Genomic DNA, 121,896 nt, shown 5'->3' on the forward strand with positions numbered 1-121,896 from the left:
TAATGCAATTCCATCTAAAAATATCGACTATACATGTAGGTCATTGCTTCTGATAGTGTTTAGGTCAACAGAGAAGGCCTTGCTGGCGAAACCCGACTATCATATCAGCCCATGATGCTTGGAACTCATAAATGGTACCTCGTGGTACCCGCTTTTGTCAACGGAATAGAGTAAAGCCATCTTGAGCCAAGGAATACAATACTGAATACTTTATGGAAAATGGGGCCAACATTCTCCAAGCTTCTCTTAAGTTTTCCAATTAGACTTTTCAAAGTATTATCTGTCAAATTCACTTGCTCCATTGGCCCAGCGCACGAGATACACCGCGTCTCTTTTGCTCCGCACATTTGGCAAAACACGCCCAGACTATTAGAAAATAAATGCTATGGTGTTATCCTTCTCCTCAGTCTGATACACCTGTTGGCCAAGCAATCAAACTAAAGCAAACACTATAATAATCCATTAACATAATGTTTGAATTAAAAATAAAAATAGAGAGGATGGAGATAGATTTTTTTTAAATGTAAGAAGGAGTCAGCGAGTTGTTGGTTTGGGAGGAGAAATATTTGATTAATCTTCTTAACACGTTTCATGTGCAGACTCTTTGAGTTAATTTCAAGGACCATGCCTAAAGCAGATTACCTCCCCATGCTCCTGCACATTTGCTCATGAGTGATTTTGTTTATTCATGTTTTATATTATAATGCTCCTCCTGCCGTCTGCCCGCCGCGGAACCACCAGCAAAAAATGCAATTTATTTCCCGCTTGTGCACACGATGGAGACAGCTGATAATGTCACCAGAAAATATGAAGACTGCTGGGACGGGACCAAGGAGCATACTATTTGTGTATAAAATGTTTTGTGCTATTTAAACCAACTCCAATGACACAGATATAGTCTCGGAAAGTTACCCTGGTTAGCGTTGTCATTTCTTAGCAGAACTTGTGCGTCTATTTATTATGGTTTTGATTTACAAACAGTATGCACCATTTCCCTGTAGATCTAAATTGACGTGTAATTACAGAGGGTTCATACAAAGGTCAAAAAGGTGATCAAGTTGGCGGACATTGTGCATAGCCGCAATCACACTTAGCATCAGAAGCTTTTATGACTCTTGCGCCTCCCTCGTATGAAACACCACCGACACTGCAATGTTGTGACATATATGACACAGCCTGCTCATATATCATCGTCTCTCTCTTCAGTCCTGCTAATATGGATTTATATGTCGCGCTGACAGTGATAGGACGGCTGACGTAATTGTTTACACGCCGAGGAGGGTGATGACAACCCTCTTTGCCCGGCCCGATTTATGGCCGGCGGGTGCCCATCCTCACTGCTGGTATACATTGCATGGTGTGTCCTTGCTTTATTGATCCCGCTCCTCACAAGTTCACAACTTCCGTGTTTCTGACGCTTTGACAGGAAAGAGATTTAGCGAAGGGATGAGGTCAGACAGAGGGAGGATGGATGGAGTGTATACAACGTAGGTAGTCTCGGATGAAATGGTGATGAAAATGGTAGAGCAAGCAAATGGATAGAATGAGAGGGATTTCATCTTTTCACCTTTTGCTCTTCGCAAATTTAAATGCCTTCTAACACTCCCTCAAGCGCTTCGGCAGAACAAGAACAAACATCTACAAAGATGGTGTCCACTATATTTGAAGAGATCCTTCCATCATGGTAGTTCTTCAAATCTAGGAGACTTTGAATGTCCTTGGGGGATTTACACTAGAGACACATATGCTCACAAAACCCACAGGGAGGGTGAAAAAGGCAACCAAGACCAGGACACGTGTTCAACCTGCCAGCCCTTAAGGGAGGATAAAACCGAGGCTTTGCGATGTTTATGTCAACCCGTTCTGCAGCCTAATTGGCTTGGTAATCAGTACAGTAAACCAGTACATCCTCCATCTATTTATGTGATGCTCAAACACTTTTGTCCTGTGGTCATGTACACTATTCATTGTTAATAACGTGACGGCTTCTTCCTCCTCTGCCGGTGCACTGTTGGATCGCTCATTAGAGGCATGCAAGGAGACGCCGCTCCTTGTTGTAAATCCTTTTTAACTCAGCCACGCTCTGATAAAAATTTGCCGATGATAAAATATCACTGTGCAATATTCAATTATTTTTTGTATATTTTTTTAAAAGCAGATCCCAATGACGCAAGATATACCAGATTCAACGTGATTATTTTTGTTTGTATTTATAATATTTGGTACTGGGCCTAATGTGTGTAAAGAAATGTAATTGTCTCAATCAAACCAAGTCTATTCAGTAAAATCAAAGCACAGTGATCCAGTAATAAGTATAAATATATCCGCTCATGTGGCTACTATTTGACAATTATTTGCTGTTGTATGTTTTCACCTGATTGGATGACTCCAGAGGACATACTATCACTCATTTTAGGTGTGCATGATCCAAAACTAAAACGGGTCACCAAATTACCCCGACGTTTGTGTGTACCTGCCCAATTATGATTGATCTCTGCAAGGGAAAACAAAGTGGTGCATTTTATTTGCATGTTAAAAGCCACTCAGTCTCCTCACTCACCCCCCCACCCCCTGCCATAATTATCTCCAATGTGAAATGCTATTTAGGTATTCATAATTTATTTTCTGTGAGGGGACGGCACAATAGACAAGCTTGGAACATTCTGCCAAGCCTGTCTTTTTTTTTTTTTTTTGATAATTGAAAATCTGATTTGCATGAAGGGAAAATCAAACACTCATTTCCATACATGAGATTATTAGAAGATAACTGCCCGTGTTTGTTGTTCCATATTCGATCCGAGCTTTCGCACATAATTGCTAAACACCACAAATAGGTCTAAAGTGGAATTCGCCGAGCAACTGGATGTTGTCATATCTGCCCCCAGAAAGTTTCTCTGTGCAATCAGGCGTATTTGTTTTGGTTGCACAGCCGCTGATTTCCAAATTAGGAGCCCGAAAAAAAATTCATAGCTCCCAAGCTGGGAACTGGCCAACTTCATAGACTGCAATTGCAGCCCAGCAGGACGTTTTAGCGGGAAGCAGATACACAACTCCGACGATGCCAGTGGAAGCTAGTGATCTTTTTTTCCTATGTTGTGTACATGAGAGATCAGAGGTGTCCTGTTTCACCTCTGACAAAACAACCCATATATTCTGTCTCTACCCCACCCTCTCTTACCAACACATCCGCAAATGTCTATTCCAGAAGGACACCATTAAAGATGGAGCCTCAGCTTCCCATTTCTGACTTGAAGCTCATTAATGCAGCTTCCAACATGGGTGGACACCAGGAGATTTCCTACAACGCCCACACCCAGCGACCCTTAATGTTTCCTCCCTTTAACACCCTCCCCAAAAGGAAAACATGATTAATGAGATTTATTTAGCAAGTAAAATTGGCCTGAACATTACTGGTCATGACTTCTAGTACACAGATGACACTTTTCAGTCCCAAACATTATTAATCAATTGAGACGCAGTAATCTGTTTTCCAATGTGAATGTTTTTTTAAATATCTCCTCGGGGAGTTGCTGTTGATCAAACATGTTGCACACTTACTCACAGACTGTGGAAATTAACACTGTAGTGATTGCTTACTTAATGTACTATCCATTTTCAACTATGAAAGCTGCACTGCATGCACCAAGTGGGATGTCAAATGTTTTTGCTAATGATTGGGTTAAATGAGAAACTGGATGATGATGAAATTAAAGGGTGGGGGGGGGGGGGGGAGTAATGATCAGTCACCGTTCTTGAAAGAAATAAGGGTTTCTCCTTAGGGTGTGGTTTTGCTGTTCCCAAAGCAGCAATTTTATCAGAACTGGACAGAATTACGCTCATTTAAATGACCAAGAGTCGAATCCAGAACCCCACAGTCTTTTTTTTCCCTCAAAGCTAAATCCAATACAAAAACACACCCAATTGGCCGCACACTCACTGTACACAAGATGTGCTTCCCCAGCCGAACAAGTGACGACCTCTATCGAATAGCCGGGAAAGGACAACTGTCAAATTAAATGACATGAGGTATATTTTATTTCTCTGTGTGCTATGTATTTTCGTCTGGGGCTCCGGCGCAGGTAATTGAAAAGCATTGCTCAGCGTAGCGTATGCACTCAGACACGCGATGAGGCCACCATTATGGTTCGGCATGGCCTGCAGGGATGAAGGGGTGGAAAGAAAGATAGAAGGGGCTGTGTGCCATGATAGAAATTTAGATTAACTGAGACCCTCACACTTGGCTCAATGTCAGCTAAGGGAATGGAAAAGCATGTTATCAAACTTCACATACAAACGGGACAAAATTGCTCCTATTTGTACTAGCTGTACTCTTATAAATGATTACCAATTTAATTACAGCAGTTTATGATTGCTTATAGTACACTAGCACTTAAAAAGATTCTCTTTCTTATGGCCTTGTGCGCCGTAAATGGGCAGGGAGCGTGAATACTCAGTTCCTCATGTAATAAGCATATAATTAAACCCCTCTGACAATTACATCATGCATTATCAGCCTAAGCCAGATCCATTACTCCTCGTCGATCGATGGCTCGGCCACAATCGGCCTCCTACTCTGACCACACCGGGGACCGGCAGCCAGGCAGCTGCAGGCATCTTTGCTATATTGCAGCCCCGGTAAGTGCTGTTAGTGACATCCAACACCAAGGATACTTAGCGCTAGGTATCGAAGGAAGGAGGAAGTGGGAATTAGTCCTGATGAGAATGGTGAGGAGGCGGCAGAGAGTGCATGGTGAGTCATGCTCTGGAGCCTGCAGCGTCATAGAATGCCAATAATAAAATCAGAAGAAAAAAAAAACACGACTTATATTGTAAATATATATCTTAAATCTTAAAGCTACATCAGAGACACGTTTTGAGCTGCATGAGCTCATTTGCTAGAACTCAATGAATGTGGGATATCGCATCAATTAGATGCGTGACGACATTCGCACCAGTATGTTGTGTGATCCACAAAATGCCCGCTTTCAACACGACAGGGTGGGAGAAGTGAGTGTGAGTGTCAAACTTCACACCTGACATAATCTGACACGTCAGAAATTCATACGAGTTAGGAAGTGTTGTCCACTTGGTAACCATGTCATAACCATTTCTGATAATATATTGAAAGTCCAGAACATATTTTTGCTAGCAAAAACAAATTTATATTCCCTTGGTTCCTTGTACTAATATTTCACAAAACATACCATACTTCAGAATTAACAATCTGGCAGCAGAGAATGGAATCGAGCCCATATTTAAAAGTGTCAGCCATCTCGGAATCGGCCTAGAAAAAGCGGATTCCCAGTTTTAGTGTAAGCATTGAGGAATTGGGTTGTTTATGTAAAAAAAAAAAATGGAGAATGCTCACCTTCAAAAAAAAATTATTAGTATCTCATCGTCTATGGTTTTATTGGCAGGAAGAAGCATATGCATGCCATCTGCCAGTGTGGTGTGAGAGGCGTATGAGATTATAATTTTTCTGCCAAATCCCCTACTGCCTGTCAGAGAGGTCTGAACAGAGCGACCACAGGCCCTGCAAATAGATTAAATCAGCCCAACCTCTTTCTGGCTCCATCTGCTTTCCCCCTCGTTCTCACTGGCCGCCTCTCACCCTGCCCTCTATTCATCTATTCCCCTACTCATCCATCCATTTCATCTTTTTTCACCCCACCTCCCTTATACCCTTCTGCTCCGGCTCCTGCTCCTTTTCACCAAAATTATTACATTACACATCCAGGGAACATCCATTAGCTGGGAACATATTCGGTTGTCCAACCCCCCCCCCCCCCCCTTTTCAGTGCCCCCCACTCCTCCACCACCTCTTTTTCTTTTCTCTTTTTGGAGGAATCGGCCGTGGCAATGTTATTTCAGATTATACAGCTGTTAAAGCTCATTCGGAGCGAACAACGGGAGACCGGAAGCGGTGAACCCTTCACAGAGGGAGACGAGTAGGTGTTGATGGAGTTTCCAGGCAGGTGAGAATTGGAGAGAAGCTGTGAAGTAGAGGCCTGTGAGATGGAAGGGGAGAGAATAAGGGGGGGAGCCTTTAACAGGGGCCTAGAGGGCCGCTTCTGAAGAAGGAGATTTGTTTGGAAGGAGGATGCAAAATAGCAAGACGACAAAAAAACAATCACATTTTACAACATCATTGAAATTTATGAAAAATTACACTATATGAGATAATTTTTGGGCAAATATATGACTGCACCTCTAGTGCCCTCCCTGTCATTACTCTGGAACAAATGAACTGCACATCAGCAGACATGCCCCCAAAAAGGAGTTTGAATGATTGATGAAGATGGGAATCTGTCTTCAACCTCCCCCTTGGCCACCCACACGTCTCGTAGGTTGAATGGCAGAACATCGCTCAGCATAATAATAATAATAGTGTCCCAATACTTTTGCCCATATACTGTGGTTTCATTTTGTTTGCGGCTCTGCTCTACTCTCCGTATTACTTCCCTTTTCTCCTCCATTTGGACCGTGATTTTCTGTGCGCAGCTCTCTTTGAAATGTATTTTACGCTTGAAACCTTTTTTAAAGCTGCGTATGATTAGAAAGTACACCTCGCAAGTAACATCCAGGGCTGCGTCTCAAATGCATTGCTCCTTGTGCACTGCTCTATATTTATATTGAGGTTTCACTTGATGAGACGCAGATGGAGTGTGTCAAAGTTGAAAGGGAAGAAAGTATGAAGTATGACTAAGGTTATAATGACGCTGAGCTGAGAGCCAGAAGACAAATACACATTTATTTCTCACTGTTTTCCATTAACTTGAACCATTGAGCCTCAAACCAGGATCACACCAGATTGTTCCCCCTCGGCATGGTTATTAGCGTGTCTCTACAGTTGTAGTGCAAGCAGGGGTAATATCAAGACTCACTTCTTCCATAATATGTTTAGCTGATCCTGTTCTGAACTCCTTTTAGAAAACAGACTGTGCTCAGCAGTGTCACACCACGTTTGACCAACACCTCCATGCTAGGCCGGCAACTCTAGCTGCAAGTCAGGCCAGATCTACTTTCAACAGAATTGTCATATGTTGCATGATCCTGATCGCATTTTGAATGAATTCACGTTTCAAACGAGATGTACGAACGATGTGAGCAAAGCAGCGGGTAAAAACAAGAGTTTACCCCTGACAGCCTTTGATCAATATGACCTCTAAAAAAAACACACTGGCATAATCAGTCTCGTTTTAAAATTCTGTCTTCTAGCAGAGGGTGACAGAATAGATTACCATTAACAGCACTCATTCCGACACCTGCACACGACAACTCCTGGCTATTACTTTTTATGTCTGATGACAAATAGAGAGCGGAGAACAGACACTGTGCTCATCAAGCACTTTTTCTGATGAATCACTGTTATGTCGGCGGCGATGTCTCCTGTGAGGGAGGCGGCAGTTCGATATTTTCACTCTGTCTACTCTAAAGCAATTGACAGCTGTCTGTTCCCACAAATCGACTGCAGGAGGGGCGGGAAGTGGGTAAGCTGACGCGATGAAAGAGGTTGTGTGAGAAACTGTCCTGGCGTGAAGGTCATATGCAGAAATTACGTAACCTGCACAGCTGATGCACATAAGGGTTCTTTTTTTTCTTTTATTCTTGTATCACTACTTTTAAAGGAGCTACTTAAAGCAGGATGATGGAAGAGGTTTTTTTTACATAGAAAATCATGTAAAATTAATTAATTTGTTGGAGGGTCAAACTGTATTAACTTTTAAAACTTTTAATTGTACAAGTCTTGCCAGACTGTAAAAAAATAAGATGACCGATTCTTATATAAGCCAACTCGGCATGTTCTCAACTTTAACTGTGCTTATGAAACACCGACAAACAGGCAGAGGAAGATTATTGTTTATGTTTGGGAGGAGAGTCTCCTCACATAAAGACTTTATTATCCACTTCTTCATCATCATCTTTATTCAAAAGTGCATTTTTTTTTGCATGAAGCAGTATTTTATTTTCATTTCTATTGATGTCACCATTTTTCGGTCGATGCCGCTTTACAATAAAAGATGCTCATGCACGATTGCTATTCCAACTCTGCACTTCTGTACAACCTCTAGATACTATTTTTCACCCCAAAATGTAAAAGCTCAGCTGTACGTGAAAAAAAAAAATGGTTTCAATTATGGCAGATCCTGTCAACGAGGTATTCCACAGCAAACAAACAGTTTGAGCAGAGTCAACACAGTGTCCAACTTGAAATTCCAATCCTGCACCATCGGAATTTTCTAGACGAAACGCCCACTCCTACATTATGCATCGGTCTCCTCCTCGTTTGGCTACAATTGCTCCTGTACATATCGACCCAATACGATTCTAATAAATTGCAATGAATGAGAATGAGGCTTCCTGGAAAACAGGATTCCGTGAGATGGATCCGCCACATGAACTAATACGGCGACACACAGCGGTGCGACCGTGTTGTTCCCCCCTCCACGGGCGAGCACGCTCTGTCATAAGAGTTTTGAAATCAATCAGACTGTATGAGTTATTCACACAGTCCAACATCAAAAAGGCATTACTTATCTAAGGAACCTTAATTTCCAATCCGTCTGTCAAGTGATCTGAAATATGGAATCTCATTACTTTCAACAAGTGGGGAGGGGGTACAACATAAATCATTTTATTTTCATTTTGCACTGACAGAGTCTGTTTAGAAGTGGAGGCACGCCAAAGAAAAGTGGAAGTTGAAGAGTGAAAGTGACAGGTGGAAAACAAGATGGAGAGCTCGGAAGTGACACCTGCAAGGACAAAGATAGAACAACTAATGAATCACCCTAAATAACTGAAAACACCAGTGTAGGTTCAATTACGAAGACAATCCAAAGACAGGTGATGATTCTCACTCATTATTTGCATTCCCTATTTAAGTTGGGATTAGATTAGTTTGACAGTCTCAATATTCACCAAGCAGTTTCTAAGAATTAAACAAATGTCATTGTTTGGACACGCTGACGACCTTAAAGTACTCAAAGCTGAATCGAGACTTCAAGACTACTGCAGATAAAGTTAGAACTTTCGTAGTAAGCATTTATCAAGATGCTGTCCATTTGACGCCGCAACATTTACTTTCATAGATCTGAAAAAATAAGACTAATTGGAGGGCTTCTTTTCTACTAATTATTCATGTCACCTTGGGAGGGATTGAGGCACAAATTGAGTGTAGGGCCTGTTTAAATCCATCACTGTACCACAGTCTAATAATTCATGTCTATTACAGAGCCTCTAAATTATTCATTTACCAGGATAATGAAAATATGTTAATTAGAGAATTGTATTGGGGGTGGGGTGGGGGAGCAATGCATAACACTCAACCATCAAATTAAGATTAGTAATTAAGAATTAATTTCTGAAGATGACTTATTAGGGCCTGTCAGGTTGTTAAAATATGAGAGGTTTGGTTTGATAAAAGGTCCCCAAAAAATGTTGATGACGCATATCGTCCTCATGAGTGCATTCAGTAAAGGTTATAACATTTGCTTGTTCAGTACTTGAACCCAAATAGACTTGCCCTACAAAATGTCAGCTAAAAATCAGACGCACTTGGTCATGAAACTGTAACGCTAATAGATGATGACCGCTTAAGAGAGCCAGATTACAATAACTGTCACTAACTATGACTTATCAGCTGATCAACGCCGACCCTCCCTGGCCGGATATAGCGTCAGGCAATGTAGTCTGATAGCAGGGATAGTGCTGACTAATGTCTCTGTGTGCCTGGCTGGTGCCAGAGCTGATGTAACTCTGCCAGGAAGCAGTCTGTTAACAGATATTTGAGTCGCTGGCGCTGCCAAGACTGAATCACTCCATTCTTCAATGGACAATTTTTTAATGCCTGTCCTGTGGAGATTGATTAAATTTCCCGTCAGAATCGAATGAATCACCATTTGCTGTAGCTCAAGCGAAGTGAAACCAGGCCTCGGCCAGCGATCTTGTTTGCCCTTGCTATCAAAAAGTTGTGAAGACCAACCTCTCCCCCGACTCATCCAAAAATGTCATTATTGGAAAATAGAACCCTCTTCCAAAAAATGGCAAAAGTATCGTGTAATGGTGAGAAAATTTCTTAATTTCCCTTCCATTCATTTCATATCGCTTATCATGATAATTGACTATATTTATATGTAATTGACTGATATTTACCCAACTCTTAGCTCTAAAATACTCTACCCTCTCTGCCTTCCAGAAACCCAATTTAAATCTCCTAATGAATCCCCTCGCGGTTGTTCATTTCATTTTAATACAAACACTTCCCCCGGCTGCTGTTCCACAATGATGACCCCCAATGACCCTGACACAAACTCACTGTCTTTCTGTGAGTAGATATAAGCCAAAGGGCCTCAACTCTCCATTGACCCCTCGTCCATACTGGGGTGAATTATAGCACCTGAGCAGCACTCTAATGTGGCAGGTCCTGACACGGAGACATGAGTCCAGAAGGGCCGATCCAGGCGGACTAATGATCCAGACGCTGGTAAATGGTGGCCAATGGTTAGAGCAACAAAGTCAGACAGGGAGAAAGAGAGCTTATTAGGGTTGATTGCCTCATCATAGTCAGGGAAGGACAAGTAGAAATACTCAAGAGCTCATTTCTCCTGGGTTTCTGCTTGCCTTCTTCACAGGCTAAGATCAATGCGTTGATTATGGACCGGATCGAGAAGATACCGAGCACTACTGAATCAGACTTTGGCTTAATGTCTCTTGTTATTTCTTTAGTCCCCCACTGCTCCCTCCTCTGTGTTCACCCCTCCTCTCCCCTTTCCACCATCTCCTGTCCCTGTCTGGACAGAGGGCATGTGATGACAGAACCATCTACACAGGTAACAACCTTCTCCCGACTTTTGGTTCCCAGTGGCTCAGGACTCAACAAATTCCTGGCCATGTCTTTACGCTCTACTTTCACATTCCAGCTCATCAAGAGCTTCACAATGTTTAGCCACACAGGGGTCTGGTTACATTGGACCTCAAGTTGGAGGAAAAAAAACCTGTGGGAATGTTTTGAAATCCTGCATCTCATCATTCAGTCCTCCAGATTAGTGACTGGGTCTCTTGTTATTTTCGGTCCACCTTTCTTATCTGTGCTCGGTACTCTACATTAGCGTTGCTGTCAAAACCATCATGTAATCAGCACATTAGTGCTAATATGTCATTGGAGGAGGCAGTTATTGAGGATTCTTATACTTTTTCACACAGTAGCATTGTAATGCATCATTGCTATTTAACAAATGTTCTTTCTCATATGAGAATCACTCCAAGCATTTTCCTGTACAAATTATAAAATGTGATATTCACAACTGAAATGTATGCAGTATTAACATACAGGGTGAATGGCAGAGAAGTTAGTGAACTCACCAATGATTATTCTGAAAAGACCTAAACTGAGGATTCATGATTTGTTTAGCAAAATTTTGTGAGCATATCTTGTCACCCTCAGCTACAGAACAGGTGTTTCTGGTAATCTTCTCCCAACTAAAATATGTTCCTATATTTACATACTGCAGCTTTATATCTGCAAAAGGGAAAAACGCTGTAATTGTGAGAGTCCGCATAGCAGCAATCATGTTTACACATGAAGAGAGTATGAATGTCTACAGCTGTCCTAAAGATTTACTCAACTTGTGATCCCTTCTGACGCCACTCTTTTCCAATATTGAACAATTCAGCCATATTTCCTCAGCCTTGGGGCGATATTAGCGACAGTGTGACAGGTGATATTATACTAGTACTCTAAAATCAAATTCCATCTTCTCCGTCTTTGTTCGCTTTACTAAAGTTCTCATTATTGAGGCGGAGATAGAAGCACTAGAAGTCTAATTTTAGAGTGTTCAGAGAAAAGGTAGCCATAGATTTCAGCTTTATAGTCAGTGTTTTAAATGCAATCTTCTCCACTCACACACACACACCTCCATCCTGTCTGCTTTATGAAATAAGCCTTGCCAAATATGTTGCGTCTCTCCCTCGGCTAATCTCACATCATCGCATCAGGCCTGTTGTATTGATTTCCAGGGGAAAGTAGTCCTAAATTGCTCTTCCTTTTGTCAATCTGGTCCTTGTTACCAGGCAACAGATGACCTAACTCTCTTGAGCTGCCCCCAACAGCCAATACACACCGTGGTTTTGGCATTTTTGAGCCAATGTTAGAAATGCAATTTATGACTACCTTTCCATCCCCTTTTCTGCAGTATGACACAATGGCATGTGCAGATTTACATAAGAAACAGATAAATAATTAGTTTTAAAATCAGAGACTAGTAAAAACTTCAGATATTTAAAAAATGAATGGTAATAAAATAAAATTTCTCTATTTTTTTAAATTTGTAATTTTAATATGAACAGATGAAGTTGATGCATAATTTGTCTTCACGGGCCACATAAAGTGATGTAGCAGGCCGTATCTGGCCCCCAGGCTTTCAGTTTGACACCTATGTTTTCAACCAATAAGAATTGAACTGGCCAAAAGGCAGAGGTAGATAATTGAGATCCAGGAAGTAAAAACCCTGACACAGTTTGGCTTTAGCTAGTTTGAGCTCCAGGAAGTGGTTTAGCTTCTGGTGGAATAGAAGCGACTGTGGCCTGTTCACTCCCAGACAGCACATCTTTCTTTGTGCGTCTAACGAAAGATAGAAAAGTCTGCCTCTGTGCATAGTTGGACTGCACTCTGCACTGGATTACAAGATTGTGCCAAGTGACTTACCAGCAGTGAACAAGCAATGAAACCAGCCAATTAATATTGCTGTCTGCAACAATTGATGTGCAAACAAACGATGACAAGTGAGTGACAATGCCAGAAAATCAACCTTTGTAGTGTCTGGAATAATCAAATTGGATACATGAAGAGAAAGGAAAACAGGAAGTTGCCAATGCAAGTCTCTTCAACAAGTTGGTTTTGCAGGTAAGGCTCGATCGGGCTCGTCTCTGCACCCTAAACTACATTTTATAGTTATAAAATATTTCGAATCAACTCTCTTGGAAAACATTTGTACCATCTGCCCACAATGTGTTCAGCCTTCCAACTTTGTATAAATGTGTGGTGATAATCTTGGTGTCATTTTTGAAGGATTATAAAAATAATGATTCTTTTTTTCATCTTGGTACACTGTCAGATGTGAAATATATAATTTAATATTTGAGTTTTAGGCCTATTTGTTAATGGTAGTGTTTGAAGTTCAAGTGATGGCTGTCAGGCTGAATTCTAGTGACAAGCCAAGCTCGAGATAAATCGTCAGTGGCTTTTTGGTAGATCAAATATAATTATCCAAACAAAATCCATCATATTAATCACATTTTGGACAATGCTGTTCTCGTCGCGCAACTCGTATGTCATTTGTCACACCTCCGCACTCCTCAAAATTGGACCAAAGGAACGCATTGGAGTAATTTCTCTTTCATTCAAATATTAAATCTCAAAGGCAGCAGATAGATGGACATGCTGGAATGGACACACACACATCCATACATTTCTGGCTTCGGAAGTCTTTAGGGGGGGAGGAATTAATTGTGGACCACCTGCTTGTGTCACTTGGGACACATTTCACATTATTGAGCCACATGCGTTTGATTGGACACACATGACAACATCCAGGAAATTGGGCTGGGTGAGCGTTTGCGTTTTTGGCAAGAAAAAAAAACATGCATGTGTTTGACTGAAGATAAACCCGCTGCCCTTCTTTCTCGTTTTCTGTATCGTCTTCCCTTGTGTCTCTCTTTCTAATAAGTTATTCCAAACCATTGATGGATAGGGATGGTATTTTTAATGAGAAAAAGGCAGACAAAACAGGAAATGAAACAGTGGTCGCTCATATAAATTGCTGTAATAAGCACATCTACATTAAAGGAGCGTAATAAGTTAGACTGCTTTGCTTTATTAAGGTGTGGAGTGGAAAAACAAAATAAAGCAAACAGATGTCTTTGGGCAGCCTTTTATAATGAATATTTTTGGGTGTCATTTTAAAAGACGCAGTGGATTTCACAGTAGATACCAATTGTCCGGAATGTTTTCATATTTAAGTCTTGCGATTTTAGGGAGTTGGGAAATGTATTCATGTATGAATGATACAACTTGATCCCAATCATTGCCAAAAAGTCGTATCTTATGATTCTCACTGAACTGAAGTCTTGCGCAATACATCTCATAGGATAGTTGTCTGAAGTTTTGTATGCTTGAGGCCCATTTTTCTTCGTAATTTTGGGTTGGATTCCCGAACGAAAGACTTGAGATGTTCCAGTATATTTTATCTTCATAGTTAAGAGCTTTGGTGTCGCTTTGGTGACGTCTGATCTTAGCAATGCTAGCTTGATAAACATCACTGCCTTATCTTGAATCTATTTTTCTTACTGTGTTCATTAAATCGTGGCATGTGGGATTTTATTTCCCTTCTGTGGGCATATATTCCGGACACCGATCTGAGAAAAAGAAATCCCTCGCCGCCACGTCCTTGCACTGATGAAATTGGCTCTCTTTGGAAAGTAATCCAAATGTGACAGCGGACGTGCACATGCGAATGTGTGTGCGGCGGCCGTAGCCTGAGGCGGTGCTCCTCTCTATGTATCTGATCCAGGCCTAATGAAGCTGAAAGCCTGGCAGTTGTGAGGAGCATCTGCAGAGCCACAGAGTGATGGGCATCTCATTCCGTTGCCGTTTCCCAGGGGTGGGGGGGGTTCTGCGCACATCTGAGGGCCCTGCCTGCTGTTTGCACGAAGACTGTGCCCCCGTGTGCCCGCACTGCAGAAGGTCACGCCACGTACACTGTGGGTGCCATCTGGAAGTGCTTCTTGACAGCCACAGTACCTTCTCATGATGTCCTGGAAATGGTGATGTAACAGTCACTTTGACAAAATCGGAACATTCTGGTTCAACTCAGTTTACACAGAAAAAAAAAGAAATTGGCGCTGATGGGTGATATTTGTCTGCTTCATCTCTGGAGGATTACGCACGAATTAGCCGCCCCCAAGTGGAACTCCCTGTGGAGGCCAGCACGAAAAATGCAGTCACGGAACCTTCAGTCATTCAAAACAACACTTTATGGACTACTTGGCATACTACCAAGCCTGCCAACTTCCAATATGTCCCAAAACTGCAAAAGCTTCAGGTGTGATGTTATGCCATGACACACACACATATGCAAATATACATGCCCACACACAGTCTATAAATATTTGAAGATTTAACAGTCCAAGAAATCATAGCCATTCATTGTTCATTCTTTAAATGATTTTTTTTGCCATTCCGTCCCAGGCGAACATCTTAATGGCTCATTTACAATGACCATGTAAGTATAATATTAATAAATTAAGAATAATAATTAATAATAATAATAAATAATATTCTATATCCACCTTAAAATGCCTTACATGATAAAGGGCTTCCATTAAAATAGTACATGGAGGTACAGGTGATGCCCCCCCCCCCCCACACACACACACGCTTTATCGCTACTAATTTATTATTTTATGTCGGGTAGTTCTAGAAATAAATTCAATAACTGTCCGTTATCTTTTTTTTTTTTCATCATAGTAACTATGGTTATTTCTCCTCTTTTGCGTAAGAACATTAAAATGTACATCTGGGCCAATGAAGAAATATTTTCACTCACTGAGTGTAATGAGGAGAGCACAGCTGAGTGAATGTCCGACCATTTGCTTTTCAAGCTACATAAATCCCAGAGCCAGAAGATGCTCCCTGGTAAATGTTACAACAGCGCTGGTAAATTAAGAAAAAATAGCTCAAAGTAGTGATGTCATGCTAATAGAAAGATACCCTTGTCCATTTGTATCGACATTGAGACAAATAGTTGTCAAATTTCTCAAATTTGATCAAATTAAAAAAAGAAAAACTGACGTGAGAGGTTCCACTCTCCAAGAAATAAAATGGGGGTAAAAGGATGGCGGTCTCAACCAAATCCGACAAGCATCTTACAAGCAACACTGGAGCTTCACAACGCCTCACTGTCAGGAATCTTTAAAAGCCGCGTTACTTTCTCAACCCTTGTGTCAATTAGTTTCGATCACCTCATCGTAAATCAAATTACCGCCTTGGTGTTGAAGGTGTTATTTGTCAACATTTGCACACTGAATTCATAATCTGGCCCGCTGTGTCTCGTCTCTCTTAAGATTCTGTCGGCGTCTGCTTAGTCTGCAGAAAGCCATTTGGTGTTCTATTTGCCTGCGTGTATCATCCATGGGGTATATTGAATGCATCTGACCCCTCCGTCTTTTATGGAACATCTTCTACTGGTTTCTAATTACCTTTGGGTTTATGGTCAGAGCTGTGTCATTCCCCCGCTCAATTTGTTCCTGTGAAATATAGCTTGGCCCTGGGTTCAAGTAAGGGAGAAAACAACAGAGCATTGATTAATCCAGATTCAATCTCTGTTCTCGTATAAGTCTATTCAATGATATCGTTTCACCCAGGGCACGTTCCGCTTGTTTGAAGTTGTGTCCTCGCTTTTAATTAATTTCTTTCGATCATTTTTTTGCTTCTTGATGGAAGTAAATATTGCAACTGTAGCTCAATCTTTGGGAAAGCTTTGAAATTAGGTGATTTGGTACTGTCCATTGGGCAGAGGTGTTTTGAATTCCCAATGGCTTTGCAAAAGTTAAATTATTTTTTATTACGTGTTTTTTATTATATTATTTTTTTATTTAATTATTTTATTTTAATTTACTTTTATTTATTATTTTTGTACAAATTTCTGCAACGTTAAAGCTCATAGATAGAAATTCCACAAGATGATTTTCCACCAAGTTGATCCAGCACTTTTGGTATTGTTTAGAGCCAACTTTATTTTATTATCATTGTTGTTTATGTCATTTGAGTAGTACATATTAGTATAATAAAATGGAAATTAAATGGATACAATACCAGCAATGACATGCAACAGCCAAATTGAACAGGGGACCGTCCATAAAAAATGCAAAGCTAAACCATTTGTAGGAGCAATTTGACTCTGTAAGGTTATCTAACTGCCTTTTGATAGCGCCTCACTTTGCTTTATTAAGGAAGTATCTGTCTTAGCAAGAGCAGTGAAACAATTACCAAGACAATTTCACGGCGAGGGTTTTCTATAATCATCAATGCATGCTGGGAGCCCATATCGGAGAAAGTTTCATTTGGACCGGAGATAATTCATTTGTACTTTAAAACTTGAAATGCAGCCATTAGGGAGGGACAACACTCAATCGGGGGGAAAAGAAGATGTGACAATGAAAATATGAAAACAGCATGCAAATGGAGGCTTCTGAGTTCAAATGGGTGAGGGAAATATTTTCAACAGTGGCCACTGAGAGTTCCTCATCTTACTTTGCCAAACATCAGATCTTCTCTGTCCCCTTGCCTTTGGACCTACATCAGGCTGGAGCCTAGTACCACACCGAATCAGCTTGGAAGGCTTTTTGGGGCCTTAATCATCTTAGAGTGAAAGTTTTCAAAAACCTCTTTGGTGACATGCTGCGTGGAGCTGATACAGCACTTGTTACTCAACTCACACTCAGCAACAACTTCAGACAGTGATGGATCACTTTTTTTCAACAGAGATGCTTTGGACTTACTGAAACTCTTCTGGGGATACTGAGGAGGCCTGCATTGAGGTTCTGACCTAAAGCAAAGCCTTTATTATCTAATCTTAGCTCAGAAAGAACAGGGGATGGATCTCTGTATGTTTGTGCATTTGTGTTCTATTTGTGTTGAATTTTAAATTTGATTTCACGTAACACACATTGACAACATACACTTTACTTGTGACCACAACATTCGGAAAGATGTCTATTATCTGAAGTCTGCTGCGATTCTAAATCTGTTCCAAAAAGATCCACAGAAGCCTGATTTAAAAACAACAAAAACATACATCACCATTATTGTACAAAATCCACTGATCCTAAACGTTACTTGAAGTGAGCACAAGGCGGCATTATATACATCTCAACAAGCTAAGAGGAACCAGAGATGGCCAACATCAGGCCACTTAGTGTAATCTCCATTATGCATGCCTTCATCAGGCCGTAGTGTTGTTTTGATGAAAACATAATAAGTCATAATGAATGGAAATGCATGTATGTTTGCGGGACTAAAATAGCACGTAATAATACGATTACCCCAGACGACGCAGGTATGCCCCCATCTAACACCACAAACACGAAGGTCTCGCCAGCAAATACTTCCTTGATGTTAGCGTGTAAACAAATTAAATTCATTAAAGGGCTTCCGTCCTGGTAAACAGCCACATGTGTTGCGGGTATAAATAGACTTCAGTTCATTGGACGTAGTCACATTAAAGCCACATAAAGAAGGACGAGCATTACGTTTAAATGAGACCGTACGGATTGTACTTTCCTCAATATTTAAGTATATTACATTTAAAGCACCGCTGTCTTAATGATTATTTATGATGAATGGTTTTGGGCCACGCTGTGCTTAGCTGTTAAGGGCTAAAACGGAGATGGTACACACACCCACTGGATCCACAGCAATTACTTTGAGACCGATCAGAGGGTGTCGGCGTAATGACCCGTTTCTCGGATTCTAGTCCGTCTTTCTTTTTTTTTTTTTTCCTTTCCCCCATTGCTCTGTTCCTCGTCCCGCCAGGTCTGGCCTTGCGAATGAAGGGGGAAAAAAATAAAGACGAATGCGACTGTCGTGGTCCGACTTAGGGCTCACATGTGGCTCCCTTGCTTTAGCGAGTACAATTACACACTAAGTTTGATCGGCCCTGATAGACAAAACAGCAGGGGCTCATAAATATGGATAGGGAGTCTGAGAAAATAAATTAACAGGGCCTGGCCTCTCGGCTGCCCCACTTAGACTGTCAATTACGGACCTGACAGGAGCCCCGTGAAAGAGCCACACAAGGATGGCACATACACACTCACGCACGCACGCACTGAGTCATTAAAGTGTGCATCGGAGACCATTGGGAAGCCATACAGCAGTCACCTGCTTCATTATCAGCAGGCAGAGTTCATGTTTTATGACATGTATCAAGAGCTTAGTGCAGCCGAGCTGCTGCAAAACATCCAATGCAAAGCTTGTAAAAATTCACAGTTTGAGTTGTATGGAAATTTAAAACAATAAAATAAGAGTCAAGTGGCAAAATGGCGACAACAAAGATCAGGGCTTCGCAATGAGGGTCACAATTTATTCTGTTTAATTTGAATAAACAGTGACAGTGAATTGCATTATGCATTCCAAAAGAGATTAACATATTAGGAGGGCAACGAGCGGAAGGACAAACGGGTAAAGACTACGAGTGCCCTTTTTGGACCATGTTGACGGCGCACATGCTTTGGGGATTCATGTTCCATGTGAAAGGTTCAACCATGCAGGTTTGATCACCTCATAAACTCTGCACAGCCAATTTACAAGGATTTGCGGACAAAACAAGCATAAATTGAGGAGATGAAATAATTTGATGCACAGTTGCCCTTGGCTGTGATTGCTTATGTACTTGATAATATCATCTATTTACTGGCACTTTAACCTCACGGATGCAATGGTGCATGTTTTGGTATAGTTTTCTTTTGATGATGTTGGTATTTCAACAAGTAACTCTGCCTGTGGTTGCCATGGAAATAAGAAAAAAAAAAAAAAAGACGCGCTTGCCATTGGCGTAGGGAAGGAGGCCACACCCTCGAATAGGCTAATTTCAGCAGGGCTTGAAAAAGAGAGTTAAGTGTGTGGTAAATATTGTCGTACTTGATTTGGACAAGAGCATGTTCCGTAATATTTTTAATGTCACTGTTCTTTTGGCCCGCCTGTGTAATCTGCCAATAGAAATAAAAGATTCAAGATTCAAGAGTTTTTTATTTTATTTTTAAAAGCTTTAAAGGGATGGATTGAAAAGCTAGAATGGCCTGCCAATTCCCTACGATCATTAACTCATTGATAATTTTGACAGTAAATTATGCATAAGTAACAGCCTGACATTTTTTGGGCAATTTCCCCGTGAGCCATCACATTGTTTGGCTGTAAAAATAACACATTCGGAATGACACATCATTGCTGTTCTTTATATCAGATTTAGAACTTCGAAAAATGGTGGAAGATAAGGATTTTGATGATGTGTACAGTATTGATCGCGCCACCTCACATAAGTTGCCATAACAGTATCTTATTGATCAGAATCATTGATGGTATACATGAGGTTTGTCTGCCCTGTGGACAAATTCAATTTTATTGATGTGGGGATGTTGGGACTATCAAGTGCATACCAAACACTACTGCATCTTTATTAATCTTTTTTGTATGCCATACACTAGTGTATATTATATAAAGTATGTATTTTAAATCATAGTCTGATCATTTTTTATCATTCAGTGTGAGTGCCACTGAAAAGAAAAGAAAATAAATATTATTGTGAGGAAGGCAAATTTCAGTAAACACAAAAATAACAGGATGATCTTAATATTAAATTACAACATCAATGTTGCTAAAGGAGACAGTGTGTTTGAATGGAAAACAGCACAGACACATTTTGCAGGTGTAACTAGAGGACATATTAGCACGTAATCTCATTGTAGTGTTTCTTCTTTCATTCACAGTCATTCCAAGAAACAAGAGTAGATTTGAAATCCATCCAAATCTAATTAAAACCCGTACAGAGGACACGTCTGCTTTTTCGACAGTTTGATTTGAAAGATGAGAGGCTCAGAAGAGGAGGAGGCCGGAGGGGATGATGGTGGGGTAGGGGGGGCTACTGTAAGCATTTCACAGGAGGCTTCGTGCCGTGTTTTGCTTGAGAGGGATGCCTTTTTGTTGTTCCTGGATACGGAGATGCTTTCCCGATAAATGTGAAAATGTGTCAAAACTCAGGAGAGGTGCCAAGGGAAGTAACAGCGGTAAATGTGGCCTACTTGGGCTATGATTACAGCATGTGGGAGTGTCTGTACACTCACTTTTGGTCCACTCGGTGGCTGAATTATAACTTGTTTGCTTGGTTTGTGGTTTGTTTTTTCTGATGCCCCCAACCACCACAAAAAAGAAACAGAAAAACATAACTTTCGAAATATCAGGTTTCCTGGGGCCTCACAGATGTTCTCAGATGTTAACAAATTTGGTTGGTTGTTTGTAAATGTTTTTATGTCTTTAAGCGAGAGACAGTATAGATTGCACTAATACAAAACAACCACCAGAGGTGCTGTTGATTGAGTTCACCCCCAACTATTTTGATCTTTTAAAAAGTAATGAGAGGATCACGACAAAGTATTATGTCATTATTGTGAAGAGGTCCACCACGGCACAACTCGTCCAGGAGGTGTTGTTATGCTAGTTAAAATAATTAAAAGTATGAATAGTTAATCAGAGTTCACAACAATCAGAGATTTGAGAATTTAATTGATCATTGATAGTTTAAGTACATCAAATATAAATTACATACTGTATTTAATTTGCATAACAATTTTAGCGATTTTAAAAGGATATTCTATTATTTTATATTTATTAACATCCTTCCAGAGATAAAAAAAAAAATTGCAACTTTTGTGCTGGACTCCAGGTTCCTTCAAATGGTTCACACTTTGCCGTGAGGTGTTATTGGAGAGCACCTCCACATGGACAAGATTCTACATTCTGCCTCACTACGGGCCAAAAAATAAAATAATAATAAAAATCAATATTTTGTTACCGGCCTCGGACTCAGAGGACCTGCCTAATGCCCGAACAGCATTTTTCCAGCACTGTCTAACCTATCAGATCCCTGCAATTTTCAACTCTGCCTGGCGACAGTGCGTGTGCACCCTCTAGCCTCCGCAGCCCGTCGCCCCGATCCCACTCCTCAGCCTCTAGTGGGCCTGCAGCAGCAGCGCTGTTAGCATTGTTAATGGCTATTGTTATGAATGAGGACCTCTGCTCCTCTTTCTTCATCGCCGGGCCCCGGGCAGGCAGATGGATAGGCTGCTACTTCTCTGCTATCAGGACGGCCCAGACACTGGACGCAGGACTGGCGGAACAAAGTAGGAGAAATGATGCCCCAGTGGGAGGGAATAGGGGGAGGGAGAGTGGGGAAGGGGTGAGGGTGACAGAATAGGAGGGGGCAAGAGACAAGGGTGAAGGAGCAAAGGAGCAATAGAAGAGAGCAGGCGTCTCCTCCCCCTGAATACATTTGGAGCGCCATTGTAAAGCGTGTAAGAGAGGAGTGTGGCTCCTGTCTGTGGCAGAGGCCTGTATTCTCAGCAGCCTGTGGAGAAGAGGAAAAAAAAGGGGAGGGTGAAAAGGGGGCACAAACTACCCCGTTACCGGCCCCCTGCTGTACCCCTCCCCTCTTGCAGCACCCCTGCCTGGTGATGAATGGAGGTACTTGGTGAAAGTGAAGCCTGCTGCCGAGCTTTGGCACAGGCTGGGAGGGGAGACCATTTGGAAGATCACGGGGACACACTGGGCAGACGGCGGTCCTGTCGGCATACTGTGGAAGGGTACCAAGAAGGCAGGCCTGCTCTTGGCAAACAAGTATAGAGATGGAGAACAGGGGCAGTGGTCTAAACTTGTGCCCAAAAATATGTTCTTCATTTGCCTCAGATTGATTCAGACTCAGTCCTTTGGTGCACAGTGATTTAGTAGAATTTTCTTTCGTTCTTTTACTAGAAAAGTGGACCCTTGGTCCTGATCAAGAATCAGACCCTTTTTTATTTATTTACTTGAACTTAAATGACTAACTAGTGAAAAGAAACATCAGCAATTATAAAACACAAAGGTATCTTTTATTTCCTTTTAATTTACTTTGCCAGTATTTGCAAATTAGAAGTTCTGGACATTGGCTTGAAGAAATGTTATTTGACAACCTTGTGAATTTCTACAACCAACTCTAAACTAAAGTTACAAAATATAGATCCTCTCAATGTCTTAATCGAACCTATTCTTAAATAAGAAGTAAACCTTCCTCTAAAGCGTAGTTTGTTGTATTGGGCCGAGAAAATGAGGTGTTGAGGAAAGTGGGAGGAGCACTGGAGGGAGCCTGGGGGCTACCCTCAGACCCGACTCCCCCGGCTTCTCTGGATGGCGGCCATCTGCCACAGCTGCTGCCTGGCTTTAACTGCCACTCTAATTGACAATGAACCCAGAGCCCTGTGATAATTGTGGCTGCTTGGTGACTTGGGCAGGTAATGCCTCCCTTTCAGGATTTATCAGGCCCCATCTGTTCCTCGGGCGTGCTGTATGTGTGCAGAAAAGATGTCGCCCACCCCCTCCCTCCCCAAACCCCTTCCTACCCCACCTTCAGCATATAACCCTCCATCTACCCCTTCTTCTGACCTCCCCTCCCTTCTCCGAGTCTTGCTCTGTCTTCATGTGTCATAGCCAACCAATATCGTTCCTTCCTAACGGCTCTTCCGCCTCCTCCTCTAGTTGCTGAGCAAATATCAGGCTTTTTTTTTTGTGAGGGATGGTTGGGGGGTTGCTTATTAGAGAATGGCCCCAGGGGTAGTCACACCCACTAGAGGGCACGACTCCAGAACGAGGATTGTTTGTCCAATCATTAACTAAAAATAAAAGACTCCTTGCAGTTGCTTGGAACTCCCCCTTTTCCTATGCGTGGCGGTGTCAGATGATTGTGCAGTCTGTCACGAGCAACTTGAATGAGTGTTACCAGGGGGCGTACGTCATTCTCCATACGAGGCGAGGGTGGTGGGGGGCAATCTCTGCAGCGTTAGCAGGTGCTGCGTCCGATAGTGTTGGCTTATTGCAATGCTCAATCTTGATCACGTCTGTGTGCACGCCACCCCCCACCTTTTCGAATGTCACCGTCAACATCGGCGCACATTTAGCATGTCACAAATGGTAATGCTGATAAATTGAAAGATAATTCTCATATCATTCTTGATGTAGATAATTGACAATACCAATATGTGGCATATGAATGCAAACAAAAACTCCAGGACGTACAGAGCAAGGTTCTCATCTGGGAAGAAAATGACAACAGTTTTTTTTGTCATTGGACACTTGAGCAGTTCATGTAAATATTCGCAATTTGTATGATACAGTTGCATTTTTTTTTTTCTCAGTAACACAAAGTGACACCATCATAAAAGTTTTATTTATTGATGTGATGGATTAAATGGATAGTGCACTTATTATTAATTAATTGAATTATTTCATTATTTTTTTCTTTAGAAATGCATTTAGACCTTTGCTGTCTACTGAAATAACATCACGTGCTGAGGGCTCAGTTACGGACGAATCACGGCTCATCTCTACTCTGAATTTGGTCATGTGACGTTCACAAGCTGATTTCTAAACTGAATCTCAGAAGATGGTTTGAATAGCAGGTGTTGATTGACTGTGGCATACTTTTCCATTTTTAAAAATGATTTGAGTTTGGAGGTTTCTCTACATCGACAGTATTTTTCTTTCCTAGTTTGTGAGGAGAAATCACACTTCAATGTCAGGCATTGTGAACCCCCCGCTTGAATTATTAAATGTGGTGCTTTGCCCGATATAAGAGCAATGCAAAAAGTAATAATTATAACAGGATCTGAGATGGAATATCATTTCAAGATCCAGGCAGGAAACGCACGCTACTACGGGTACTGGAATTCGGCCAAGTGCTTTTATCTTTTGCCAGATTAATGTCAGACGCTGGCAGATAACTAGAAAGTATGTCAGATCCACTTTCCAGAAATGGACAGATCTTGGCCATGTGCTGCCTAATTGTGGGCAGTGTGTTACCATCTGTCAGGAAGTGATATAATGTTAAGACAGTGATTAGATATGTGACGCATTTACTAAATGGAGAATATGTATATTTATTTCGAGCTTGTTTCACAGCAATCACATTATTCAAAAGGCTGGGGTACAATTAAGAAAGCCCATGTGGTAGTTCGAACAACAAAGATATATGAATACCTCAATGGATTATGATCAGTAATGAAACATATATTTATATATTTTTTAATTTTTTAATCTTACATATATATATATATATATATTTAATTTTATTTTATTTTTATATTTATTTGTATTTTTCCCCCATTTTTATTTTTCCCAATTCTTTCACACAAATGTGGTGATCGCATTGTTTTAGTGCCCGACAAACAGAATATTAAAATGATTGTAGGCTTTAAAGCAGCACTTGGATGAGGAGGATCCTCTCCAAACAGTAGGACTGTGATGATGACACGACAGAGAAGTGTGAAAATGCCCCATGAAGCCTATGAATATGAAACAGTCCTAAATCAAGACACATATTATTATAATGTGAGCAATTTCAATACTTTGGCTGTGACCAAATGGAAGTAAAAGCAGCTCTACACGAATTGTGAGAATGGAAATACCCGGCAGTAATGTCCCTTTACATCACCCTTTTTTAATGCCTTATCACTTTCGCTGCAGATTTTGGGATTGTCACTCACATGAGCCAATGTAGGCCATAAAAGCCGCCATCCAGCGCATTCAGCAAGCAGGTGATAGCAAAACAGCAAGATTTCCGTCTCACTAACACAGTTACACACACACACACACACACTCACACTTTCACAAATGCATCCTGCTGACAACCCACCGCTCCTAATCCTTCCTCATCATGGCTGCCTGAGCCCCCGGGGTTTTCACTCAATCGGTGTGTATGTGCCCCCGGGATAAGATGCTGCCATGTTGCCTCCTCAGGTGCAGGTGTGAATGTGTGGATGTGAGAAAGGGAGGAAAAAAATGATTGCGAGTGAATGATTAAAAACTGGAATTAGCAGGCTAAATGCTTTAAAGTGCCCACCTGCAACCTAATACCTCCTGCGGTCTGTCGACTTTACAATCACGCATCGCGCTAATTCATATGGGTACAGTAGTTTATTGGATTCTGAAAATGTCCTCTGGCTGTAATAATCCGGAACATGTAACCTACATTCTCAATTAAATTTCCAGGGAAACATCTTGCCGCATTAGGTGTTGTCTAAGGGAGTTAAATATATTTTTGTTGATCAATATAATTGTTTTTTTTTTTGTACTGTTAAAAGAAAGCTATTTAAAGTCGGGTTTTGTTTTTGTAGATGGCGGAACTGCACTTTTGCATTAAAAACTGACACTTGATTTTTCTGCCTCATTCGGGAGTTCAATTCATCTCTCTACTTGTTTACATTTTGTATATTGAATGGCAAAAGGCAATTTTGATACTCCAACGGCACAAATATAACAAAGTTTTTCAAATTGCGCAACCTCGGCAACCATCGAGCCGAACCAACCTAATTAAAGTCAGCCTTCTCCGAGCACTGGGTTTCACATTATAAGTGAGGACAAAGGCAATGACACGATCTTAATCAAAATGACAAGAACATTAAAAATGTAGCATTGCTCTGCACAGGCAAAGATAAGAATCGATTTGGGCTGCTGCTGATGGTTATCACCATTAATTATTGAATTACCGTAATTTTCGGACTATAAGTCGCGGTTTTTTTCATAGTTTGGGTGGGGGGGCGACTTATACTCAGGAGCGACTTATATACATATACATTTTTGGGCATTTATGGCTGGTGCGACTTATACTCCGGTGCGACTTATAGTCCGAAAATTACGGTAGTTCTCCATTATCATATTATCATATAAGCACATTGTGGCCTCCTCCAGGGGCGGCTGACTGGGAACATGCCTCTCTCTGCTAATGTACATTAATGCAACTATCCGACATGCGCCACTACATCATGCCTTGAGCTAAATTCACATGTACAAGTTCTACATGTAAACAAAACATTTTCTCTCCTTTTCAACTTGCTGTCTGACTGCGTTGTGAGGAAGGGGTGTGATAACCAGACCTTCGGCTTTTCTCTGTAACAAGTACGAGCCTTGTGTGTGTTGTCGGCCTGTGATCCGATGAGCCGGCGGCCCATCACAAGCACCATGTCCCTTTAGGTGCTTTAATCCGACAGGCAGAACCCGAGAGACCGAGGGCCGAGACCCGGCTCTCCCTTTGCATTGGCCTCCCAAGGTGGCCCTGCTTAAGGCCGGAGAGATCCCCACTGACCTCCAGGCTACAGAAGCTCTGAGATTAGCAGAGCTCACTAGACTTGGTAGGCTGTCACAGGCCAGTACTGCTGGGACAGACCAGGCTGGATTAGCACAAGGGAGAGGAGATCGACTCTTGATGCACACGCAGCTAAGAGAGGAATCAGGATTCTGGTCACTGCCCACAAAGATTGCACGCATGTGGTTGTGTGGGGATGATTAAAGGAGATAAAAGAAAGATTAAAAATGTAATGATAGAGGACGACAACATGAGATATTTGGCGGCACGTAAATCTTTTGAAAGTAATGTTAGTTTGTTTTTACTTGTTGTTCAATGAAAGCATGCACATTTTGAAAATGCATTTTTATTTTTGATGCAAAAAATTGAAATGATTTTTCTTATTTTTTATATTTAATTGTGTATAAAACTGGCTTTTAAATTCAATGCAACAGCAGCCCCTATCAGCCCACAATATTATTGAAAGTCGAGTATTTTGAGGACCGTTAGCACACGTTTTAGCTGATGTCGTTAGTCTGCTATTTGTCGCTTAAGAGACCCCGACACAGTGAAAAGTAGCACTCATTCATTATACACTCACGGCGATGACTCAGACGCTTGCCAAATAAAAAATCGATGCATTAATATTCATAGCTTCATTGGAATTGTTTTTCTTTCCGTGTCCCTTCATTCCTTTTTCATTTTTCCTTGATAACATGTAACCTACTTGTAACATTGCATATTTTTTCCCACCAAATGATGATGTTAAGCTTAATGGAACTGGCCATAGCGCTTAGACACATATGGAGTGGCTGTAAGCCAGCAGGGATTCCTGAAAACCGTCGGGCGAGCACCCCTGGGGCTGCGCAAATGCCCTCCAGGGGGTTTGTAAGATTAAATGTTTAATGGCAGTCTGGTGTAAGAACTTTTTTTTTTTTTTTTAAAATGTTGTTACCATCATATGTACAATAACATGTTTTTGGCCTTGTTTTGATTTTACACAGAGCGGGTTTGGGGAATGGAACTGAATTGAGTGTTTTTTCTCGTTATGATTTTCTACGATGGTCTCACGCTTAGCTTTGGGTGCTCATGGATTCATAGCCAGATGTATACTTTTAAAATGGCATTGGTGTAGATATAATATTTTCTTTAACACTGAGTCAATGAGAGTCACAGAGAGAAAAGATGGACTGAAGCATCCATATCAGACTAAATGCTAAATGGCTTCCGATTCATCAGCGGCTCATCTGTGCTGCAAACACACTAATTGTCTGACGTTTCCTACTTATGGTGTGTCACTTCCAATCGTCTGGTCCTAGCCTTTAGAATTTGCGGGCGGTCGACACTCCAAATGTGGCCGCCTGGTTTCCTGCGGGCATCACTCTGACATCCCGCAAGCGAGACGAGGTCAATCAAAGCCTAATTGACTAGATGTGTATGGTGTGAAACTCCCTATTATCCTTTATAGACATCTTGAATTGTGAATGTTCCAAATAAGAGGAGCTTGCATGGCCAGTGCTCGAAGAAGCTTGATGCATACAGGCCAATGAGTTAAACTGACTTATTAGTGAGCAGACGCTGCAGGTGATGAAGGCCTAGTTATATAAGCTTTCATTTTGCATGCCTTGACTATTCAACCGTCACCAAGTCCTATGAAAAGCAGGCTCAAGGGAGGGAGAAAGATGCAGACAGCCACAGGTCTGTAAAAAAAAAAAAAAGCTGGCGGGCACACAGAGGGAGAAAGCCTGTAAAGATGAAAGACAACACAATCAATAAGATATATAAGATAATGAATAATGCCCTGGGTATCTCATTAATCGTAACATAGGCCTATTATGCTGAGCACGGGTTTATAAACCTGGGTCACTTTGACGTTCTTTATTGAAATATCAGCAAAGGCGAGTGGGTCTAAAACACACCATTGACTGAAAACTTGCTGTAGCTTCAGTAAAACTTTTGACAGAAGGTCATAGACTCTCCATGAAGAGCGGTGGCCATGTTTGCATGAGGTATGCGATCAATAGGAGGTAGATAAATCAAGATATGGTCGCAACATGAAAAAGTTGGGCTGGCTTTACAAATTGTATGTAGTGCTTGAGTGTTGGTATATAAATATTTAGCTTGATAACCCACAAATTGGAGTCATTATTATAATTTTTAGACATGACGTTATTACTATTTAACATAATTTTTAATTAGTGGTTGTTTTTTTTTCTCCTTCCATGTGTTCATTTTAAGTGTGGCTTAGCCCACAGTGTATATTCATGTCAGCTGAACATTATATAGTTGGTGTACATGTAATTATAATGGAAGCCAAAAAAATGTACTTTTGATTTAGATTTTCTATATCATTTTTGTTTTTCCAGGATGTTTGTTGTCTGACTCGAGGTGCATTACTATAGACACTGTGATGACATTGGACATTCCGTCATTCCTCCCTTCATGCGTACTAGGAAGAAAATGATAGCTTATCCCTCGATGCCCTTGAAGCAAGGTGTCTCTACATAGTATATCCATCACAATCAACGCCAGATCATTTATATTAAATGCCGTCTCCAGCTCTCTCTCTCTCTCTCTCTCTCTCCTCCTCGCTCTCTACCCCTCCCCTCCCTGCCACATTGTAATATGCCGTTATGAATGGAGGCTGAATTTAAACAGCAATAAACAGCAGCAGTCACATACAACTTGTCCTTCTAATTTACAGCCTGGAGCTGGTCACTGGACTAAGGACAGAGGAACGTGGGGAGTCCAGATGTATAACCTGCACATTTGCACCTGATCCCCCATTGTAGAGGTACCCAAGCCTTTCAGCCATGAACATGCATAAAAAGCCATTAATCAAGAGAGCGGTTTACAAAGAATAATACAGCCATTTCTATAAATTCACTTTCTGTTTTTGGATGACATTTTAGCATGATAAATTGTTTATGGATATGAATACCCATTATCAGGTTAATGGTGAATTAATCGAAAGAAAACTATAGAAAAAAACTACACATCGTTTAAAAATAATAATCAATTAACTCATTAACCAATTTTGTTTAATATCCAAATTAAAATATCATATGACATGAGCACCCACTACATAATATTTATTTCTGCCTGGTTTAAAATTCATCTGTCCCTAATTTGTTGTCACTGTGCTGAAGTTCATAATTTGATCCTATTTGTCATTCCTGTTTTAAATCATTTTAATGTGCTATAACCCCTTGTAAGAATGCATTACTAATGTGAGGAATGTGAGCAATAAGATAAGGTTCAAAAATTGAGAGAAAATCCCGTCTCAGACGAGGATCAAGCCTAAAAATGTCACCAGTGATGAATCAGCATTACGAAGCAGGGCAGGACTTTGGGTTCAAATCTTTGCAGAGTTGCTAAGCACATTTTGCATGTGAGCCAGCCAGCAGCTTAGTGATTACAGGCATGAGGTCACCTTATAAAATGAAGCTGATTCACCTACCTTTCTATTTACACCAAAATCGCTAAATCTTTGCAAATGTCATTTTGGGTCCAAGTGCCAAATGGTGTTTTGGATCGCATTAGTTTCACTGTTGGACAGAGAGAAATGTTTCCTTCATCAGACACTGATGAGTGAGTTCCACGACATTGCCCTCCCATGTATATTTTGCATGTTTATACATAGGGGAGCCGTCTCATGAATTGGAAATTTTCCATTCGGAGTCTTTCTATGACGAATGGCATTTTGCTTTCTGACTTACAAAGACGGATTTGGCGCATACGGTGCCACGGCATAAATAGGCCCTGCCAGACGTGCGTCATCAATAAAACAGGTTGCATATTTTTTTTTCTGTTGGCATGTGATTGGTCACTATTGGTTTTATCATGGGATTTGCTGCTTCAACTAGTAAATAGCAAGTGGTGCTTCTGACTGCTGTATAATTGATTGCAACCTGAGCCGTCATCGTCGTGAGCTGTGTGCAGCATAATGCAACAGCTTTGACCTCTTTGCCTCACCTATAGAAATTTCCATGGACGATAAACACAAGAATCGTGTCAGCTTATTAGGGCTCCATTCTGCTACCAGTAAAAAGGTATTTCATGGAAGTGAGGCAACACTCATTTATATAAAGACAATCTGAATGTGGCTCACACAAGAGTACATGCCACTGAACACTGAAATGCTTGAATGAAGATAGATAGGATTTTCTGAAATGTAATTCGCTCGAAGCTGCTGGACTCCCATCTTGCTTTTCATATATGATGTCACTTTGTCACCCAACCCGCTCGTGTGATGTGCCCTTGATTTCCACCCTCCCTCACACACAAAGGGAAATTACCATGGATTCTCAATATGAACCAGACATTCCATGGTCGTTCGTGCCTTTGCAGAAGTCCAAATTCAAGGTCTCGGTCACTTTGGCCTCCTTCCCTAATTCACCTGATCAATATGTCATAGTGCACCTCCCAATCAAAGTGAAATACTCAGGACACGCCTCCTAATGATATATTTGCAGCCGTAAATGTTAAGATTAACGATAACAAATGACCGTGCTGGTCATATGTATGGCCAGGCGCTCTTGCAATGCATGAAATTTTCAGGCTAGCCGCTGCTTGTCTTCAGGTTCATTACCTCCGCATGGGAGGCATAGGTATTGTGGGGGGGGGGGGGGGGGGGGTTCAATCATACTACCCATCCATTCCCTATACATGTACACACACGCATCTCACAAACCATCTCCTGTTATAATGAAAACATAGGTTAGGCACACATTAATCAATGCAGACACCAAGTTGTATGAAATCAAAATGGGCCAAACATCCCTTGAGCATTGATTACTATTGTGACATGCTAGTGAAATGAAATACAAAAAATATATTGATTCAAAGATGGCTTACATAGGAAGAAAGAAATGATTTGTGGTGGTTTCTTTGTATAGAAAAAAAAGAAGTAAACCAGAAAATAGTGTTTAGAAAGGTTACAGCTCATAGAACATATTTTTAACTTGACTTGCCCTACAAAGCAAAAGTTGGGTGAATCATGGAGTCTCACATTTCCGAGCTGAGAACAGACGTTCAGACCAATAAATAATCACCAGCGGCGAGCCATGTGAGTCTGTCATCGCCGCTGCCTGCAGCCATGATGGGCGCACATGAGAGACTGTACCGGTTGCCCTTTACTGTGGTGCAAATTACATGCAGAAGTGGCATGTCAGACATGTGCGACTGTTGGCCTCTGAATACATATGGAGTAATCAACATTGTTTAAAACGCTCATTTGCATATGCATGCGCCATTAATTTTATGCAGATGAGGCGACGGCGACTGCACGAGTGTGACTCTCCTTGTAACCCGATAGTATGGCTGTCAGGAGAAGGTTACCACAGGAGGCAAAGTCATTAGTATATTAGTCCCTCCATATAGATTCAGTCCCTTTCCTGATGATAAATGAACAAGTTGAGCTGACCAACTTTCCAATGAAGTATGTCCTTTTTGTATGCTTTCCCATGCCAAATACAGCACACTGATTTACAAAGAGCCCATAGGGAATGAAAGATAAGACGCTATGCACATTTGTGGCGTAAAACGCATTCCCACATTACGGAAGAGCCCAGTTTATCCCTCAAACCATGATAATGTCACTTTTTTCAATTATGCATGCACCGCATGAGAAGCCCAGTTTATAAGTGGTCATTTATTTTCCTTTGCGGAATGAACATCACTGGTTGACGTGATTTGCATTAGAATGTGATTACGGTGTAGTGGACATATCTCCTTGTAAGATATTCTGTTTCATCCCTGTAATAGCCTCAATCTAAAAAAAAAAATATCTCGCTGTGCACTAAAAATCCACGGAGAAATTGAAATGCTCTATCAAGTGTGTTTTTAAAAAGCCAAAATATATACAGAGAAAGTGCCTCGTTATATCTGGCCAAATATTCTGCTCTGATTCTTAATGTTACGGCGATCATACTCTGTGTGAACTGTATTTGCATAATGCAACAGAGAAGTACTACGAGCACAAATACAACACATGATGCACTCTGGTTTTGGGTTGGAGGGAGGTGCTTCACACAGATGTGCGTTTGAGGAGTTAGATATCCCCCCCTATCACATCCCTTGCCACGTAAGCCCCCCTTAGTCGATGCTTCCGGAAAAGGGGCCGAGGAAGACTGGCGATGACAGCCATGCTCGGAGGAAGATGGTAACAAGATGTGATGCATAACACATGAGAGGATGGGGTGTCATTACAGGGGGATGAGCAGGCTTCATCAAGCACATCAAAAATGCATTTCAGATGACACCCCGCTTGTGATGCGCTCACTTACAGAGACAATAACAGTTATTATGCTGTGTTGTGTTTATTGGGAATATGGAGGCAGTTTGCGTACAGATGGGTTATTGGATTTTCATGTGTTGGAAGTTTTTGTGGTTGAGTTGTGAGTTGCAGTGCAACAACAAGTAGGCTATATATAGAATGTATTTATAACTTGAGTACTTGTTGGGGGGTTTTTTCATTATATTTTTATTTCTAAGTGTGCTGGAAAAAAAATACATACTTTTCATAAAAGGAAGACAGCATTTCTTAAGAAGGACCTATTTTGGTATTTCCTGTTCCCCATCCCTGGTATTCCCTTGCTGAACTCTTCAGGGCTACCCAGAAGTCTGCTGGGATAATGCTGGGAAATTTAAGAGAGAAGTACAAAAAAACTGCTGAGCTCTTAAAAGTTGTAGGGCAATAATGTTTTCCTCCACTTGCCTGTTAGCTAACAAAAATGCTTAAATACAATGAGACAAAATACACAAGAGTGATCAATATTTTATGTAACGGCTCAGGCAGTTGGAGGTTGGGAGAAGATGAAAAACATATTGGATTCATTCATCTTTTTTTTTCCAGATTATCTAATTCAAGGTCAGTTTGATTTACGTACACTTTTGCCTCCCTCTAATCCATCCATTTATTTTTTTGTCACGTTACGGTTCGCTATATAAAAATAATTATGGGCAAAGTTTATTCATCCTTTTTTAATTTTCTAATTAACTCTTTCCTGGATGAAATATAAAACCATTTGAATCAGTGCTATCTGGTAGGTCAACCCGCCCCCCCCCCCCTGAGTCACGAGTGTCACGATCCACCCTACTCACCATGTCACTGTCCACATTCTCCTTCCCTGCTCAATGTTCCATGACAACAAGGTGAGGCGGACAGCAGAGGTTAGGCAGAACAGCTGCTTCCTGGGTTGGAAATTCCAGCCATTGAGGGCCATCTGTCTATATGTTCACTGATGTATGTGGGAGCCATCTATCAGGCCGCGAGCCCCGCAGCTGCCGGGGCCGTCACAGCCCAGCCTGCCACCCGCCCGCCGCCTGCCTGACTGCCTGCCTGCCTGCCTTCTCCCAACCTCAAGCCCAATACAATGAGATCTCCTTCTTCACTTTGTGACACGCAGAATAGGCTGACTTGATTAAGTCCCGGGCTCTCATTATGTTAGGTAGGGGTGTAGAATTTCAATGATAATCCATAATGCATGACCGGGGGTTTTGTTGCCATGGTGACATAAATTCAAGGTTACCAGCGCAGACGCATAATTGGGTGCGCATTGAGCGCTGAAGAGGTGCTGTTAAAATTCCCCTCATGAAAGTGGAGCATCAATCATGCTGTCGCAGATTGCAAAAGTACTCATAATCAGACGAAATGTCAGACAGAGAGAAAACGTCACAGTGGGACACCTCTTCCCACTTTTTGAAAAGTAACCCAAACAAATGTGAATAGGAAACATCTTAACCTAGTAATATAGTCATTTTCTGATGAAAAGCTTAGATTTTCGTTTTTGGAATAGAAAAAACTTCTACCACTACTAAAGTTGTGCTTCGACAGTTGGGAAAAACACAATATTTAAAAAATATTATTTCTGCAGTATAATACTTGCGTTTTGCTTACATTTTAACTGTGTGGTGACCACTTTTTGGTCAAGTTAAATCATTTTAGCTGGATTTAAAAATCACCTTCACCTCATCAACTGCTGCCTGTAATTGTGTTTGTGTTTAAGCCCCGCCTCCGTCACGATTTCATTGGTCCCTGGTTTTAAATGATTTTCGATACATCATTTGATAAAATAGACACCAATTATTATAGCACAACCACTGACTGGTCTGATTTCTCTGTGTGTGTGAGATCATCTTAATTTCTTTGACTTAATTTTTCACTGCTTGGCTCTGTGACCGTGTTTCTTCTGCTTTGAAAAAAAACATCAGTATTTGGACATAGTGTTTTTTATCAGATGGCAGCTACATTTTCTATTTTCTTTAATCCCCAGTCTCGTTTTTTCTGGCTTAATTTGTAATTAAATCGGTGTCAGTTCATTTGGCTCCTTATCTTGCTCCGCCAGGCAGAGTGATAGCCTCGGTTTGTAAAGTTCCCGCCCCAAATGATGGGAATCAATGCAGCCAAGAGCTCAGGACCTGTGTGACAAGCAGAGATTCCAGCTGCGGGCTCATCCATTTGAGCTACAGACAAAAGCAAAGAAATATTTGCATTTTATGCCCCCCCCCACCTTTGAAATCCTATTGACAATCTATACAATTTTATTTTAATTGGTGGGGAGTCCAAATGGGTTCATAGAGATGGGCAGGAATGGTGTCATCCCCAAATAAATATCACATTATGAAAACAAGAAAAAATTAATTTGTTCAATCGAATGTTCAACACCTAATACTGTCAGATGACAGCTAGTCCCATAACATTCACACAATCCTGAAATCCCCCCCGTCCATCAATGCAGCACCCACTACGGTTAATAACCATACATCAAATGAGATTCATAAACCATTAAGATGGTGCTTATTATCTCTCGGACGTGCTAGTTCAGGTATTCATAGCCCGGAGGTATAAACCTCCAGACCAATAATCTCTTCCATCTATGCAATATTTCCCTCCTTTTATCACATGAATAATGCTTTGTGTCATAATTTACCGGAACATTTCTCATCCCAAGATTCATACACTGTACTGAATTCATTTTCACTGCTTGCACACTTCACTGCGATCCCATTTTTCTGCAGTGTCGCAACTACAAGGTCAAACATCGCTTGTGGAATGGAATGTGGTTGGTTCATGGTGGTAATCAGGATTTTGCTGCTGGAATTCCAGCAACTATCTTTGGGACAGGTGCATTAAAAATGCATGCTGTTTACTTAAACGCAAATGACAGGCAAGGCTTTTGAAAAGAATGTGAAGGTCTTTAGCAAGTGTCAAATCGTGAAGGGCCTTCTGACTAAATGTTGCTCAAAGCAACAGGAGAAACCGTTTTGTTACAGAGTACAAAGGAAAACAGTTCATTAGGAGGAAGACTTTTCAATTAAAAAAAAAAAGCCTTTTTTCAATTTTACCTCCCTACCAAATTTGCCACATATCATTTTGATGAGCACGCAAGATTCAACAGGATTCCTACAAAACATTTTCCTCCAGCTTTCATTTTAATGAGCGCCGTCATTCTTGCTCCAGTCACACACAGATGCTGGAGTTCTGTAGAGATCAACACAAGGCTTACCAAGCCAATTAAATGCTATCAGATGTTCACGCCCAACAAGCTCTTTAGCATATGTGCCACCTGTGCAGCACAGTTCTCCACCACGCTTACAGAAGCAGTGTTGCGGAACCTCCAAAGTCGGGCACCCCTGTGGTATACAAATTCGTATATATTTAAAAATGTATATATCTTTTTTTTCTTTACTCTTTGCTCATTTATATTGTGCACTATTTAGAAACATCTGTGATGGTTTAGGTCAGTCCAGACGTATTAAAGATCAAATGGTGAATCGGTTTGTGCAGTAGCCAATGAATACATCATCACGTAGGACAAGAAGGCATGTCGGTTAGCATCGTACTTCTTTTTTTTCCACTTCATTGTCTTACCATTGACTTTACCATTAATTTAGTACAGGTGAGTGATGGATAGTGGCACATTACGACTTATAACATTCCGTTTACGTAGCCACCGTTGTACGTAAATCGAACACCATCCTCACAGTTTTCTGCTTGGAGTGAGTGTGTGTGTTTTGGCCTAATTTACTTATTTGCCTCTAAAATAGTCTTAGCACTGACTGCAATCAGTGACTGCTCTCTTGTCTTTTATGAATTTGTTAGCCTTTGGGATTTGGGGATCCCACTTCTCTGCATGCCCATCTATGAGAGTGAGGGAGAGAGGAAGAAGGCAACTCGCTGTCCCCCACATGAACCCCTGATACTGTCCAATATGTTATATTCAGCCATTTTACTTGTCAAATGGTTGATGTGTAGCTCCTATGGAGAACAAACATGAGCAATGAGTAATGCTTTGCTGTGACCTGACCTCTACTTGTATTTATGTGCAAGTACATGTTTTGTTTGAATATAAGCAATGTGTAACCAGAGTGACACTGCCTCGGCAGAGTCCCGGCTACCCACCGGGAAAGAAAAATAAATCAATACAAGTGCGATTGGAGAATTAGAAGTAAAGTAGGAAGTTGAGAGAGGGGAGGAAAGTGGGAGGGAACGTAAGGAATATATTGGTCAAGCTCGCAAGCGTGTCAACAAAGCGGTGTAAAGACTTGTCACTCTTGGTCAGCGCGCTTACTGCTCGGCGACTGGCGAGGAATGCGTCGGGTCATTCAGCTCTTTAGAATAGGCAATGCTCCTTTGGCCCTTCCTCCCTGTGCTCCACCATTGTATCTGCAAGAACATTGTTCACCAGGTTCTTTTGTGCCTTTGGAGGTCCATTCTCAAGACATGCACCAAGACCCCCTGTGCAGTTCGACCCTTGTCGGTCTTCAAACAGCTGTCCAGGATCAAGCTGGAGACACCCAAAGCCTCGCTCCAATTTGAGCCAATGCATTACAGATGTTTATCCGACTGAGCTCGACTGCAGACTAGATGATAATGCATACTTCTATCTTTTAGCACTAGGGTCTTGGACCAAGTTGACCTTCGCTAAGGATTTCTTCATTCGGCTATTTCCAATGTGATTGAATCGAGCCTAGCTTAGTGGGCCATAATAAGCTCTTCCCAATGCTCCACCGAGCAGATCTCCAATCCGCAAACGGTGACCTCTCCCCATTGTAATGTTTACAAGGTCAAGGTTGAGGGAGGTCACCGTTTCTGGCTTAGTTAAATTGCCGTGCCCTTTTTTTTTGTAATGGATTACCAACTTGGTGATGGGTTCATGCTCAGTGTCACTTTTATCAAGGGCAAGAGAATAATATGAGGACAAGCAAAGGATTTAAGGCTAAATGCAGACAATTCAAGCATCGCAACAGATATCGAACACATACCGCAATGGTGGTGGGATTTGCATAACCTGGTCGGAGGAAGATAGCGTAGGAAAACACTCTCTTGGAGCTGACCGTCTGAAGGATCATTTGAGTGATTTATGCAGGAAATTGTATTTGCGAAGCAAGGGAGATAATTTAATAAAGAAAGGCCTGGCCAAGTCCTTAAGAACAGAGGGGGGGGGGGGGATTCTTTGCTGAAAAATGATACGGCCGCCCGTCTGAGGGGAGTGCAGATAGTGAAGGCCAATATTTACTGTGGATCTGTGCTCCTTCTATTTCCTGTCTTAGTCTTTAACATTATCTCGTCTTGTTTCCTGAAATGTATTATACACATACATATAAATGTTTAATATATGCAAATGTAACCCTCTTTCATTTCCTTTTATGCAAATGTTGTTTCATTATTATTTGCTGGAAAAGGACGAGAATATCAGCGGATCGCCGCACGGCTTTAACTATAGCAGTGAATAATCACACAATTACAGCGGCAAAGAGAGCTGATAACGTCATGTTCATCACATGCACAGCAATAGTCCTTGACATGTTATTAGGTACTTTGTTGAAAAGGGAGATTTTTAAAACAGCAGGCAGCAGTAACAAGACATGGATGATGAGCTGAAAAGTCCTCAGGATCATATAAGGATGTGTTTTGGTGACAAAGTATTTTTGTTAGGGCTTCAAGTAATGGCAACAGGTGGATACAGTTTTGTTGTGGCTTCTGGTAGTTAATGGAAAAACTTCCTGTCGCTATACATTATAAATAAGAATTGTTCAAAACAACTTAAGTGAATTAAAAAAAATTTCTTATGGCACCCGATGATCTCTAACAGGAATCACTGGTACACTTTTGCTTTATTCTGTTGATTGTTCCTCGCATTGTATCCTTTCACCACTCCAATGTTTACCCAAGAATCATAAAAAAAATTAAATGTTTTGATATTTTGCTCAAATTCAGCCCATGTGTTCACATTAAGATTAAAAGATTAAAGTCCCAATGATTGTCACACACACATCTGGGTGTGGTGAAATTTGTCCTCTGCATTTAACCCATCCCCATGTGATTTTAATCCATCCCCTGGGGGAGAGGGGAGCAGTGAGCAGCAGCGGTGCCGCGCTCGGGAATCATTTGGTGATCTAACCCCCCAATTCCAACCCTTAATGCTGAGTGCCAAGCAGGGAGGCAATGGGTCCCATTTTTATAGTCTTTGGTATGACCCGGCCGGGGTTTGAACCCACAACCTTCCAGTCTCAGGGCGGACACTCTACCACTAGGCCACTGAGCACATGACCGTCTATCAAGGATTTTTTTCTTCCTTTTTGCAAGAGGCAAAAATTATTGAACATGTCGGAACATGCCGTGGCTTCCACAAGCAGAGCATTCTTTTTACATCCAAAGTCAAACTGCAATGATGTAACCCATCATGGAAAAGCAATGCAACAGTAAGACTACAGGATGTGTATGTCTAACTATTTGACTTGGCTTTTTAAGAGAATGGGGCGGTACGTGACAGCAAATTTGCGAGCGTGTGGTGAAATGTCAAGCTCTTTCAAGCCCACTGGCCAGCGTGGTGCACACAGACGAGTATTATAGAAGTGGGGCAATTGCAGCAAGCCCCTGTGATGGCCCATAGAGTGCTCCCTATATGCACGCAGAGTCATTGGGCAGATGTGACCTCGTCGGAACACAGAGGCTCTTTGTGTCCATGGGATTTAGAGTCCCCTGGGCCTCCTGACTCTAAACATTAACAGACTTGCTGCAGGAGGAAAGAGAGAGACCCTTACTCGGCTGACATGCAACATTAAACGGGGGCCAAGTCACACGGCGTACTTATACAATATCGTGAAGCCTCTTAAATGTACACGCAAAAACACATTTAAGGAGTCCAGCAATGAAGTAGTTAGTGAAAATGTAGCTGAGATTGAAGAAAGGACATATCTACTCACAGTTCCAAGTTCTTACTAACAGTTTTGGCTGTCAACACTCGAGCATTCCTCAGTTGTCACAGCTTTGCATGACCTCAGCAAAAAGTTTGCATATGCGCCGATTGTTTCCGAAGATCACAAAATGTTTGTTTCACTGAGTGCAGCAAATACTCAGCTGCAATCTTGCCAGAAACATCTAGACTTGGATCTCATATGAAGTCCAAGTTGAATCCAGTTGAATACACAACACTAAAATGTGGGTCAGGGGACCCGGCCATCAGCTGGCAGGAAAAAAAAAAATCAGTACATGCATCTAGCCAAATGATTAACTAGCTGGGAAGAATAAAACCAAGCAATAACCTACAGTCCAGTTGACCCTTGACATGGTTCTAACGCTTACCCAGTGGTCAGCACTCGAGCTGCATCTCGAGGAGTGGCACTCCAGGGACAAAGCAGAGGGAACCTTTTAGGGGGCCCACAATGACAGCGGCGGTTGGATGAGGTCAGTAAGGTTTGATACCATCCTATTGAAGCTTTAATTGCTCATGGAGAGCTTATAGGGGCCCTCTGTGCATCCACTGTGAAAGGAGTGAACCAGTCGGGGTAATTTATAACCGGCCGGGGTGAGATTACAGGAGCACGATGCCCTTAAAAGCGCGGTATGCGTAGCGTGGCCCCTCTCTTCGGCTCAAGTGGTTCAATAGATGGCAATTGAGCTACTTGGGAGGTGGACCCACGTTCTCATCCAGCTTCTTGCCATGTAACGCTTGCTCGCTCGCTTCGAGATCGCCTCGCGGAAGGATATCAATCTTAATGAAGCTGCCAGGCCAGTGTCGTATCAACTTTAGACTACAGGCCTTGATAAGCATACCAATTCGGTTTAACAATAGCTCGGGTAATAACCGGGACAATAAGGTCTCACAAAGGATGGAGTGTGGGGACATCTGAATTTTATGGCTTCTGTCCGTGTTGTTGTGCTTGTGCGTAAATTGTGTTTGAATGTGTGTGCGTCTGTGGTGGAGAAGTAAAAGAGAACATCGAGCTATACAAGTCATGGATGGCACAACATCCAAATCCTGATGTCTGCTTCAGCCAGATCACATACATAATGCATACTTTAAAAGTAATTGAATGTCTGTAGGGTTAACCGGTCATGAAGAGAGCGTCAAACTAAGGTGGAACATTTAAGAGCCAAAACAATCCGCCTATCATTCAGAGATTTTTTTTTTCTCCCCCAACACAAAGCAATACATTGGCCAAGCAATAGCTCATAACTTGAAAAACTCGTAAATTGAGGTACCGTATTTTCCGCACTATAAGGCGCACCTAAAAACCTCCAATTTTCTCAAAAGCCGACAGTGCGCCTTATAATCAGGTGCGCCTTATATATGGACCAATATTGAGCCACTACAGCAGGCGTGTCCAAAGTCCGGCCCGCGGGCCAAATGTATATATCTTATATATGGACAAAGTTTTAAAATGGGCCATTCATTGAAGGTGCGCCTTATAATCCGGTGCGCCTTATATATGGACAAAGTTTTAAAATGGGCCATTCGCTGAAGGTGCGCCTTATATTCGGGTGTGCCTTATAGTGCGGAGAATACGATACACGTAAGACAAGGTACCACCGTATGTTGGTTTACAGTCTGGCGTTATCTCAGCAACCAGATCGTCTCGAACGGAGGTTCTTCTTGACTGCTTGTGATTTAGAGGGCATTAGAGGACAATGTGTGACTTTGTGTCTATATTGTAGGCTTCCGTCACATGAGCGCCGGTGCTCTTTAATTTATTATGGTGGCTTTATTGGGGCTTTATCACTCACATTAGCAACATTACACGCCACTTTCATCTGCAATGTTTTTCTAGGATTAAATATTGAGGAGGAGGAGATGGTAACCACAAACTTATTTGAGAGGGAAGGAGGGAGGAGGGGATTTCCATGGCGACTTCCTTGCAAGGGCAGGCAGACATGTGGTTGGATGTTTGATGTCAGCTTGGAGGAATTTGTTTGCACAAATGGCTTATATGTCATTGAGGCCTTTTATTACCTTTCTAATTGTCGACAAGGAATTTGGGCTGAGATCACATTTTCTGCATTTGAAACAGCTTTGGTACTCAAGCCGAATTTGAAATCACTCTTGATTCAGGGCTTTACGACACCAAGAAATGTGATGATCCACTTGATTCATTCATCGGATAAAAGCTGACAGACGCCACCGAGCAGACTCGCTCGTCACAGTCGGCTTTTTGAATGGCGGGCCTTTAATCTCGCTTTTGCAGTCCAAAAGAGCTAATTAAAACGAGACACCAGTGCACTTACATCACAGACCTGGATGTACCCAAGCCATTATAATCGTGACTCCTCTTGCCCCTTATCTGTTTTGACACTGATACAGACATAATAAACACACCCACACATTGCAGGTAGAAACAATTCACACTTGTATATATGATCAATGAGAGGATGATTGGTGGAGAGGCTGCACGTAGTCTATGGTGAGGCTCAGCTGGACATATGAGATATTTATAGATCCAACCACTCCGCGGATTGATTGTCTGGTGGGTTGTTTCGTATCGATCCCGGGGTTGAGGAAACTGCAAACACGCCACAGGTCAGACCGACATCCACACACACCTTGGGAATCTGGAGGCTGGAAATATATCATGGACAGGGTAGTGGGAGGCAACAATACAGAAGAGCCCAGACGCTTGAACCTCCCTGAGGTCATACAATTCGGAATTAATTCAGGAAAAATACAACATCTCTGAGTGAGATAGCGGTGAACCACTCAAAATCCCGATGAGTGCGTTTTTTTAGCTATTTTGGATATTCTCAAATATGAAACAGCATTACCAACGAATGTTCATGACTTACATACTACCCTCATTATAAATCTGTAACTTATAATTTTTACACTTTGTCCAATTTGTTTGAGCTGGAGACTAGAGACCGGTAGAATCTATCAATTGTAGAAGTTTAGCATGAATCCATCGTGTTGTTTGATCAATCTAACATTCCTATCAATAGGGCTGTGCTGTACACTAAGTCCGGTCTTGAATCAATGTACTGGATTTCACTAAGAGGAGGCGACCAGCCTATATTTTAGAACGACCTAATTTGTTGCCTAAACAGGCTGCGGTAGAGTGCGTCAAGTCAATACCTCTGCACACCTTTGTCAATTTGCTCTTGTGTTTTTGCAGCATTACTGACTGCTTTTAGAACCCAACAAGCTGAAGTTCCTTTATTTATTTTTCTACAGTTGAAATGTGCATTTTAATGTTCTTTTTTTGTGTCTTTGGTGTGCATGAAATTCTTTGTCACTGCACTGAACAGCCAGGAGAGACGTGTGAACCACCTTGAATGAAAAGCTCCATTTCCAATTCTAAAATTGTCATCACACATTTCCTCTTTGCCATCACTGGTACCTTCATCACTTATGGAGGTAATCTTTCAGATGCCTACTGAGCTGTCAAATCATGCATAAAAGCGGTTCTGAGCTCAAAAACCTATGAATTTTAGAACTCAGCAGCTTTCAAGGTGCTTTAACTATTAAACGATAACCTTTTCTAAATTACAAATCATGGGAATGCATATCTCTAATGTTAATTTGGAAGTAGAGATTTTTTAAAGCGTATCAGTGATAGCTGTCTGAGCGGAAAGTAGGGTTCTATTCCTCTCTGTTTTGACACGGGAGTAGGATGATCCAAATAATAATGGCCTATCCGTCTACACCGAGCAGCTAGGCCGAGCTACTCAGCAATTACGAGGAGGTGGAGAAGGAGAACGTAGGGAGAGAGGCCTGTGTGCCCCCGCTGCTATAATTTAGGGCGCTGTTATCCATGCCATCAGTTCAGATTGTAATTCAAGAAGCAACAGTGTGGAGGGCCTGCTCCTTTTTTATGCATGGCCATTATTGGGGGCTGGGCTGGGGAGGGGTGAGATACAGTAGTGGCTTTTAGCACACGAGAGGCCAGACATAGATTGGCTGTCCAAGTGTTTTACAATTGAATGTGCTAAAGCGCTGCCACCAGCCACACAGGAAGCCAAGCATGCGGGCCCTGATTCAGGATTTTTTTCTCACTCGCCACCCCTCCAACCCCATCCACCCCTCCTGCTGTCCTCTACTGCAGGCCTCAGTCATGGCCGGTGAGGACCGGGGCTGTTATCCCCCTCGGTAATTACCACCATTAAAGCTAATCCTGCTCCAATTCAAGCTGCTTTTGTTTTCAGCTTTATCTGCTCAGTTATGGAGACTTTCTCTTTTCAGAGCAGGACACAAAAGACAGTTTTCAGAGTTGGTAATTATCTGTTATACCCCCCCCACCCCACCCCCCTTACTCAAGACATGGAGGACAGGTGTATATGTGTCATCTATCCATCTTCTTTGACCTTTGTCTGCTCTTCATATCACTAAACTCCTTTTCACTCGTTTCCATTCTGGCCAACGAGAAAGATTAGCGTCACATTTGGTGCTGGATGAGAGATTAACAAGATGGAGCATGAATTTATCAATCTCTGTGACAATACCGCCACACATGTAATTATTCCGGCACTTATTAGCATGATGGGAATGCGGCCGGCTAATTTTTCGCAGTAATTGCTGCACTATTTTTACGATGCCTTAACTGCTATTAATCACATTGATGATTCGGTAAATGTAGCGCAAAGATTTCTATTCATTTCCATTTCCTCTGACCTATCGCTCAGCAAATCAGCCTCTTATCACGCGAATAAAAAGATCATTGTTACGTAAAAGAGCCAGCTCCTTCCGTGCACGACATGCTTTAATGGATTTTTTTTTTTTCCCAAACATAATTTTCTCCAAATCAACTCCATGTCATCATTTTCAATTAGCACCCTCTATGCAGCTGTTGAAATCAGACTTTTTTTGTCTAATAGTATTCAGCACATCATCGCATTTCGTACACAAACAGAATAACATAATTACAGCGAGTCAATCAATCATGACATGTACGACAAAAGGAAAGAACTCAGATGTATCAACCCACACTACCTTTTTACAAAACACTCATTGAATTATTTGAAATTCAAATATTGAATCTTGACAACTTGTTAATAGTGAATTTAATTCATTGTAATTTAATTCAATTTGTTGTGGGTAAACACCGCACGATACTGGGTATCCAACCAGATAAGAAAAAGATTGACCATCAATATTGAAAGAACGGCTGCTTGTGCACCTCATTTAAATAAATAAATAAATAAATAAATAAATAAATAAAGGAAATATAAATAAAATTAAATCACAACCATGAACACAATTGGTGTGACTGTCACCAGGAATCCACACGGCTTTTCTCCGGCATGATATCACGTTGCCGGAGTCACCCACTCACAGCTCAACTTGGCTCCAGATGGTGCTTCACTTCCTGGTCCCTAACCTGCTGTGCTGGGACTGTCTCTGATTGGCGAGTCCACCTGCTCCTCTTTCCTCCGCCAGCCAAATGATTGACAAGCACCTTCCCCAAACAGAGGCCCCGATGCTGCCGGTGTTCTGTCGCTGAGTGACAACCCCCATGGTGAGCGCCTCCTTGCTGACCATTCCGGGCATGACATCATTAGTTTCTCTCTATCAAACAGCTGGTTGGGATTCCTGGTGTTCACGAAATCAGATGTCTGACTCCTCACTGAACGTAAATAACATCAATTAGGTGTCCCGCAAAAAAATGCTGTCAGTGGCAGGATGCGTTGCCTGTGTGCCAATGAGGTAAATCAAAGCTCATGTTTATTGATTTCAACCAGCAGTAAGATATACAGTCATTGAGAGTTTAATTTTATTCCCAGGCTACCACTACACCAATCAAACTTGGCAATATTAAAACACACCATAACACTATGCTGTGATCTCATTTTTAGAACCGTTTTGAGATTTTACGGAGACTTACTGGAAGCATGTCATCCAAATGATTGTTATGAAATCATTTTCCTACAACTATTGCACATTGTTGCTTTAAAGTTAAATAGTCATTAATGCTGTTGAAATATTTACCAAAGTTTTGATATTGTTGACCAGTCTTTGAAATAAATAAATGTACCTGTCATGGTAGGACATATTTTTGTCCATTTATTTATTATAAATTTAATAAACACACAAACACAAGTACGGGTAGCTAATGGCAACGTTTCCTTTAGCACCTGCGGGCATCTTTGGGCAATATGCTGGCACAGCACCTTCAGCATTGGAGCTAGTCGTCTTTCAGGCCACAGGCAGTGTTTGCCATAAGGAGCGAGTTTATTTTCAGTTTGTCTTTCCAGCTTTGCCCCAGTACTCAGTCATAGAATCCATCGTGTTGTTTTCAATATTTAAATACCATCAATATAAACTTTCTGTATTTTCACTCCTTTTCCGTCTGGCCTTAATATTCCCTTCTCCAGTTTGTTTCTTCAAGGGAGGGCATATAAATAATAAATCTAGCATTTTTGTGAGCCGTCAATTAGCAGGACCTCACACCCACCTTAAAAATGACAAATTATTTCAATTTACGGCAGCAGCCTTGAGCACTGGAGTGTGTTTGATGCCGTTCCAGTTTCTCTAATTATTTGAAACCACATTGACACGAAGCGACTTTGTTTAATGCTGTTGTCACCTCATTGCAGGCAATTTGTGACCACAAGGCATTTGGATTGTTATGCTGCCGTTGTATATATTTTTCTCAACTGTGAGGAAAAGTGTTTTTCTTATTCTGTGGAGATTAGCCATCTGGCTGTGGGATGGAGAGATCTCTCTGCTTGTTAGTGACTCGCTTTCACAGTTTCTCCCTCCACCGGGCTCAAAGCGTCCTGAGTGACACCGCTGCCCACTCACACTGACAAAAATACTCCACTAACTGGATGGCATATGTGAGCCATTCACCGCAGGCCTTGTGCATGTGTGTGCGTGCATGTGCAAAAAGTAAAACGAAAGATGAAAAAAAAGTGTGGGGTTTTTTTTGGTCCTTTTCCATCGTCTATGGGAGACGGGGAATTAAAAGAGAAATCGTACAGATGTCTTTCCTCGATAAACTGGATTCTCACGTCAAAGTCTGGGACATCTCTCCCTCTGAGGGTTTGTGAATATTTGTCCAAACTTGGCGCGAATGGTGAGCACATGTGAGAAAAGGTATGTTGAAATATGTCGGACAAATTGGACTTTGTTAGCCGTTGCCTGCAAAGCTCTGCAGATGGTCTAATTGAAGTTGACACGGCTTTAGGTCTGCGGCTTCCTCTTTGGCTCGCCCTCTATTTATCTTCTTGCTCATGTTAGAGTCATTAGTCATATTGCTCTCATTGTCTTGCGAGTCTGCCAAAAAACATGAATCACATTTTAATAAAGCTTTCATTGTCAGATGACGCCTTATCGGATTCTAAATAAACTTCTTCTCACAAAGTGGGAAGAGAAGTGTGAAATATCCACAAATACTCATCGAAAGGAACGTAAGTGGAGCACATATCATTGGGATATTGTTTTTTTTTGTCAAGATCTAGAGATATTCCACACATGTGCTCAACCTGATCCCAACCAATATAAAAGATACGTATTGATAGTTTTTATTCATTTTAGAGCTTTACAATTTCAAACACCTTCTAAACTATTTTTTGTGGGTCGTCTATGTTACCATTTCACACCGTCATTTTTCGGACTGCAGAATTTCACATTGTCAGAAGCTTCTAGCATCAGTAGCAAATCAAAACAAACCCTTGAATCAGCGATTTTAGATAGATCAGCACTAAAACAATAATAACAATAATAATTACAATAATAATAAAATATTGGAATCAAACAACTTTCAACAGGGGGCGCCATTCTGCAAAGCCAAACTACTACTAAAGTGAGAAAATGCTCAAAGGGGGCAGCTGGTTCATTCAAACACACACACACACGCATACACGCACACACACACACACAGCCTCTTAGAAGCTAAAAACAAGAAACCTCTTTGACATTTACGCAGGGCTGCTGCTTCTTTTCAGATGCACTGTGGGGTATGACAATACCCGCTGCAGGAGAGGCATTGAAAAGACTTGTGGGGAGACAGGAAGCCTCCACTAGCACATTGCACCTGGTCCTACCTACACCAGCCGCACAAAAACAACCACTTGATTGAGTGAATACTGCGGGACAACAGAGCCAATAAAAGAAATAGAGTGGTGAAACAATGCCAAATGATGTCACCTGGCAGTCAAGCAGACTCCCGGCTCTGCTCGGCCGCCGCTGACCGTTACGAGTCACTTACTCCCTACTTTGTTTGTGCTCCAATTTCCAGCTCTCGCCGTAGCCTACAAATGGCTGGCCGAGGCAATTTTTCAAAACACACTTCACAGATACTACGGGTGCCATGAAAGTCCCCCGGAGGAACATTTGCATGGAGGAGTGTTTATACTTCTCATTGATAGTCCATTTACTCCAGCAAACATCAAAGCGCAGAGTATCAGCTTTGTTGAACGCCATTTACGCTGGCACGCCACATTTGATGAAATAGACCGAAAGTGGCTCACTCTCAATGCCTCTCCTGCACTCTGAGGAAGCTGCAGAACTGATATGGGCTGCATAAAAATATAATCAAATGAATACAAAATAAGTTAATTTTGACATCTTTGGCTGATTACGGCTCCCATTTGCTAATATGAAAAGGCTCGAAAGGCCCTTGCTCATGTTCAAGGAACCAATTTCATATAGTGGAACCGCATCGTTGGATTCTTGAAATATAAATGATGGAACATATCATTTTTTGGAGATAAGTTTGAATATGTTTTTGAGTCTTCTTGTAATAGACTCGCTTTGCAAATTTTGTGTTGATGGATGCGACTGATGTCCAGGGATCATATTTTCCAAAATTCTGGATAGTATGTGTCAGTCCATTTTGATTGGGTTAGGAATCCCGAGAAAACAGGATGCACCATCGATCTGTTATCCAGAGTCGTCACATTTTCAGGTCCGTGCATGGACAAAAGGCAAATGTCGCCAAGGCGAGGCGCGAATGCAAGGTCTAAAACAAAAAGACAACACCATAAAGCATAGATCAAAACCAGATAGAAACCAATCACAGGGTTAATATAGACAACAAGACAATACTAAACATGACCTAAGACTGCTAAATCAATCGCGTTCCAATGACCGAACCCTGTGGGACACCACAGGAAGCTCACTAAAACAGAATTTGTGGAGCAAAGTGAGCCACTTCATGGTACCAGCCTGCGGCCCTGTGGTTGGGAACCACTAGACGAAAACACAGCGACCAAAGTCTATGTACTCAGGTTGACTGATTCCATGAGTATCGCATAGCCAGCTTAGTTTGCTTCCTGTGTTGCCTCTCCATTTGGTATCCATTTAACTCACTTCAAAGCCAATAAAAGACGAGTCAATTACAACAAACTGGGAACTTCATATTAGGGAAATAGGCCAATTATATTAAACCTAGCATGCTAGGGGTTAAATAAAAAAAAAAGGAGGATGACGTTGTATAGAAGCAAGGTAAAAAAGCGGCTGATTTGGGGCTTTCAATCTGCCAGTTAATCTTCAAAAAGCAAGCTGGCAGTGTGCTGGTCACTGATAAAAGCTGTTGTGGTCTGTCATCGCACAGCCTTCAATGCTCCTGTCAGGACGTCATTTGGAATCTCGGAAAACGCTAAGGGCAGGTGGAGAAAGGCCACGGAAATAAGGTGTGTGTGTGTGCTCACTTCTGCTTTAGTTTAATTCCCTGCAAACCTGCCAGTCTGTATATAAATGCTTTGGCTTTCACATGTCGGCGGGATGACCCCTGTCCAAGACTTGCCCTCCCTCCCCCTCAACACACACACATTATTTTGTCTCCCAGCATGCACAAACACACACTCGCACAGCCTCACACATGCACGTACATGTCGTAAAGTCAAACGCTGATCGTGTGATCATGGGTAATTGTGTGAGGCAAGGCCATAAAGTCCACCCAAAAAGTGTGTGTTAGTGTTTTATTGGAAGGTGTGCTTTTACGTCTGGGGACGGCGGTGCTGAAAGGCGAGACGGGGAGGTATCAAAGAGCTGACTTTGTTGTTTAAGGACAACCCCTCACCCAAACTCCCTTACTGCCACCCCGAGGTGGACCGCTGGTGAAAGACAGTGTTTACTGCCTGCTGACTGACAATGTAAAAACGCTCCAGCTGAGGAGCTAATTGAATACGGCAGAAAAAGTCACCCGTCCTTGTGTCCGTAGATGACTTCATCATTCATTTTGACACAAGATTATTTGAGATTCATACAGCAGTTTCGGATAACTTCATTCATTCAGCAAACATTATTCCAGACGTGAATTGGTGAAATAAATCTGCTCTTTGACTTCTCTCTGCGGGATCTCCAGATACTTGTAAATTGTGCAAAACTGCTTGTTTGAAGATCGGTTTTCCAGCCATAGAGAAAATCTGACAACTATATTAGTTGATGAGAAACGAACTGAATCATTTTTGTACTGTGTATATATATTTTTTAATTTATTTATTCATTTATTTTATATATATAGTATTTTATTGTGTGCTATTTAGACACCTGGGAACTATTTTAAAATGTGAAAAAATGGCTCAATGATATGTCTCATTAAAAAAAAAAAGTGAGGCGAACACCTGTTTGTCATAAGTAATATAACAGAAAGAGTCCAGTTCCAGAGCAGTAACCTGCATAGCAACAACCACTTCCAGGTCTTTGCAACCAATAACAAGCGGTGGCACATCGAGACATGCTGGCATAGCCGAGTGAGTCAGTCGATCTTTCTTTAGGCCCGGAGGTGAACGGGGTCAGTCGCCGCTCACTTCACAGAACCGAGACAAGCAGCACATCTGCTCTGAGGCTGATGCTTGGAATGATAATACCTCCTTCTCCTCTTTCTCCTCTCACTCTCATTTGCTCCCTCCCGCTCGTCCCCTTTTTTCTTCCCCGTCAATCCGCCTCCCTCCTTCTATCTGGTACTCTCATCATCCGCCGTTGCCGCTGTATGGGGCATTGACATTGTGTGGGAGGTGATTATTTGTGATCTGGCGACTCAGACTTGACCTTTTTCGTGTTATCCCCGCGACGGAAACCGACATGCGCGGACTCGCCTCCACCCATGTTTCCAATCCGGCCGTACTCTCGCTTTGACGATCGGTACAGATCTCATAAACCGCATGCCTGAAGTAATTAGCCAGCCTCACTTGTAATCCGTGTGGTTTCGAGGCTGTACAATTTTGGGGGGAATACGGTTTTTAATTACAAGTGTGGCTGTTTTAAAGGCTCCATGAAATAAAGAAGTGAACTTAAATTATAGATGTCGCATTGGAAAGCCGATTGGTTTCCTATAAAACAGTCTCTAATATATTTGTACCGTATATACTTTTAATCAGTCACATATTCGGCAAATGAATTGCACGGCGCTCTCCATTTTGTAACATTCTTTGGCTAACAAGTCCAAGTTGTTAGCAATTTACTCTGTTTTTCGTATGGAGCTGCAAAAGCGTACCTCTCTCCTGCCACTTCCTCTGAGCTTTGCTGTCACAGCAGTCGCTGTCAGTTTGAGGGCTGCCTACCCCCAAATATAATGGGGGTTTCTCCACTGCTTCCCTTGGGAGTGAATGGCGGGGAAGAATTCACCATGGCTCATTTGGAACATCGAAGGGTAGCTCCTTCGTCACTCCAGGCGGGTTTGTAGCTTTCCCGAAAGGAGGTGTTAAGACCGGCGGTAATACCGTCAAGGAAAGTACACACTTGCCTTGCGTATCTGTCATTACTGACAGATGATCAAATGTTAAAATAGCAAATAAACAGCATGATTAAAATACTCAAATGAGTTTCTCAACAACAGTGAAAATAAAATATGGTAGATCTTATGCTGGTCTCATCTGGTGTGATTTTCATTCTTGTCCTACTTTCACAAATGTTTTGGACACCTCGCATAGACACACTCCCAAACCACAGGCCTGTGTCTACGCTATGAGAGCTTCTTGTTGCTAGACAGCTGCATGCCTTGGCCTCCTCACAGCGGTAGACTGAGCTCCGAGGAGCTTGACAAAGAAGCTTAAAGTCCTCCCTAAGTCTGCAGCCCCTGGGTTGTCTGCATACCCCGAGCCCAGCTTTGGTAAAAGGCCTGAATGCAAGTTAAGCAGCTATGGTTACACCGCGGCAGACCCCCGCCGCCGCACTCACTTGTATTACCATTTTTTCCCCGAGCTGCTTCAGTCTTATAGCCCGGCAACAGGTTCCTCCGGTGCTCTCCTCTTATTTCATAACACCATGAAAGAGTTGACAGCCATGCTGCTGCTGCTGCTGCTGCTGCTGCTGCTGCTGCTGCTGCTGCTGCTGCCGCTGCCGCTGCCGCTGCCGCTGCCGCCGCTCTTAGGGGACGAGGTGCAAGGTTAACCCCCTTTGGGAATGTGTGGGTGTACAGGAGCATGTACGTCTCACACACATACGGTCATGTTCTTTGACATGAATCTGCATTGTCCCATGTCGTGTTTTCTGAGGGACAAGACAGGTCATTAATTAATTGTATCTATTATTATTCGAACCAACTTTAAATGTCACTTATGAAACTCTTTTGCTACCCATAGTGTAACCTCGGGACAGATTATTTCTTTTTCCTATGGGAAATCCGGCAGACCAACATCCAGGAATGTATTGAGTTCAACCTTAATATAAACAATTTGCACCAACTGGTAATACACACACACACATGGAATGAACGAGCACATGTCTTCGGAAAGTCAAAGTAGCGAGAAACTTCTGTGTCTGATTCCGCAAATGAGGAATGCACAGTATCTGAATGTGTGTGTATAAATCGTCTATATTGCACCAATGTTCGTACCTGTGTGTATGTGTGTGTTTTTGAACTGTGTGCGTGTGTGGGAGGTGGTATTCAATGTCGGCAGCTGGAAGTACTCAGAGCTAGTGCTCCTGCTGCAAACAGAGAGAGAGAGATAGAGAGAGCAAGAGAGAGAGAGAGATTGAAAGCAAGGAGATGCCTGCACAAAGAAGAGAGGCTAAGAGAGGTACCAGCACAGACTCCATCTTTACAGGGGTTGAGCTCTTGCAGAGTGAAAGCCCCTATAGAAAGAAAGCAGGGCTCTCTCAACTCTATACACACACACACACACACACACACACACTCACACAGACTTCTGCAACCGACCACCAAGGCCAGCAGGAGTGCACAGCAGTGCTCCTTAGGAAGGCCTTGTTTGGACTCGCAGCTATGTGCAAAGAATAATAAGAAGCACGACAATGTTGGTCCAGACACGAAACCTCTTATGAGTACACACACACGGTCTCCCTCGTCTCTTGGACAGATGCTCCCTTTGTGTTAGATTGTACATGAAAGAGGATTAGGCATACCTATGTTATGGTCACTTTCGAGACTCCCACCCCGGGATGTCCAAACACTCCTCGGATAAAAAGATCTTGCGGTTTGGAAACGTCACCGCAGGTATTTTACCCAAGCTCCCTTTGGAAGTTATTCAACTTCATATCTGTTTCAGACATCCCATTCTTCTCCTTTTGACTCGAAGGTAATCAAGGGGAACCAAGTCGCTCGGCTTGGCATCGCCACGCTTGCGATTTTCACAGCGAGATGTCCAAAGTTATGGCGCACAGCTGATCTTGTATATTGAAGCTGTTGGCACGTTCGAGACTCCCCAGGCGGAGCCACATGTTTGAAAGTTTCAAAGTTAACAGTGAAATGAAATGAACAGGTGTCTCAGGCAATGTTACTGTTTTTCATGGAACTATTATTATTAGCCTCCTCGATTTACAGTGACGTAAAAACAGGTTAGTCCGGCTGTTAGGATTTTAACTTTTCATTGAATACCAATCTTCTACATCACTGTAATGGACACCTGTATTTTGCAAGGAGTTCATACAGTCCTGTGCTTTGTGCTCAGGCACAGGCGCCCCCCCCCCAGGCGGAGGCCAGGCAAATACAGTATAGAGACAAAGATGCAACATTGTAAGGAAAAATTATTTCTTAGTCAAATGTGCCAGCTAAATTGCTAGCCTTCATAGAATAAAATCTATAAAATCCAGTCAACTTTGAAGGTTTTATTATTATGTTTAAAAAAAAAAAAAAAAAAAAAGCTAAATGTCAATTACGACTTGTTGAGTTGTAGACTGGGCCAGAGGAAAATCGCACCAATGCGAGTGGCTTTGAGAGCACTCAGTCAGTGGACTTCCTCCATTTCATATGGTGTTCCAATCAAAGTCCATTGACCTGACGGGCTCGCGAGAAATTATCCCAGCGGCTCTACATATGACTCAATCAGTATGGCGGATAGCTTTGTGATGAGCTATACGTCTCAGCCAAATCACCCCCTGGCGACCGCATCAACACGTGGACCGCCCGCCTTCCCTTGGAGCACAAGGTGAAGAGCGATCATGAAATCAGGAACCTGTTGTTTCTAGAGTGCCCTTTGGAATGATGACACACTCCATTGCTTGGTTCCTACTCTAACATTAGGTTGTTATATTTCTATGTTCAATGTTCAAAGTTTTACTTTTGGCAGAAACAAAAGAGACAGAAATTTGAATTTCTCTTCTGGTTTGGAAAGCAGACGATGATAAAATAAAATTGTAATGAAATGACAAAATACTGAGAATATTTGTGTGGTAAAATCCACAAACATTGATTATCTTATATAAAATACAATACAACTTTGCGTGTAGATTAGAACAAACTAAATTGAAGACTGGCAGCAAATTTAGCTACCAGAAATTATCTCGATTAAATTGTAATTCGAACTTGGTTCTCTGAACGTAAACAGTCGTAAAAACGACTTTTGTGTCACATCGTAAGTCCTCACCATGTACTATAAGTCATTTAAATAGATACTTTTAGTAGTCAATGGTGTATTCTAAAATGAAAAAAGATTGCGGCTCCTACTTCGACGTAGTGGCAGTTGAATGCCCATGCATTGCATAACGTCGACAATGAATGATTATTGGACGCCACCACATCAGGCGCAGCCTCATCTGCGACTGCGGGGCTGGAGCACACCAATCACGCATGAGAGACATGCCAGAGGACACCCGATACGTCGTGGAAGCCGATGTGGATGGATTTACTCGCGTAGAAGCCAAACAGGCCCGAAGCAGCCGCAGCTTTGAGCCCCCGAGTAGTCTGACATCTAAAGGCCCAACCTCTCCTCTTGTAATTGAAAGTGCACTCACCGGCAGAGCAGCGGCGATGTGTATACGTCTGTCTTGCTTGAGAGCGTCTCCCAGAGGGTGTCTACGGGGGCGTTTCATTTTAAAGTTGCTATCTGTCACATGAGCAAACTAATCAGGGAGACGGATGAAAGGTAGGGGGTGGGATGCGATGGGATCAGTTCTTCAGTGATGGCTTCCTCTGATGGCTGGGTGACCTCTCACCTTTGCTGTAGCATTCTGGATAAGGGCTAAGCCATGTGTGATGATGAAGCTGGAGTTCTCCCTCCCGGGCTTGTGATGACATGCATCACTTACCTACTTAGTATATGTAAATAGTCATGTAGAGATTCATGGAAATTTACAAACAACTGTTATCATATTCTTTGACTTCACTTTGTTCTTTAATAACCAATCATTGTTTTTGGCTAAATTTAGGTGTTCTGATGTTGACAGTTGATCATCATTAGGCTGTATAAAGTTCTGAATTTCATACTTGCTATTCTTGGCGAATCAATAGGAATCAAAAAGGCAAAGCACGACTCCGGTGATGAAAAGTGAGAATAGAAAAATGGGAGAAAAAAGTTCGGTATGCTTTCAACCTTGATTTTACTGACTTGAATGCAGGCAATTTCATTTGTATTCTTTTTATTCCTGTCCCACATTCTTCTCACAAAAACCATCACTTGAAAAAAGTTTCCCAATAAAATTATCGATTTAAGTTAATCCTTTGAACCCTTAAGGAAGTGAGTCCTAACATCGTAATTTACAAATTCAGTTTGTTTTTGATGATTTTTATTAAAATATTTTAACAATCTAAATGATTCTTATGTATGATCAAAAGTGTCGACACAAACCGCGATTCCCTCTCTCAATGAAAATAGACGTCAGCAACAGCAACAGTAGCAGACAACAACTATATTTACTTGTATCGTGTTGCGGCAAGTCCCGCTTGAAAACAAACTCTTTGTACATTTTGGATAAGGTGTCTGTGTCGAAGAACAAACAACAACAGCAACTGTCTGGGTCACCAAGTTCAGCAATTTGATCACAGCGGCATCCCTCCACCACCAGCGGCCGGATGAAGCTCTGCGGCAACTCACTAGTAAAAAAAAAAAAGAAATAGAAAGAAAAGTTAAAAGAAATCCACCACCCCGCAGAGCACAAAGCAAATTTCCACTGCCTTTCTTCTCAGTGCGGATGCAGTGTGAATTTAAAGCTCAGTGGGCTGTTTATGCCTTATTAATTGTTTCTCAGTGATTGTCAAAGTAAGCCCGAGCCGCCGTTAACTACCTCATAAAACATCCACATGCAACATCTGGGGACGTCAATCTACACAAAACTATGAAAAATACTTTCAGTCGATTCAAAAGGTTTGTTCTTTTGGCACAAGTACCCCGGCAGCTGCTCGGCTCCCCTCACTCGTGTCGGCACATGTCCGCCGTTAGGGACCTGTGCCAAAAAACACCATTGTGTTCAATTATATGACCCTAATTATGTCTGATACACTTGAATCAAATCTAATAATCAATCTTCAACGACATATGCCTAGCCAGGGAACGGTCAAGTGGGCGATAGCTCCGGAATACTCACGACTATCCTGAATTTAAAGAGTATATTAAGTTAGATTGCTGTAATCAAGTTGAGAATTACCATAAATGTAATTTGGATGTCATCTGAGGCTTACGCACGCAAAGCAGCAACAGCTGTTTGAGAACGTGCGAGGGGGCATAAAGCACGGAGGTGAAATTGAAATGTGATGTCATTGAAGGCTGGCCGGGCAGCACATTATTTACATGATGTAACCTTCCTCTGCCACCATGTGTCACTCGGGACTCCATCTGCTGCCAGCGCAGTTTGACGCCATACTCTCTTCGTGTGCGGGTAGGTGGGTGTCACTAATATGTGACCCGAGTGATGGACCAAAGCTGTCATCTGTTACCTGTGAAGAATAGGACAGCTTAACAAGTGATTATCTGATGCACAGGTTGGGGCTTACTGGAAAGACTCTGTTTTTTTCATTCCTTATAATAATTACGATCATCATTTCTGATGTTATGTACCAGTTGGTGGATTTTCTATTCGTCCACCAACAGAATGGAGTAGCAATTTTTTTTTTTTAGCAAGATCTGAATCGTTCAGACTCCATTCTAAAATCATCTTTAAATGGGTGACTGAATTGGCTTATTCCAGAAGGACACCTGCGCAACAGGCCTATCTTGAACTCTCTTCAAGCATGTTGGTATTAATCCAAGTGATTGAAACAGGAACGCTGCAAGTATTTCCTGTCTTTGTTTTATAAAAAATAGTCATTGATAGAAATAGCCATTCATTTTTCTCACTCATCGTTTCTGTCATTTTGTCAATTTACTCATAAATGGACTATGAAATCGGGACCTCTTTTAATTAAACAAAAAGCTCTTGAAGCCACGACTTATTTTGTTGTGTCAAGACAATTTTTGACATCTAACGGAAGAGCTTTTAATTAATCTGCGTAGAGGGATAACAATATATTTGGAATTAAATACAAGGCGGACTGAAGGCATTTTCCTTTACGTGCTCACGGCAAATTGGCCAATATGTTGGCTGAAAGTAGATTCATCTTTAGACCAGCTGGAAGCAGGTCAAAGTTGTGGCGCAAATGTGATTTTGGGGAATTCTGTTACGGTTCTGACAAATATTGTGCTCTGCAGATGTGTGGTGCATCAAGTTGGGTTCATTACCAAAATCCATTTCTAACATTTCCAAAATGTTAACTCCCACGATTTACTAGTGCAGTGTGAGTTAGAACTTAAAAATAAAAAAATACCTCCAAATTCATACGCTGTCACCTCAGCTATAAACACCGATCACCTCTTATCATATAGCTAAGACAACCTCGTTGCACTTGCTCGCATGTTTTGATGGTTGTCCATGTCACGGCTAGTTCACGTGTTGTTTTGATCCCTGCTGCCGGAGCCCGGTGAGCTCACGCAGACACAGCTGGCTAGGGTGGAGCTGCTATGAGGTGAGGTTGGTGAGTTCTGTAGAGGGGAGGGAGGGGGCGAGCGCAGGGAGTTGAAGGACATGGATCCTTGCCAACACATTTCATACATAGTGCATATCTTACAAGTGCAGCTGAGAATTAGAGATAGGGGACCCTCACCCTACTCTGCCCACCCCACCATCTGCCCGCCTGGGGCTGGGGGCTCTGTGGCTTAGCTTCCACATTAGCAGGCGTGACAGCTCTGCCCTCAATCAACCTCCCATGCACACACACATGCATACACACACACACACACACACACACACCTTCTCCTTTGCTTCTCATCTCCCCCTCACTATTTTAATGACAGGAGCTGGTTAGTGTGACTTTTTTTCCCCTTAGTGTAAATGAGAAGCCATTACCGTTCTTCCGAGGAATGACGTTGAATTCTTCTCCTGTCTAATCTGGTGCTCACTCTTGGAAAGGATTGTCGACATAAATGCTGCTAAATAAATGTGTAACAGAGTTTGTCGGAGTGAAGGCTGGATCTAATCTTCGGTAGATGTTCAAGGGGAAAAAAAAATAGACAGCTTCACCGGGACTGTTTTCCTTTCATCATTTATCTCCTCCATTTTTGTGCCCCCGTTTCTCCACAGATGTGAACCTCACATCCTGTTCAACGTCCAGCAAAATAAACAGTCAAGCTGGGAATACCCAGAATCCGTATACTTTGTACATAAAGACAGAACCTCATTCCTCTCAACCTGGTCCGAAGAATTAAAGCTTAAACAGGATACAAGAAAGGAAAAACATGTCTCCCATAAGTCAATGCTTTGGCTCCCCCATAGTGTCTGTCTTTGGGGTTTTGCAAATATTTAACTTATAAATGTCATTGTTAGACTTTTAGTGGAGCTTTTCAGATGTTTCGAGTTCAACTGTTAAGTTTGTTTCAACCAACAGTTTTCCACTAGTTGATGAGAAACAGTGGTGCATTGAAGTTTAAACTTCCCAATAGTTCAATACTATTTGGAGTTGAACCAAATTGAAATGTTTGTTAGTTTTCATAATTGTAAAATATTATTATAAGTAGTAGATGAGTTATTAATTTTTACATTACAGTTATAATGTTACTGTTATTTATTCTACTATGGTTCTATGGACTTGGGGTTGATCAGACTCAAAATAACAAATAGCTTTTAGCTTTTTTGTGAACAAAACACTTTGAGTCCATCTGTTTGTGGTATTTGCCAAAAACTCTCACTGAGTGAAAATATAAACCGCTACATTGTAGAGTTGCAAGTTAGATTCATAAAGTTACAATCAAGATGAAATCATACTTCAAACATACAGTTAATAAATATATTGTGGTAACAGACTCCGTATCTAATTATACCGAATATAATCGACCTAAATTGGAAATGTTTTGAAAAAAAAACAAATTGAGCTTGGACCATTGTGGCAGAACCGATAATGGTTAGAGGTAATCTGAATTCTAAACACAAGAACATATTTTAAAGTTATAGATTGTGAATTCTTTGAAAAGTATTACATTTAATTTTAGAATAATTGTGCCCTCTTCCAAAAGAACTCCATGTATTATCATTGTCGCTAAGATTCAGAGATGATGATGAACTTCCATCCTCACCGCCTCCTCCATCACCATCTGGTAGTCTCAAGCCTCTGCCAAGGACAAGGGCAGACTGCAGTGTATCATTCACGCCACAGAGAAGGTGATTGACTGCAATCTGCCATCTTTACAGGACTCCCGAGTCATGCTGGGTATATTGTGACCCTTCCAAACTTCAACTTGCAAATCCCCAAGTCCATCAAGCCCAGAAACTCAGCATTTACCAGCTTGTGCCTTTCATAAAAAAATAGCGAAACGGAATATTGCCGCAACATAAAATTCCGCATTCAGATAATCTTATGCATGAGGACATGAGCGCTAGCGTCAAGTACGATCTTGAAATTACGTTCAACACAAGTGTACGTTGTAAATGATTGCCAGGTGTTAAACTTCGCACCGCCGTTCCGGTTTTCCACTATTTCTTTTCACGCAGACGCCTTCCTGCCTCTGTTAGGTTTCAAGAAATCAGGAAATAGCCAAGTCACCTTCGCACCCTCGGTGCCTTTCACACAGAAGAGTAATACAGAGGAAAATCTTTTTTTCCAGGCTGTGTGAAATTTGACTGTTTCACCAGCATACATTTCTCAAATTATCTTCACTTACAAATTCAGAAAGCTTCTTTGTATACGAACAACAGGACCAGATTCTTTTGCGGTGTGTAATCACCGTTTGATTCCTGTTTCCAACCATGAGTCAAGACTGCTTTTGACTTGTGTGCGTTTGAGTGAAACTGTAACGGCGGCAGACCGCTGTTCGCTTCCTTCCCAAGTGCTGGTGAAGAAGCCGTAATAGGAGACTGCTGTTCTTTCCTGTTTCCAACCGCGAGCCAAGACCGTGCTTTAAAAAGCACGATTGTCCGCTAACCTGATGAGAAAGGCTTAGTGAAGAACCTTCAAGACACATTACGGCAACTGATATACTCAACGGTTTGTGTCTGTTTGCCACAATTTGCGGAATATCTTTTTTTTGTGTGTATTTTTATTTTCCTGTCAAATCACTTTAACAAATAGAAAGCCTTTATTAGGGGAAAATCTGTAGAAGAATACCCAACAGTCAACTTCTCAGCTGGTTTTCTGAAGAATTTGGGAGGATGTCAAAGAAAAATGCTCTGTAATTAGTTGGAAATAACACAAGCCTTTGAATTTAGTTGAAATCACTTGTTATTGAAATTATGGCAAATGTTTTTATGACATTGTCAATGTAGACAGTCATCATGAATGAGAGTCAATGAGTGAGAGTCCCAATTTATTTTTTACTGTTTCTTGCTGGCATCGGAATGATCTTTTTAAAAAAGCTGTTTGACCGCTTTGCTGCTTTTGTTCACACAACAACGAGCACAAAATGGAAATGTTTGAAAACACAGCCAACTAACATAATGGACCACAAATTATGCATTCAAGTTTTTATCTTAAGGTGTGTATTGCAAGGTGATACATATAATTAAACGTTTTAATCAAGGAGAGCGCTATATTGAGTTTGATCTCTGGATGGGTTATTGGAAGAGGGAGGGGTGGTGGGGGCAGTGTTAGAACATAGCACCATGATTATCCTTGCTTCAGTAGAGCTGTCACTCATCCTACAAAATCTCCTCTCGCTCCAGCCGTCATCAAGAAAGAACAATGAGTTGAAGTCACCCCAGATTTATAATTAGTCTCATGTCGACTCCTATTGACCACTCTGTGATTAAACTATTACCTAAGTGTGATTGAGCGATTGAGTTATAATCTTGAATAAGCCGGAACCGGTTATGGATTCTAATGATGAGCTCATCATTAGTGGCTGATGTGACGGGTTGGTTTTATTTTGGTTTCGGCCTTCACCAAAAACATGATCTCTAAAATTAAACCAAGGGAATGAAGATGCATGACAAACTGTATGCTCATGTATGCAAATGCTTTCAAGCGTGCGCCTGCATTCTCTTGACAAGTGCAGCTTCTGGCATGATACAAAGCACAGACACTTCCTTTCACACATGCACTTGCAAACGAATGCATCTGCCCACCTGCCCACCCAGCACTCGTCCACCTCACACATAAACAGCCTGGCATCTGTCACATGGGGTAGTGGGAGTGCGCTTGGAGGGGAGTCTCTCGCTCACACCCGCAAAAAACATCCGGACACACCGACACCATCTTGCTGTCTGCACCCGGAGTCCCCTTTTGACCTTTTGACAGGTACACGAAGCATCTCAAAGTGAGAAGGGGAGGCCAAGTCAGAAATGCACCTTAACCATAGGGAGCTGTCCAACTCTTCGGGGCTCCGTGGGGATGGCGTTGCCTCTCCCAGGAAGCCATAACTCTCCTCTCAGGAACTGAGGTGTGTCTGGAGCTTTATCTACATCTGCCTGCAAGAAACGCAAAAGGACAAGGGGTCAGACAAGAACAGGACCACTTTATATCATGTTTTATGTATGATGTTTGGCATGTGTTTGAACACTCGCATGTGTCTCAAAGTGATGCAAAAAGGGGAGGAAATATAGGGAGGATTTCAGAGGACCTGCACTTCCTTTGTAAGCAAAGACTGTGTGGATATTTAAGTACGTTGCCAAACACATATCGACTGATCAGAGCCGTGCCAAGAAATGTTAGGTTATTCGCTTTTTATAATTATTTTAGTTATATTTACACAATGATGATCTAATTTTTATTGAGTGTATATATATATATATATATATATATATATATATATATATATATATATATATATATATATATATATATATACTATATATATAAAATTAGAATTAGAATTAATTGAGTAATTATAATAATTGAAAAAACTACCATTGAAAGACTTTGCATACATAAATGCTCCCCTGATTTAAATCATTATCATTAAATATGTCATTAACGGTTATATAACCATAACATGGCAGCATTTTTCAACATCGTATAACATGGATGTCCTTCAGATGTTTCCCTATCCTATTCCCAATGGTTTCTCAAACTCACCGCTCAGCCTTCGGCATGTCGAGCGACCCTTGAAATAGCACGCCGAAGGAATATAAACGATCAGCGCACACAAAGTCGAGTTAAAAGCTTTTGGCGGTGATCTTCTGAACTTTTGAAACACTCCCAGGCATATAATTAAAAGGTAGTTTCTAATTTCTTGGAGAGTAATTTAGCACCTCGGCTTCATTGTTAAATCGCGGCTGGCGGCATGTAGCCTGGGGAGATGGATAGAATGGATCAGAAAGGGTTGGACAGTCACTGGGTGATTTTGACAATGGTACAGGGGCTATCATCCATCACTCAAGCGTTCGTATGAAAAGTTTGACAGGTAGAGGTCAAAGCAATGTGGCAGGAGCCAACGGAGATGGATGCCTTTAATTTGGGTAATGAAGAGTTAACCATCTTGGGAGAAGAAGAGGAGCGTTAAATAGGGAGAGCCATCCGCCATTAGAAGAAAGTCTTATTTAATTCCTCAGAGCCTAATGAAAGACATGGGAACACAATCCTTGATTGACAACAAGGCCTTCGCTGTAATTCCCCGCAGACAGTTCACTTAAGTTCCCTCCCTTGTTAATCTCAAAAATAATGAATTGCAAAACTAAGGTTAAACGTGGCAACGTGAATTCATTACCGCTAATATATGAGACCATAAGATGATTTACAGTACGGTACCCCTCTTTTTTTTCATTAACGGCGAACGGATTTGATTGAGTCGAGATTTTGCTCGGGCGTTCATTCTCGCCATCAATCTCACCAGCTTGGTCATTGTCCTCCTTTTTATCTGACCTCTCGCTTCCAGAATGGAGCAAAGAATGAAAATATGTAGGTGCAGGCAAGCATTATTATTCCGATTTTTAACGTTTGAACCCGTCTTTATCACAGTCATTTAAATTATATTCATCCTGAGCTGTCATTCAACTTCATCCCTGACCCTCATCTTATTGTGGCTTGGCTTAATGGCTGCGCCTTTAATGCTTTGACCTCTCTGCCCGCACATACCTGCAAAGATTCCCTGCAAATTTGTTCCTTTGAGAATTTGGTTGAGTATTAAATAACGGAAAACCAGTGTCACTACGGCAACAGGAGACTTCTTGTAACATAATCCACAAACCTGACAGACATTTGAACTTGACTGTGTTTTCCTTTCTGAGATTTAATAACAATTCATCAAAATAAACTGGAATAAAATATATTTGGCCATTTTACAACTGTGCCTGCTCTACCTCATTTATGCCCAGAGGATGTTCATGTTAGACACTGTCATGCAATACAATTATCCCTTTCATGTCTTTTTCTGTCTTTATGCATCTGCTCATAAACGAATACACGAGACTGTCGGAGTCTCAAGGCTGAGGCAGAAACTCTGAATGACAAGGAGGTTATGGGATCCTAATGACTTGGTTTTAAAGCTAAAGCATCTGCTAATTGGGGTGATGTGTCCATCCTATGCCCCCACTCCCCCCCTCCTCCACTCTAAAACGTGTCTTGCTTGCTTGCAGGGATTAGCTATGATTAAGGTACTGGTCTTCCGGGTGCTTTGAGCAAAACAGTCAGATTATTCCACTATTGGAAAGACAATGACAGTCAAAGATCACTGGGGTCATCATGGTATAGCCGGGAGTTAGTTTGAAGCCGATTATAATTGTCTTGTATGCTTCTGAAAGTTTTCTACATCTATAAATATATAAATTAAAAAGTATACTGCAGACAAGAGCCGCATGTAATATTTATGCAGTCATCTTGTTAGCTAAAAGTAGTTCAAAAAAATATTGCCTCAGGATGTTTTTCACAATTTCTTGTTAAAAGAAAGACGAGGCGCTTCATATAGAAAACACAATTAGGGTGAGTAGAATCATTATGTTGGTGCTAGCAAAAAATTTAGTCCACTATCATAGACTGTAATGACTCCTAATGACGTGTTGCTTCCATCCGAGGTTTATGTGAAATCTAATATTGTATCACCGATGCATGTTTCGATAGGAGGAACGAGTCGCAACACAAACTGATCAAAAGTGCTGAGCCTTGTTCCTTTTTCCTTGTTAGGCCTTGTCGGTTTCACAAGAGCTTCTCATGTATTTTCATTTGCCAACAACGCTGAGTTTGAAGGGTGGCGGAGAAAAAAAGAAAAGTGCACCTTGTTGAAGTGAATCGTCATGTATGCGTGACAGACACTTGTAATGAGATTAGTATCGCTGCACAAATGTTGGAAATAAAAGACGAGATAATCCGCCCGGCGCTTACTTGGCTGTGTTTATCTTTTCTGTTTGTTTTTCTTCACTTTTTTTATTTAAAAAAAACTTATTTTAATTGACAGAACTGTCTCGCTTCTAAAAAAATGTTTTCATACATTCAAACCTACCTTGCTCATAGAAAGACAAAAAAAAAATATTGATCTTTGACATGCAAACATCAAAGCCGTCTGAAGGAAGCACGAAACTCTGCGACACCCACGTCAGGAAGTGTGATTGCGATGACACATTACCTTCCATTATTGATCCCTAGTTGTTAAATGCTCTGCCATGCACACATCTTAGCCTCACACTATCCCCCAGTCTCCTCCACTGACCTTTACTGCTAGCTCACAGATAGCGTTAGGCTCGTTCAGAGGATATGGAGGATTTAGCAACAACAAAAAAAGGGCACATTTAGGAAAGTCTTGCTTGAAGCCTGTCGAATATTTCAAGAGTAGACGTGAAGGAAAGGGCAAGAGAGTCAGTTCATAGAAAGAGAAAATAGTGTGCATTTGTAATTTTGTAGCTATAAATAAGACAAATGGGATGGATGGACTTCTTTTAGCTATTTTACTAAATTTCCTTGAACGGCTACAGGAAAGTATTTTTTTTTTAAATGCTCTGAACTATTCAACTCCTTCGTTCCTTAACATCAAGGAATACATTTATTGCCTTGGCATGAAAGCAGATAATTTTCAGTAAATAATCGGTGATAGTCGCCACCGCCCCCTCCCTCCAGAAAATGGATACAAATTTGCAAATGGGTAAATTTGGGAATGCAAGGGTTGAATGTTGTGCTTCTTTAGACAACAAACTTAGCCAGGCATTCTTGTAAAATGGTGTGTGACCACCTCATCGACTGCTGGTGACTGTTTTCATTCTGACCCACATGAGTATGATGATGTTTACAAACTTGCTCCGTGTTTACGTGCCGCGCTGCTGGAATGATTGTCCTTTACATCTTTCCCGACTCTCTATTCCTCAACGGGATGGAGCCTTTGAGGTTGAGACTAATTCCTCCTTGGTTTTAGGTGGTTATTTGTCACCATGTGGTTTGAGGAATTGATTTTCCTCCTCACACTACGTTGATGAAACCCCTCCAGGGGAGTCCTCTGGGAATTCATCTCACGCTGATAACTTTGAGCTATCTTATCTGGTCACTGTTCAAACATGACTGAATGCTCAGATTCGCTTCAAGTGTTTGTCTCTTTGTGAGTCGGTTTCGTCTTGTTTTTGTTTTGGAGGGTAAAGCCTGATAAATGCTCCAGATTTGCACGACTGTGTTACAACTTGAAGAAATGTCTTTGACTATTGTTTTGCAAGTTTTATCGTTGCTTCGAGGTTTCTCATTTTAATTAAAAATATATTGAGCATAATCGGGATGAGTGGATTCCAAAACAATACTTTAGTTCAGGATGTATATCATAAATGGTGTATCAAGAATACTATTGCATGGTCATATTTAGCAAATGAGAGGTCTTGATCTTACATTTACCTTCCTTAAACCTGCAGGTTGTGTCCGGTATGTTTAATTGAGTATCAGGTATCTAACCTTCTGTCGTTTTCATGGAAGATTAAAAAAAAAGGTTAACAGGAATCCAATTTGCACAACCATAAACAGAACTCTCCTCCCTCCCATTTTGCAAACACGTTAAAAGTTCACCTTAACCTTAAAAACAATCCCTGATTTGAATTTAGGCTCACCCCAGCAGCTCATAATGAAGAGGTCCACAGGGCATGGATTCTCAATTTGTCATGCTGCTTTGAACTGTCACTATTCTTAGGATGGTGCAAAGATCATAAACCAGTAAAACTTCAGAGCACAGGATGCGGCTGAGGGTGACTAAGCACAGCCGAGGCCCCCCCACCGCTTCTCCTCGCTAGTCACCGCACACACCGACCGGCCTGCAGTCAACACTATCTTATCTCGGGAAAGGGGCAAGTCTGAGCTAGCCAGCAGGAAAGCAAACGCACGTGGCCCTGTGTTTCTTGTTAGAGCTTAGTTGTGAAATATGGTAAACAAATCCATTGCAAATCATTTTTTACTTTGAATTCATATTAATAAGGACATCCAGTAGAGAGAACGCAGGATTCCACGAAATATCTATCTGGCAAAAACAATTTAAGTTGAGTGAATGTGTCTGTATTTTTTTTATTATATATATTTTATATTATATATATATTTTTTTTTTCTTCCGTTTAAATCACATATAAGCTCAGCAACTATTCGCTGCAATTTGTGCGATTACACTTTGAATGAGCGATCCTTCATTAACATGTAAATTATCTTCTTGTAGACTGACACACATTTTATAGACTTGCAAATGAAACTTTGCTTCATCCCCCACCCGCCAATTGTGTCCTCCAGAGTGCGAAAGAGCACAAAACTGGACCGGCAGCCACACGATCCATCAGCATTAGTCGCACACGGTCTCCAGACTAAACACACTCTCATTACGAGGCCTGCAAAGTGCCTGGAGGGCTCTTCCTCTGCAAGTTTATTAACACAAGACACAATGTACAACACAACCTGAGGAGTGCTGGACTCGGATGGTAAACAACATTTCCATGTCGCCAGCGGTGCTGCTATATAATTAAAGAATTGAAATGGTCTGGGATGACGCGGCGATATGATTACTAGGGAACATGTACAGTGTTAGCTGCAAGATGATGTCATCCTGTTCTGACCACTGTGCTTTCTTGGCTTTGCGGGTTTAGCAGCAGAAAAATACAGGAAATATTTATCATCCTTTCTTACAGAGCAGTCAAACACTTGTCGCCTTTATAGAGAGACTGGACTTTAAGTGTTATATTCAGTCTCTTTATTTAGTTAAAGATTCACTTGAGTGCCATAATATTTATGTTAGATTTTCTCATGGGTAGTAGTTTAGGATATGCTAGAGTTATAGTGCTACCTAAATATAGAAAAACAAAGAAAACATTTGTGAAGAAGCTCAATTTTCCTGGTAGGGATCCAATTGGGGCGATTGTGTCTGCTTCTTAGTCAAGATGTTCTGGGTTTGAATTTTTGACCAAATTTAGATGGTCCGTTCTAACTTCTTCTTCTGTCATTGCTTCTGTCACTGATCCATCTGTCCGTCCATCGTTTGTCCTTTGGAAACTGAAAATCGTTCCATCATGTTAGTGTGCCGAAACGGTCCGTCAGATGGACTGAGAGGTTCGTCAGTACTTGACCTAGTTATTAATGCAGACGAACAAAAACGCACTTCCGTCCGTCCTCAGTCCGCAATTATTTTTTACTTTTTCATACCTTGTTCTTAGTCCGCAAAATGCCCGTCTATCGTTGACGGACGGATGTACCATTCCTTCACTGGGACATGATACCTACCTCTAGAAATAACATTTTGATGCGAGTGGTGCTTCCTACGCTGGAGCTGACGACCGAGCAGGGCGAATGCAAAGAAGCTTTGTCGCGAGTCGTTTATTCTTATTGGCTGTCTGCGACACTTGCATTCCGGCACAGTGTTCAAGCATCAACTGTTTACATTCACGACAAGCTACTCTACTCTCAAGTATCTGCTAAGCATCAGGCTTTTGAGACACAGAGGCCACATCAAGGAGGTCAACAAAGAACCTGACACCTGGGAGAACCATTTGCATTGAATCGCTGATGCAAAACGCTAAGAGTGAGGAGTTGGGGGTCGGTGAAAGGAGGATTAAAAATGGCCCAAAGACTGCAAACACTCAAGTGGTGGAACAACAAGTTCCCCAACTGTTCCCCATTTGTATTATCTGCAAAAAATGGGAGCAAGGGAGACAGCGTGAGGAATGAGATCATAAAGTGACAGGCAGGCAGCGAAGCACTTTTAGTGACATCTCGAAGACATGGGCAGAGGCCGTGGCGACTGACTCGTGAACTTTAAATCATCACATTTATAAGACCAGATTGGGTTCCTGCGAATGTGCTGTACAGGAGAAGCAATTTACCTTCGGCTGCGGTTTAAATTCTGGAACTTGTTACACAAATTCAAACACAAGGCAAGTGCGGAGTGAGTCCACCATGAGAAACGACACTTGACGATGTGGACAATAAACATTGTAACCTGAGCACACAGGATACCCAAGAATGTGTCTGTCAACTGAAAAGTCAATTTGCGTTTTTATACGCTACCTCCCCACCTCTGTACCCCCACTCGCCCATTGTGAGGCCATCAGATAGTGGCTTCCAGAAGTCCACACCTGTCTCAGGGCTATGTAGAGGAGACGGATCCATGCATTTTGAACATCAGATAGCCTCCAGCCAGGGTTAGTATTGATCTAACGCTTCACTGGCCCTTTGTGAGTGCACCAGCTGCTTTCAGGGGGCTTTAAGATAAGCAATGCAAAGAGAATTGTTTTGCTTTTTCCCCCTCCCTTCCCTAAAACCCTCTTTCAATGCTTCTACATGAAAACCATCACTTAATTCAACACTCCATCGCTCTAGAATAAAAAGTCCTCTCCCTTGACACGAGGCAGCAAATAAGCATTTAAGCGTCAGCCTTGAGGGGGTGCAATGGGAATGGGGTGTAGCAGAAATCACACTTGGAGGAAGATTTGCTAAGAAAATTATTCCATACACTGGACTAAAATGTTTTTTCTCAGATCAATTTTGCCATCTGAATCAGCATTTTGGACATTTTCTATGTATATTTTCGTTGGAATGACACCTCACTATTCCTTTCAGTCTGATCATAGAGGCAGTCAGGTGGGTGAAACAAGGAGAGGGATGGGCTCTGACGTGGGTGGGGTTGCCTCGCGAGAGGCAGACATGGCGACCAGCCGCTCCCAAAGATGACTCATTGGGGCTGCATAGGCTGACACCACACCTCATTCACAGCCAATAATGAGCCATGCTAATGAGCAGGACAGCCACCCTGCATGCTCATCATTAAGCGGGCTGGTGATTCATGTGTCCAGCCTGGAAGCATCATGAAGAGATAAGGCAAGGGAAGCAATCACAAAAGGTCCTTTACTCATTTTGCCTGATCCTTATCTTTTGGTTATTTAATAAGACTGAATTGAACCAGAATGCCCTTGTAACCATGATTTGAACTACCCTTCTAAAAATACGTATTTATTTGTTTTAATGCTTTCACAGTAGCAGTTTACAAATCATATAACTAATACAGCAGAAAATATCATATTAAATGAAAAATCTGATGAATCTCTACCAGCAGCATCATTATGAATCATTGCAGCATTTTCTGTATCCGAGAGGCAGAAACTGAAAACGATCTCAGCATCTTTCTGCCATGATGCAGCCCCCCTTCCGTCCATAGGCCACACCCCTCCCTTGCTATGCTCTCGCTGACTACCTTGGTAGATACACTCCTAAACCCCAGCTGGGGGAAATAAGGTGGCAGGGTGTATGTGGGGGGAGGGTTTCAAAAGGGTAAGTGATTGCCCTCTAGGGGACGAAGCAGAGAGAAAAGAGAGGGGCCCGGTGCTGCTGGCTACCACCCAGGGCCTGCAGACACAGGATGGGGGAAGGGTGGGGTACAAGAGTAGCTACCTAGATGCTGCTCACTCTTGACACAGCAAATGTCAACAGGTCATATGCATACGTATGGGCAAGGCTTCACGATTGCATTGATTTTTTTTAATTATTCTTTTGTGCTGGATATTCTCCCTTCATGTGGGATGTGTGTTTGAAGTATGATCTTTTTCTGAAATGCTGTTACAATGATGCACACCTTTGAGAAGTTTAGCTTTCATCTCGCCAGTCCAGAGACTATTCTCCCTAAAGTCTTGAAAATGATTTGATTTTACCTTGTTTACCTGGTTTCATATACGCCGATGACAAAAATTGAGCTACGATGATGCAGATCCAAATTAGAATCGGCAAACTGTGTTTGCATGCTTTAACTCACCACATGCACATGAATCCATATTTAAATCCAAGCATATACTCACTTGTATTTATTTGACCCATATTCTTACTTAATTAAAATGTGCAAATACAACGTTACATGCAATACTTTTGGGAAAGAGAAAAAAAAAAAACGACCTGGAAAGATACTGTACTACTGACCTACTTCTTTCCCTCTGATACAGACGCGCGCGCGCACACACACACAAACAGGAAAAGAAACGTCACCAAAATAGATTAGCTGGGACAACAACACTTGGTTAGATGCATCTTAGGGGAGCTGATATCCAAGATAACAAATAACGCTGGGGTTCCGATTTTTTTTTTCGAGAACTAGCCAGGCGCGTAGACGGGCATTACGCATTCAGCGCATCCAAGCGTCTGCAACAGTGTCCAAGCGCCACCTTCAGTATCCAACCTGAGGGAGAGGAAACAGAAAAAAGCAAATAATCACATCTCGTTGCTGCACAAACATCTGCATAACCGTCTTATAGCTTTACTACTAAATAACTAAAATAAAAAGGTATTTAACCGCACCCCCAGCCCACAGACGCACTTTTACGCACTAGGCTGCACGATGGTCATCTCGTCTGTGCCGAAGTGTTGGCCCAGACACAGCGTAGCCCCACCAACCCCCCCTCTTCTTCTCCTCCTCCTCCCCCTTCTTCTCCTCCTCCTCCTCATCCCCCACTCCGACGGGGAGGACTAAAAGGGTTAAGAGGAGTCTTGGATGGAGTCTGTTGGGCGGAGTGCAAGCGACTTGATTGGACGGCGCACCATGACGCAACGGCAGGAAAAAAGCCGATAACTAGTTAAGAAGGCAGTTTGGAAGTCTGCAAAAAGAGTGCAGAGCTTGAGACGCGCGCGTTTGGACGCTTTAAAAAAAGACCGGTGCCCACACACCAGAGTAAGGGGAAATAGAGAGGAAAAAACAGAGGACGCAGCCGGGGCTGACCAAGTGTTGAGAGAGGTTGGGGTGGCACCATGGTGCAACACACCGACAACAGCGAGACGGACGGGAGCATGTCACGGGAGGCGACGGACTCGGAGGAGAGTGAATTTATGGCGTGCAGCCCGGTGGCCATCAACCCGGACTGGTGCAAGACCGCCACGGGCCACATCAAGAGACCCATGAACGCGTTCATGGTGTGGTCCAAGATCGAGCGGAGAAAGATCATGGAGCAATCACCGGACATGCACAACGCCGAGATCTCCAAGCGGCTCGGCAAGCGGTGGAAGATGCTGAAGGACAGCGAGAAGATCCCCTTCATACGGGAGGCGGAGCGGCTCCGGCTCAAACACATGGCCGACTACCCCGACTACAAGTACAGACCCAAGAAGAAACCAAAGCTCGACAGCTCCAAGTCGGCGCCGTCGCCGGAGAAGTGCGGCAAAATGGCAAAGACCCCGAGCAAGAAGTGCAGCAAGATTAAGACCAAGAGCGGTCCCAAGTCCTCGCACGGCTACGCGGACGAGTGCAGCGGGGTGTTCTCGGCTTTCAAGGCGGCCAAAGTGATCAAGAGCGAGCCCAGCGATGAGGAGGAGGACGACGATGACTACGAGGAGGACTACCATATGCACCACCACATGCACCGCCACCACCACCGGGTCGCGGGGATTAAGGAGGAGCGCCTGAGGCCGTACAACGTCGCCAAAGTGCCCGCCAGCCCCACGCTGAGCTCCTCGGCCGAGTCGGAGGGGGCGAGCATGTACGAGGAGCTGCGCGGCTCAGCCACCAGCACCACCGGCACCACCAACAGACTCTTTTACAACATCAAGAACATTTCCAAGCAGAGCACATTGCACGCTGCTTCCCTCTCACCAGCATCCTCCAGGTCGGTCTCCACGTCCTCCTCCTCCTCTTCTTCCTCATCCAGCAGCTCCTCCTCCGGCGAGGACGCGGACGATTTGCTGTTTGACTTTAGTTTGAATTTCGCCTCCAGCGCCTCTGGCTCGGAGCTGGGCAACCCCAATTCAGGGAACCTGTCGTTGTCCCTTGTGGATAAAGATCTGGACTCGTTCAGCGAGGGCAGCCTGGGCTCTCACTTTGAGTTCCCAGACTATTGCACGCCTGAACTCAGTGAGATGATCGCAGGGGACTGGCTGGAGGCCAACTTTTCAGACCTGGTCTTTACATACTGAGTTAAAAAACAAAAAGTAATAATTCAGAGGAGAGAAATTCACTGATGCGTTTGTCCTGATCAAGTTGTCCCTAAAGACCCTGCCTCCCTCCTTTTCGGTGGGGAAGGTGGTCCTGTGTTTCAGGACCAAGAGGCAAGGTGAGGTTTGAGATGCTTAAGAAGATGGTAGCAAAAAAAAAAAAAAAGTAAAAGCAAACACAAGTCTGCAGACTTTTTTTTAAAATTATCTGGCAGCATGACAGGGTTTTCTGGATTTTCCCTGCTGCATAGGGGGGAAAACATGACTTCTATGCATCTTATCCTCTTTTTAGACAAACTGCAGGGAGACGAAACTTGTGGACTGACTCGAAGCAAATCTGTGAACTGTTCAGGATGTTACTTTATCAGCGAGAAAAAAAAAAAAAACACACGGTTTCTGTAATTTCTAAATCAAATGTTTTTGTTTTTTGTAACCGGTTCCGTTTACCTCCTCCTTGTTTGGATCAATTCGACAAAACTCAGCAGTGTACACACAACACGTGGGGGAAACATTTTGATACATGACAGACCTCATCTTTTTAAAAGAAAAAGTAAGATAATATTTTCAGGCATATTTTTGTACAGTCAAAAGGGAATGTTCTTACTGTGCTTTCAGTGAGTTTCAGGCACTTCTTCCCTTTATCCTTTTTTGTTTTGTTTTTACGCATGCAAGGGAGTCCTGGTTTTAAGGATTAAGTTAAATTAAAACTTGCATCAAAAATGCCTTGTGATTTTTCAACTAGGTTTTTTTTGTACAGTTGTAGAGCAGATTTGTTGAGTATTTGTAGACAATACAATGGCGTCATGGGGGATACACATACCTCAGAGCTGGAACTAGTTTCAAGATTGTATATGTACTGTAATATAGTAAAAGTTAGGAGTTTATGTATATCATACTCGTGATATGTGGATGGGTCCCGATCGCAGGTGTGAAACTGGATTTTTTTTTTTTTTTTGGTATTTTTATGGCACATACTGTTTTTTCGCCCCTCTCATTTTTTGTGCAATATAATACTCTTTAAGAAACAGACCATCAACAATTGTAGCAAGTGATGGGAAAATTTGAACAGACTTGTGCACTGTCGACATCCTCTCATGTTATGATGCTGAAGCCTGTCCGGGCAGACAAAGAATAAAAACAAATCAGCTGGAACTGATGCAAAACAAGTTCATATGGCCTGTGGTGTGATAAATACAAACACATTTTTGAATGTTATTGGAAATATCGGGGTGGGTGAGGGTGGGGGGGGGGGGGCAAACCAGTTGACGTGACGATTACTTCTGCAAAAGGGCATGTGTGATACCGTGGTGGTCAAAGCAAGCAAAAAAACAAAAAACTACATTCCACACTCCGGTTTCATTAAATGAAACTTTATTTTAAAACTGAAGACTGCCTTCTTTTTTATCATAAACCATAAACCTGTATTTTTTATTTCTTGCACTTAAAAAGCAGTTTATTTTTATGTGAGTCTCATATGAAATCTGTTTGATAAAAAGCAGAACAAATGGTTTTTGGAATATGACTTAATTATATGCCGAGACTTTTTTTGTTTTCCTTGTTGGAAGTTCTGGGCAGTAGTTACTTCACATTCCGAGTGTGAACCTGTCATCTTTTTTGGAATAAATAACAACCTACCACCATAGACTGTCCTTTCAGTTTGTGAATATATGTATATGTACACACCTGTGTTATTTGTTTTGAAAAAGGATGTGTTAACAGTATGAGGCCTAGTTTGTATTTAGGCAGATGCTGTGAGAAGTGGATGGGCTCAAAATAACATGTGATTTCACATTTAATAATAAAAAAAAAAAAGGAACGAAAGAAAAGTGCTTAACTCCAGTCTTGAAACTGATTTACTTCCACAACATGAAAGCGGTTGCTGCGCCTTTAAACAATTGAATCGCCCGCTTGCCGGCGCTCAGCGACGCGATTGGTGGGCTCGGTGGTCCCCTTGGAGACGGAGCTGGAAACTGGAGCCGCTTCCCCCACCCTCTTCCCTCCCCAACCCAGCATGTGGGAGCACTCAGTGTGTCTGGCTTCCATTCAGAAAAGTAGCTCCATGCTCAGCGCTGAGCCGCTTGAGAGATGTGCAAAAAAAAAGAAAAAAAAGCACCACATCTGACATATGTTCACTCTGAGATAAACATTTGCACTTGTTCCAGGCAGATGTCTTCTAATCTATAAAAATGTGTTGTTAAGAACATAATTCCACTGTGGAAATTCAGTCTAGCGATCTGTTAATTCTTAAAAATATCACTGGGGAGTGTCATTTGGAACTAAAGACGATTTAAAACGATTATTCAGTGGACGCCGCACGTGCCGTTCAGATAAAATGTTGAAATGATATTAAATGGAAGGTGAGGGCTGCACTCATAAGAAAAATACACTTAAAATGAAATTAAATAAATCTAAATAAAAATGAAAAAAAATAGATGTGACTGAGAGAATAGTATTATATAAAATATGAAAAATATATTACATTTGTGATAATAATGTGGACAGAGGATTACTAGGACCAGAATTAAAAGTGGATCAGTGCGATCTAATACTGATAAGGAATAATATACACACACACACACACACACACACATATATATATATATATATGTTTTTTTTGCTCTATAGAGCTCAAAATAAAGATTGGTGACCGTTAAAAGTACCCATACGTCACTTTATGTGCAGAGCCCCCCCCCACATGGCAAAGACAAATGTTTGAGATGTTGTCATAGGTATAACTTGGGTGTAATTAGAAAACATATCTCCTCCAAAAGTGATGTCACAGTATGTCAAAGAATGTAAAATGATGAACTTTTAAGTGCTTACGTCTTTGCACACATGCGTCCTCCAGTCTCCTCCGAGGCCTGGCCGAAGAGCTCCGCCTCCAATAGATCATACGAGCCACGCAGCTCAGGCTGCTGAGAGATTTGTGTTCATTACGGCAATAGAATCCAATGATTAATATTTGCCATGCATGGCCGCGCAGGTACTGGCCCCCCATTAGGTCGGTTTGCAAATCTGTAATAAAACATTTATCCAGCTATTACTTTAGCTGACCTATTGGTCAAAGTTGCTAATGGGTTCCTGGGCTATTCCCAGCAGAATCTCAACATTGATTTTGTGTTCCTCTGAAATATCTGCTCAGAGCTAATGCCACTGCTACATGTTGAAATGAAATTAGTGACCCGTTGAAATTTCCTTCTATTTCCTGCTTAAATAAATAAAAAGGGCGAATCTGAAATCCTCGAGAGACGCGGCGGTCGATTCATCGGGGGGTGACACGAGTAAGTCATTTTCCATTCCATGAGCTTTTAAATCATTCATCTACATCTTGAAGTCACAAGCAAATCCCCGACACTTGCACAAAAACCACCAAAAGAACCCAACGTTTAAACATGTTACGACAGCGTCCTCTTTATTAGTAAATCTCTTAATAACAAAGCCTGTTATGTATCCCTCGCATCTTCCTAAAGCGCCCCTCCTTCTCCCTGCATGCTGACTCTCATCCGGTGAGCTCAGATGCATTACATCATGGCTGAGCTTATGCCACCGTGCAGTAAGATTCCATGTTGTGTCATCGTTGATCCACATCGGCTCGGCCCCCCCACCCCCAAGAGCTGTCTAATATCGCTATGGGAATACTGCTGCTGCTTCCTTCACGACAATAACAACAGCGCTCACCTAAATTTAAACCTGCTTACTGTCAGTTAATTTACGAGTCGGCAGGATTTATTGTACCCGAGCCTGTTGTCTGCCGTGTCTGTTTGACTGACAGCGGTCCCTTCTGTCCGATGAGTTATACAAGCCTCGAACTATCACTTTAATAGTCTAGTCATGAATCCAAATGAGAAAGGCATGAATGTTTAGCCATCGGACCTTCAAAGTGCCCATTCGTCCCCCTCACTGAATTTGTCTGTAAAATTGCCACATCTTAGACTCAGTGTCCTCCGCTGTAGTCTTGGCCCTGGGGCGACTCCTCCTGCTGCTGTTGATGGCTATCCATTTGGTGTGGATGTGCTGGGAGGCAGAGATGAGCGCATCAGCCCCATCTGCTGCATTGGTATCCACTATCCCTTCACATTTGTGGGACGGGGAGGGGGTGGCCAGGACCCAATTCACCACATGGCGCCTGAGCAGCCTGCGAGATTGAGCATGCACATGTGCACGTACATATTGGAAGGGGGTGAAGAAGGGAGAACTGATGGGGTAGTTGGGGATTGGGGGGAATTTTTTATCGGAATTGGTTAAATCGGAGTAAAGTAGTAGAAAGAAAAGTCGTCCCCCCGAATAGAGTCTACCAATAAAATACACTGGAGCTCAATTTCTAAGGTCCTAAACTTCTTAGCTCTGGGAAAAGCGCCTTATGCACAGTTTATGATGTCACTTGGTAAATCAACTTGTATAATCTCAAACCGTCCTTGAGCAACGTCCACCAACGGATGGCTTTCGATTTGGACTTGGTGGGGCAAAGCAGTGGTAGAGTAAATATTGCTGGATTGTGTGATATTGTATGTACACGCAGTGCTCTGTTCCTTTTGTTTTGGTTGTGGCTTACTCACGTTTGCCCACCACTTCACACACATGTCCTGCTTTCACACCCTTTATAGAATTCAATCAGAAATGTTTGCTTTTAGACCTGCTATAAAATGGCTTTGACGTTAACCAAATGGCCAACAAGACACTGTTTCAGCAAAAAGTAATATGGACCCTAATGTAGAGAACCTTTTAGTGAGTAAAGCCGTTCTCAATTATTTTTTCCCATTTTACAATATTATGAAAATCGTAACCTAGCCCCCCCCCCCCTCTCTCATCGTAAGTCTTATTATTACAAAAGAATACGTTAGAGAATATTGATCCCAAAGGAAATTTACCGTTTTATGTCTATTTAACAAAATGTTTTATGAGTGGACGAGTGCTGGTCTGTATATGAGCCACCTCTGGATCGTTGATTTTTCTTCCTCATAGCGATCAATTTTAAATATATGTTGCGCTTATGTTGACAAAAACTAGCCACGTTTGAATCTACGGTAATCGACTCCCAAACTAACAAACTGCTCAAAGGTCTCTTCTCAAGCTGCAAGCGAACATTCCCCCATTCCCAATTGTTCACATTGCACTTTCATTATTTAGTAACAAGTAGAGAAGTTTGGAGGCGACTCAGCGGGTCGTCGGGGGTTGATTGAAGCGGCGGTATTGTCTCGTCGACACAGAAACAAACAGTTCAATCAATCCTCCTCGAATATGTTCTGACGTGTGGGAAGATCTCATTGGGATAAGGTCACTTTTCTGTAGGGAGCCGCTGGAGGTCGTGCATCACTCATGTGAATTATCTGTAAGGGGGGGGCAGGAACCCGGAGGCGCACCTGCTTCTCTTTTCAACTCGGAGTAATCCTATTAATTACACAGAGGCCCTCGGATGACATTCTGCCGATTTGGGGTTGAGAATTGTGTTTGCGCTGCACACTGCGGGAGAAAACAAATAGTTTCTATACCGTTTCATAAATGCCTCAATAATGGGATCAGTGTAATTAGAGGCGTTTTGTAATGACATTTGCTCAGAGAGCAATCATAAAAGTCACTTGGCCTGATTGTGCTCAGTTTGGGATTTGCAGAGCTGTGTTTGCAATTAATTGTGACTGCACATTTGATATTTGTCTGTAGAAGCAGCAATGGGAGCATGGCCTTGCTTTCTAATGAGAAAATTGGAAAAACTCGGGTTTTATAATGGAATTAATTGTATGGATTTTGTTGGTGGAAAATCTGAATGAAATCGTAATCTGGTTGAGATTTGTTTTGTAGATGATTCATTAAGGTTGAAATACAAAGAAGTGTTTGGATGACACATTGGTTCAAGGTTGCAAAATGGTTTTGTTGTATTTTCTTGTCAACCAGAAATTATCAAAATTTCAAAAACCGGTCTTAAGGCAACCCATCTTTGAACAACGTCCTCCAATGGATGTACCAGTTTTGAAAATGTTCAAAATTCTGGTCTGGTGACCATTTGGCGAACATTGGTGAACGCAACATTCGCAACCTACTAAAACACGCAACTTTTTGCAACTAAGGATCATTTGATTACTCCCTTGTAAATGTCTATATTTATACTTGGACAGATAACGTATTTGCCAACTAATCAAAGGGACTGTGTAGTACTTTATCACTTCAGTTCAGCGCTCTCATTGCTTGCTGTTAAGGAAAGTCTGTTTGGCTATCTGCCCGGATGCATGGATTTAAGACTAGAGCAATACCTCCTCCCCCGCTTTTGGAACCGAGATTGCGTGAGTGTGCGAGAGAGAGAGCGAAAGAGCAATGCTTGGGTTTTTGTGGGTGTCGTTACCCTAGCAAGATGCATGAACTAAAAATAAATCAACAGGCTCTCACCACAAACTAATGGCTTCATTTGGAGCCTTTTTGGTCATTGTAGCTATATTGTAAAATCGACTTAAAAGAAGTAAAGTACCTCTCGGCAAGTCTCCATTTTAATGGCACCGGTAACAGACATTCATGACCCCCTACCTGCCCACACCAGGATTAAGCAAAGTAGTAATCTAGATTCAAAAGTGCAGCTCAAAGGGAGCCCATGCAATTTCCCCCTAAAGCTAGAGCAAAGCCAGCAGTTGGTCATTCATATGCATCTGAAATCTAATACTCGGCCGCTGTTCCTCCCGCTGTGCAACGCCCTTCTCCCTCCCTCCTTCCCTTCCTGACTCACCAGTGAACTTCTACTCCACCAGGGCAATCTGACCATGCCCCGCCTCATTCTGCAATCTGCAACCCCCTCAGCCCCCTCCATATCGTTCTACCTTCTTGTAAGTTACCCAGGTGACACCACCAGGGCATCCCCTCGCAGTTCAAGCGAATGTTGGGTTTCATCTGGTCGCCTTTGCTGCATCAGTAAATAATTAGCACACAGGAAGCATGGAGTGCTTAACATGGATGTGTCACTTGTTAATTTAGTCAGCAGATGCTGACCTGCATACATCCCTGAAACTCTGTTTATTGACAATATATCTTTGTCAATCATTGTTTGTGTATATATTTTTATTATTTTATATATTTTACATAATTTATTTAATATATATATATAATATATATTTTTATTATTTTATGTATTTTATAAAATTATATTATATATTAAAAAACAGTTATTGTCTTAAAATGTCTCGTCTTCCAAATAAAAATAATGTGTGAGGCCCAGTATAAAGAATACCCACATCAATATTTAAAAAGTAGTTCTAGTGGCCAACACCAAGTATCTCATTGTGTTAAAAACTTTAAATCACCAGAGAGCGGACATGTTGATTCTAATCCAGCCATTAAGCAATTCTGTAACAAATTATGCCGGAGTGGATGATGGATGGTTGACCTCCCTAATTAGCAAAAGGCAGTAATGCCCTCGAAGGCTTGCATCTGCAAAATGATAAGCGCTGCCAAAAAGTCCATTAACTGCTTGTAGATTTTAATGGATCTCCATCAAAGTGTTGCTGCAGAGACAACTTTGCATGCTCCAGGAACGTAATATGGAGGTCGGTAACATATTGCCTGTGTACAAATTTGTCAGACAAAACTTCAGCGGGAGTTTTTACGCGATTGCTTGTAGCCAGCGGGATCACTCGTCTCTGAAAAGATGTGACGTGTGGCCTCACTCTTCATCCTTGATCCACACAAACACGACCAGGACGGACACTTACCTTGACTCGCTACTTTTTCCCTGACTGGTCAGAGTTATTCATTTGATTGAGCCGGCAGAGAACGAATGTCGGTAGGTCATTACAAACGGCCATAGGCAGTCCAGAGACGTGGGCCTGCTGCTTCTTGATGTTTTGGATGACCTACACTTCTCTCCCTGACATTTTCTTTTATACGGGGTACAATCAAACTTTGGCTCAGTATTCCAGGTTTTCATAGACATCGAAATATCTTTCAAAGAAATCCGTAGAATGCAAAGAATGCCAAGTCAACAAATGTATATGAAAGGTTGCAGCTTGCATGGGCTCGGTGTAATATCCTCCTGCTAAACATGCTAAGCTTGTATTAGCCTCAAGCTAACACAAATTTCATCACGCATAAACGAGATGTAACCGGGCGTGATTGAGAATCAGTGGGGTGAAATGACCGAGGCAAGAAACGGTGCCACTGTGATTTTGTGAATTATTAGACTCTGTGCAGATTAGTTAATTAGGAAGGCTAATGCAGTAATTAACATGAAGGCCAGTTGGTGCAGCATATTCCTGACTCATACGATCCCATTTATACATATCACTGTGAGCTGCTCGCTCCCTCATTGAAAGTACTCACTAATATTCTCATTAGGCCGTACTACAGAAACTATACTCCTCTTTAAGTGACGGCTTCAAGCGTGTAATTGCGTGAGCAATTTTGTCCACGGTCACAGAAATCCACTCACCGCTGAAAAGTTAATGACACTAAAAGCCAGTGGTGTACCTTGACCAGTTAGATTGTCACTCCATAGAATTTGTCATGACGGAAAATATTTTTTGAATGTCACGTTGGCCCCTGGCTCTTAAGCAAAAAAAAAAGAGAAAATGTTAGTGATCCATGTCAGCTTCAATTTGACTGAGGGACCGAGTCTTTGTCGACAAGACACAAACATAGATGTCAAGAGGTTTGCCCTCCAAGAAAATCTCTGAGGACTTGATGGAAAGTGGCAATAAAGATGTGCTTGAATTTGTTTAAAAAAAAAAAAAAAAAAGAAGATACAAGTCACTTGCAGGGCCACAGTAAGAGATTTAGTTGTGTTGGTACAATTTCGATCAGTGGGCTGATCTGTTCCTGTCACCCTTGCACACTGCAGGCGTGTGACTGATATCTAATTCACTAGATTTCTCACTTCAGTGCACCTTAGAAGCCTGTCTGACCTCATCACCCAACTTCAAGCAATTTGTCTTAGTTAAACATAAGATTATTTACAAGAGCATCTAAAGTTCCTTAAATTAAGGGAAATGAATCAACGTTATGAAATAAAACCCTCTAATATTGTTAAAAGCCTCTAATAATGTGACTCACAAATGTTCATAAACATGATAATATAAATGTTTGATTTTTTTTTACCTCACACACTGAATAGAAAAAAAATGCGCCCCATCAAAGTTTAAATTGTTCTCAACAGCACACATTGCCTGGTAAAGTCGAATTTGCAGTTGAAAGAGAAAGTGCTGCTTCCTGCAACGTCAATAGTGCCCATAAAATATATTAGAAATCTACCTGGCGTTGATTTTCCATGGCATACGCAACTTTTTTTTTCTCCCAGCATGGCTGTGAGCTGCAGTAATTAGATGGACGCCATAAGGCTACTGCCTCATGACAAGTGATCAACAAACAATGATTTATGGTACCATCTTGTATCAGGGGGATGACCATTGATTTGAACACACAAAGGGAGCACACACATACACACATGCAGACACACGCCACAGATGACCACGCGCATAAATCAAACACACTCCCGTTACATTTGCTTGTGTTGTTTTTATGCTGACCTGTCGCTTTTACCTGCCATTCAATTTTAATAAACATCAAAGTATTTGACGAGTGAGCCGGCTGGCGCTTTTTTAAATCCTGTGAAGGAATCATCTGCTTATAACGGTTGTCATTCCGCAGATGCTGATTCCACATATTTACTCTATTGATTCTCTCAGATGCAATTAAACACAACAGTGTGTTTGTGTTTTAAAGGCTGGTGGGTGTGAGGGCATTCTTGTGATGGTATGTTCAAGTGCATCTGCTAATGTTATTACGCCGACAGATGCTAGGTCAAATATATGCTACGTATTTCAACATTGAGGACAATATTCATATGAAATATGCTGAGTGAGAAAAATGGCATCTTTATTATGTGACCACTCTCATCAGTTGATTGAATTGTCAAAGGTTCAACGATATTACCATATTCAGCATCAAATATTACGCAATGACATAAGCAACCAGGATATGTTCTAAAATATTTTATATTAACTCATTTAAACCTCAGGTTGTTGTTTACTGCCAGTATAAGGCGAATGTTAAATGCCCATGAGAGTTTGGACAGTGTGAGGATGAACTCTGCATTATTGTTTTTCCTTACCACAGATTGATCGCCATCGCAGTCAGGTCGATAAATGTCTACAAATGACGTTAATAAGGTGACTTGCTTGACTACATACAGTATGGTAACATTATGATGCATAAGTAAGCGAAAAGATAGGTTGTTTGCAATTCTTAGATGAAAGCTGTCGTTATTTTCATGCCAATTATTCCGCTGGTCACTCAAGGAAGATCCATATAGACTAGCTGCCATTGCATGAGAGTCACCAAGTCACACTCTCGAAATTTACAAGAAGCTGTACATGGAACCTTCCCTGTTGTAACTTGTGTTGTGGCAGTGGAGTAATTTTGTATGCAGTATTAATTCACCATTAGAGATTCGTGTGTCTCACTCAATCTCACTCGCCCTTTCAGCTGCAAGATGATCGAATGGCCTCCAGTGTCTTCCAGCTCTTGGATAAGCAGTTGTCATAGGAAATATCGATATGTGATAGTTTTATCCATTGATTAAACTCTGAGTGAATGCACAAGCACTCAACTCCAAACTACCCCTCCTCCATTTTTGTGATTTAGGATACATTTATGCAATGATCTCTAAGTGCGATGTCATTCTCACACAGCTCGCCATATTTGTGAGAGCGTAATCGATAGCTTCATTTGATCTTCAATAGATTGGGATAGAGAGTTGAGGTGGCGAGGAAAGCAATGCTTTATGCCGTTGTATAAGGTCAGACGTATGTTTCGCCTGTTCGGTGAATGGGCTCGGAAATAGCCCCATCAACATTGATGAAGCAATGACGAAAAGGAATTACGGTTTGACGGGTCAAAAATTGCCACTTAGATCAAATGAATCAATCGCAAGTGAAATTATATACGGTAGTTAGTCAAATCCTTTCAGTGTCTTGAAACTGTTGCATTGATAACTGAAGGCTACATTTTGTACTGCATGGAAAATTGGTGAATGCTGATTTGGGGGACTGTGCTACCATAAAAAAGAACGATTGATTTTTGAGATGGCATGCCGTGAGAATTTCTAATATTCATGTCACATAATCCGAAGCCAGGGGAATAGATGCTTGGGGAAACTGCAGGTCATGGTCAAATAGAACTCTTACTATAGAGGCTATCTCATTTAGATGGTCATTAGACATTCAAATGATAATCATCTGCCTGGATCTCAATTAGAGGAAATCCAATTCTCCCGGTGCTCTGATGGCCTTTCCGAGATCCACCAGGTGTGCCGCTCGCGACGGTACCTCAGAGATTTCACGATGTGTGAATGATCTTTATGATGGCAGAGGAAAATGCCATGGGCAAAGTATATTGTACACGAATGGAGGATGGAAAGGGTAAAACTTGCATGGGTATTTGTCATTTCATTAATTTAGTCAATAATGGATGAAGGCTTCTTATCACGATATTAGTGAGTATATTTGATGTAAATTTATGAGATTTGTGCAAGGTTCCCAGAAATGAAATCTCGTCAGGTGCATTGCTCCGATATAGCCACTGTTAAAAATCCAAAATATGTACCGTATATTCCGCACTATAAGGCGCACCTAAAAACCTCTAATTTTCTCAAAAGCCGACAGTGCGCCTTATAATCCGGTGCGCCTTATATATGGACCAATATGGATTCGTGGATGAGGACTAACTTATTAAAGTAAGCTTTACGTGTTTATTTTGTGTGTTGTGTGATATTAACGTTTGAGCAACGTTGAGTTATTGATATATTATTATTGTTTTCACTATTTTGAGTGTTACTATATTTTGACTGCATTAACGTTTGAGCAACGTTGAGTTATTTATTCTATGCGCCTTATAATCCGGTGCGCCTTATATATGGACAAAGTTTTAAAATGGGCCATTCATTGAAGGTGCGCCTTATAATCCGGTGCGCCTTATAGTGCGGAAAATACGGTACAACTTTACAGATATGTACTATTTCTCCCAAATTAGGTCAAAATCCAAATTTTAAGAGAAATTAGAAATAACTATGCTTTAAATTATCCCAATGCTTGTTTCACTTGCTTATTAGTACACTGCACTAATGGACTCAATTATTGATGAACTGTAAACCAAAACAGACCCAAAGCCATATATGCCCTCCAACAGTCCGAAGCATGCGGTTGTCAAGGGCATCCACTTGCTCGGTCCTCAGCCCAAAACAGCAGTGACCGTTGCTCTTAGCATTAACCCCTGCTGAATCCTAGAGGTTAAAACCCCTCTCTTGATTTACAACAGCCAGTACACTCGGGAGGCCATTAAAAAGATGTAAATTTGGACTATTTGTACAGAGAAAGGTGCATGAACCCAGGGACAGACCACCCACTCGCTTTGCCTTCAACAACACTTTCCATGGCTTTGGCTCACAAATCAGAAATGGGGGAGGAGGGGTGGGGGGTCTTTCATTTGGGAAGGTCACAGACCTTTTTATCACCTCTTAAAGACACCCGTTGAAGCCATCTCTCATTGGGCACAACTGGATGCTGCACATCCTTTTATTGGACAGCAGTATTTGTTGCCTCGAGCCAGTGACAAGTGTCTCAGCAACGAAAATGTGCCTGGGATACAAATGTAGATTCAATCAAAAATCTGTTTTAAAAGTCACTTTTGTTGCTGTGCCGTGACATCATATCACTAACAAACCAAACATTTGCATTTAGCGCACAAACGGCGCATACACACAAGGTTTGACCAACCTTGACATCTGCCTTTTGGCTCGGAATGTGATGGATGGATTAAATGTCACCTATGCCCTGGGTGATTCCGTCACTCTGTGTATGGCCGTTGTTGTGTATGCGCTGCTGTTGTTTGTTTCTGCCAGACGTTTGCATTGTGTCCGTCAGTCTCGCCTGCCAATCATGCCCTGACGTGCTCTGCTGGATCCTGCAGCATTTGACACCCTCCCCCCACCCACCTCCAATTCCTTTGCAAAGACACACGCACACAAATATATCCACAATTAGCCAAGATAAGCTCGGATTCTGTGACTTCCTGCAGATTGCTCTTTAGATAAGAGCAGAGACATCCCAGTAAAAAAAAAAAAAAAAAAGCGCTCTGGAAACTGAAGGAAAAGGAGCACACATACAAAAGCTGTTAGGCTATTCGGTTGATGTGATGATGGACCACAACAGCATCCTGTCACGACATATTACTTTTGGTTTTTGCACACTTTTGCAGCAGTATCTGCTAAAACTAATTTATCACATGGCAGGCAGGGGACAAACACCATTATGTCTTGCGGGATATTTCTGATTGTAACAGAACTTACTGTTATGGAAATTTTTGTCTATCCAATGAGGAGGCTATAGAGGAGAATTTGACATCATTAATTCAATACTGAAGTGTCTTTTGACATTTGGCTCCATTTTTTGTTCCCGTAAATCATTGTTAATGCATTCCTCTTTAATGTCTATGTGAAGACAAAAAGTCAAGATCATCATAAAGTGGGCAGACAAAAAGATATTCGTCTGAGAGGAACAATATTTTTTACCCAACTTATCTCAGTACTGGCAGAACTTAAGAGATGAAGTGAGCAATATGATCTTGACATAAGAAAAAAAATAAAAAAAGTCAGCTGCAATGTGAAAAGTGTCTGCCACCACAGCATCATTAACACCCAGCGGTGCCGGAGGAAGGGAGGGAGCGCAAACGCGGGCCTCCAAGCACTCGGAGCAAAATTGCAAACCCAAGGTTCCTGATACAACCTGTTATTATTTTTGACACAAGCCATTTACAATAGCTATGAAGGTGGCAATGGAAAATGTAATATTGATTGTATGCCCTCAAGGCTTTGCTCCCCTGACTTCTAAAACGTCACACATCTCACATACTGTATAATGGGCGTGATATGTTTCTCCCTTATTTTTTATTATTTTTTTGTTTACTCGCCCCCATCTTGACCTCCTTCCAGAATTCCTATTTTAGCATAATATATATATATATATATATATATATATATATATATATATATACGTATATATATATATATATATATACGTATATATATATATGCACTGGAAGTACTTTACACTTGATTCTAAAATGAATGCTTGCGTCCGAACATGCTGCAAAACGCTGATTGCTGTGCTAAAATCTACCCTCGGGAAGACTGCTGTCTAGGAACAATTTATCTCTGGCTTTGGAACATTGCCGTCTCCTGTGATGAGTTAATTGCCACAAACTCCAGCAAAAACATTTGCGGTGTCACAGACTATTTGTGTTTCGGTTGTTGTTTTCATTCGAATATTTCCTCAGTGGAACATTCGATGTTGAAGACTTTCGTATTCTGTTTCCCATGCGCAATTAGAAAAAACAAATTATCACTGTCATCATGTGGGAATGATACGGCAAAAGACACTTGTGATACAGCAACGACTGCAGGAGCACTTTTTTTTAATATGTTTGAAACATTTATATTAAATCATTCACAAGATGATACATCTGTTATTTTCAAATTAAGAAATGTTGTGAGTGCACTGAGGAAATCACTAATGAACAATTTTTTAAATCTTGCAAACCGAGATCTTTAATTCAATTCAAGCAGGCTGGACTGCAGGCTGGGCCACTCGGGGGTTGGTTCTCGAATGTCGCTTTAGTTAGTGCCAGGTTTGAGTTCTAAACTAGTGTTTAGAAGGTGTAATGAGCTTGCTTTTTACTGCCTGGGAACACATTAACATGAAAAACTTGACACTGTTGTTCGACCCTAATCAGTCAACAATTTCCTTGTGGCCTTAAAACCTCCCTTCCTGTGAGACTTGGTGCAAAAGGAACCGTCCTCTGAGCTCACTTGTCCGAAGAATTACCACTAATGATAATAAATATAGAAGCTTTGTGAGACAGTTTCACAATTTGATCATTGGAAATAGCTGGATACAAAAAAATGAATTTCCATAACATATTTAAAGGTTGCCTAAAAATAGGAAATTACAAATTAAAATAAGTCCCGCTAATGTTGGTACTATAATAAAAAGCATTTAAGGCATCAAGCATCATTAAGCAAGTCGTAAAAACTAAAGCAGTTTAAATACTACAAGTTGGGTGAAAACTTTTCGTTGGAGCTGATGATTTGTGATAATTAGAAGGCTTTGCAAGTTAAAGGGCTCTTTAATTCTTTGGAGTGAAAGACCCTGCCAAAGGAGATTGATTCAGGTCATTTATTATTTAATTCCTCTTTAAAATGACTGAACTCTTGCAAAGGATCTGCAGTGGTTCATGTCGCTCACTAAAATGAGGATAACTGTCTGTCGGGAAAGAATGGTCTCTAAATATTGGAAGAAGTGTTTCAAGTGTTGATGAATATTTAGTGTTCCATGGCTTTCATGTGACTGCCATGATGTGAAGAGGAACTCTTATAATCTTATATCCCACCGCCCCCCGACATCAGGTGTCTTCTCTTGTTGCACCACGATGGCCGTTTCGACGACACGGAGGATTTGATTTGCTCGGAGGCTTCCCATGGCGAGTGCTCCTGGAAGTTTTGATGAAAACTCGAGAAACGTTGTGAAAGAAGAGGAGATCAAATCAGCAGCTCCTAAGTGCCGTCCCCCCCTGAGAGAGCTTGTGCGATCACAATGCTTCCCATAAAACAGTGGGAACGCATCCAGCTAGCTTGAAAAGAACCTGCTGAACTGGAGAAGGGAAAGAGAACGCTCTCAGGTTGAATGAGGGCTTTAGTGGTCAAACCTATAGAAGTGGAGGATGGATGGATGGATAGATGGTGGCGAGGGAGTTGGTATGTAGAGAAGAAAGGGAGGGGGGCTTGTTGGTCATTATGTGAAGCCCAAGTAGAACAGCAGCCACTCATTCTCCCTCTCCTGAAGGTTCATGTCCCTGCTGTGTTTACCACAGCCCCCCTATGGACTCACTTAAATCAGACAGGAATAAGAAACAAGAGCGCCTCACATATACCTGAGGCTTACCCCACTATGACCTCAACTCAGCAAGTCCCCTCAATGGGATGAATTTCCGATGAAGTTCTTTTATGTTTTCATTATTAAGATCTTGTTCACTAATTGCAAAGAAAGTTTACATATCATACCTGGTGACTTTTGTCATTTGCCTCAACAGAGGTAGGACATTAACGATTCACTGATTTTACTGCCTCTCTTGTTAGTGGTGTGTATTTGGAATGTCGTTATAGGAAAGTGGTAATTTCACATTCATTCCCCGCAGCGAGCTAATAACCATGTCACACACTGCAGCCTTTTTAGCATCCACAGAATAACTGAACAAACATTTCATTTTATGGAAGTGATCTGATTTAGAGCACACATGAGGATGGAAGCGCCTTGGTTTTTATGGATCTCAAAAGTCTTAGAAAGTAAATTTACGTCTGCTGGTGCTTACATTTTTATTGACAGCGTTATTTTATGACAAGTGTCTTAAATTTTCTTCATTACTGTTACATATGTTTTCGACTTTGACGACCTTTCTTTGATTCACTCACAATTTGATGATAGTTGTTTCGATAGAATGTTCATTGATTGTGTTGGATCAAGTCGAATCATGGATGACCTTCGAACCTGTGGTCCACTCTTGGCTTTCGGCCTCAATGTGCAGCTGTGGGGGAAGAGTTCAGATTCCTCGCCTGGAGGTCAGAGCACCATCAGTCTTCACTGTAAAGAATGCAACACCATTTATAATGAGCGAACAAGTGACAATAATAGTTTCTATGCGAATCTCAAAGACCATCTGTTTATCTTTGTCCGGTGCTTATTAGCTAAATTTCCCGATCAGTCTTCAAAGTCACGCTGCATATTTAACCCCTCATGTTTTGTGCATGTAAGAACATTCATCTCCTGCTTGATGAATTATTGTAAAGACCTACAAAGATTCACAATCTCTGTTGTTGCACTCAGTAATGAGCTTTTAATGGCTTTGACGACCAAAACACATGTTCAAAGAAAGCTTGGTTAGCTTGGTCAGCGTGAGACATATGGCATCCGTGCTACACATCTAAAACTTAACCAGGTGTTGGACTGGAATGCCAAGTACTAATTCTTTTTATTGGCTTACTTCTAATTCCCTCCGGGTTTCATTATGGTCACTGTGGAATGTCAGGCTTCTACACTGTGTCTAAACTTTAATGATAAGGGTTGAAAAGAGTTATCTCTAAGCCTTTTGGGATAGTTTGGCCACAAGTGGCTGCAGGGCTGTCTGTATTGGAATGTGTTTTGTTGGAGTCTGGGAAAGAAAAATACCTCATAAGTTCCTCCAAGCCTTTGAAATGGTGTTATTTGGGATCGATTCGTAGACCAGTTGGGTAAACCCCAAAGGAACGAACCCCTGCTCATATGCTCCGGGGAAGATTGTTGCTTTTGAAACATGCTGATCCGTCCCAGGCATGCGCTGCTCCACTGAGTTGAAGACGCTGGTTCACTCTGAACTCTTTGCCAATTGATGTCATGGGGGGGGAGGCGGACGGTCTTATTGTTTTTCTCCTTCAGTCCAACTCAACCTATAAACCTTCCATATTTCTCTAAATCCTCTTATCAACTTTTCTCTTTTTAGCCTTTTTTTTTCTGGTATAACTTTCACCCTCTCAATAAGTCGCCGTAAAATCAACCCTGACATGAAGACACGCTCTGTAATAAAAATAAAAAAATGCAAAGAAAAAGGATCCACGGATGCTCATTAATGTCTTCAGTTGTTTTAATTCCATATTGTACAACTTTAAGAACATTACACTTTGCAATTTCTAATGTCCACTTTTAAATTGCGATATGTATTATTCCACTTTCCAATTCCAAGGCTACTCTTTTTGTACTCTAAAGAGGCACATCCTTTTTGACTTTCCCCCCGGCACTTCCAAGCCATGAAATAAAACGCACCTGTGATAAATATTCTTTGCCATTTTCACTCACTGAATCAATTAATTAAATCTACCTAAAATATTTATGCCGCCTGTTAGCGTACAATCCCTAAACAGGGAGATGGATTACAGGTGCTTCCTGTAGGCTAAAAGGGAGAAGGCGAGAGAGGGGGGCTGATTAAAGAGGAGCATGAAGGCTTTTCTTCCACTTCTCCACCCCACATGGCACTGTTATCACCCTCCACTGTTTTTGTAGAATTTGACACACCTTTCCTATCCAAAATAGTCCACCGAGGGACATCCCCTTGTGCCGCCAGCGTCGGATCATAGCATGATGAAAACGAATAACTCATGCTTAGTTATTTCTCCATGAAGGCAAGAGAGAGACAGCTGATGAGGGCATGTTTAGACAGTTGCAAGTAGGCAGGGCATTTGTCATACGCTACACACACACACACGGACGAGGGCCGATTGTCCATTTGGACACGGCCACGCGTTTTACACAAATGTACTGACACAAAATAGTGGGCAGGGATTTTGAGTCATCCATTTCCCCACGCAAATATGTCCACACAGACATACTGACTGACATTCCAAGTCCTCTGCCAGCATGCCAAGGCTTTTTCACTCTCCCTACGCACAAACACACACACACACATAAATAAGAGCTTGATTGGAAAGCTGTGCCCATTTGACAAATGGTGCAGTGTTCATATTTTGCCTCTAGCACGGCGGTGGTAATGATTCCATAATTGTCCTGAGCGCTCAACACTCACTTCCAATCAGCATCCAGAACGGCGCCGCAGCTGGCTACCCACGCCTTTGTAACCTGAAAAAAAAAAAAAAAAAAAAAAGAAGGCACACAGTCAGAAAGTTACCCTTGCGACAGTGGTTAATGTGAGTCATGAGAAGAACGCACTTGTGCACATTGTGTTCATAGCTCGCCTCTATAGTGCTCAAGCATTTGCTATGTGATTTGATGTCATCACCCCGAGAATGCCGGGCGAGATAAATTTGACATATTGACAACGCAGCTGTGTGCCATTGCTACCATGCCTTGACAAGAACCTATTAGGTCAGGGATTGCCAACCGATGGTCTGTGGCGGTATTGCAGGCGGTCCACGGAATTGGAAATTGAAAATAATTGTGACATTATTAAAAATACAATTATGATTTGATTTATTTTCCAGCTAATTTTCGTTTAAATTATGTCAAATGTAGCTGAGATTCCCAAAATAGACATACAGATGCAAATAAATAACCTTTATAGGTCCAGTACCGAAATCAGAGTAGCAACATGGTGAGAGATTCCCTCATAAAAACATCATCTCTGTAGCGCAAGCTAATTTTATATAGCAATGAATGTCTCTGGCATCTCAAAAGTTTGCAACGTGCCAACACTTTCCAAGTGACCTTTTCTGAATGTCTGCCAAGAATATCTGAAGTCCTGGCCATGCTGAACACCCTTCCCCATTTCTGGCATGCCTGCTTCCACTTCAGTGTTTCTGCTATTAGCAGTGCCCTCTGCAGGACGCCGGGATTGCATACGATGATGTAAGCATTCCTCTGTGCTGTGCAAAGCGCCTGTGGCGACGAGACCATGCAGGACAGCTTGTTTTTGAAACCATTCCATACTGCTTGCAGCCAAAAAATCCACAAACTTTGATCACTTCCTTTATTATTCATTCAAGAAATGTGGAAGCTGCATCATCCGGCGTCACTGTTAAAGAATGCTACTTTTATGAAACATGACCGTCTTAAGGAATTTTGTTGGCTGCGGGATGTGATGTCGTGTTGCTTTTGCATTTTTACCACATTTAAAATGTCAAATTCAAAAGTGATAATTATATTTTTTTACATCATGCTCAACAGTCCCAACTGGGCCTTGAAGGTCTAAAATGTGTCCCTTCCTTTCCCATTTCTCACCTCTTCCAATTTATTTTGACAGTTCTCCCTTTTCCATTTCCACTCAACTCTTCCCTTTCTCCTTCGTCACCTCTGCCTCTCCCTCTCCTCCTCACATTTACCCCCCCCACCCCATCTCTTTTGGAACTGGGAGATCTGGGATGGGCGACGGCAGCAGCTGCAGAAGGAGCAGCTGCTGAGTGTGTGTGCGTGCGTGTGTGTGTGTGTATACAAGCCACAGCTTGTCCCTTCCACCAGGCTGCTTGAGCCCAGTTTGTCCCAGCAGGGTACCACAAAGCTCGCCAACCAATCAGAGGCCTGTGCATTGATGAAACATATACACACACACACAAAACACTGACAGACATAAGAACCATATGCACATTTACTATATACAACACAATTTCACACACACATTCATATTCAAATCTGTTGAATGAAAAAAAAAGTTATGACTCTTGGCCAAAAGTATGGAAAAGGTTCTCTCGTTTTATCACAACTTTAATAAGTCATCCTCGTCCTTATGGAGTTTACCGAATCCGATTTGTGTACAACATTATACCGAATGATGCAAGGGCATTTTATTAAAAAAACAAAAATCACACACAGATGGAAAATAATAATCACACTCTTTGGAAATACCACTGTTGGCTCCCAAGGTTTAGCGCCTGGGGCAATGTCAAGCTCCACTTTTTTCCCGTGTCTGAAGGTGAAGGGAGATCTTCTCATTTCATTGTCAATGGGCAGTCCTCAGAGGCTTTCATCCTGAACACACGTGACAGGCACACATACTTCCATACAGAGTTCTAAGCATTTTTAAAAGCTTTCTCGAGTCGCTGTTGTCTTTGTTTAGATGCTTTAATGAGCGAGAAGCCTGGGGCGATGCTCTTTCGTAGGTAAACAAACAAAGCTGCGTGTCTCAGATGGATGATATGTTTTTGCAAAACAGGAGACAGACAGAAACAGAGGACGGTAAAACTGACAGAGGACAAAAGTGAGAGATTGGGTTCGCACTTTGAGTTTAGCCCAGCTAACGTTAGGCGAGAGGCGGAGTCTATCACAGGCCAACATGGAATATATTTCAAGCATCTCCTTCCATTCATCCTGTCTTGTGAAAGTCTTTTTCATGCATGCATGCCGATCCTTTTTCCACCTTCCTCTCTGTTCTTCCTGTCACGCTCTAACGCTCATGTGGGAAACACTCGTAATAATCATGTGGTGTTGTGGCCGCAGCCGAGGGTGGGGGAGGTCACGTCTTAGGCAGTGCGGGGCGCTGCTCCTCTTGCCTCTGGAAAGCCCAGTTCTAGCGTGGCAGCCCGGCCGGATGAACAGCTGGACGCTCGGAGGCCAGTAAGAGCCAGCCCAGAGGTCACAGGGGTCACCGGCATTGAAAACCTTGGCTCCCAGCTCAAATGTGCAGGGTGAAAGGGGATCGTGCTTCTGAAAGAGAAAAGGAGCTCTTGTTTCCCCCCGTGGCTTACAAAGGACACAGCCAAGCAGTCAGCCAAGAATATTCTGCCAAACAACAAGCCGCTCATGTCTTGTGTCTACATTTTCCACATTTCTATGCACGGCAACAGGAATTATTATATTTGAGTTGCAGCAGAGTCATAATATATGGTGTTTATTTTTAATAAACCAGGCAGTGTCTATGCACACCTCTGGAGCCATTACTTGTGACATATAATACTCAGCCGTGGAGTGTTCATCTTTCACATTTATGATGCTCATATAGGTGGGGGGTGGGAGTCAATAACTTTCAGGGTCTTGTGCGGAGCCACTAAGCCATTCTCTGCTCCTGCCATATCGAAAAAGCAACTTTTTTTTTTGGATTAGTAAATAGCCGAGCATGCCCTTAAGGGTACTTCCCAAGACTAGCAAGAACGCAAAGGTTAATCTTCTATTTATTGCCACCAGCAGTCAGACAGATAGTATCTTCTCAAATTCATCGTTCGTAGGATGTTATTGATCTTCTCCTGACATGACATTTTCTTGTTTCCCATGCTACCTGCACAACTATGTTGAGTATGATCTGTTTACCTCATATGGATAATTATTTCCAGGACCCAGGAAGTCTAAAAAAAAATGTTCAATGTTATCATATGAATTCATTTGAGTATAAATTTTGTTGAAGAAAGACAATGAGATCAACCATCAGACTGGCCAGATCTCGACTTCCTCTCTTATCACTCTCTTTACGTTCTGCGTCTTTTTTAGATGCTGCTTTGTGATGGAAAATCTATATGGTGCAAGAGGGCAATTTAGGTGGTTTCCAACAGTGGGGCTTTGAAGAACCAGCAGCCGAGGCGAAGCGAGTGACTAACACCTCCGTACTCTGAATCAGTATTGGGGGAGTGTTTGAGATGGCCTTTTTCGTGCCCGCTCTTTCACCGGGGAGTGGAATGCACTCGTTTTTGTCACACTTCCAGATGGATCCTGGTACGTTTTTACTATTTCTCATCGGGAAAAAAATGTTTCAGAATGGAAACAAATCAGAGGTCAACCCGCATCCCCATAATGCACCGTTGTACCTCCGAGCTGAGTGTGCAACCTTGTGAACTACATAATCTGTCTTTGTTGGGATAGCCCTAAGAGCAAAAACATTCCCAGCATGATGGTCTTTTGCACACAATTCGAACACATTTCCTTTTTAGGCCTTTTCTCGTCAGGTCTGTAGCCCTCCTGAGCTTGCAACTCATTCCTATTTAAGATATGGTGCATCAGGCTTAGTGGGCTGCAATTAATTCACTGCCCCCGGGGCCTCTCTGGCTTTGTATGAAGGGTCGGACTAGGTCAGGGCAGATTTATTTTTTCTGAGCGTAAGCAGGACTAGGTTTGTGTTGGATCAGATGAGACTGGGCTAATTCTCTCCAGCAGCTGGTCCTTTTCACTCACTGTTTACCCTCGAATGCAAAATCGTCCGCTTTGCCTCGCCTGCCTATAAAGAAATCTCTTTACACTTCAGCTGACCAAATTTAACAATCCGCTTAATTAAAAGCAGACACGATGGCTAATTTTTTTCAGACCGTATCGATTCAGTCCTGGCTGTTTTGTCCGCGGTAAGCAAATGCTTGAGATTGTACTGGATTGAATCTAAATTGAGTTGTGTTGCGTATCTTTAAACCAAGCCACTTCTTTGGGTTTTCAAGCCCATCATTATCTCTTGTGTCCTTGCACTGCCCCCCTGCCCCCGCCTCGCTCCCACATAGCAAATTCCCTGGTCATTTGGTTACTCTGTGGGTCAGCCAGTGTGCTTTCTGTGACCACCACCTCTGCATGTGGGAGTTGTTTGCCGAATGCTGTGTCATCACAGCTTTGCAGTCTTGCCCTAGAGCAAGCTAAGTCTAAACACTGCAGTTTGTGGCTGAAAGGCCATCTGTCACGGGGAGGGATTCCGACTTCTCCTCCCAAAAAAGCATAAACAGGGGCGGGCTGTTAAGCTGTGCTGCAGCTCACTGTCATGGAAATGCCCCCCATCTGAACAAGGCTCCGGCCTTAATCCTTCCACCCTCCCATCGCTGCAGCTGCTTTTTGGGCCTCCGTGACGGCCTGTGTATAGTCACTGCCTATTTAGCCGAGAGCGAGCGGCCTTATGAATCACACTGAGAGTGCCGCTCAGCTGTTGGCTGAATGAATGCAAAGCCTCACACACCCACTCTTGCACAAAGCGCTATATATTATGTAATGTTCTCTAAATACAGTGGAACCTTCACGATTTTGTTCTCATGTGCAAATATTTGACGATTTCTTCGCCAGCTGCTAAATTCTATGTGACAATCCATTTTCTCAAAACTCACTTTATCTGGAAGAACATGTGCTGGTTGAGACCAAAGAGACCACTGAGGACAAGGAGCTAAGCGGCAAAGTGGGAGCCGGAGATCCTGACATTTCATATGTGATTGCAGAGATTTACGTCAGGTAATTATTGCGGCTGTGTCTGCCAACCTCGGGAAGATCAATTCTTTCAATCAATTCCACTTTTAAGAGGATGGGCCAGATTACCAGGGCGGCGAGCCTATGTGGACGTGGGCCCCATAATGCTCTTCATAGGTCACTAAAATGTGTGTTAGAAGCTTCGCAAGTATCATTCCTCAGAGATCAGCCATTGCTCTCCCTCGTTGGCCATTTTCTTTCCCCTTTTCCTCCATATCTGCTCCTTAATTTCTAAAATAACTAATTCATAAAGGCAGTTTTGGAATGACTGGAAAAATCAAGATGGTAATATCTGTATTGGCATTTTTAAAAACAATCAATAGCTAGAAATTTATTTAAAACCAATAAAGCTGTATCATTTTTTCCATTGTTTTCATCAACGTTTGCTATTGGACTTACAATACAGTTACGTTGATTGAAATAGATTTGAACATTTATTCCGAATTGTTTTTATTTTATTAATTTTGAAATGAAATATTTCGAATGCTTCCCCTACAGCATTGATATCTGTTTTCAATTAGGCCTGCCTGTGTGGCAGGATTCATGTCAAAGTTCAAGTTAATCAAGAAATCTCTTTTTGCCGATTCGATGGAATGCCTCCAGAAAATGCTTACTTTGCAAAAATGTTGCAAAACCGACTGTGTAATGACTCATAGGGGGGGGTTGTGTTTACGTGTGTGTTACTCTTAGTCCTTTCTCTGTGACTTGAATCAGATAAGAGTGCGTATGCCAGTGTAGATGGGAAAGCTCAGCCGAAACCTCTGAATTGTTTATTTAGACATAGCAGCAGGCCGGTAAGTCAACAGTAGTAGAACAGCGAATGCTCACATTAGAGAAACCCGAGACCACCGACTCAACCTTGTGTCAAGCATCTCCGTACAGGATCTCTGGCCCAAGATCAGTTTTGTGTCTTGGCTTTCTGTGAGTAAAACTACAGCGAATTGGAAGTGACTGCTCTGGTCTCACAACTGGGGCTCTGCTCTGAAAACGTCTGTAAACAAAGACCCTGACTATGGCAACCTGTCTAGTGTTTCTCGCACCCGAGGGGTGGCGGAAGGTCAGCAGGGCCCTGTCAACAGTGGAAGCTACAACTCACCTCATGCCTTGTTTGAGAAACAAAGGAAGTAAAGAAAACACAAACACACCCACACGGATATATATATATATTTCTTTCTTTCTTTATTTATATATATATATACACATATATACACATATACGTATACATCTATACTAATAACCATTATGGCTTTGCGAAATGGGGCTCTTAATTACTTTACATAACCTCCGAGTCTACTTTAGACCTTTAGGTACCGTTGCGATTTACTCGCTAGATAAAGGCGAATTATTTCTCAATGTATTTTTATATAATGCTTGATTACCTGCGTGTCACAGCCACCAGACTGCTGATGAGCTTTTTTTTTTTTTTTCCAGGGTTGCATTTGATTCCATTTTTATTCGTTTCCCTGCCATTCCTCAGTCACCGGTGCGTACCTCTGAGACATCTGCAGAAAGGTTGGCATTAGCATGTGAAAGGGTTCACGCAGACAATGCTATGCATTATGTATTCACAGCATTTGTATGAAATGCAGCCGCTGTCGTTCTTGCTACTCTGTAATCTGCCGGCAATATTTCAGGCAGAGCGGGGAGAACAAATCTAAAGGGGACACATAGTCTCCTCTACTACAGCGACTATACCGTCCTTCACATTCATGAATTCCAAGAAACATCAAATGCAAGGAAGTGTCGGATCCGTCAAAGATGTCTCGTCGTGAGACATACCACCAAGGCCGTGTTATTGAAGAGGGAGAGGGTTGTGTGTCTCTGACATTCAACTTAGTATTTGATTCCACAGACCTGATTCATCATTTAGACCAAATTTATTCCAATGTGTGGGCTGCAATAGATGAAGGACCAAATCAGATTTGGCTCTGAATGTCCTAACTTCTGGTAATTGCTGAAGTCTTCTTAACATAGAAACAAATATCAAGCTGGCAATTAGAGGCAAGTCAGAATAAATATTAACCCTTACCACACCCTTAATACTGCTGGGTTTTTAAATTAGACCGGTGCAAGAAATGGAGTCAAATTGACCCGAAAGCAAAGTCCCGCAAATAATGTCCTTACTTTGCCTTTTTTACTTTGAGTCCTTTTCTTTTCTCAATAAGTGATGGATGAGTCGGCACCCTCGGCTTTGTGCGTCACAGCTAAATGTGTGTTTGTATGGCTATTAGGGAGGCCCGCTGAGGGATGAATTGCAGGATCTTTTAACATCCCCCACACCCTCTCAAAACTAATAACATAGCACTGTCTCACTTTAGCACACTTTTTGTGGTTAAGACAATTTAGTTTTTGGATGTTTTCCGTATTTTTAGTGTGTGTTATTGCACCACGCCAGTTGAGTCTGACATTCAAATTGTATGTACGTTTTAGCTTGTTAAGAGCCATTACAGGAACTCTGTGTTCACAATTTGTCCCCCCCGTTCCTCATTACCAGAGAGCTGCTTGATGACAACGCCAATATTGATCACAGCTCAGTGATGCGCTGGCAGCCATTGTGTTAACTGGGCCAAGTGAAGGAAAGTTATCTGATGATTACCTCCAACCCCCTAACCCTCATTTTGTATCATCTTGCATTTCGGATCAAGTGTTAAACCATTTTGCGCTTCCTTGTCCGATGCATCCTATCAATTTTCTTCCCAATTGCTCTGCATCGCCTTCCACCAACGATGCCATCTTTGCTTACTTAAGATGCACTAGATGGCCAATGTGGAGTGTTTCATCAGCTCTTTAGGCAGCAGATAATTGTACATCAGTGTGCCATGAAGAAGATTTAGTCAAGTGGAGATTTCAACATGTAATCATTATTTTACAAATGATACTAGTCCAGATCATAAATCTGCTCCTTCCAAAAAAAAAAAGTTGAGATCCCACATTTAGAGGCTGTCACAACACATGGCTGCAGAGGCTAGAGAATATGAACATTATTTTGGACTGTATACTTGCGTATATAGCTTTCGCTCGGTCTGCATCAATAAAAGCTTAAGTGACAATGACAAAAAGACCAAACATGGAGAAACAAAAAATGGAAATAACTGGTGCCTCGCTGCTGGGCCGCTAAGCTCAGATGCTTCCGCAAAGTAAAGTTGCATTCCTTCTGATCAGGTCTGAAATTTAGCGTGTTAGGAGTAGCTTTCATCTTTTATCTCCAATGTGCCCTAAGCTTGTTGGAGGCTACTTTGGCTCAGAAACTGCAGCAACAAAAGGAAATGAAGGAAGTCTTGCTGCCGCCTTATCTGGTCTGGGTCAGTTCAGTGATCCCCTGAAAATTAACCCGGGACCTAGCCTGGCTAAATTGTTGATTAAATGTTGCCAATTTGATTGTCCAGCATCAAAGCTATGACATTTAAAATGGAGACACATGCTTGGTAAATCATGAAGTACTCTTTTCAAAAATGTCACTTCAAAATGAGAATTTTTTTGTTTCAGGTCATATCAAGCTAATTCACTAAAGGCAATGACAGTGTGAATATCTTCCCTAAAATGCTTTTAAATGTTTCAAGAGACTCAAGAAAGGTCCCATGAATCAAGATTCATTTGACCGCTTTTGAATCAAACTGGCTCTGCTTGGGAAATTGGATTCATTACTCCAGCGACTGATAGAATGATTACCTCATGATTGATAGTCTACTCTCTTCATTTCTTTTCTCTTTGATGCACAGCATTTCATTCTGTTTTCTCCACTATTCCCTCACTCCTTAATGTGATCGTCCCGGAATGATAGCCATATATAATTTTAGAAACATTGAGGGTTTTTTTTAGGTTTTTTTACAGATTCATTTTGTGGCTTCTAGATTGAAATTTCCATTTTTATAGAGTGTGAGAGAAGTGTTTTATTTTATATCAGTGTACAGAGCTGAGCTAATGTATGACGTTGAAGTGCCATGAAAGCCACCGAGCCCGTCTTAACGAGGCTTTTCATGGCTAATTAAAGATCCGTGCAAGGCAATGTGGGGAACTTTGACGGATCAGTTGGCGACACTCTTGAATAATGTTGTAGTGCCTATGAAAGCTCTCTCGGAAGCGATCACGTTTTCAAAGTGGGGCAAACTTCGACCCCCAACAAATAGCGTTAAAGATGATTGATGCGTCTGGGAACAATCCATCCCATAATTTCACCTTTTCACCTCACAGACGCTCATATTAAAGCTTAATTCCGAAGAGACGAAGCGAACACATGTCAGCGAGGCCTGTTGCTTCTTATCTTGCCGCTTCAGCCTGAGCCAAAGATAGACGTCTATCACGCTAGAATGTTTATTTTCCTTGACGATTAGCTCTGATTAAAAGCAGACCGTGACGGCTCGCCCCGCCTTATTTGTGCATTTGTGTTTCCGTATGTGTGTTTCTCTGCAGTGCTTCTGTAATCCCTGTGTGGGTCGCCATTATTTCATTTCTTTATTCGCACAGGTTTGATTCCCTGAGTGTATTCTCAGTTTTACATTAGCAAACACATTCTGCATCTTTTCTGCTTACGTTATCCCTCCCCTCCCCTCCCGGGGCGATGCACTCCCCTCTGTCGGAGCTCCAATCCCACCTCAGGGTGTGGGGAATTTTCTTCAGTCACACTTGGCTTGCCAGGTAAACAAGCCTGAATAGGGAGACGTGAGCAGAGTCCATGGGAGCAAATAAAACAAGGGGAGGATGTAAATGGATTTATCACTGAGCCCCCTGTTCCGCCTGCAACACCCCCGCTCTCAGACAGCCACGTCCTTCACCCCAAACCTTTTCCCTTCTAAACCAGGTAGCCCTCTTTTAATCTGGGATGTCACCTGAACAGTTCACTCTGTTTGAAGATTTTTTTTTAAGTCAAATGACCAATTGTCTGGACAACACAGCAGAACTAATGCTTACTCCTGTCCTGCGTCCGACCATAACAGTGCACAACCTTTAAGCCTTTGGGCTCAAACAGACACACTCCCTGCTCTTCTCCTTCCTAAATTATTTGCCACTAATCCAGATCAGAAAGTTAAAAACCAGGTCAAGCGTGAAAGCCTTATGCTGAGTAATGAGAGAGTGACCCGTGTGAGTCTAAGTGTGTATGTCACTGTGTGTACGTGTGAACTCACAAATGTGTGAGAGCGCTCACAGCAGCGAATCCCTACCAAAGCCACCCGAGGCCGTGTTTTCAAAGAAGCCTTTCAATGTGAGGGCAGGAAGAGCAGATTTAAACCAAAACCACTATAAACACAACGTTTTATAACAAGTCCCCCCCCCCCCCCCTCGCTTTCTGTGCACTGCAAAGAGGAAATAAACTCAGGTGCGTGAGCACCGGGAAACCGGGAAGAGACAGAAAACCAAATTTACGTGGCACTGTTGACAGCACTCAGGTGTGTGCAAAAGCAGAAAATCTATTTCCATCGATCCAGGAAGAGCAAAGCTGAGGCAGAGAGATTGGGTTGTACACTGTGTCGGCTCCTCAAGGGAGCCTTGATCACTGTTATAGCCCCGTGTGGTAATTAAGGCACTTTGACATTTCTGCATTAGCACATGTTCGCTTCTTGGCACCCTGGCAAATCTTTTTCAGACTCCTAAAAAGCATACCTGGTAAAAAAACGATGTTACGGCACTGCTGTTAGGAAGGCGATAGGCCTTCCGGGCGCAATGCCCGCGATGTCTTTTACCGATCCTCGGCGTATTTGTGAGTGCACATTTTTACTGCAGTATTGTTACGAGTGCCGCTGCTCATCGATTGATTCTTCCAAAGCAGCATTATCCGTCCTAATCCCACGTTGTCATTAACGCCCACAGTGTCGTTTGTTATGCATCGATCTATTGAGACATCGATTGACTGGGTATACAAATGATAACAAACATAATGAAACATAGAGATTAAAAGATGTGGAGCATTAAGTATTTTTTGCGAGGTCATTGTCTTGGAACTTTCCTTGGTTACCCCGGTTGTCTGTGCGCCTCATCTATGTCTTTGTGAGGAGCTGCTGTTTGTAATGCTAAGGCTGAAACTGAATGCTCAGGCTGCCAGATGCATTATGGCTCAATGCAAAGAGAGCGGAAAACAGACACTGCTTCAGACATTGCCCGGAGCTTTGGATTTCCTGGCTATGCCTGCTTCTTTTCTTGAAACAACCGGTGACATGCAAGAGGAAGGAATACACAGCACCCTTTCTTATGTTCGTGGATATATTCTGAGAAATGGAGTAATACTCCAGTTGGGTAATTTTGGAATAGCTTTTGGAATATTTAGTTGAAGTGAATGTGTCTTTGCACATCTCTCACTTGCACTTCCATGAATCACGTGGTTTGCATTCCGCTCGGCGCCACATCCAACACGCTGACCCTGGACGAGCGGTTTGGGTGGCGCGATGGCGGTTACTCCCCACACTAACAGCTCCTCAGTGGGTTGTTGGGTCCTCGTATTCATCACGGATGAAGTCCTAACATAAGGCTCTTTCATATGCTACTGCTGCAAAGCCCCATGTTGTGTCAGTACGGCCAGACCAGCCTTTCCATCACACTGCAAAAATCCCTGCGAGAAAAACCACGCTCTGCAGAATGTTTGAAGCCACGCGGCTTGAAAGTGATCTTTGGAGTGAGCGGGGTCGAATAATTCATGTGGTAAGAGAAGAGTCCAGGACCTAATCAAGGTTTACACAGCAGGAGTTCTGATTCTAAACCCCCCAAACACCACCCTTCTGTCTTGACTTAGAATTCAGAGTCTGCAAAATAAAGTTTACTGATCCACACCACGAAGCACAGTAACAGTTCACATTTTGTTTCGTCTTCCTCTCGAGATTCTCACTGACATCCAACTGCAGCCGGCCACTTAAATTTGGCCCAGCTTTGGATTTCAGTAAGCCTGTAACACTTGGCATATTCACTTGAGCGTTTCATGTGATCTTTTCCGATGAAACCACATCAGAGAAATACTCTTCCCGAACGACACACCTGCTGCTTGCGCTCAGTCGTAAAAAGGAAAAAATAAAGTACTGGAAACACAGTTAAGTTTTTATTCGGAGAGCTTGTTGAAAAGAGTGGGCAGATTTGCATTCCCATTTCTGAGAAATGTGCAATGTGTTTTCAAAGCACTCCTAATTGCTCTCCTTTTCCTGTCCACCACCACACTTTTTCCGGTGTCCTCGACTGCACATATTTCATTCAATCCCAGCCTGAGGGCGAACCAAACTCCTTCATGAAAGCAAAACATGAACGCTTTGCCACTTGTAAATCTCCTTTTTGGCCATAAGTGTAGAAGACTGAGAAGTGGCAATTCAGTCGGCCATTTGCAAGACCAAACATGGAGGAGTACGGAGTTGTTGTGGTTCCTCATTAGCATTGTGCGGCTTTTATCTGGTTAATTACACACATTATCAGGCATTAACACATTCTGTAAGGGTGCCTGACACACTTAAACCTTAAAGGGGCGGAGCTTTAAGTAACCATGTTACTACGAAGAAATAAAGTGCAGTTTGATGAAGCTTGCTATTTTTCCTCCTTGTTGTTGAAATTCCTGTCATTGTTTAATCTCAATTTTGCCCTATTTTTTTTTGTTATCCCCCTCCCATCTCTCACCTTTATCTCTCCTGAGCTCACTCGCTGTCATATGGGACCCCCCATGACAGCGCCGATCCCTCCCCTTTTTCACTTCTCTTTCTTCTTGCATTCATCAGCCTCTTCCCTCACTTTTTTCACATCACAATCGATACCCACCTCCCCCCTTTTACGAGCGTTTGTGTATATCTTCTGGGCTCGCCTGAGATGCAAATGACACAAGAAAATGATAAAAGTTGCATGTTGGCACCAAAGTAATTAAATATTAAAGACTCTCATACCCCACCTCCCCCCTTTTTTTTTTTTTTTTTAGTAGAGGGGATGCCTCTAGATATTGCTTTCACGTTACTGCAATGAAAGCGGATGAAATTTATGAGAGGCTTAATTTAGACTGCTAAGGTTTCATAATATCTTTCTGCCAGTGTATTATATCATAAGAGGGAAAATAAATGAGGTTAAATGGGTTAACTGTAGTGAGCCGAGCTGTTTTGACAGAAGCGTTATTATTTTCTAGTTGATTTAGGTTATTTATGACATTTTACGAGAAGGTCTGTTTTAGATCTTTGCCTTTCTTCCAGCTATATTCAATGAAGTCCTGTGACTAATTTATCAAATTAAAACACATTTTTTTAGGGGGGGGTGTTACATCACTGTTACATACGTTATTCTGATGCAAAGTGTGACCCACTTTCTTGAATTGTATTGTTCTTGGGCCCTTTAACTGTGTGTGTCATAACTGCATCCCAACGTGGGGTATCAGCTTTTCTACTGTGTTCATCCGGGCACAGCGGGAAAAAAAATGGGGGGGTGGTAGAAGGAGGAAGAAGAAGGGCTTGTTGCTTTTAATTGAATTGTAAATGGGAATGGAGGGGGAACGGGGCTCCTCTGAGCTGGGACAGACAACAGATGGAAGGCAGGGCTTGCCCTGCAGAGTGAGAGGGGTTAGAGGGGAGATGGGTGGGTGGGTGGAGGGCTGATGGATGGATGAGTAGGGGGAAGGGAACAGAAAAAAGGGCCTCGTGGATGAAAATGACATGGATCCATAGCCTCTATGGAACCTAAAAGCCCCCCTTTTTTTAAACAGTCATCAGACTGGACATTGCGAGGATAGCACAGATGTGGTGCGATGTAAAACTTATCAAGAAAAACCACCATACTGAAATTTCTCCATATTTGGTTTAGAGGTGAGAGAGAGAGAGAGAGAGAGAGAGGAAAATTGCCCCAGTCTGCCCTCCTCAGGTGAAAAAGGCTGAGGGATTTAGTCACTGCCCCCATCAGACGAGGTCAGAAACACACACACCAATTCTGTACATCTATACTGCACACACACACATGCATAGACACACACATTGAACCAGTAGGTCAATACAGGCTTTACCCCTTGACTAGATTAAGGGTATTTGGGTTGTTTGTGCATTTGTGATGATAATAACTCCACATGGGGTTGCCTCTGTTTTACGGAACTGATCAGCAGCCAGGTCTTATCGCCACATTGATTTAACCTTCTTAGTTTAGACATTCCAGGAAAGACTGAGAACCAAAGTTTGGGAATCTATAAAAAAAAAACATTGTAAGTAATTTTATTTTGAGTTTTAATTTTACTATAAAGTGGTTAAAATAGTATTTAAATAAAACCATTGGTTGTAGTGTTCAAAAAGTTTTCATGATGGTGACAGTTTGAGCCTGGAACAAATTTGAGATGATTCATTCCCAACTTGGAAGTCAACCAGCATTTTAAAAAAGGTTATTTTTAAATCTGGAAGTTGCACTGCAACACGATTATAGTCTTACACAGCAATTATGGCCAGGTGGAGGGCTCATTAATTGAGGACAAAATGTGTTCTTCCTGATAAGCATTTTTCATTTAGTTGAGTTGCAATTTCATTTTGAAAAAACATTTTATGCAGGTATGTGTCACAATACGATGCCTGTAATGGATATTCCTCATAACCAACCTGGCAGGGATGATGTCACTGAGCTGCATTAGTTAATCTCACTCCTCCCAGACAGCATACTCACAGCCTTGGGGCTCGACTTCACTACTACATCCATCTGAAGTCAAGGCATGCACTGTTGCTCTCCAATAACTCCGCTCAATTGCCTATCATTCCTCCTTCTCCCCCCCAACACCTTACATTTCAGCGTGCCACCGTCCACTGCTGGATTTTTATACTGTTGTTAATCTACAGTCTGCCAAATAATTAACCTGGCTGAGTTATTTATTCCCCAGGTGATATTTTTTCTACCTGTGTGAGGCTGAACGCCACTGGTGGGTACTGCTGGAGGAAATATATATCGTGCTGCTTACAATGACTCAAGCAGGATTGAAACACCATTTTTAATTCAATTATTTTAGTTCGGTTACAGCTTGAAGTAGATTAATAAAATTAATAAATTATATTTTGGAGAATGAGCAAATGTCTGTGATTGGATGAATAAATCGGGCGACGATGCCAGTGCAACTAAGGACACATTATGATTATTTTAATTAATTTAATTTTTAATGATCAAACTATGAATACGGCCATATTGTGCATTTTATACTTTCGGGGTTTAAGCATAGCACAAAATCTTGGGCAGGAGAAAAGATTTGTTTGATGATGTTAAAAATACCCCACCTACTATTTCCACTTATTGAAAACGAGAATACTCTCGGGAGGGATGCTTATAAAGAGCGGAAAAATGCGGTTGGCTGACTACTTTCAATAGTCGTCCTCTTGTTGCAGTGTTTGGGTGTATGCACCCCAAACACATACATTGCCTCTCTTACTTGTAAACAGCGCTGGCAAATCCCGCTCCTCGCTGGCTGTGATTATATCCCGGAGAGAGGTAATGTGCTGCCTGGGGTGGAAGGTGCTAGATGGAGGGGACGTGAGTGCTTTGGCCTTGAATTTCACCCAGGACTGCCTCCCAATTTCCGTCTGCCCATTTCTCACTCTTACCGGAGAGCTGTGGGGTACTAGAAGTGCCGGGCCACAACGCAGTGAGCTGAGTGTTTGGAATCCACCTTGTTAGACTGAAATGCTCTCATGATTCTCACTCCGTGGCAGTCAGATGAAAATGTAGTCGTTTTTGCAGGAGTGGTTTTAGATGATATATTTGTGTGAATCTTCTCTGTGGGGATTTAGTTGATTTTTGGCATCCACAACTATATAGAACTGAGGCACAAAAGCAGAAAAATGGTCATAACCAACATAATGGCGTGAGTCAGTGATTCGCAAGTCAATACCTTGTAGAATTATTAAAAAAATGTCAAACATTAATCATACTTTGCAGACATAATAAAAAAAAAAGTCAATTCTCCTTGGTGAAAAGTTTAAGCGCTACAAAGGCCTTCATGTGCTATCAAATGACAAGTTGAGAAACATAAAGTGAGTTTTATACTAGCGATCTGCGTTCGGGCAGCTGTTGGAGCTTGTCGATTTGTGCCTTCCCGTAATTATTTTCCACACATGCCATGATAAGCAGATATAGATATGAGGCTTGTTTTTGTATTCATCGGGCCTCATGTGGAGGATGTGCACGTTCGCATCTTACATGCATGTTTACCTGCTTTCACTCTGCTTGTGTCTGATATGAATGACGATGATATACGATCGAGAACTCCCTTGAGATAAGAGTCGGTCCGGATCTGATTTGGTTTTAAAAGAGCTTGTCATTGATTAATTGGGGTTGTAAAAGCAGGAAATGACTTTTTTTCTTTATCCTGTGCTTCTTCTGCATCTCCATTCCTTTATTGGCAGTCAGCACTCATCACAGCCTCTTGACTGTAATGCTTTAGATGTCGACTGTCTTCAACACATCATAGCGGCGGAATCTTATCAGATGTCTGTAAATGCCAGTCGAGCAGATGGCAGTAATATTAAAGGGAGTGTAATTAAAATGGAAAAGGAGCGGATCATGCTGGGTGACACCTTCAGATATAAGACCTGCGAGTCGGCCACGCCGCCTGCCGTCAACCACTCGCCCCCCCCCCCCCCCCCCCGCCCTGCTACAACTCTCCACCCCTGGTTCACTCTTCTGTCACCCTCAACACAGGATTGACATTCAGTCGAGGACAACCCTGGCTGTTGGGTAAAAGAAGTGGAATTAATGTGCGAGTTGAAGAGAGAGGGGAGCAAGGGGGCGGGGCCATTGCTTTAGGTGAGGCGGGGTTGCTTGGTTCTCGTGAATGATTGACACAGTTTTTGATGGAGTGCAGATATGGATGACTCACCCTCTCCCGTCCTCCTCCACCATTCATTCTGTTTGGTCGTCCACCAATGCTTGCAGGGGTCGCAATCTTCACCCCCCTCCTACCCTGCCCTTCTTCTCCTCCCACCCTCTCTTGGCCTTATTGTTTTACATCTCTTCATTCGGTTTTTTATGGCTGCTTCGTCCTCGCGCAGAGCCATCTCGCCGCCCCGAATATGGCTTCCTCCTCAAGTTATCACGGCTATTTATTACTGCCGTGGGTTCACGTCACATTTCTCTGACTTTGGGAAGGTGCTTTTCACATTGGAGCGCCATATAACAAACCTCACATAAACACGTGCTTTCAGTCAGTGAGGAGGCCTCACATCTCTATATTACATCGCAGATTTACAAGGCACTAAAATGCTGCATAGCATTTTAATGCCTCCCACTTTGACAGCTTCCCTATATATTCTCTTACGAAAAACATCTTCCACTGATTTCTTTTCCACGCCATTCTTTCTGCTGGGTCAGTGATTGGTTTTTAGGTGACGGAGGCGATCCCGCAGAACCGACGCATGACCTCATGCGTGGGTTCTGGGTAAACCACGTTTCAGTTAGTCATATGATGACATCACGTGAATTCCTAGAGATAGGAACGCTAACTGACGCTTCTCAGATTATGCCGTTTGAAGTTTGCAAGTGAGAGCGGGAGAAAGAGACTCCTATCTACCAGGAGCTGCTGTGAAACAGTTTTCAAAGCTAATGACATTTAACACTGTAGCATCAAATGTTCTCAAAACCCTTCATAAAAATGTTAACAGAACATCACCTCTTTCTTACCTTTTTAGTAAGTCATTTAAAATGATGTGGAGTGTTGCAGTACCTCGGTGAGGCATGTCGGAAAGGGGGGCCGAACACGTTTAAGCACTTAACCTCCATGGAGCGAGCAGCTGTGGGGCCCAGAGGGTCTGCAGATTCAACAAAAGAGGGCCAGCCAATTAACAAGACTGGCCTGATGATACAAAAGCATCTTCTCAAATGTTGAATGTGTTTCTTTAGCCATGGTGAGGAAAGCAAAGATGTGAGGTAACGTACACATAGAAGAATACAACGTGTGTTTATTTTCTTTTTTTTTCAGTAGAATCAGAAGATTCAATGGTCTAAAAGTGAAACTCTAGAAAGCCTTTTTTGTGGAAAATTTGCTTTACCAAGTAACAAGTCCTGTGAATGGTTTGTTAGATTTGCTGGATTTTACCGAGAAGGAGTGTTGTTAGTGGGACCCCAGGTACTTCAGCGCTCATTATGGATCGATCCTCCTGTCTCTTGTGTCAGGTTCTCTGCAGGCCTGATTGAAGTGTTTTCACCCTAGTTTCATGAGTCTGGAGAGAAAAAAAATATCTCTGCCTCCTATTGATTTTAGAGTGTCAAAACCTGAACTTTAAGAGAAGCACAGTACATTCCAAAATGCCTCAAGATGGGCTTAATAGCCACAGGGGGAAAAAAGCCTTTGGGAAAGTTTTTACCCAGTTTACACTTTCGGTAATGCTCTCCTTTTTGTCTTTCTCATCAGGATGGTTTTTCCCATCCAAAAAGAAGTGGTAGGTGAAGCATATCACCCTGCCAAACTGTCAGTTAGCAAAGCATCCCGTCTGGTTCGTTGGGGATTAGGCTGGTTAGGGAATGTTGTGAATTAATCCCAGGCGTCAGACATCACACCAAAGCCTTGCTCTGGATTAGTATTTGCTTTTGTTTGATTCATTGCGAATTAAACGACATAATCCACCTGATGTCAGACACAATAATAGCACCCGAACTGACACAGACATGCGATCAGATTTATAGAGCCCATAAGACTCGATCGGCATCAGTTCAGTCAAACTACTGACTTGTATAGATGTTGAAGTTGTGGTTGACAGTGCAGCTACGTCATTATTTCTCCAGCCGAAGGTGCTGGAAACACCTGCTGGGTTTCCTGACTCTATTCTCGTCCATCTCTCCTCCATTGTCACGCCCCCATGCCTATCTTGAAGCTGTCAGCACGTCTTCTTTCATCTGCATCTATTTTGTCACCCCCTTCTGCCTCTCTTCCCTCCCCCCCATTGGGTTCATTTTATTCATTCCTGCTCCCTTGTATCTCAGCTTTGCCCACTCATAGGCGTGACAGCTATTGTTTTCAACAGAACAATGTGAGGTTGGCATTGTTCTGGTTCAGTATCGGCATACTCGGATTAAGCATAGCCATAAAGGTGCTCAACCCAGACCTGACCAGATGAGGTAAACTCAGATCTTAACGGTGACCTCTCCCGGTTTGTAAGGTAAGGTACAGGGCATGATGGAAATTCATCTGCCTCACTCCTTAGCCTGATGCAGCCATCACTCTGGAACAGGGTCAATCTGGAATCGTCAGACCACATCAGCTTTTCCCATTTCTCCAGAGCCCAGTCTTTATGGGCCCCTTTGCCCCACTGATAATTGCTTTTCTTATGTCTATGAGTGTTCAAAAAGATTTTCCTCTAGTACATGGGGAAAAAAAATTAAGACCTTTATAGTTGTAGGGTCTAAGCTTGCAGATGTAGTCGCAATTCCAACGAGCACTCTACACTCACAGGCCACTCATAGCGCCATCACTCAAACTGGAAGCCAGTAGTCCAGAGCAGTATGACAGATACTTAGTACAGGTCTCGGCGTCATCATGTTTAGACAACCTCAATAGGTTAAGATCCAATATTGTGTGTGTATGCAATATGGCCGTGTATGCTGCAGACACGAAGTAGATGCATCAGTCACAAAGGGCACATGAAGGATGATTGGCTGTCTCCTCTTGTGTTCCAAATGGAGAAACTGTCATAGATTGTTCGATTGATTACACATAGTGCTCATAATCACACACAAAGTCAAGGCAGAAAGTGTTTCTTGACCAGAACACTCAACCACTTATCGTTTATTATAAAGGGCGCACTGAGAAGTCAATATTGAAAGGCATGTCTCATGAAGCCTGAGGAATCTTTGATACCACCATAATGAAAAATTGAACAATATTGACGTTGAATCATCATGCATTTTGCTTATCTCCAGCCGAGGTGTGCATTTGACTGTATTTCTTGTCTGGATGATGAAGCAAGTCAATGATCCATTTAACTACAATTTCAATGGAATGGAACAATCGCCCTGAATGATTTGAACTCCTGAATACAATTGTACATTATATTGTATTCTTGAATTGTGTGCTATTACATGTAAAAGGTATACTAACTACTAGCTCACCATGCTATGAGGATAAATTCCAAGCAATTATTTACATTCTTAGTGCTCTTTGTATGGAATAATTTATTATACCTATTCACGATCTCCAGGTGGGATTGTTGCTCACTCGGCATGCTAGCGAAGCCACATTTCTCGTGATGTCCTGCTCTCTCCTCTGTGCTCAGATCCATCAGGTCAAACTAAGGACATCTCATCCAACGCACCAGATTAATTGATATGTAAGCGCGTCTTCCGTCCTGATAAAAGATGAAAGGGAAATTAAATGTGTGCAAAATCAAATCTACAGATCCTCAGATCATAGAGAGACGGTCTTAAAAGAAAAGAAAAGCGGACAGTGGTGCAAATAAGTGGAGACACTTTGAAATGCAGAGTGGTCGGTCACTAAGTCAGGTGGTGTGTCCTCCCCTTGCACAAAAGTGCACCGGGGGCTATATAATGTCAGCCCCCACGTTGTTTTCTAACCCAGTCTCTGTGTTCTGCCGAGGCAGGTTTCCAGAAGCTTTCAGACTTGGTCGAACAAAATGTCTCAGCAGGTTTTCTCAAGTAGCATTCAGCACCTCCACATCTCGGAGACAACCTTCCCATTAGCATATATGTATGAATGTAACATTGTAAAAGGGCATGTTGAAACATGTAATTATTTTTTCTCTCTCCTCCCCGAGATCAAAACCCAAGCACCGGCGATTACGTAGAGTTAGGGCTCGTCTTTGAAGATGCTCTCAGATTGCTGTTTGGTTGATGTGTAAACAGGGCACGAGAAAACGCCGCCTTGCTAACCTCCCCACAGCGGGTGCACACTCAGAGTGGCTGGTGTGCTTGTTTTTACAGACAGATGCTCTTAGCATGTTATTCTCCAACCCTCACTGGTGCAAAGGTTCCTGTCCCTCACTTTCTCTGGAGGCCACACCCACCCATTCCTTTTCTTCCTTCCTTGAATCCTGGTTGTAAAGGACTTTTTTTTTTTGCGTGATCTGTTTTGGCTATGTAGGGTCAGCAACGGCAAGAATGCAAGATGAACTGATTGCATTGTTTAGAGAGAGCGAGAGAGAGAGAGAGAGAGAGAGAGAGAGAGAGACCTAAAATGGTTTCTGCATTAGGAAGCACCCTGTAGGACTCCTTTTTAATTTGCTAGTCCAAACATCATCCTTCATCCCTTTTTTTTTCCCCAGCCGTGTATTTACAGTACACGGATGACTGAATTACGGCAAATCAAAACCTACGGTCTCGTTTTCTTTGTGTTAGTCTTAGGAGGAGAGCAAACTCTTCTGGCAACTGAAAGTATCAATGCCAAGTCTTCCTAACATCTTCCAGCTGCAGGAGATATATTTTAGCAATAATAAGACTGGGTACCAACCTCTGTGTTGCTCTGGATTTTACCATGGGAGTATGGGATATTATTTTAGAATCTTACTTGGCTAAACACCTTTTAGTGCTGGATAATGGAAAAATAGCATCGTTGTGAGTTTTAGATGACTCAAGGAAACTCACTGAAATCAAGTTTGGGTAAATTTTCCATCGATGGAGTTGTAAAAATTGATATGTCTGCTTTGTGTTTGACCTCTTTGAAATGTAACACAGTCCAATTCTGCTCCTAACTCATCCACGGTGTTGACACTTGTCAATTTTGTTATTGTTTGTATGTCCCAGATTAGAAAAAGGTGCATAGTAAAAAATCCTATCACAGAAGGCCCAAGATGCGAAGCATTAGCAAATTTACGTCAGGCTGTCTGAAGCAGAAGGGTCAATGCGGTCAGACGGACCACCCAAAAGCTCCGTCATCAAGGGTGAAGACCTGAGAAGGAGGAAAAAGAGGGAAGGAGGTAAAGATGGCGGCTATCCCGTTTCAGGACAGCCCTGCAGAAATGTGCTGAGCTGGCACAAGCATTTTGCATGTGGCGCGTGCACTCAGCTGTGAAGCCACACCTACTGTCAACAGCATAGTGTTGTTCATTATTGCGCGTGCAAGTGTGGCACTTTTTATGAGCCATCAGTGCGCACATTAAGGAAAAGTGTTTCTCCGCTGAGCCATTGCGGTGTAAAGCTTCAGGCAACCATGCACATAGTTTAAGCTTCATTTTGTCAACACTCGTTGTTTGGGTTATTTGGGTCATCATGACATGACAGAGTAATTGCTTTGCAAGGCCACCATCCCCCCCCACTCCTGTATTTGACAATGTGCCCCATTTGCCGTCTGAGCACTCCGGTCAAGCTGCTTATAAATCTTTCACTGACTTGATTAATTGTCTTAAAAGTGCTCCTCAACCAGGTAAATAAATAATGAGCAAAATGATGATTTCTATTGTTGGCTAGTCAGCAGAAATGAATCTGGGAGGTTGACCGCGAGAGAAAATACACACGTGAACATATCTTATGGTTTGTTTGTCAACTGGTCATATGACGAATAACAGTCTTTTTTTTTTCCAGAGGACATTTTTGAAAAATGTATTTTTCAGATGGAATGGGAATTTTTCAGACTATAAATTGCTTTGAAGAAACTGATCAAGTCAGAATTATAAAGCAAACTTTCACTTTAAAATACTTGGTTGCAAATTATTTTAGTGTGTTCAACTTTTCACTCTTTATTGGTGACTCAGCAATGTTTCAAATGTTGTAGTTTTTGTAGGATTCTACTTCTATAGCTGTGAGGAGGCTTTTGACCAACTCCCAACAACACAACACCCTGCACAAATAGTGCTGGATTGATGGTTTTCCGAATGGAAGGATTTTAGAAAAGCCCTGTGCTCTACTAGGACAGCAAGGTCTTGAAGTGTGTTTGTGTGTATTTCTGCAGTTTACCTTTCCCTCACGCGGCTCCACTTTAATGGCACCAAAGTAGAAGCAGTAGTACTCCGCTGGCCAGCATACCAAAGAGGAAGGCCTCACCTTCTGTCTCATACAGTGTCTCCTTGGGTATTACAGCTCAATATGAGCTGTTCTATTTGGCCTGGCTGGGTTTTTAATAAAACCTGACAAGGATTTATCACCTGTTCATGGCTCTATGTGTTGGCCCCACTGTCAGACAGGAGGCAGTGGCGCTTGGAGCCTGTGCAATACGGCACTTCTGTTCTTTTCACCTCATATTAATGTATTTACAAGCGTTTGAGTGACGGTCGCTGATGAAGTGAATACATTTAAAGTGGGAAAAGCTGCCGCCTCTTTTTTTCCCCTCTATTTCCAAGCTGACTGAGTGAAGTCCCCCCGCTGTGAAGTCTTTGTGTGACTTGAGGCATGTTTTTGCACAATAGTCTGACCTTCAAATTCAAAAGTTTCATCGATTATATATTGCACTGTATCATCATGTGGACAGTGGCTGTCTCACATCAAAATGTCCTCTCTGAAGAGGTTCCATTATCCTCTTCCATCTACCCCCCCTACTACCTCTCATCATTGCACTCTCCAGCGCGCCGCCATTTCTCTGCGCACCTCTTACCAGGCATCCCCACTGAGGACTTCCTCTGGACCGTTGCTAGGTGATGTCCCCCTGATTAGCCGGGGAGCAAGTGGGGAGAGAGGAAAGCGAGGGCATACACACATAAGTGTGTGTGTGTGTGTCTGTCTCTTTCACTGCAGTTATCACTAATTGACAGCTGCCGGCCCTCAGGGCTGTATTCCAACCCTTTGCCCCCCCCTCGGTGTAATAGGAGGGCAGGGCTCTGTCGCCCCCCGTAGGAGAGCGAGAGGGCTGAGGGGGGAAAGGTGGGGGCAGCTCAGGCCTAATGGTGGGGCAGCACACTACTGTTTGGATAAGCAAAAAGACGTGGTGAAAGACGGGGGAGAGCCAATGTGAGGCGGATGGGGTGAGAGGTGACAATTAGATGGGGAGTGAGAGATAAGAGAAGGACACGAGGAGGGCAAAGACTCGGACATTGAGAGTAGGGTGGAAAACGTCGAAGATGAGGTAGAGGAGGGTGGAGGGCATCCTGTTTAAAGCAGGGTAGCCCCCCCAGCTCCCTACACCATCTGGAAGTGTTCCCATGCACTGGTCAACCCTCCCCTCTTCAACTGGGACAGTCTGACTCAGCTCGCTATCTCACTGGCAATAAAACGCAAATTAAAATAAAATGATTGTGATCCTACTTTGGGACTCTAATAACTTTGAATCACCACCCTTGTTTTATTTTCATATCTCAAAAAATAAACATTTGATATCTATTATAGAGTCAAACTGTTGACAAAATATTTCTATTTTTTTTTTATATTTATTTATTTATTTATTCATCGCAGCTCCTCCATCACTGCTGAATAATTGCACCCGGGAATGAAGTTAATAAGCATACAGGTGATTTTGTGCTGAATCCTCAAACACACAGCTGTGCTATTCTTCATGACCACGGTCTCAAATTTAGAACTGTGTCACCGTCACTCCACGTAATCGTGGTGAGTGATTATTTTCACAGGAAGCAAAAATCGAATTACTTTTTGTCCCGTGATAAAACTTCACTGCCTCCGCAGTAATTATTTTCACATTACTGTAATTATTTGAGAGTGAACACAATGGATATTTCCCGCTTTTTTTTCCCCCCAACAGCTTGCTCGCAATTCTCTATCAGCTGCAGCCAGAGTTCTCACACATACACTCTGTCTCTGTGTCTCCATGCAGACTTTGACATTGCCAAGCAATCAATAGATTCCCCAGCACAGAAATGCATCTCAAGCTGATTATAATGAAGATAGCCGGCCATTTAAAATGCTAATGGACAATTTTGCTTAATAAGAGCCATTCAAGCCAGCAGTTCATTAAAATTTAGAGGTGGAAAAGTCCATTTCAATTAAGTTTCACTCTCTATTTCCCCCAAAGCATGAAGAAGTATCGGATTTTTTTCAAAAACGCGAAAAAGTCACAACACTTAATGGTGTAAATAAACTTTACACTAAGAAGCAGTAGCAAGAAATCACCTTTTATTTGTTTCCGTCTTTTGAAATATAGGTTGCTTTGAATGTTTGTACAGACACAACAATATTATCTGGAAACAGCATGGATAAATCTAGCATGAGATTTCTTTTCCTGATGTGTTCTATATTCAAATCCCACTCATCATGCCAGTGAAAACAGGATGAACTTTAGTTGCATCGCAGGAGGGAGACATGGAAGGTTGAAACTAATAGATTCAACGAGCACATGGACAACCTTGAGCTTTGTCCAAAAAAAACTCCTCGACCTTTTGGGTTAGAGAAACACACTGAGGCTGTCTGTATTCTTTGTGATGGCCAGCAGGGGGCAACTTTAGGGATATCAACCAGTCTGTCTAGTCATCTCAATGCATTTTTGACAGAGTCAAATATTTAATCAGGGAGGACACTTTTTAAACCACGGCAACGTGACCCAGTTTCTGCTCTGCTGGAAATGCAGTTTATCATATAATAACCCTCATAGAAATAGTCATCTTAGCCAGTTGGAGTATCTCTAAAAGCTTTGAACGAGGCCATTTCACACGGGCATTACCCGAGCATACTTTCCTGTTATTTTGACACCTGAAGTGTGTTTATTGGGAGAAGCACATCTCCAGCGTAGGCTCTTATATGGCGTGTCAGCACTCGCTGTGCAATACGATGCCTGTATTAGCATAGTGAATGAACAAAACAAAGGCTCCAGCGGTGACGTAAACACAGAATATTAAAGCTCCTGCAGTTCGCCACACGGTCATCCCTTGACTAATTTGACCATGCGAGAAATCAGCTCTCCACTCAATTACAGCATCTGCTTTCCATGCAGAAGTACAAGCGGGGGGTATCGTTTACAATGGTAGATTTTCAATAGTGTAAAACCTCTTCAAAGGGTATTTAAATTAGAGGAGTCAGGATCATGAAAATGGTCTACTTTGTGTAACTATATGTGCATAATTTGGATAACTAAACATCTGATGGGATTTCACTGTTGATGCAAGATTTGTTCTTCCAATTTTTTTTTTTTTCCATTTACCATGTAGATATAGAACAACTGTTGTTTCAGTGCGGCCGAGTGGCACACACACACACACACACAAGGAGGCAGTTAGTGACCTTGTAACCCCGTCGACTGAGAAACAAAGCTGGTCACGATTAAATCAATGCTAGTTGAACCGAGGCCAATGTCTAGTCAAAACATTCTGGCTGGAGATAGCGTGCAATTTAATTATATATGTGTTTATTTGCCTTTAAAGATAAATTGCAACTATAATTATAGAGCGCATCAAAAGTAGACTAATGTGATTACGATGAATAAAAAGGCTGCGGTTAAGTCAGTTTTGAAAAGAAATCTGGCAAACATATTGTCGATGAATCAAGTTAAAAGGACTCTGGTTTTTGGCGAAGCAGCAAATGTACGATCGGGTGTCAAACGTATTTTTGTCGCGGGCCACATTATAGTCATAGTTTGCTTCAGAGGGCCATTAAAATTGTCAACCAAATAAAAATGAATGATAATAAAAACAATATCTCTATTTCTGAAAAGTGAAAACAATTAGAAATTTGGGAATTGACATGAATTCGATACACAATTTGTCTTCGTAAGCCACCTAAAATGATGTGGCGGGCCGTATCTGGCCCCCGGGCCTTGACTTTGACACCTGTGTTAACTCTTGTATTCAACAATTAAACGGGATTGTAGGTTTGTAACAAGGGCACTTTTGATAGAGCTTTATCCAGTGCAGGCTTTCTCGAAATTGTTCCCGCGCGTGTTTTTATTGGGTCACCGATTATCGCTTGTGAACTATTAAATATTAATCAAGCAGACACACAATTTATGATTCATATAAACCTCTACAGTTGTTGTTTTTTTTGGGAGGAGGGTAGCACATAGTATAGTCGCTAGTTCTCTGCTTTGTGGGCTTCCTTCCATATTGGTTTTCAGGACTTTTCATTTAATTTTTGTACTTATAGGAAATTTCAATATCAAGGCAGAGTGACTGAGAAAACAGGATAATTGGCTTGAGTGAATGACTTTGAAATGTCAGTCCAAAAGACGATTAATTGCTTGGAATACCAAACACTGGCTGTAATTCACATTTCAGCAGGTAAATTGATTAAAAAATAGACCTACATATTGAGAGAAAGAGAGGTACCCCCCCTCCCCTCTCATATTCTAAAGCCAAACCTTTGCTGTTTCCATTCGCATTTCACGCAGCTCAAGTTAGCCTAAAAATGTATTATTTTCCAAAATTGCTGCACCTTCCCTAAAATCGTACGTCGTCACACCAGGGGCGACAGATTACGGTACACATTGATAGAAAAACGTGCCAAATGATCCTCTGCCGCCTCTGTTCTTAGCCAAAAGCTGCTCTGCCTCAGCTCACGTGTTGAAAATGCATTTGTTATCCCCAAATTTCCATTTCAGGGCTGAGGTCCCCGGCATAATCCAGTATTTTCTGACCACATGAATAAAGTGTTTCAGACAAGCAATTGGATTTGCATACACACTTTTGCATTCATGCCATACCAGTGTCGCCACACACTAATGAGGCAATTATTCAGAAAGCAGCTCTGCGTGCTTTGTAGGGTGTGATGATGGAATAAACGGGGTGTTAGTTGTTACTAGTTGGAGCGGGTGTTTCCACAGCAGCTGCAAGATGAACAAGGTTTAGTGGACTTAGATAGAGACTCAGACTTTTCATGGCAGATAAGTACTGGCAGATAAAGACTGTTGCTCCAGACGAACTAAAATACGCAATGCTACTCATATCGCATTGTAATGCTTTCAACAGGTGAAAATCAATTCCAGGAATTTTTTGGCCTGTTCAAAGATTTGCTGTCAAATAGATGCAGTCTTTGTTAGGCAGCGTGTTTGTGAAGAATGAGCAGCCGAGGAACATTTGGCCTCGATTAATGTGACGGAAAGATGTTCTCTAAAGGACTAATTATGCTCTTTTGATTACTGACTTGGGCAAAACTGCAACAAAAATATCAATGCGCTATTATGTCCTTTCAGGAAGTAGTTTGTTGGGGATGACAAACACAACTTTGGATGACATACAGCAGGTGTGTTTAGCCGCCTTTTTTTTTTTTTTTTTGCAAAGTGCAAAAAAGAGGCTGGCTTTGCCTCAAGTTAGTTGAGTTAAAGTTACACATTAATATCCACGCATGACCTTTTAGATGAGCTGAAGCATTAGTCTTGTGCGCTCTAACCTGTCCGCCGTGGACATAGAGTAATGTGCCGCTTGACCGTCGAGCTGACCCCTGAAGGCATTAGAATGGAGACCACATGTCTCGACCGTGTCTACCTCCAAAGAGACACGCGATAAAGTCTAAAACAAATACAAAGCAAATGTGTTATTGTATGTAGCCTTATCTGCGGCCTGCATTCTCTGCTGATGGAATACGCTGTATCTGCTTTGCCGTGAACGGTGGCGCGCTCATCTGCACGGTAAACACTGGAATATAAAAATCTTTCAACCTTCAAATAGCATTGAACTCCACGTTTGTTTTTGTGTTGCCCCCACCTCAGCTTGATTGACAAGTTCAAATAACTGGAAGCATTAGCATCTTCATTCCAGGCACTGTCACATTTGCTTAGCGTCTCCTCTTCAAGGATGCGACTAATAAAGGGAAGGTATTCTTGTTACCGAACAAGCCCTCCTTTATAACCTAATTGCTTTTGGTTCAATAGCTTAAAAAGTCATTAATTACAGGGCCAGCTCGTAATGGAGGTTAAGGTGGCTTTTTCAGTAAGGTAATGAGCCAGCATGTATAGCAGCCAGGCAGATTTTGAAGCAATAATAGGAGCTGCGAGTACCATTTTTCCATCTTTGCTCAATGGTGGTGCACAGAAAATAGAGGGCTTTTATACTTGCCTGAGTTAAAAAAAAAAAAAAAAAAAGAGGTAAAGATAATTGAATTCCAAACAGTGTTATTTGTATAGCTGGCAGCACATTATGGGTGAGCTACAAATGGCCTTAGCCAAACGTGAATGGTAACAAAATGATGTGTAATGTTGGAGCAGAGAATGGAATGTGTTTAGATGTGCAAAGGGGCATGTCCATTCTCATTCTCTTTCTGTCACGGTCACTGTGGTGATGCTGAGGTTGTTTTCCGTCATTTATTGATTTTTCACAATACATTATTGATTGATTACCTGTTGAGCAGTTAGAATTTAGTTTACAGCAGTAAAATGTTGCTAAGATTATTTCATTCTATTATTTTCTGTCACGGTCACAGTGGTGACGCTGAGGTTATTTTCCGTCATTTTTTTGTTTGTTTCTTGCAGTAAAATGTTGCTAAGATTATTTTACTCTGTAGTGCATTTATTATTTTTTGCTTTCTATCGCATGGACTGATTTGCATTTGCTAGCAAACAGCTATTTTTTCCCCTTATGACCTCTAACCCCACCACTGGCATTTCATTGGAGACCTCCATCTTGGAGAGGCTTTGGATGGGACAGTGAGGGCAAAACGTGAAGTGTGGATGCTAGCAGTGGCTGCTCAGTGACTTTGGAAGGGGGCGATTAGATGATTGAGTTCACCTTTAATGACAGTGGAGATAGTCTTTCAGCAAGGGGAAATGCCAGAGCTCAGCAGTTTGTTTTGTGTCACTTTAAGAGCTTCCTGTGCTAGGTTCAGGTTGCCTGGCTCTCTCATTGTCTCGCAGTCACAAAAGGCAGCACAGTGTCGGCTGATCGACAGAGCGCCTCGGCTCGGGCTGTCTCCTCCACCGCGGCAAACCAGACCGTCCCCGAGGGGCTTTTCCTGTGTCACCTCTTGGAATTTCATGAGAACACGCTCGTGTGGGTGTATCCCATTGCGGCATTAATCGCCAAGCACACGTGTCCGAGGGCGGAATGTTGGGGCGATTCCGAATTGGGCAAATTAAGAGCAGCTCAACTTTTATCGGTCTCCAAAGTGGACTGATGAATCAACTGAAACACCTAGACTCGGAGAAAGCTGCCACAACAAGGAAGGTCTATATACAGCTGTCCTTCTTACAAAAACATACATTCCTCATGGTCAGGCTCCAAAAGACACACACACACAGATGTCCAGCAACAATTTCTCCTTCACACTCTTCCCCTCGATCTTTTCCATTTGCTCCCGCTGGCTGTGAACCTGACATCCCTGCTGGCCGTGTCGCTTTGAAGTGGCTTGTTGGAGCAGCTCCCATTACAGAGGCCGGGACCGGCGAAAGGCGATCTGTCTGACTGAGGAGAACGGCCCTGGCCCAGGGGTTAATCAGCAGAGCC

At 42.1% G+C, this 121,896-nt stretch overlaps 1 protein-coding gene and 3 long non-coding RNA genes across 4 annotated transcripts; 1 reads left to right on the plus strand and 3 right to left on the minus strand.

Moving 5' to 3' along the window:
• Positions 1 to 55,689: 55,689 nt before the first annotated feature.
• LOC119116254 lies at positions 55,690 to 58,139 on the minus strand. Its single transcript, XR_005096255.1, has 3 exons — positions 58,056 to 58,139; positions 57,043 to 57,188; positions 55,690 to 56,348 (listed from the first exon to the last, which is right to left on the minus strand). It is a non-coding gene; the product is annotated as an uncharacterized LOC119116254 (long non-coding RNA).
• A 12,502-nt stretch (positions 58,140 to 70,641) lies between these two features.
• On the minus strand, positions 70,642 to 71,587 carry LOC119116455. The gene is made up of 2 exons (XR_005096273.1): positions 71,446 to 71,587; positions 70,642 to 71,307 (listed from the first exon to the last, which is right to left on the minus strand). It is a non-coding gene; the product is annotated as an uncharacterized LOC119116455 (long non-coding RNA).
• A 110-nt stretch (positions 71,588 to 71,697) lies between these two features.
• sox11a (SRY-box transcription factor 11a) lies at positions 71,698 to 74,689 on the plus strand. Its single transcript, XM_037241820.1, has one exon. It carries the CDS (start codon positions 71,874 to 71,876, stop codon positions 73,029 to 73,031), a length of 1,158 nt encoding a protein of 385 aa, XP_037097715.1. The 5' UTR covers positions 71,698 to 71,873; the 3' UTR covers positions 73,032 to 74,689.
• Positions 74,690 to 93,154: 18,465 nt separating this feature from the next.
• On the minus strand, positions 93,155 to 106,480 carry LOC119116628. Its single transcript, XR_005096305.1, has 3 exons — positions 106,264 to 106,480; positions 98,125 to 98,247; positions 93,155 to 94,252 (listed from the first exon to the last, which is right to left on the minus strand). It is a non-coding gene; the product is annotated as an uncharacterized LOC119116628 (long non-coding RNA).
• Between the last annotated feature and the right edge of the window lie 15,416 nt (positions 106,481 to 121,896).

The sequence above is a fragment of the Syngnathus acus genome, chromosome 22, assembly GCF_901709675.1.
Source record: "Syngnathus acus chromosome 22, fSynAcu1.2, whole genome shotgun sequence".
Taxonomy (NCBI): domain Eukaryota; kingdom Metazoa; phylum Chordata; class Actinopteri; order Syngnathiformes; family Syngnathidae; genus Syngnathus; species Syngnathus acus.

Coding starts and splice junctions, on each gene's coding strand:
- sox11a (XM_037241820.1), top strand. CDS start 71,874: ATGGTGCAACACACCGACAACAGCGAGACGGACGGGAGCATGTCACGG.